This window comes from Lactuca virosa, chromosome 8 (genome assembly GCF_052849685.1).
Source record: "Lactuca virosa cultivar CGN04683 chromosome 8, Lactuca_virosa_CGN04683_v6, whole genome shotgun sequence".
Taxonomy (NCBI): domain Eukaryota; kingdom Viridiplantae; phylum Streptophyta; class Magnoliopsida; order Asterales; family Asteraceae; genus Lactuca; species Lactuca virosa.
The window spans coordinates 321,792,383-321,936,561 of NC_136433.1; positions in this window are offsets into that span (position 1 = coordinate 321,792,383).

The following is a 144,179-nucleotide window of genomic DNA, read 5'->3' on the forward strand; positions in this document are numbered from 1 at the left end:
TTTAATCATTGGAACACCTCTAAAATGTTAAATATTAACATTTCAATAATGGAAATTTTCCACTTAAATTGTTATATAACAATTGATTCTTTGAAACTTAATTTCCACAGAAAAATGTTTGTAACTTATCAATATTAAATTTTGACACATTATTGGCATAATTCTATTGTACTAGTAAGTATACTGGTGTTAGATTTCGATTAGAGACTCACTAGCGAATACCATTATTGTAGGAATCGGTAGTGGTACACGTGGAACGTAGTTCAAGGCATCATTTGCATCATCTCAATGCATAGTGAGTATTCACGACTCCCCTATTTTCGGTTTTTATGTTTTGGGGTGGAAAAGCATGTCCTAAACTATTTATGTTCGTTATATTTAGTTGACTTGTATAAACTTGATTACTATATTTTGCATATTGTGAGTATTCACCACTCCCCTATTTTCGGTTTTTAAATGTTTTGGGGTGGAAAAGCATGTCCTAAACTATTTATATTCGTTGTATTTATTTGACTCGTATAAACTTGGTTACTATATTTTATATATAGTGAGTATTCACGACTCCCCTATTTTCGGTTTTTATGTTTTGGGGTGGAAAAGCATGTTGTCACACCCCAAAACCGAGAACGGCGGAATACGTTCTGGGGTGGAGGACGTCACGTACAGTATCATAACAATGCATAATAGTAAAGACAAGCAACAACATCCATTGCATTAATATAATAATTGTAATACAAGCGTGTTCTGTACAGTTTGTTAGACACCAAAAGTATAATCAAAATACAGAGGAGTCTTGTATGTGCTCCATCTTCTCAAAAGTTGCATCTGTACCTGTCTACTGATGACCTGAGAATACAAGTTATTTTGAAAGCGAGTATCAGCATAAAGCTGGTGAGTTCATGAGTATTTAGTGTCATTGCTAGTATAAAAATAATTACAACCATGTAGTATAATAATTGATCTCAATGTTGGAAAATAGTATGCTCCCTAGGAAAACCCTATGTTTTCCAGTAAAAGTGGTCTTCTACCAAGACCCGGTTGTATGTATGTTTGATCCTTTGAAAATGTAAAAGTTTTCCCAAAGAAACTATTAGTAGGAGAATATAGTTTTAGACTTCATTCATGTAAAGTAATTGGGAAAATAGTGTTTTACCCCAGCAGAATCACTGCCAGCTAATGAAATGAAAATTTCAGACTCCAGGTAGTATTAAATGTACAATACACCTCGGGGAGTCTGTTTTGCCTTTAATTCTTAATTGGTTAATTAAAGGTTTGAATGTGAACTTGTATGTAACCATGCTGATTGACGATCGAATCCCTGAATGACCCTCCGAGTCATCTATAAAAATGTGACATTTTGTCACCCCTGGGCCTAGTCGGCTCGGACTGTAGCTAGCAGTCGGGATGTGGGAGTGTCTGTCCCGTATAGATCTATACACATAATGCCCGCTCTCCCTCCAGGAGACTCTGGTTACATGGTGATAGCACAGTGAAGTGTCGTATCGAGAGATAGTATGTCACATTCTTTTGTAGTATGTTCTCTTTGTATAATGTATAATGTACTTTCTGGTATAGTGTATAGAGTGTTCTCTTGTATAGTATATAGTATTCTCTTTTTATAGTGTTTAACATGTATTGACTCATAACTGTTCGGACTCTGGTAGGTACCATTGTAATAGTATACACGAGTAGTAATCCTTAACTATACCTATTATAGTTAAATAGTAAGGTTGGTTGCATGCCTTTGATACACAAAGGTATTGAACTGAAGTGAAGACTTTAATATTCAACACGAATATATATAATATATAACTAAGAATTCAACGACAGTCGGACAGATAACAATATACCCTAAGTCCACAATCAAACAAGAACAGGAAGTAAGGTGAGCTATCAGTCCTAAGTCCTTCAAGTCTTACTTATATAAATATATTGGTGTAGATATGGTTTGGGAACAGAAGGAGTTTAAAAGAGTTTAGAAATATTTTTATAACAATTTAACATGAAAATGAGTTTGATAAACACTTAAAGTAGTTTTGTTGGTAAAGCAGTTCAAAGTATAAAAATCCTTTTGGTTGCAAGTTATAAATCACATGTGATTGATACTATAACTTGATTGATTCAACTTGTATCCCCCCCCCATAAAAGCATTTAAAAACATTTAAAAGGTTGATTAAGGGGTATGAACTCACCTGCAATGAGTGAAGTGGATGGAAGTGTCGGGTAGGATTCTAGGTGTCAAGTGAGGTCTTGAACACACACACAGATCCTATGTAACATGTAGTGATACATGAATGTATCTAATTAGTTATTTAATCACTAATTAGGTAAGTAAAGACACTCTAATGCATGAAGACACTTTGTTTCAAGTGCAAGGAGTGCTAAAGGTTGCATCTAAGGAGTGTATGGCCTCACTATGGAGTTTACACTTCAATTGGTTACACTTAAGTGTGTTTACGGTTTCTGGACCATTGTCCCCATGAGTTTACGGCCATAAACTCATGGTAATGGTGCCATTGGGTGTTCAAAGGTCTTAAACTACTCAAGGAATTATGCTAGACTCGAATCCATGGCTTAGGAAGTGATTGGGGCTAGAAATGGACACTTCTTGGAGTTTACGGTCCTTGGACCACTCCCTTAGGAGTTTACGGCCGTAAACACATGAGTTTACGGTCGTAAACTCATGTTGGTTCATTTCTCTTGTGTTTTGGTGGTTCTAGGCTATGCATGCAAGGTTCTAGTCCCTTACATAAGCATAGGAAGGTTTTTAAGGCACTTAAACATTCTTAGAAGGTGTTTATGGTTTTGGGAGGCCTTCCCAAACCGTAAACTCATGTTTGTCTCATCCTTACAAGTTTTTGGGGTTCCTAGTTCATGCATGTAAGTCCTTAGTGCATTACTCAAGCATTGGGAGGAGTTTGGGGCTTCAAAACCCTTCTTTGGGGTGTTTACGGTTTTGGAATGTTCCAAAACCGTAAACCCATGTTCTTGGGGTTTTTGGGTGTTTAATCCTTGAATACTAAGCCAATAACTAGTTAGATGAAGTATACTTACTTATAGGAAGCTTGTAGAGGTGATTTAGGACCCAAAAACGCAAATGTGTTCTTGGTGTTCTTGAAGATTTGAAGATTCTTTGAAGATCTAAGTAAAAATCGGAATCCTTTGGATGAGAAGGTGTAGAAACACTAGATTAAGTGTTGTTTAAAAGGATCTAGGAAGAAAACTTACATTTTTGTGCGGATTTGGAAGAAGAAGATGATGATACTTGAGAGAAAAACTTGTGTTCTTGAGTGGAAGGTGGTAAAAAGTGAGGACAAGGGTAAACTCATGTTGTATGCATGAGTTCTTGGAGAGAAGGGTGTTTACGGCCCAAACACCCCATGTTTGGCCGTGAACACCTTGTTAAGGTGTCGGGTTGTCCGGTTTATTACACGCCACTAATTACGTCACTTCCAATTAATAAATTGTTTGATGAAAAATAAAATAAAACACCAACGGGTTTAAATCCGGCCAAAATGCATTTGAAATGTTTTTGAATATTATTATTTGACGTATTTAACTGTGGAAATTATACAAAGAAAATTTCGGGTTGTCACATCATCCCCCCGTTAGAGGAAATTTCATCCCGAAATTTAGGATTCAAGCATCTAAGTTATTACAGCACAACTAAGCAAAGAGATGAGGATATTTAAGTTTCATTTGATCCTCACGCTCCCAAGTGAACTCCGGTCCTCGCTTGGCGTTCCAGCAAACCTTCACAATTGGGATGCGGCTTTGTTTCGTTCGTTTGACTTCTCGGTCCATAATCTCTATAGGTTCTTCCACGAAGTTGAGGCTCTCGTTGATCTCGATCTCGTCGAGTGGGATTACAAGAGTCTCGTCGGCTAGACACTTTTTCAAGTTCGAGACGTGGAAGATAGGGTGTACATTACTAAGTTCGTGGGGTAGGTTGAGTTTGTAAGCTACGGGGCCGATTCTAGCGAGAATCTCAAAAGGCCCTATGTATCTTGGATTCAGCTTTCCATACTTTCCGAAGCGTATCAAGCCTTTCCAGGGTGAGACTTTCAAAAGGACCTAGTCTCCCACCTGGAATTCCAAAGGTTTCCTTCGTTTGTCTGCGTAGCTTTTCTGTCGGTCTCTGGAGGCTTTCAATCGTTCACGGATCTGAACGATCTTCTCCGTTGTTTCCCGAATGATCTCTGGACCTGTGAGAGTGCTTTCAGGAACTCGTCCTTTAGCTAATTGAGTGTCACCCACCTCAGCCCAGCACAGAGGGGACCTGCACTTTCGGCCGTAGAGGGCTTCGAATGGAGCAGCTTTGATGCTCGTGTGATAACTGTTGTTGTAGGAAAATTCGACGAGGGGTAAGTGGATATCCCAAGCCTTACCAAAGTCGATCACACAGGCTCGCAGCATATCTTCCAGAGTTTGGATGGTTCTCTCACTTTGTCCGTCAGTCTGAGGATGGTAGGCTGTACTCATGTCCAGCCTCGTTCCCAGGGAGCTTTGTAGGGACTGCCAGAACCTCGAAGTGGATCTGCTATCCCTATCGGAGATAATAGATATAGGAACACCATGCAGTCGTACGATCTCCCTGATGTATGTTCTTGTAAGTTTCTCCATCTTGTCAGTTTCTTTGATGGGTAGGAAGTGTACGGACTTGGTCAATCTATCGACGATGACCCATATGGTATCAAGCCCACCCGTTGTGTTGGGTAGCTTGGTTATGAAGTCCATAGTGATCCGCTCCCACTTCCATTCAGGTATCTCCGGTTGTTGGAGTAGACCTGATGGTTTCTGGTATTTGACCTTGACCTTGGCGCAAGTAAGGCATTTACTTACGAAGGTAGCGATCTCCGCTTTCATATTAGGCCACCAGTATAATTTCTTGAGATCCAGATACATCTTATCTGAACCCGGGTGGACGGAATATCGAGTGTTGTGCGCCTCCTTCATGACCAGGTTTCTGAAGCCACCGTGTCTCGGGGTCCAGATCTGGTCCATGAGATATAAGTTTCCGTTACCCTTGACCTGTAGGTTCTTATCCATTCCTCGCAGGGATTCTCCTGCTATATTTTCAGGTTTCAAGGCTTCGAACTGAGCCTCCTTTATTTGTGCAGAGAGACGCGAATGGATAGTCATTGTTAATGACTTGACTCTTCGACCAGAATAATCTTTCCGACTTAGAGCGTCTGCTACTACGTTGGCTTTACCCGGATGATAACAAATTTCACATTCGTAGTCATTGAGTAGCTCGACCCACCGTCGTTGTCTCATGTTGAGTTCTTTCTGGTTATAGATGTGTTGGAGGCTTTTGTGGTCGGTATAGATGATGCTCTTCGTACCATACAGATAGTGTCTCCAGATCTTTAGGGCGAACACAACCGCTCCTAGTTCGAGGTCGTGCGTGGTGTAGTTGACCTCGTGTGTCTTCAGCTGTCTTGAGGCGTAGGCGATGACTTTACCTCGTTGCATCAGAACACAGCCGAGCCCCTGATTGGATGCATCGTAGTACACCACGAAGTCTTCTATCCCTTCGGGGAGGGACAGTATCGGTGCGGTGCATAAGGCTCGCTTCAGGGTTTGGAATGCCCTTTCTTGTTTCTCCTCCCAGTCAAAGGCCACGCCTTTCTGGGTCAATATGGTCAGGGGTTTTGCGACTCGAGAAAAGTTTTGAATGAACCTGCGGTAGTAGCCAGCGAGGCCTAGAAATTGGCGAATTTCCGTAGGCGTCTTCGGTGCTGACCAGTTCTCAATCGCTTTAATCTTGGATGGGTCCACGTGGATTCCTTGTTCGCTAACCACGTGTCCTAAGAATTCGACTCTTCGGATCCAAAATTCGCACTTAGAGAACTTTGCGTAAAGCTTCTCCGATCGTAGGGTTTCCAGGACCTATCGCAGATGATTGCTATGCTCTTCCTTACTTCTAGAGTAGATAAGTATATCATCAATGAAGACGATGACGAACTGATCCAAGTAAGGACGGCATACTCTATTCATCAAGTCCATGAAGACTGCGGGCGCATTGGTTAGTCCGAACGGCATCACTACGAACTCGTAGTGTCCGTAGCTAGTTCGGAAGGCTGTTTTTGGAACATCCTGCCCGAGCACTCGTAACTGATGATACCCGGACCTTAGATCAATCTTGGAAAAGTAGCTCGCCCCTTGCAGTTGGTCAAATAAATCGTCTATGCGAGGAAGAGGGTAACGATTCTTGACCGTCAGTTTGTTGAGTTCCCTATAATCGATGCACATACGGAACGATCCGTATTTCTTCTTCACGAACAAGACCGGTGCTCCCCAGGGTGAGAAGCTTGGTCTTATAAAGCCCTTGCTGAGCAGTTCGTTAAGTTGACCGGACAGTTCTTGCATCTCAGCAGGCGCTAGGCGATAAGGCGATTTTGCCACGGGGGTAGCTTTGGGGAGTAAGTCGATTCGGAACTCGACCTGACGTTGCGGAGGTAAACCTGGTAGATCTTCTGGAAAGAGGTCGGGAAAATCGCATACTACGGGGAAGTCCTTTAGGTCTTTCGTTTTCTTGCTCGTGTCGACGACGTGTGCAAGGAATGCACGATATTCCTTACGCAGGTACTTCTGAGCTTGAATACTAGAGATGATACGAAGACTCGTACTGGGTTTGTCTCCGTAGATCATTAAGGTTTCGTTATTGGGTAGGTTTAGACGGATGGCTTTGTCGAAACACAGGATATCAGTACGGTGGAGACTCAGCCAGTCCATGCCTATGATGACATCAAAACTCTTGATCGCTACCGGTATGAGGTCGATAGGAAACAAATGATTATCTAACGTGAGTGTACAACCTATGTAGATTTCGTTAGAACTTTCCGTCTTGCCGTTAGCCATTTCTACGACGAATGTTTCTTTCAGTGATCGCGGTGTTTGTTTGAGTAAGTGTTTAAAGTTTTGATTTACGAAACTTCTTTCTGCCCCACTATCGAATAGAATACAAGCATGAGAGTTATCGAGAAGGAACGTACCCGTGACTACGGTGGGGTCTGCTACAGCCTCATTATGGCCAATAGCAAGTAGTCTACCCGCTCCTCCCGCGTTGCCAGCCTTTGGACAGTTTCTTTTGAAATGTCCGACTTCGCCACAACCATAGCAGGCCTGGCTTGCTCCCGAACTAGGAATTTGGGAAATGGGTTTAGGAGGTGCTCTGCAAAACCAGACGGTATGGCCCTTCCGGTTGCAATTGGTGCATTGCATCTCACGGCAGGGGCCGTTATGATGGAAAGAGCACTTATCGCACTTGGGTAGATTTCCCGCATATGTTTTGACGGGTACAGGGGCCGTAGGAGTCGTGACAGCAGGGACAGCCACTGTTTGTTGGTTATTGGAAGAGGATTTGGCTGATTTGCCCTTCCTTCGGTCCCCACGCTTCCTTTTGTTGTCGGATGTGTGGGTTGGTGCAGAAGTGGTGGTTGTAGTAGCTGATGGAGTGGAGGGAACTTCATGATCAATCAGCCTTTGGGCCAATTCCTTGGCACTTTCGAAGGTCGTAGGTTTTGATGATAGAACGTTCCCTCGATATGGGGGTACTAGACCCCATATGTATCGCTTGATCCTTTTGCTTTCGGTGGGCACCATGTTAGGGCATAGAGCCACCAAGTCGCAGTACCTAGCCGTATAGGCTACGATGTCGGAACCCTGCATTTTGAGGTTCCAGAGTTCCTCCTCAAGTTTCTGAATTTCGCCCCTCGGGCAGTACTCCCTCGTCATGAGGTCCTTCAGTGTGTCCCAGCCCATGGCGTTGGTTGTGACCAGGGAGAGTGATTTGACATGGCCATTCCACCACGTCAAGGCCCTTTGGGTGAAGGTGCAAGCAGCAAATTTTATCTTGCTTCCTTCGGGGCATGAGCACATTTCGAAGATTGCTTCGGTTCTCTCAATCCATTGGGACAGTGCAAGGATCCCTCCGGTTCCATTGAAGTAAGTAGGTTTGCAGCTGATGAAATCCTTATAGGTGCACTCTCGTGCACGTAGGTGGGTTTCACCATGGCTGGAGTTTATGCTAGTTCCCGTTCCACTAACACCACCAGAGTTGACTTGCGCCAGCGCGGCGGTCACAGCTGCAGTCACAGCTGCTTGGAACATCACCGGGTCGAACTACGGTGGGGGAGGTGGTGGTGGTGTTTGATCCACAGGCGTGCGTCTGGTCGGACGCTTGCGAGGAGGCATCTTTTACTGAAAAATTTAAAAAGATGATGACAACAGTGAGAATCAATTGTAAGTATGATGAGAGTGTCTCATGGAATAAATCGCCATAGACCAACAATTAGATAGATGCATATCAATAGAGTAAGAAAACACAAGGGCATGAACTTCCAAATAGATTAGACAACTGCCAATATTACTGGTATTACTGATGTAAAATGAGTTCAAGAAAAACGACCTAACAATTGGTCTTTCATCAAACCATAAGGAGAATGTTGACAGTTTAGAGGGCTAGTTATAGTACTTTCAAAGTCGGGAATGTTTTACAGACAGGTGAGACGGAGGTATTGAAGAGGAAGGCTATTCTTCTTAGGAAGAGAGAGGATGAGTAGATAATCTTCTGCTGGCGGCGGGCACCCCTCTCTGGGCTACCCTTGAATCATCCATTGTATCTATGCGAGAATGGAGAGAAGATAGTTAGTAGACGTACTAATCCTAAGATACTTATAAGATGATCATTATTAGTCGACCCAATACTTGCATAATGCATACCAATTACATGTAATCGAGACAAGATAGACCTTCGAATAAGTGACCCTAACTCTAAATCCACAACCAAACAAGGAACATGAAGTAAAGCAAAGATCACAGATTCTAAGTCTATAGCGTCTTAGTCACATGTAACTGTAGTGTATCCACTTAGCAACTATTGCCCTACTAGTAACGACCTTTTTAGTTCTCACATATGTAAATTACAGGAAATGCAGAATACTCCTATAGTATTCTTGTTCAAATGTTCTTGTAGTAGTGTTGGTAAGTTTTTAGACTTGTTGCAACACCACAACCACTCTTAGGCACAGGTTAGTCACTCCTAGGTAAATGTAGTTGATCAGGCTACATCCTCCCAGATTTGACTATATATCTCTAAGCCTAATTGTGCTGTTCAACAATCTTAATACTTTTGTTCTGTTCTAGTATGATACTGACCCTTAGTGTGAATGGATGTATATATATACTTAGTTAAATATTTCCTTATTTAATAGTATATATTCTTGCTCAGAGTGTACGGCGGAATACGTTCTGGGGTGGAGGACGTCATGTACAGTATCATAACAATGCATAATAGTAAAGACAAGCAACAACATCCATTGCATTAATATAATAATTGTAATACAAGCGTGTTCTGTACAGTTTGTTAGACACCAAAAGTATAATCAAAATACAGAGGAGTCTTGTATCTGCTCCATCTTCTCAAAAGCTGCATCTGTACCTGTCTACTGATGACCTGAGAATACAAGTTATTTTGAAAGCGAGTATCAGCATAAAGCTGGTGAGTTCATGAGTATTTAGTGTCATTGCTGGTATAAAAATAATTACAACCATGTAGTATAATAATTGATCTCAATGTTGGAAAATAGTATGCTCCCTAGGAAAACCCTATGTTTTCCAGTAAAAGTGGTCTTCTACCAAGACCCGGTTGTATGTATGTTTGATCCTTTGAAAATGTAAAAGTTTTCCCAAAGAAACTATTAGTAGGAGAATATAGTTTTAGACTTCATTCATGTAAAGTAATTGGGAAAATAGTGTTTTACCCCAGCAGTATCACTGCCAGCTAATGAAATGAAAATTGCAGACTCCAGGTAGTATTAAATGTACAATACACCTCGGGGAGTCTGTTTTGCCTTTAATTCTTAATTGGTTAATTAAAGGTTTGAATGTGAACTTATATGTAACCATGCTGATTGACGATCGAATCCTTGAATGACCCTCCGAGTCATCTATAGAAATGTGACATTTTGTCACCCCTGGGCCTAGTCGGCTCGGACTGTAGCTAGCAGTCGGGATGTGGGAGTGTCTGTCCCGTATAGATCTATACACATAATGCCCGCTCTCCCTCCAGGAGACTCTGGTTACACGGTGATAGCACAGTGAAGTGTCGTATCGAGAGATAGTATGTCACATTCTTTTGTAGTATGTTCTCTTTGTATAATGTATAATGTACTTTCTGGTATAGTGTATAGAGTGTTCTCTTGTATAGCATATAGTATTCTCTTTTTATAGTATTTAACATGTATTGACTCATAACTGTTCGGACTCTGGTAGGTACCATTGTAATAGTATACACGAGTAGTAATCCTTAACTATACCTATTATAGTTAAATAGTAAGGTTGGTTGCATGCCTTTGATACACAAAGGTATTGAACTGAAGTGAAGACTTTAATATTCAACACGAATATATATAATATATAACTAAGAATTCAACGACAGTCGGACAGATAACAATATACCCTAAGTCCACAATCAAACAAGAACAGGAAGTAAGGTGAGCTATCAGTCCTAAGTCCTTCAAGTCTTACTTATATAAATATATTGGTGTAGATATGGTTTGGGAACAGAAGGAGTTTAAAAGAGTTTAGAAATATTTTTTTAACAATTTAACATGAAAATGAGTTTGATAAACACTTAAAGTAGTTTTGTTGGTAAAGCAGTTCAAAGTATAAAAATCCTTTTGGTTGCAAGTTATAAATCACATGTGATTGATACTATAACTTGATTGATTCAACTTGTATCCCCCCATAAAAGCATTTAAAAACATTTAAAAGGTTGATTAAGGGGTATGAACTCACCTGCAATGAGTGAAGTGGATGGAAGTGTCGGGTAGGATGCTAGGTCTCAAGTGAGGTCTTGAACACACACACGGATCCTATGTAACATGTAGTGATACATGAATGTATCTAATTAGTTATTTAATCACTAATTAGGTAAGTAAAGACACTCTAATGCATGAAGACACTTTGTTTCAAGTGCAAAGAGTGCTAAAGGTTGCATCTAAGGAGTGTATGGCCTCACTATGGAGTTTACACTTCAATTGGTTACACTTAAGTGTGTTTACGGTTTCTGGACCATTGTCCCCATGATTTTACGGCCGTAAACTCGTGGTAATGGTGCCATTGGGTGTTCAAAGGTCTTAAACTACTCAAGGAATTATGCTAGACTCGAATCCATGGCTTAGGAAGTGATTGGGGCTAGAAATGGACACTTCTTGGAGTTTACGGTCCTTGGACCACTCCCTTGGGAGTTTAGGGCCGTAAACACATGAGTTTACGGTCGTAAACTCATGTTGGTTCATTTCTCTTGTGTTTTGGTGGTTCTAGGCTATGCATGCAAGGTTCTAGTCCCTTATATAAGCATATGAAGGTTTTTAAGGCACTTAAACATTCTTAGAAGGTGTTTACGGTTTTGGGAGGCCTTCCTAAACCGTAAACTCATGTTTGTCTCATCCTTACACGTTTTTGGGGTTCCTAATTCATGCATGTAAGTCCTTAGTGCATTACTCAAGCATTGGGAGGAGTTTGGGTCTTCAAAACCCTTCTTTGGGGTGTTTACGGTTTTGGAATGTTCCAAAACCGTAAACCCATGTTCTTGGGGTTTTTGGGTGTTTAATCCATGAATACTAAGCCAATAACTAGTTAGATGAAGTATACTTACTTATAGGAAGCTTGTAGAGTTGATTTAGGACCCAAAAACGCAAATGTGTTCTTGGTGTTCTTGAAGATTTGAATATTCTTTGAAGATCTAAGTAAAAATCGGAATCCTTTGGATGAGAAGGTGTAGAAACACTAGATTAAGTGTTGTTTAAAAGGATCTAGGAAGAAAACTTACATTTTTGGGCGGATTTGGAAGAAGAAGATGATGATACTTGAGAGAAAAACTTGTGTTCTTGAGTGGAAGGTGGTAAAAAGTGAGGACAAGGGTAAACTCATGTTGTATGCATGAGTTCTTGGAGAGAAGGGTGTTTACGGCCCAAACACCCCATGTTTGGCCGTAAACACCTAGTTAAGGTGTCGGGTTATCCGGTTTATTACACGCCACTAATTACGTCAGTTCCAATTAATAAATTGTTTGATGAAAAATAAAATAAAACACCAACGGGTTTAAATCCGGCCAAAATGCATTTGAAATGTTTTTGAATATTATTATTTGACGTATTTAACTGTGGAAATTATACAAAGAAAATTTCGGGTTGTCACACATGTCCTAAACTATTTATGTTCGTTGTATTTATTTGACTCGTATAAACTTGGTTACTATATTTTATATATAGTGAGTATTCACACACTCCCCTATTTTCAGTTTTTTTTATGTTTTGGGGTGGAAAAGCATGTCCCGAAAAACTATTATTTGAATGTTGTATTTAAATTGATTTGTATCAAACATGATTGCTATTTTATTGTTATGTCTCTGTATGTATGTCTATGCAACACGGAACATGAGAACTTATCGTATTAAGGCCCTTCCCTTATCTCTAACCATTAACTCTTTGAGCCAATGGTCATTGTGGATAGCGCTATTAGGAATTGACAACTCCTCACTCGCCCTATTGCTGGAGTGCATGATACCATATTCATCTATGGAACGATAAGCATAGATCTTGATAGGGCTTCAGTCATAGGTTTGGTTGAGACTCATTGTTTGCTCATACACATAAAAACTCGTTTCTCGTTATAGCAATAAACTTGTTATTAATTATAGCAATGAACTTTGTTTCTCATTACAACAACGAACTTTTATTACTGAAAACTTATATACATGTTTCAGCAATGAAATTGTTTGCTCCTTGTAGCAACAAAATTGATTGCTCATTTTAGCAATGAAACTTGTTTACTCGTTTGACTAACGAACTTTATCTTCCATAAGAATATGAATGTTGCATCTTATTCGGGCAACATAGTTTATGAATGTTTTTACAAACTTATTTCAATTCATGAACCAATATTATTTTGTTAAACTTGTGAGTACTCACCAACTATTTTTATAGTTGACGCTCGTTTTACATGCTTTTTCAGGAATCATCGAGTAAGTGGCACTTAGGGACACTTCACTTTTAGGAGCATTCGCATGTGTTGTATTTCAATTTACATTGTAATTTCTTTTAAAAGTTGTTCAAACCCATCGTAAATTTGTAATGATTTTTAATACTATGGTTGGTGTTGTCTTTTAACTTTTGCTATGAAACCCTTTATACTCCCATGCCTCGTGTTTCCGCTTTAGCGGGGTGTGACAAAAAGTCTCAAAATCCTTGTAGTTTTGTAATCATAACTTTTCTTATGATTATATAACATAGTTTATGTTTTGTTTTTGTTAGTTTTGCATTTCAAAACTAATATATCAAAATTAATTGTCTACAAACTAGTGATAACCGTATTTCCTGCAAATAATGTTTTATATTTAACATAGAGATGAAACATGCAAGTATTTGCGTGATAAGCCAAACTTTACTTGTATTCCCCCTTAAAACATGGAAAACTCGAAAATGTGGGGGTATGAACTCACCTTAAGTGTGGTTGAGGTTGGATAAAAAGATGATTGTGAAGATCTCTGAGCCTGGAACACTTGAAAGTGGTTGATGAACTCTTTGAAGATGATATTATCCTAAGAGTTTTAACACATGATAATGTGTGTAAATAAGATGAAACTAGTGTCAAAGTGTGTATAAACACTAGATTATGAAGAAAACACTTACCAAATTGTCAAGAATCATTTGGAAATGTTTATCTAAGAAGAGCTTGGACTTGTTCTTGAGAGGATATCGAGTAAACAATTATATGTTTCTTCCGTAATGATAGTAGTGTTTGTGACTCCCAAACTATACCATTTATAGTTTATTATGTTTGTTTGTTAAGACTATTTATATAATCATTTATATAAATACATAGTAATTAACTTGTCTAGGTGTCTATAAAAGATTATGTCATAAAATCTTACGTCCAACAGAAGTATGAGAAATTTGTATGCAAAAGTCCATTTCGAGCTTCTGCCGCGTTTTTAACGATGTTTTTGTCTACTTTCAAAATTTATGGTTAAAACATCATATTTTTGGATTGTTTACCACAAAATTGTGAAATAACCAGAATGTAACCCTTTTTGTTAGAAAAAAAACTATATGTTGGTAAAAGTCTCAAAATCCTTGTAGTTTTGTAATCATAACTTTTCTTATGATTATATAACATAGTTTATGTTTTGTTTTTGTTAGTTTTGCATTTCAAAACTAACATATCACAAATAATTGTCTACAAATTAGTGATAACCGTATTTCCTGCAAATAATGTTTTTTATTTAACGTAGAGATGAAACATGCAAGTATTTGCATGATAAACCAAACTTTACTTGTATTCCCCGCTAAAACATGGAAAACTAGAATATGTGGGGGTATGAACTCACCTTGAGTGTGGTTGTGGTTGGATAAAGAGATTATTGTGAAGATCTCCGAGCCTAGAACAATCGAAAGTGGTTGATGAAGTGTTTGAAGATGATATTATCCTAAGAGTTTTAACACATGATAATGTGTGTAAATAAGATGAAACTAGTGTCAAAGTGTGTATAAACACTAGATTATGAAGAAAACACTTACCAAATTGTCAAGAATCATTTGGAAATGTTTATCTAAGAAGAGCTTGGACTTGTTCTTGAGAGGATATGGAGTAAACAATTATATGTTTCTTCCGTAATGATAGTAGTGTTTGTGACTCCCAAACTATACCATTTATAGTTTATTATGTTTGTTTGTTAAGACTATTTATATAATCATTTATATAAATACATAGTAATTAACTTGTCTAGGTGTCTATAAAAGATTATGTCATAAAATCTTACATCCAACACAAGTATGAGAAATTTGTATGCAAAACTTCATTTCGAGCTTTTGCCCCGTTTTTAACGATGTTTTTGTATACTTTCAAAATGAATGGTTAAAACATCATATTTTTGGGTTGTTTACCACAAAATGGAGAAATAACCAGAATGTAACCCTTTTTTTTAGAAAAAAAAACTATATGTTGGTAAAAGTCTCAAAATCCTTGTAGTTTTGTAATCATAACTTTTCTTATGATTATATAACATAGTTTATGTTTTGTTTTTGTTAGTTTTGCATTTCAAAACTAATATATCACAATTAATTGTCGACAAACTAGTGATAACCGTATTTCCTGCAAATAATGTTTTATATTTAACATAGAGATGAAACATGCAAGTATTTGTGTGATAAACCAAACTTTACTTGTATTCCCCCCTAAAACATGGAAAAATCGAAAATGTGGGGGTATGAACTCACCTTGAGTGTGGTTGTGGTTGGATAAAGAGATGATTGCGAAGATCTCCGAGCCTGGAACACTTGAAAGCGGTTGATGAACTCTTTAAAGATGATATTATCCTAAGAGTTTTAACACATGATAATGTGTGTAAATAAGATGAAACTAGTGTCAAAGTGTGTATAAACACTAGATTATGAAGAAAACACTTACCAAATTGTCAAGAATCATTTGGAAATGTTTATCTAAGAAGAGCTTGGACTTGTTCTTGAGAGGATATGGAGTAAACAATTATATGTTTCTTCCGTAATGATAGTAGTGTTTGTGACTCCCAAACTATACCAATTATAGTTTATTATGTTTGTTTGTTAAGACTATTTATATAATCATTTATATATATATATATATATATATATATATATATATATATATATATATATATATGTATATATATATATATATATATATATATATATATATACATAGTAATTATCTTGTCTAGGTGTCTATAAAAGATTATGTCATCAAATCTTACATCCTACACAAGTATGAGAAATTTGTATACAAAGTCCATTTCGAGCTTTTGACCCGTCTTTAACGATGTTTTTGTCTACTTTCAAAATGTATGGTTAAAACATCATATTTTTGGGTTGTTTTCCACAAAATAGTGAAATAACCAGAATGTAACCCTTTTTGTTAGAAAAAAAAACTATATGTTGGTAAAAGTCTCAAAATTCTTGTAGTGTTGTAATCATAACTTTTCTTATGATTATATAACTTAGTTTATGTTTTGTTTTTGTTAGTTTTGCATTTCAAACTAATATATCACAAATATATGTCTACAAACTAGTGATAACCGTATTTCCTGCAAATAATGTTTTATATTTAACATAGAGATGAAACATGCAAGTATTTGCGTGATAAACCAAACTTTACTTGTATTCCCCGCTAAAACATGGAAAACTAAAAAATGTGGGGGTATGAACTCACCTTGAGTGTGGTTGTGGTTGGATAAAGAGATGATTGTGAAGATCTCCGAGCCTGGAACACTTGAAAGTGGTTGATGAAGTCTTTGAAGATGATATTATCCTAAGAGTTTTAACACATGATAATGTGTGTAAATAAGTTGAAACTAGTGTCAAAGTGTAGAAACACTAGATTATGAAGAAAACACTTACCAAATTGTCAAGAATCATTTTGAAATGTTTATCTAAGAAGAGCTTGGACCTGTTCTTGAGAGGATATGGAGTAAACAATTATATGTTTCTTCCGTAATGATAGTAGTGTTTGTGACTCTCAAACTATACCAATTATAGTTTATTATGTTTGTTTGTTAAGATTATTTATATAATCATTTATATAAATACATAGTAATTATCTTGTCTAGGTGTCTATAAAAGATTATGTCATAAAATCTTACATCCAACACAAGTATGAGAAATTTGTATGCAAAAGTCCATTTCGAGCTTTTGCCTCGTCTTTAACGATGTTTTTGTCTACTTTCAAAATGTATGGTTAAAACATCATATTTTTGGGTTGTTTTCCACAAAATAGTGAAATAACCAAAATGTAACCCTTTTTGTTAGAAAAAAAACTATATGTTTGTAAAAGTCTCAAAATCCTTGTAGTTTTGTAATCATAACTTTTCTTATGATTATATAACATAGTTTATGTTTTGTTTTTGTTAGTTTTGCATTTCAAAACTAATATATCACAATTAATTGTCTACAAACTAGTGATAACCGTATTTCCTGCAAATAATGTTTTATATTTAACATAGAGATGAAACATGCAAGTATTTGCGTGATAAACCAAACTTTACTTGTATTCCCCCTTAAAACATGGAAAACTCGAAAATGTGGGGGTATTAACTCACCTTAAGTGTGGTTGAGGTTGGATAAATAGATGATTGTGAAGATCTCTGAGCCTGGAACACTCTAAAGTGGTTGATGAACTCTTTGAAGATGATATTATCCTAAGAGTTTTAACACATGATAATGTGTGTAAATAAGATGAAACTAGTGTCAAAGTGTGTATAAACACTAGATTATGAAGAAAACACTTACGAAATTGTCAAGAATCATTTGGAAATGTTTATCTTAGAAGAGCTTGGACTTGTTCTTGAGAGGATATGGAGTAAACAATTATATGTTTCTTCCGTAATGATAGTAGTGTTTGTGACTCCCAAACTATACCATTTATAGTTTATTATGTTTGTTTGTTAAGACTATTTATATAATCATTTATATAAATACATAGTAATTAACTTGTCTAGGTGTCTATAAAAGATTATGTCATAAAATCTTACGTCCAACACAAGTATGAGAAATTTGTATGCAAAAGTCCATTTCGAGCTTTTGCCGCGTTTTTATCGATGTTTTTGTCTACTTTCAAAATTTATGGTTAAAACATCATATTTTTGGATTGTTTACCACAAAATGGTGAAATAACCATAATGTAACCCTTTTTGTTAGAAAAAAAAACTATATGTTGGTAAAAGTCTCAAAATCCTTGTAGTTTTGTAATCATAACTTTTCTTATGATTATATAACATAGTTTATGTTTTGTTTTTGTTAGTTTTGCATTTCAAAACTAATATATCACAAATAATTGTCTACAAACTAGTGATAACCGTATTTCCTGCAAATAATGTTTTTTATTTAACGTAGAGATGAAACATGCAAGTATTTGCATGATAAACCAAACTTTACTTGTATTCCCCGCTAAAACATGGAAAACTAGAAAATGTGGGGGTATGAACTCACCTTGAGTGTGGTTGTGGTTGGATAAAGAGATGATTGTGAAGATCTCCGAGCCTAGAACAATTGAAAGTGGTTGATGAAGTGTTTGAAGATGATATTATCCTAAGAGTTTTAACACATGATAGTATGTGTAAATAAGATGAAACTAGTGTCAAAGTGTGTATAAACACTAGATTATGAAGAAAACACTTACCAAATTGTCAAGAATCATTTGGAAATGTTTATCTAAGAAGAGCTTGGACTTGTTCTTGAGAGGATATGGAGTAAACAATTATATGTTTCTTCCGTAATGATAGTAGTGTTTGTGACTCCCAAACTATACCATTTATAGTTTATTATGTTTGTTTGTTAAGACTATTTATATAATCATTTATATAAATACATAGTAATTAACTTGTCTAGGTGTCTATAAAAGATTATGTCATAAAATCTTACATCCAACACAAGTATGAGAAATTTGTATGCAAAAGTTCATTTCGAGCTTTTGCCCCGTTTTTAACGATGTTTTTGTCTACTTTCCAAATGTATGGTTAAAACATCATATTTTTGGGTTGTTTACCACAAAATGGTGAAATAACCAGAGTGTATCCCTTTTTGTTAGAAAAAAAAAACTATATGTTGGTAAAAGTCTCAAAATCCTTGTAGTTTTGTAATCATAACTTTTCTTATGATTATATAACATAGTTTATGTTTTGTTTTTGTTAGTTTTGCATTTCAAAACTAATATATCACAATTAATTGTCTACAAACTAGTGATAACCGTATTTCCTGCAAATAATGTTTTATATTTAACATAGAGATGAAACATGCAAGTATTTGTGTGATAAACCAAACTTTACTTGTATTCCCCCCTAAAACATGGAAAACTCGAAAATGTGGGGGTATGAACTCACCTTGAGTGTGGTTGTGGTTGGATAAAGAGATGATTGTGAAGATCTCCGAGCCTGGAACAATTGAAAGTGGTTGATGAACTCTTTAAAGATGATATTATCCTAAGAGTTTTGACACATGATAATGTGTGTAAATAAGATGAAACTAGTGTCAAAGTGTGTATAAACACTAGATTATGAAGAAAACACTTACCAAATTGTCAAGAATCATTTCGAAATGTTTATCTAAGAAGAGCTTGGACTTGTTCTTGAGAGGATATGGAGTAAACAATTATATGTTTCTTCTGTTATGATAGTAATGTTTGTGACTCCCAAACTATACCAATTATAGTTTATTATGTTTGTTTGTTAAGACTATTTATATAATCATTTATATATATATATATATATATATATATATATATATATATATATATATATATATATATATATATATACATAGTAATTATCTTGTCTAGGTGTCTATAAAAGATTATGTCATCAAATCTTACATCCTACACAAGTATGAGAAATTTGTATACAAAAGTCCATTTCGAGCTTTTGACTCGTCTTTAACGATGTTTTTGTCTACTTTCAAAATGTATGGTTAAAACATCATATTTTTGGGTTGTTTTCCACAAAATAGTGAAATAACCAGAATGTAACCCTTTTTGTTAGAAGAAAAAACTATATGTTGGTAAAAGTCTCAAAATCCTTATAGTGTTGTAATCATAACTTTTCTTATGATTATATAACTTAGTTTATGTTTTGTTTTTGTTAGTTTTGCATTTCAAACTAATATATCACAAATATATGTCTACAAACTAGTGATAACCGTATTTCCTGCAAATAATGTTTTATATTTAACATAGAGATGAAACATGCAAGTATTTGCGTGATAAACCAAACTTTACTTGTATTCCACGCTAAAACATGGAAAACTCGAAAATGTGGGGGTATGAACTCACCTTGAGTGTGGTTGTGGTTGGATAAAGAGATGATTGTGAAGATCTCCGAGCCTGGAACACTTGAAAGTGGTTGATGAAGTCTTTGAAGATGATATTATCCTAAGAGTTTTAACACATGATAATGTGTGTAAATAAGATGAAACTAGTGTCAAAGTGTAGAAACACTAGATTATGAAGAAAACACTTACCAAATTGTCAAGAATCATTTTGAAATGTTTATCTAAGAAGAGCTTGGACCTGTTCTTGAGAGGATATGGAGTAAACAATTATATGTTTCTTCCGTAATGATAATAGTGTTTGTGACTCTCAAACTATACTAATTATAGTTTATTATGTTTGTTTGTTAAGATTATTTATAAAATCATTTATATAAATACATAGTAATTATCTTGTCTAGGTGTCTATAAAAGATTATGTCATAAAATCTTACATCCAACACAAGTATGAGAAATTTGTATGCAAAAGTTCATTTCGAGCATTTGCCCCGTTTTTAACGATGTTATTGTCTACTTTCAAAATGTATCGTTAAAACATCATATTTTTGGGTTGTTTTCCACAAAATGGTGAAATAACCAGAATGTAACCCTTTTTGTTAGAAAAAAAACTATATGTTGGTAAAAGTCTCAAAATCCTTGTAGTTTTGTAATCATAACTTTTCTTATGATTATATAACATAGTTTATGTTTTGTTTTTGTTAGTTTTGCATTTCAAAACTAATATATCACAAATAGTTGTCTACAAACTAGTGATAACCGTATTTCCTGCAAATAATGTTTTATATTTAACATAGAGATGAAACATGCAAGTATTTGCAAGATAAACCAAACTTTACTTGTATTCCCCCCTAAAACATGGAAAACTCGAAAATGTGGGGGTATGTACTCACCTTTAGTGTGGTTGTGGTTGGATAAAGATATGATTGTGAAGATCTCCAAGCCTGGAACACTTGAAAGTGGTGGATGAACTCTTTGAAGATGATATTATCATAAGAGTTTTAACACATGATAATGTGTGTAAATAAGATGACACTAGTGTCAAAGTGTGTAGAACCACTAGATTATGAAGAAAACACTTACCAAATTGTCAAGAATCATTTGGAAATGTTTATTTAAGAAGAGCTTGGACTTGTTCTTGAGAGGATATGGAGTAAACAATTATATGTTTCTTCCGTAATGATAGTAGTGTTTGTGACTCCCAAACTATACCATTTATAGTTTATTATGTTTGTTTGTTAAGACTATTTATACAATCATTTATATAAATACATAGTAATTAACTTGTCTAGGTGTCTATAAATGATTATGTCATAAAATCTTACATCCAACACAAGTATGAGAAATTTGTATGCAAAAGTTCATTTCGAGCTTTTGCCCCGTTTTTAACGATGTTTTTGTCTCCTTTCAGAATGAATGGTTAAAACATCATATATTTGGGTTGTTTTCCACAAAATGGGGAAATAACCAGAATGTAACCCTTTTTGTTAGAAAAAAAAAACTATATGTTGGTAAAAGTCTCAAAATCCTTGTAGTTTTGTAATCATAACTTTTCTTATGATTATATAACATAGTTTATGTTTTTTTTTTGTTAGTTTTGCATTTCAAAACTAATATATCACAAATAATTGTCTACAAACTAGTGATAACCGTATTTCCTGCAAATAATGTATTTTATTTAACGTAGAGATGAAACATGCAAGTATTTGCATGATAAACCAAACTTTACTTGTATTCCCCGCTAAAACATGGAAAACTAGAAAATGTGGGGGTATGAACTTACCTTGAGTGTGGTTGTGGTTGGATAAAGAGATGATTGTGAAGATCTCCGAGCCTAGAACAATTGAAAGTGGTTGATGAAGTGTTTGAAGATGATATTATCCTAAGAGTTATAACACATGATAGTGTGTGTAAATAAGATGAAACTAGTGTCAAAGTGTGTATAAACACTAGATTATGAAGAAAACACTTACCAAATTGTCAAGAATCATTTGGAAATGTTTATCTAAGAAGAGCTTCGACTTGTTCTTGAGAGGATATGGAGTAAACAATTATATGTTTCTTCCGTAATGATAGTAGTGTTTGTGACTCCCAAACTATACCATTTATAGTTTATTATGTTTGTTTGTTAAGACTATTTATATAATCATTTATATAAATACATAGTAATTAACTTGTCTAGGTGTCTATAAAAGATTATGTCATAAAATCTTACATCCAACACAAGTATGAGAAATTTGTATGCAAAAGTTCATTTCGAGCTTTTGCCCCGTTTTTAACGATGTTTTTGTCTACTTTCCAAATGTATGGTTAAAACATCATATGTTTGGGTTGTTTACCACAAAATGGTGAAATAACCAGAATGTAACCCTTTTTGTTAGAAAAAAAACTATATGTTGGTAAAAGTCTCAAAATCCTTGTAGTTTTGTAATCATAACTTTTCTTATGATTATATAACATAGTTTATGTTTTGTTTTTGTTAGTTTTGCATTTCAAAACTAATATATCACAATGAATTGTCTACAAACTAGTGATAACCGTATTTCCTGCAAATAATGTTTTATATTTAACATAGAGATGAAACATGCAAGTATTTGTGTGATAAACCAAACTTTACTTGTATTCCCCCCTAAAACATGGAAAACTCGAAAATGTGGGGGTATGAACTCACCTTGAGTGTGGTTGTGGTTGGATAAAGAGATGATTGTGAAGATCTCCGAGCCTGGAACAATTGAAAGTGGTTGATGAACTCTTTAAAGATGATATTATCCTAAGAGTTTTGACACATGATAATGTGTGTAAATAAGATGAAACTAGTGTCAAAGTGTGTATAAACACTAGATTATGAAGAAAACACTTACCAAATTGTCAAGAATCATTTCGAAATGTTTATCTAAGAAGAGCTTGGACTTGTTCTTGAGAGGATATGGAGTAAACAATTATATGTTTCTTCTGTAATGATAGTAGTGTTTGTGACTCCCAAACTATACCAATTATAGTTTATTATGTTTGTTTGTTAAGACTATTTATATAATCATTTATATATATATATATATATATATACATAGTAATTATCTTGTCTAGGTGTCTATAAAAGATTATGTCATCAAATCTTACATCCTACACAAGTATGAAAAATTTGTATACAAAAGTCCATTTCGAGCTTTTGACTCGTCTTTAACGATGTTTTTGTCTACTTTCAAAATGTATGGTTAAAACATCATATTTTTGGGTTGTTTTCCACAAAATAGTGAAATAACCAGAATGTAACCCTTTTTGTTAGAAGAAAAAACTATATGTTGGTAAAAGTCTCAAAATCCTTATAGTGTTGTAATCATAACTTTTCTTATGATTATATAACTTAGTTTATGTTTTGTTTTTGTTAGTTTTTCATTTCAAACTAATATATCACAAATATATGTCTACAAACTAGTGATAACCGTATTTCCTGCAAATAATGTTTTATATTTAACATAGAGATGAAACATGCAAGTATTTGCGTGATAAACGAAACTTTACTTGTATTCCCCGCTAAAACATGGAAAACTAGAAAATGTGGGGGTATGAACTCACCTTGAGTGTGGTTGTGGTTGGATAAAGAGATGATTGTGAAGATCTCCGAGCCTGGAACACTTGAAAGTGGTTGATGAAGTCTTTGAAGATGATATTATCCTAAGAGTTTTAACACATGATAATGTGTGTAAATAAGATGAAACTAGTGTCAAAGTGTAGAAACACTAGATTATGAAGAAAACACTTACCAAATTGTCAAGAATCATTTTGAAATGTTTATCTAAGAAGAGCTTGGACCTGTTCTTGAGAGGATATGGAGTAAACAATTATATGTTTCTTCCGTAATGATAATAGTGTTTGTGACTCTCAAACTATACTAATTATAGTTTATTATGTTAGTTTGTTAAGATTATTTATATAATCATTTATATAAATACATAGTAATTATCTTGTCTAGGTGTCTATAAAAGATTATGTCATAAAATCTTACATCCAACACAAGTATGAGAAATTTGTATGCAAAAGTTCATTTCGAGCATTTGCCCCGTTTTTAACGATGTTATTGTCTACTTTCAAAATGTATGGTTAAAACATCATATTTTTGGGTTGTTTTCCACAAAATGGTGAAATAACCAGAATGTAACCCTATTTGTTAGAAAAAAAACTATATGTTGGTAAATGTCTCAAAATCCTTGTAGTTTTGTAATCATTACTTTTCTTATGATTATATAACATAGTTTATGTTTTGTTTTTGTTAGTTTTGCATTTCAAAACTAATATATCACAAATAATTGTCTACGAACTAGTGATAACCGTATTTCCTGCAAATAATGTTTTATATTTAACATAGAGATGAAACATGCAAGTATTTGCATGATAAACCAAACTTTACTTGTATTCCCCCCTAAAACATGGAAAACTCGAAAATGTGGGGGTATGTACTCACCTTTAGTGTGGTTGTGGTTGGATAAAGATATGATTGTGAATATCTCCAAGCCTGGAACACTTGAAAGTGGTGGATGAACTCTTTGAAGATGATATTATCATAAGAGTTTTAACACATGATAATGTGTGTAAATAAGATGACACTAGTGTGAAAGTGTGTAGAACCACTAGATTATGAAGAAAACACTTACCAAATTGTCAAGAATCATTTGGAAATGTTTATCTAAGAAGAGCTTGGACTTGTTCTTGAGAGGATATGGAGTAAACAATTATATGTTTCTTCCGTAATGATAGTAGTGTTTGTGACTCCCAAACTATACCATTTATAGTTTATTATGTTTGTTTGTTAAGACTATTTATACAATCATTTATATAAATACATAGTAATTAACTTGTCTAGGTGTCTATAAATGATTATGTCATAAAATCTTACATCCAACACAAGTATGAGAAATTTGTATGCAAAAGTTCATTTCGAGCTTTTGCCCCGTTTTTAACGATGTTTTTGTCTCCTTTCAAAATGAATGGTTAAAACATCATATATTTGGGTTGTTTTCCATAAAATGGGGAAATAACCAGAATGTAACCCTTTTTGTTAGAAAAAAAAACTATATGTTGGTAAAAGTCTCAAAAACCTTGTAGTTTTGTAATCATAACTTTTCTTATGATTATATAACATAGTTTATGTTTTGTTTTTGTTAGTTTTGCATTTCAAAACTAATATATCACAAATAATTGTCTACAAACTAGTGATAACCGTATTTCCTACAAATAATTTTTTTATTTAACGTAGAGATGAAACATGCAAGTATTTGCATGATAAACCAAACTTTACTTGTATTCCCCGCTAAAACATGGAAAACTAGAAAATGTGGGGGTATGAACTCACCTTGAGTGTGGTTGTGGTTGGATAAAGAGATGATTGTGAAGATCTCCGAGCCTAGAACAATTGAAAGTGGTTGATGAAGTGTTTGAAGATGATATTATCCTAAGAGTTTTAACACATGATAGTGTGTGTAAATAAGATGAAACTAGTGTCAAAGTGTGTATAAACACTAGATTATGAAGAAAACACTTACCAAATTGTCAAGAATCATTTGGAAATGTTTATCTAAGAAGAGCTTTGACTTGTTCTTGAGAGGATATGGAGTAAACAATTATATGTTTCTTCCGTAATGATAGTAGTGTTTGTGACTCCCAAACTATACCATTTATAGTTTATTATGTTTGTTTGTTAAGACTATTTATATAATCATTTATATAAATACATAGTAATTAACTTGTCTAGGTGTCTATAAAAGATTATGTCATAAAATCTTACATCCAACACAAGTATGAGAAATTTGTATGCAAAAGTTCATTTCGAGCTTTTGCCCCGTTTTTAACGATGTTTTTGTCTACTTTCCAAATGTATGGTTAAAACATCATATTTTTGGGTTGTTTACCACAAAATGGTGAAATAACCAGAATGTAACCCTTTTTGTTAGAAAAAAAAACTATATGTTGGTAAAAGTCTCAAAATCCTTGTAGTTTTGTAATCATAACTTTTCTGATGATTATATAACATAGTTTATGTTTTGTTTTTGTTAGTTTTGCATTTCAAAACTAATATATCACAATTAATTGTCTACAAACTAGTGATAACCGTATTTCCTGCAAATAATGTTTTATATTTAACATAAAGATGAAACATGCAAGTATTTGTGTGATAAACCAAACTTTACTTGTATTCCCCCCTAAAACATGGAAAACTCGAAAATGTGGGGGTATGAACTCACCTTGAGTGTGGTTGTGGTTGGATAAAGAGATGATTGTGAAGATCTCCGAGCCTGGAACAATTGAAAGTGGTTGATGAACTCTTTAAAGATGATATTATCCTAAGAGTTTTGACACATGATAATGTGTGTAAATAAGATGAAACTAGTGTTAAAGTGTGCATAAACACTAGATTATGAAGAAAACACTTACCAAATTGTCAAGAATCATTTCGAAATGTTTATCTAAGAAGAGCTTGGACTTGTTCTTGAGAGGATATGGAGTAAACAATTATATGTTTCTTCTGTAATGATAGTAGTGTTTGTGACTCCCAAACTATACCAATTATAGTTTATTATGTTTGTTTGTTAAGACTATTTATATAATCATTTATATATATATATATATATATATATATATATATATATATATATATATATATATATATATATATATACATTGTAATTATCTTGTCTAGGTGTCTATAAAAGATTATGTCATCAAATCTTACATCCTACACAAGTATGAGAAATTTGTATACAAAAGTCCATTTCGAGCTTTTGACTCGTCTTTAACGATGTTTTTGTCTACTTTCAAAATGTATGGTTAAAACATCATATTTTTGGGTTGTTTTCCACAAAATAGTGAAATAACCAGAATGTAACCCTTTTTGTTAGAAGAAAAAACTATATGTTGGTAAAAGTCTCAAAATCCTTATAGTGTTGTAATCATAACTTTTCTTATGATTATATAACTTAGTTTATGTTTTGTTTTTGTTAGTTTTGCATTTCAAACTAATATATCACAAATATATGTCTACAAACTAGTGATAACCGTATTTCCTGCAAATAATGTTTTATATTTAACATAGAGATGAAACATGCAAGTATTTGCGTGATAAACCAAACTTTACTTGTATTCCCCGCTAAAACATGGAAAACACGAAAATGTGGGGGTATGAACTCACCTTGAGTGTGGTTGGGGTTGGATAAAGAGATGATTGTGAAGATCTCCGAGCCTGGAACACTTGAAAGTGGTTGATGAAGTCTTTGAAGATGATATTATCCTAAGAGTTTTAACACATGATAATGTGTGTAAATAAGATGAAACTAGTGTCAAAGTGTAGAAACACTAGATTATGAAGAAAACACTTACCAAATTGTCAAGAATCATTTTGAAATGTTTATCTAAGAAGAGCTTGGACCTGTTCTTGAGAGGATATGGAGTAAACAATTATATGTTTCTTCCGTAATGATAGTAGTGTTTGTGACTCTCAAACTATACTAATTATAGTTTATTATGTTTGTTTGTTAAGATTATTTATATAATCATTTATATAAATACATAGTAATTATCTTGTCTAGGTGTCTATAAAAGATTATGTCATAAAATCTTACATCCAACACAAGTATGAGAAATTTGTATGCAAAAGTTCATTTCGAGCATTTGCCCCGTTTTTAACGATGTTATTGTCTACTTTCAAAATGTATGGTTAAAACATCATATTTTTGGGTTGTTTTCCACAAAATGGTGAAATAACCAGAATGTAACCCTTTTTGTTAGAAAAAAAACTATATGTTGGTAAAAGTCTCAAAATCCTTGTAGTTTTGTAATCATAACTTTTCTTATGATTATATAACATAGTTTATGTTTTGTTTTTGTTAGTTTTGCATTTCAAAACTAATATATCACAATTAATTGTCTACAAACTAGTGATAACCGTATTTCCTGCAAATAATGTTTTATATTTAACATAGAGATGAAACATGCAAGTATTTGCGTGATAAACCAAACTTTACTTGTATTCCCCCCTAAAACATGGAAAACTCGAAAATATGGGGGTATGTACTCACCTTTAGTGTGGTTGTGGTTGGATAAAGATATGATTGTGAAGATCTCCTAGCCTGGAACACTTGAAAGTGGTGGATGAACTCTTTGAAGATGATATTATCATAAGAGTTTTAACACATGATAATGTGTGTAAATAAGATGACACTAGTGTCAAAGTGTGTAAAAACACTAGATTATGAAGAAAACACTTACCAAATTGTCAAGAATCATTTGGAAATGTTTATCTAAGAAGAGCTTGGACTTGTTCTTGAGAGGATATGGAGTAAACAATTATATGTTTCTTCCGTAATGATAGTAGTGTTTGTGACTCCCAAACTATACCATTTATAGTTTATTATGTTTGTTTGTTAAGACTATTTATACAATCATTTATATAAATACATAGTAATTAACTTGTCTAGGTGTCTATAAATGATTATGTCATAAAATCTTACATCCAACACAAGTATGAGAAATTTTTATGCAAAAGTTCATTTCGAGCTTTTGCCCCGTTTTTCACGATGTTTTTGTCTCCTTTCAAAATGAATGGTTAAAACATCATATTTTTGGGTTGTTTTCCACAAAATGGGGAAATAACCAGAATGTAACCCTTTTTGTTAGAAAAAAAAACTATATGTTGGTAAAAGTCTCAAAAACCTTGTAGTTTTTTAATCATAACTTTTCTTATGATTATATAACATAGTTTATGTTTTGTTTTTGTTAGTTTTGCATTTCAAAACTAATATATCACAAATAATTGTCTACAAACTAGTGATAACCGTATTTCCTGCAAATAATGTTTTTTATTTAACGTAGAGATGAAACATGCAAGTATTTGCATGATAAACCAAACTTTACTTGTATTCCCCGCTAAAACATGGAAAACTAGAAAATGTGGGGGTATGAACTCACCTTGAGTATGGTTGTGGTTGGATAAAGAGATGATTGTGAAGATCTCCGAGCCTGGAACAATTGAAAGTGGTTGATGAAGTGTTTGAAGATGATATTATCCTAAGAGTTTTAACACATGATAGTGTGTGTAAATAAGATGAAACTAGTGTCAAAGTGTGTATAAACACTAGATTATGAAGAAAACACTTACCGAATTGTCAAGAATCATTTGGAAATGTTTATCTAAGAAGAGCTTCGACTTGTTCTTGAGAGGATATGGAGTAAACAATTATATGTTTCTTCCGTAATGATAGTAGTGTTTGTGACTCCCAAACTATACCATTTATAGTTTATTATGTTTGTTTGTTAAGACTATTTATATAATCATTTATATAAATACATAGTAATTAACTTGTCTAGGTGTCTATAAAAGATTATGTCATAAAATCTTACATCCAACACAAGTATGAGAAATTTGTATGCAAAAGTTCATTTCGAGCGTTTGCCCCGTTTTTAACGATGTTTTTGTCTACTTTCCAAATGTATGGTTAAAACATCATATTTTTGGGTTGTTTACCACAAAATGGTGAAATAACCAGAATGTAACCCTTTTTGTTAGAAAAAAAAAACTATATGTTGGTAAAAGTCTCAAAATCCTTGTAGTTTTGTAATCATAACTTTTCTTATGATTATATAACATAGTTTATGTTTTGTTTTTGTTAGTTTTGCATTTCAAAACTAATATATCACAATTAATTGTCTACAAACTAGTGATAACCGTATTTCCTGCAAATAATGTTTTATATTTAACATAGAGATGAAACATGCAAGTATTTGTGTGATAAACCAAACTTTACTTGTATTCCCCCCTAAAACATGGAAAACTCGAAAATGTGGGGGTATGAACTCACCTTGAGTGTGGTTGTGGTTGGATAAAGAGATGATTGTGAAGATCTCCGAGCCTGGAACAATTGAAAGTGGTTGATGAACTCTTTAAAGATGATATTATCCTAAGAGTTTTGACACATGATAATGTGTGTAAATAAGATGAAACTAGTGTTAAAGTGTGTATAAACACTAGATTATGAAGAAAACACTTACCAAATTGTCAAGAATCATTTCGAAATGTTTATCTAAGAAGAGCTTGGACATGTTCTTGAGAGGATATGGAGTAAACAATTATATGTTTCTTCTGTAATGATAGTAGTGTTTGTGACTCCCAAACTATACCAATTATAGTTTATTATGTTTGTTTGTTAAGACTATTTATATAATCATTTATATATATATATATATATATATATATATATATATATATATATATATATATATATATATATATATATATACATAGTAATTATCTTGTCTAGGTGTCTATAAAAGATTATGTCATCAAATCTTACATCCTACACAAGTATGAGAAATTTGTATACAAAAGTCCATTTCGAGCTTTTGACTCGTCTTTAACGATGTTTTTGTCTACTTTCAAAATGTATGGTTAAAACATCATATTTTTGGGTTGTTTTCCACAAAATAGTGAAATAACCAGAATGTAACCCTTTTTGTTAGAAGAAAAAACTATATGTTGGTAAAAGTCTCAAAATCCTTATAGTGTTGTAATCATAACTTTTCTTATGATTATATAACTTAGTTTATGTTTTGTTTTTGTTAGTTTTGCATTTCAAACTAATATATCACAAATATATGTCTACAAACTAGTGATAACCGTATTTCCTGCAAATAATGTTTTATATTTAACATAGAGATGAAACATGCAAGTATTTGCGTGATAAACCAAACTTTACTTGTATTCCCCCCTAAAACATGGAAAACTCGAAAATGTGGAGGTATGAACTCACCTTGAGTGTGGTTGTGGTTGGATAAAGAGATGATTGTGAAGATCTCCGAGCCTGGAACACTTGAAAGTGGTTGATGAAGTCTTTGAAGATGATATTATCCTAAGAGTTTTAACACATGATAATGTGTGTAAATAAGATGAAACTAGTGTCAAAGTGTAGAAACACTAGATTATGAAGAAAACACTTACCAAATTGTCAAGAATCATTTTGAAATGTTTATCTAAGAAGAGCTTGGACCTGTACTTGAGAGGATATGGAGTAAACAATTATATGTTTCTTCCGTAATGATAGTAGTGTTTGTGACTCTCAAACTATACTAATTATAGTTTATTATGTTTGTTTGTTAAGATTATTTATATAATCATTTATATAAATACATAGTAATTATCTTGTCTAGGTGTCTATAAAAGATTATGTCATAAAATCTTACATCCAACACAAGTATGAGAAATTTGTATGCAAAAGTTCATTTCGAGCATTTGCCCCGTTTTTAACGATGTTATTGTCTACTTTCAAAATGTATGGTTAAAACATCATATTTTTGGGTTGTTTTCCACAAAATGGTGAAATAACCAGAATGTAACCCTTTTTGTTAGAAAAAAAAACTATATGTTGGTAAAAGTCTCAAAATCCTTGTAGTTTTGTAATCATAACTTTTCTGATGATTATATAACATAGTTTATGTTTTGTTTTTGTTAGTTTTGCATTTCAAAACTAATATATCACAATTAATTGTCTACAAACTAGTGATAACCGTATTTCCTGCAAATAATGTTTTATATTTAACATAAAGATGAAACATGCAAGTATTTGTGTGATAAACCAAACTTTACTTGTATTCCCCCCTAAAACATGGAAAACTCGAAAATGTGGGGGTATGAACTCACCTTGAGTGTGGTTGTGGTTGGATAAAGAGATGATTGTGAAGATCTCCGAGCCTGGAACAATTGAAAGTGGTTGATGAACTCTTTAAAGATGATATTATCCTAAGAGTTTTGACACATGATAATGTGTGTAAATAAGATGAAACTAGTGTTAAAGTGTGTATAAACACTAGATTATGAAGAAAACACTTACCAAATTGTCAAGAATCATTTCGAAATGTTTATCTAAGAAGAGCTTGGACTTGTTCTTGAGAGGATATGGAGTAAACAATTATATGTTTCTTCTGTAATGATAGTAGTGTTTGTGACTCCCAAACTATACCAATTATAGTTTATTATGTTTGTTTGTTAAGACTATTTATACAATCATTTATATATATATATATATATATATATATATATATATATATATACATAGTAATTATCTTGTCTAGGTGTCTATAAAAGATTATGTCATAAAATCTTACATCCAACACAAGTATGAGAAATTTGTATGCAAAAGTTCATTTCGAGCATTTGCCCCGTTTTTAACGATGTTATTGTCTACTTTCAAAATGTATGGTTAAAACATCATATTTTTGGGTTGTTTTCCACAAAATGGTGAAATAACCAGAATGTAACCCTATTTGTTAGAAAAAAAACTATATGTTGGTAAATGTCTCAAAATCCTTGTAGTTTTGTAATCATTACTTTTCTTATGATTATATAACATAGTTTATGTTTTGTTTTTGTTAGTTTTGCATTTCAAAACTAATATATCACAAATAATTGTCTACAAACTAGTGATAACCGTATTTCCTGCAAATAATGTTTTATATTTAACATAGAGATGAAACATGCAAGTATTTGCGTGATAAACCAAACTTTACTTGTATTCCCCCCTAAAACATGGAAAACTCGAAAATATGGGGGTATGTACTCACCTTTAGTGTGGTTGTGGTTGGATAAAGATATGATTGTGAAGATCTCCTAGCCTGGAACACTTGAAAGTGGTGGATGAACTCTTTGAAGATGATATTATCATAAGAGTTTTAACACATGATAATGTGTGTAAATAAGATGACACTAGTGTCAAAGTGTGTAAAAACACTAGATTATGAAGAAAACACTTACCAAATTGTCAAGAATCATTTGGAAATGTTTATCTAAGAAGAGCTTGGACTTGTTCTTGAGAGGATATGGAGTAAACAATTATATGTTTCTTCCGTAATGATAGTAGTGTTTGTGACTCCCAAACTATACCATTTATAGTTTATTATGTTTGTTTGTTAAGACTATTTATACAATCATTTATATAAATACATAGTAATTAACTTGTCTAGGTGTCTATAAATGATTATGTCATAAAATCTTACATCCAACACAAGTATGAGAAATTTTTATGCAAAAGTTCATTTCGAGCTTTTGCCCCGTTTTTCACGATGTTTTTGTCTCCTTTCAAAATGAATGGTTAAAACATCATATTTTTGGGTTGTTTTCCACAAAATGGGGAAATAACCAGAATGTAACCCTTTTTGTTAGAAAAAAAAACTATATGTTGGTAAAAGTCTCAAAAACCTTGTAGTTTTTTAATCATAACTTTTCTTATGATTATATAACATAGTTTATGTTTTGTTTTTGTTAGTTTTGCATTTCAAAACTAATATATCACAAATAATTGTCTACAAACTAGTGATAACCGTATTTCCTGCAAATAATGTTTTTTATTTAACGTAGAGATGAAACATGCAAGTATTTGCATGATAAACCAAACTTTACTTGTATTCCCCGCTAAAACATGGAAAACTAGAAAATGTGGGGGTATGAACTCACCTTGAGTATGGTTGTGGTTGGATAAAGAGATGATTGTGAAGATCTCCGAGCCTGGAACAATTGAAAGTGGTTGATGAAGTGTTTGAAGATGATATTATCCTAAGAGTTTTAACACATGATAGTGTGTGTAAATAAGATGAAACTAGTGTCAAAGTGTGTATAAACACTAGATTATGAAGAAAACACTTACCGAATTGTCAAGAATCATTTGGAAATGTTTATCTAAGAAGAGCTTCGACTTGTTCTTGAGAGGATATGGAGTAAACAATTATATGTTTCTTCCGTAATGATAGTAGTGTTTGTGACTCCCAAACTATACCATTTATAGTTTATTATGTTTGTTTGTTAAGACTATTTATATAATCATTTATATAAATACATAGTAATTAACTTGTCTAGGTGTCTATAAAAGATTATGTCATAAAATCTTACATCCAACACAAGTATGAGAAATTTGTATGCAAAAGTTCATTTCGAGCGTTTGCCCCGTTTTTAACGATGTTTTTGTCTACTTTCCAAATGTATGGTTAAAACATCATATTTTTGGGTTGTTTACCACAAAATGGTGAAATAACCAGAATGTAACCCTTTTTGTTAGAAAAAAAAAACTATATGTTGGTAAAAGTCTCAAAATCCTTGTAGTTTTGTAATCATAACTTTTCTTATGATTATATAACATAGTTTATGTTTTGTTTTTGTTAGTTTTGCATTTCAAAACTAATATATCACAATTAATTGTCTACAAACTAGTGATAACCGTATTTCCTGCAAATAATGTTTTATATTTAACATAGAGATGAAACATGCAAGTATTTGTGTGATAAACCAAACTTTACTTGTATTCCCCCCTAAAACATGGAAAACTCGAAAATGTGGGGGTATGAACTCACCTTGAGTGTGGTTGTGGTTGGATAAAGAGATGATTGTGAAGATCTCCGAGCCTGGAACAATTGAAAGTGGTTGATGAACTCTTTAAAGATGATATTATCCTAAGAGTTTTGACACATGATAATGTGTGTAAATAAGATGAAACTAGTGTTAAAGTGTGTATAAACACTAGATTATGAAGAAAACACTTACCAAATTGTCAAGAATCATTTCGAAATGTTTATCTAAGAAGAGCTTGGACATGTTCTTGAGAGGATATGGAGTAAACAATTATATGTTTCTTCTGTAATGATAGTAGTGTTTGTGACTCCCAAACTATACCAATTATAGTTTATTATGTTTGTTTGTTAAGACTATTTATATAATCATTTATATATATATATATATATATATATATATATATATATATATATATATATATATATATATACATAGTAATTATCTTGTCTAGGTGTCTATAAAAGATTATGTCATCAAATCTTACATCCTACACAAGTATGAGAAATTTGTATACAAAAGTCCATTTCGAGCTTTTGACTCGTCTTTGACGATGTTTTTGTCTACTTTCAAAATGTATGGTTAAAACATCATATTTTTGGGTTGTTTTCCACAAAATAGTGAAATAACCAGAATGTAACCCTTTTTGTTAGAAGAAAAAACTATATGTTGGTAAAAGTCTCAAAATCCTTATAGTGTTGTAATCATAACTTTTCTTATGATTATATAACTTAGTTTATGTTTTGTTTTTGTTAGTTTTGCATTTCAAACTAATATATCACAAATATATGTCTACAAACTAGTGATAACCGTATTTCCTGCAAATAATGTTTTATATTTAACATAGAGATGAAACATGCAAGTATTTGCGTGATAAACCAAACTTTACTTGTATTCCCCCCTAAAACATGGAAAACTCGAAAATGTGGAGGTATGAACTCACCTTGAGTGTGGTTGTGGTTGGATAAAGAGATGATTGTGAAGATCTCCGAGCCTGGAACACTTGAAAGTGGTTGATGAAGTCTTTGAAGATGATATTATCCTAAGAGTTTTAACACATGATAATGTGTGTAAATAAGATGAAACTAGTGTCAAAGTGTAGAAACACTAGATTATGAAGAAAACACTTACCAAATTGTCAAGAATCATTTTGAAATGTTTATCTAAGAAGAGCTTGGACCTGTACTTGAGAGGATATGGAGTAAACAATTATATGTTTCTTCCGTAATGATAGTAGTGTTTGTGACTCTCAAACTATACTAATTATAGTTTATTATGTTTGTTTGTTAAGATTATTTATATAATCATTTATATAAATACATAGTAATTATCTTGTCTAGGTGTCTATAAAAGATTATGTCATAAAATCTTACATCCAACACAAGTATGAGAAATTTGTATGCAAAAGTTCATTTCGAGCATTTGCCCCGTTTTTAACGATGTTATTGTCTACTTTCAAAATGTATGGTTAAAACATCATATTTTTGGGTTGTTTTCCACAAAATGGTGAAATAACCAGAATGTAACCCTTTTTGTTAGAAAAAAAAACTATATGTTGGTAAAAGTCTCAAAATCCTTGTAGTTTTGTAATCATAACTTTTCTGATGATTATATAACATAGTTTATGTTTTGTTTTTGTTAGTTTTGCATTTCAAAACTAATATATCACAATTAATTGTCTACAAACTAGTGATAACCGTATTTCCTGCAAATAATGTTTTATATTTAACATAAAGATGAAACATGCAAGTATTTGTGTGATAAACCAAACTTTACTTGTATTCCCCCCTAAAACATGGAAAACTCGAAAATGTGGGGGTATGAACTCACCTTGAGTGTGGTTGTGGTTGGATAAAGAGATGATTGTGAAGATCTCCGAGCCTGGAACAATTGAAAGTGGTTGATGAACTCTTTAAAGATGATATTATCCTAAGAGTTTTGACACATGATAATGTGTGTAAATAAGATGAAACTAGTGTTAAAGTGTGTATAAACACTAGATTATGAAGAAAACACTTACCAAATTGTCAAGAATCATTTCGAAATGTTTATCTAAGAAGAGCTTGGACTTGTTCTTGAGAGGATATGGAGTAAACAATTATATGTTTCTTCTGTAATGATAGTAGTGTTTGTGACTCCCAAACTATACCAATTATAGTTTATTATGTTTGTTTGTTAAGACTATTTATACAATCATTTATATATATATATATATATATATATATATATATATATATATATATACATAGTAATTATCTTGTCTAGGTGTCTATAAAAGATTATGTCATAAAATCTTACATCCAACACAAGTATGAGAAATTTGTATGCAAAAGTTCATTTCGAGCATTTGCCCCGTTTTTAACGATGTTATTGTCTACTTTCAAAATGTATGGTTAAAACATCATATTTTTGGGTTGTTTTCCACAAAATGGTGAAATAACCAGAATGTAACCCTATTTGTTAGAAAAAAAACTATATGTTGGTAAATGTCTCAAAATCCTTGTAGTTTTGTAATCATTACTTTTCTTATGATTATATAACATAGTTTATGTTTTGTTTTTGTTAGTTTTGCATTTCAAAACTAATATATCACAAATAATTGTCTACAAACTAGTGATAACCGTATTTCCTGCAAATAATGTTTTATATTTAACATAGAGATGAAACATGCAAGTATTTGCATGATAAACCAAACTTTACTTGTATTCCCCCCTAAATCATGGAAAACTCGAAAATGTGGGGGTATGTACTCACCTTTAGTGTGGTTGTGGTTGGATAAAGATATGATTGTGAAGATCTCCAAGCCTGGAACACTTGAAAGTGGTGGATGAACTCTTTGAAGATGATATTATCATAAGAGTTTTAACACATGATAATGTGTGTAAATAAGATGACACTAGTGTCAAAGTGTGTAGAACCACTAGATTATGAAGAAAACACTTACCAAATTGTCAAGAATCATTTGGAAATGTTTATCTAAGAAGAGCTTGGACTTGTTCTTGAGAGGATATGGAGTAAACAATTATATGTTTCTTCCGTAATGATAGTAGTGTTTGTGACTCCCAAACTATACCATTTATAGTTTATTATGTTTGTTTGTTAAGACTATTTATACAATCATTTATATAAATACATAGTAATTAACTTGTCTAGGTGTCTATAAATGATTATGTCATAAAATCTTACATCCAACACAAGTATGAGAAATTTTTATGCAAAAGTTCATTTCGAGCTTTTGCCCCGTTTTTAACGATGTTTTTGTCTCCTTTCAAAATGAATGGTTAAAACATCATATTTTTGGGTTGTTTTCCACAAAATGGGGAAATAACCAGAATGTAACCCTTTTTGTTAGAAAAAAAAACTATATGTTGGTAAAAGTCTCAAAAACCTTGTAGTTTTGTAATCATAACTTTTCTTATGATTATATAACATAGTTTATGTTTTGTTTTTGTTAGTTTTGCATTTCAAAACTAATATATCACAAATAATTGTCTACAAACTAGTGATAACCGTATTTCCTGCAAATAATGTTTTTTATTTAACGTAGAGATGAAACATGCAAGTATTTGCATGATAAACCAAACTTTACTTGTATTCCCCGCTAAAACATGGAAAACTAGAAAATGTGGGGGTATGAACTCACCTTGAGTGTGGTTGTGGTTGGATAAAGAGATGATTGTGAAGATCTCCGAGCCTAGAACAATTGAAAGTGGTTGATGAAGTGTTTGAAGATGATATTATCCTAAGAGTTTTAACACATGATAGTGTGTGTAAATAAGATGAAACTAGTGTCAAAGTGTGTATAAACACTAGATTATGAAGAAAACACTTACCAAATTGTCAAGAATCATTTGGAAATGTTTATCTAAGAAGAGCTTCGACTTGTTCTTGAGAGGATATGGAGTAAACAATTATATGTTTCTTACGTAATGATAGTAGTGTTTGTGACTCCCAAACTATACCATTTATAGTTTATTATGTTTGTTTGTTAAGACTATTTATATAATCATTTATATAAATACATAGTAATTAACTTGTCTAGGTGTCTATAAAAGATTATGTCATAAAATCTTACATCCAACACAAGTATGAGAAATTTGTATGCAAAAGTTCATTTCGAGCGTTTGCCCCGTTTTTAACGATGTTTTTGTCTACTTTCCAAATGTATGGTTAAAACATCATATTTTTGGGTTGTTTACCACAAAATGGTGAAATAACCAGAATGTAACCCTTTTTGTTAGAAAAAAAAAACTATATGTTGGTAAAAGTCTCAAAATCCTTGTAGTTTTGTAATCATAACTTTTCTTATGATTATATAACATAGTTTATGTTTTGTTTTTGTTAGTTTTGCATTTCAAAACTAATATATCACAATTAATTGTCTACAAACTAGTGATAACCGTAATTCCTGCAAATAATGTTTTATATTTAACATAGAGATGAAACATGCAAGTATTTGTGTGATAAACCAAACTTTACTTGTATTCCCCCCTAAAACATGGAAAACTCGAAAATGTGGGGGTATGAACTCACCTTGAGTGTGGTTGTGGTTGGATAAAGAGATGATTGTGAAGATCTCCGAGCCTGGAACAATTGAAAGTGGTTGATGAACTCTTTAAAGATGATATTATCCTAAGAGTTTTGACACATGATAATGTGTGTAAATAAGATGAAACTAGTGTTAAAGTGTGTATAAACACTAGATTATGAAGAAAACACTTACCAAATTGTCAAGAATCATTTCGAAATGTTTATCTAAGAAGAGCTTGGACTTGTTCTTGAGAGGATATGGAGTAAACAATTATATGTTTCTTCTGTAATGATAGTAGTGTTTGTGACTCCCAAACTATACCAATTATAGTTTATTATGTTTGTTTGTTAAGACTATTTATATAATCATTATATATATATATATATATATATATATATATATATATATATATATATATATATATATATATATATACATAGTAATTATCTTGTCTAGGTGTCTATAAAAGATTATGTCATCAAATCTTACATCCTACACAAGTATGAGAAATTTGTATACAAAAGTCCATTTCGAGCTTTTGACTCGTCTTTAACGATGTTTTTGTCTACTTTCAAAATGTATGGTTAAAACATCATATTTTTGGGTTGTTTTCCACAAAATAGTGAAATAACCAGAATGTAACCCTTTTTGTTAGAAGAAAAAACTATATGTTGGTAAAAGTCTCAAAATCCTTATAGTGTTGTAATCATAACTTTTCTTATGATTATATAACTTAGTTTATGTTTTGTTTTTGTTAGTTTTGCATTTCAAACTAATATATCACAAATATATGTCTACAAACTAGTGATAACCGTATTTCCTGCAAATAATGTTTTATATTTAACATAGAGATGAAACGTGCAAGTATTTGCGTGATAAACCAAACTTTACTTGTATTCCCCGCTAAAACATGGAAAACTCGAAAATGTGGGGGTATGAACTCACCTTGAGTGTGGTTGTGGTTGGATAAAGAGATGATTGTGAAGATCTCCGAGCCTGGAACACTTGAAAGTGGTTGATGAAGTCTTTGAAGATGATATTATCCTAAGAGTTTTAACACATGATAATGTGTGTAAATAAGATGAAACTAGTGTCAAAGTGGAGAAACACTAGATTATGAAGAAAACACTTACCAAATTGTCAAGAATCATTTTGAAATGTTTATCTAAGAAGAGCTTGGACATGTACTTGAGAGGATATGGAGTAAACAATTATATGTTTCTTCCGTAATGATAGTAGTGTTTGTGACTCTCAAACTATACTAATTATAGTTTATTATGTTTGTTTGTTAAGATTATTTATATAATCATTTATATAAATACATAGTAATTATCTTGTCTAGGTGTCTATAAAAGATTATGTCATAAAATCTTACATCCAACACAAGTATGAGAAATTTGTATGCAAAAGTTCATTTCGAGCATTTGCCCCGTTTTTAACGATGTTATTGTCTACTTTCAAAATGTATGGTTAAAACATCATATTTTTGGGTTGTTTTCCACAAAATGGTGAAATAACCAGAATGTAACCCTTTTTGTTAGAAAAAAAACTATATGTTGGTAAAAGTCTCAAAATCCTTGTAGTTTTGTAATCATAACTTTTCTTATGATTATATAACATAGTTTATGTTTTGTTTTTGTTAGTTTTGCATTTCAAAACTAATATATCACAATTAATTGTCTACAAACTAGTGATAACCGTATTTCCTGCAAATAATGTTTTATATTTAACATAGAGATGAAACATGCAAGTATTTGCGTGATAAACCAAACTTTACTTGTATTCCCCCCTAAAACATGGAAAACTCGAAAATGTGGGGGTATGTACTCACCTTTAGTGTGGTTGTGGTTGGATAAAGATATGATTGTGAAGATCTCCAAGCCTGGAACACTTGAAAGTGGTGGATGAACTCTTTGAAGATAATATTATCATAAGAGTTTTAACACATGATAATGTGTGTAAATAAGATGACACTAGTGTCAAAGTGTGTAGAAACACTAGATTATGAAGAAAACACTTACCAAATTGTCAAGAATCATTTGGAAATGTTTATCTAAGAAGAGCTTGGACTTGTTCTTGAGAGGATATGGAGTAAACAATTATATGTTTCTTCCGTAATGATAGTACTGTTTGTGACTCCCAAACTATACCATTTATAGTTTATTATGTTTGTTTGTTAAGACTATTTATACAATCATTTATATAAATACATAGTAATTAACTTGTCTAGGTGTCTATAAATGATTATGTCATAAAATCTTACATCCAACACAAGTATGAGAAATTTGTATGCAAAAGTTCATTTCGAGCTTTTGCCCCGTTTTTAACGATGTTTTGGTCTCCTTTGAAAATGAATGGTTAAAACATCATATTTTTGGGTTGTTTTCCACAAAATGGGGAAATAACCAGAATGTAACCCTTTTTGTTAGAAAAAAAAACTATATGTTGGTAAAAGTCTCAAAATCCTTGTAGTTTTGTAATCATAACTTTTCTTATGATTATATAACATAGTTTATGTTTTGTTTTTGTTAGTTTTGCATTTCAAAACTAATATATCACAATTAATTGTCTACAAACTAGTGATAACCGTATTTCCTGCAAATAATGTTTTATATTTAACATAGAGACGAAACATGCAAGTATTTGTGTGATAAACCAAACTTTACTTGTATTCCCCCCTAAAACATGGAAAACTCGAAAATGTGGGGGTATGAACTCACCTTGAGTGTGGTTGTGGTTGGATAAAGAGATGATTGTGAAGATCTTCGAGCCAAGAACACTTAAAAGTGGTTGATGAACTCTTTAAAGATGATATTATCCTAAGAGTTTTAACACATGATAATGTGTGTAAATAAGATGAAACTAGTGTCGAAGTGTGTATAAACACTAGATTATGAAGAAACACTTACCAAATTGTCAAGAATCATTTGGAAATGTTTATCTAAGAAGAGCTTGGACTTGTTCTTGAGAGGATATGGAGTAAACAATAATATGTTTCTTCCATAATGATAGTAGTGTTTGTGACTCCCAAACTATACCAATTATAGTTTATTATGTTTGTTTCTTAAGACTATTTATATAACCATATATATATATATATATATATATATATATATATATATATATATACACATAGTAATTATCTCGTCTAGGTGTCTATAAAAGATTATGTCATCAAATCTTACATCCTACACAAGTATGAGAAATTTGTATACAAAAGTCCATTTCGAGCTTTTGACCCGTCTTTAACGATGTTTTTGTCTACTTTCAAAATGTATGGTTAAAACATCATATTTTTGGGTTGTTTTCCACAAAATAGTGAAATAACCAGAATGTAACCCTTTTTGTTAAAAGAAAAAACTATATGTTGGTAAAAGTCTCAAAATCCTTGTAGTGTTGTAATCATAACTTTTCTTATGATTATATAACTTAGTTTATGTTTTGTTTTTGTTAGTTTTGCATTTCAAACTAATATATCACAAATATATGTCTACAAACTAGTGATAACCGTATTTCCTGCAAATAATGTTTTATATTTAACATAGAGATGAAACATGCAAGTATTTGCGTGATAAACCAAACTTTACTTGTATTCCCCGCTAAAACATGGAAAACTCGAAAATGTGGGGGTATGAACTCACCTTGAGTGTGGTTGTGGGTGGATAAAGAGATGATTGTGAAGATCTCCGAGCCAGGAACACTTGAAAGTGGTTGATGAAGTCTTTGAAGATGGTATTATCCTAAGAGTTTTAACACATGATAATGTGTGTAAATAAGATGAAACTAGTGTCAAAGTGTAGAAACACTAGATTATGAAGAAAATACTTACCAAATTGACAAGAATCATTTTGAAATGTTTATCTAAGAAGAGCTTGGACCTGTTCTTGAGAGTATATGGAGTAAACAATTATATGTTTCTTCCGTAAAGATAGTAGTGTTTGTGACTCTCAAACTATACCAATTATAGTTTATTATGTTTGTTTGTTAAGATTATTTATATAATCATTTATATAAATACATAGTAATTATCTTGTCTAGGTGTTTATAAAAGATTATGTCATAAAATCTTACATCCAACACAAGTATGAGAAATTTGTATGCAAAAGTTCATTTCGAGCTTTTGCCCCGTTTTTAACGATGTTTTTGTCTACTTTCAAAATGTATGGTTAAAAAATCATATTTTTGGGTTGTTTTCCACAAAATGGTGAAATAACCAGAATGTAACCCTTTTTGTTAGAAAAAAAAACTATATGTTGGTAAGAGTCTCAAAATCCTTGTAGTTTGTAATCATAACTTTTCTTATGATTATATAACATAGTTTATGTTTTGTTTTTGTTAGTTTTGCATTTCAAAACTAATATATCACAAATAATTGTCTACAAACTAGTGATAACCGTATTTCATGCAAATAATTTTTTATATTTTGACATAGAGATGAAACATGCAAGTATTTGCATGATAAACCAAACTTTACTTGTATTCACCCCTAAAACAAGGAAAACTCGAAAATGTGGGGGTATAAGCTCACCTTGAGTGTGGTTGTGGTTGGATAAAGAGATGATTGTGAAGATCTCCAAGCCTGGAACACTTGAAAGTGGTTGATGAACTCGTTGAAGTGTGTAGAAACACTAGATTATAAAGAGAACACTTACCAAATAGTCAAAAATCATTTGGAAATATTTATCTAAGAAGATCATGGACTTGGTCTTGAGAGGATATGGAGTAAACAATTATATGTTTCTTCTGTAATGATAGTAGTGTTTGTGACTCCCAAACAATACCAATTATAGTTTACTATGTTTGTTTGTTAAGACTATTTATATAATCATTTATATAAAGACATAGTAATTATCTTGTCTAGGTTTCTATAAAATATTATGTCATAAAATTTTACATCCAACACAAGTATGATAAATTTGTATGCAAAAGTCCATTTCGAGCTTTTGCCCTGTTTTAAACGATGTTTTTGTCTACTTTCAAAATGTATGGTTAAAACATCGTATTTTGGGTTGTTTTCCACAAAATGGTGAAATAACCAGAATGTAACCCTTTTTGGTAAAAGTCTCAAAATCCTTATAGTTTTGTAATCATAACTTTTCTTATGATTATATAACATAGTTTATGTTTTGTTTTTGTTAGTTTTGCATTTTAAAACTAATATATCACAAATAATTGTCTACAAACTAGTGGTAACCGTATTTCCTTCAAATAATGTTTTATATTTAACATAGAGATGAAACATGCAAGTATTTGCGTGATAAACCAAACTTTACTTGTATTCACCCCTAAAACATGGAAAACTCGAAAATGTGGGGGTATGAGCTCACCTTGAGTGTGGTTGTGGTTGGATAAAGAGATGATTGTGAAGATCGCCGAGCCTGGAACACTTGAAAGTGGTTGATGAACTCGTTGAAGATGATATTATCCTAAGAGTTTTAACACATGATAATGTGTGAATAAGATGAAACTAGTGTCAAAGTGTGTAGAAACACTAGATTATGAAGAAAACACTTACCAAATTGTCAAGAATCATTTGGAAATATTTATCTAAGAAGATCTTGGACTTGATCTTGAGAGGATATGGAGTAAACAATTATATTTTTCTTCCATAATGATAGTAGTGTTTGTGACTCCCAAACTATACCAATTATAGTTTATTATGTTTGTTTCTTAAGACTATTTATATAATCATTTATATAAATACATAGTAATTATATTGTCTAGGTTTCTATAAAAGATTATGTCATAAAATCTTACATCCAACACAAGTATGAGAAATTTGTATGCAAAAGTCCATTTCGAGCTTTTGCCCTGTTTTTAATGATGTTTTTGTCTACTTTCAAAATGTATGGTTAAAACCTCATATTTTTGGGTTGTTTTCCACAAAATGGTGAAATAACCAGAATGTAACCCTTTTTGTTAGAAAAAAAACTATATGTTGGTAAAAGTCTCAAAATCCTTGTAGTTTTGTAATCATAACTTTTCTTATGATTATATAACATAGTTTAAGTTTTGTTTTTGTTAGTTTTGCATTTCAAAACTAATATATAACAAATAATTGTCTACAAACTAGTGATAACCGTATTTCCTGCAAGTAATGTTTTATATTTAACATAGAGATGAAACATGCAAGTATTTGCCTGATAAACCAAACTTTACTTATATTCACCCCTAAAACATGGAAAACTCGAAAATGTGAGGGTATGAACTCACCTTGAGTGTGGTTGTGGTTGGATAAAGAGATGATTGTGAAGATCTCCGAGCCTGGAACACTTGAAAGTGGTTGATGAAGTCTTTGAAGATGATATTATCCTAAGAGTTTTAACACATGATAATGTGTGTAAATAAGATGAAACTAGTGTCAAAGTGAATAAACACTAGATTATGAAGAAAACACTTACCAAATTGTCAAGAATCATTTGGAAATGTTTATCTAAGAAGAGCTTGGACCTGTTCTGGAGAGGATATGGAGTAAACAATTATATGTTTTTTCCGTAATGATAGTAGTGTTTGTGACTCTCAAACTATACCAATTATAGTTTATTATGTTTGTTTGTTCAGATTATTTATATAATCATTTATATAAATACATAGTAATTATCTTGTCTAGGTGTCTATAAAAGATTATGTCATAAAATCTTACATCCAACACAAGTATGAGAAATTTGTATGCAAAAGTCCATTTCGAGCTTTTGCCCCGTTTTTAACGATGTTTTTGTCTACTTTCAAAATGTATGGTTAAAAAATCATATTTTTGGGTTGTTTTCCTCAAAATGGTGAAATAACCAGAATGTAACCCTTTTTGTTAGAAAAAAAAACTATATGTTGGTAAAAGTCTCAAAATCCTTGTAGTTTTGTAATCATAACTTTTCTTATGATTATATAACATAGTTTACGTTTTGTTTTTGTTAGTTTTGCATTTCAAAACTAATATATCACAAATAATTGTCTACAAACAAGTGATAACCGTATTTCCTGCAAATAATGTTTTATATTTAACATAGAGATGAAACATGCAAGTATTTGCGTGATAAACCAAACTTTACTTGTATTCCCCCCTAAAACATGGAAAACTCGAAAATGTGGGGGTATGTACTCACCTTTAGTGTGGTTGTGGTTGGATAAAGATATGATTGTGAAGATCTCCGAGCCTGGAACACTTGAAAGTGGTGGATGAACTCTTTGAAGATGATATTATCCTAAGAGTTTTAACACATGATAATGTGTGTAAATAAGATGAAACTAGTGTCAAAGTGTGTAGAAACACTAGATTATGAAGAAAACACTTACCAAATTGTCAAGAATCATTTGCAAATGTTTATCTAAGAACAGCTTGGACCTGTTCTTGAGAGGATATGGAGTAAACAATTATATGTTTCTTCCGTAATGATAGTAGTGTTTGTGACTCCCAAACTATACCAATTATAGTTTATTATGTTTGTTTATTAAGACTATTTATATAATCATTTATATAAATACATAGTAATTATCTTGTCCACGTGTCTATAAAAGATTATGTCATAAAATCTTACATCCAACACAAGTATGAGAAATTTGTATGCAAAAGTCCAGTTCGAGCTTTTCCCCGTATTTAACGATGTTTCTGTCTACTTTCAAAATGTATGGTTAAAACATCATATTTTTGGGTTGTTTTCCACAAAATGGTGAAATAACCAGAATGTAACCCTTTTTGTTAGAAAAAAAAACTATATGTTGGTAAAAGTCTCAAAATCCTTGTAGTTTTGTAATCATAATTTTTCTTATGATTATATAACATAGTTTATGTTTTGTTTTTGTTAGTTTTGCATTTCAAAGCTAATATATCAAAAATAATTGTCTACAAACTAGTGGTAACCGTATTTCCTGCAAATAATTTTTTATATTTAACATAGAGATGAAACATGCAACTATTTGCGTGATAAACCAAACTTTACTTGTATTCACCCCTAAAACATGGAAAACTCGAAAATGTGGGGGTATGAGCTCACCTTGAGTGTGGTTGTGGTTGGATAAAGAGATGATTGTGAAGATCTCCGAGCCTGGAACACTTGAAAGTGGTTGATGAACTCGTTGAAGATGATATTATCCTAAGAGTTTTAACACATGATAATGTGTGAATAAGATGAAACTAGTGTCAAAGTGTGTAGAAACACTAGATTATGAAGAGAACACTTACCAAATTGTCAAAAATCATTTGGAAATATTTATCTAAGAAGATCATGGACTTGTTCTTGAGAGGATATGGAGTAAACAATTATATGATTCTTCCGTAATGATAGTAGTGTTTGTGACTCCCAAACTATACCAATTATAGTTAATTATGTTTGTTTGTTAAGACTATTTATATAATCATTTATATAAATACATAGTAATTATCTTGTCTAGGTTTCTATAAAAGATTATGTTATAAAATCTTACATCCAACACAAGTATGATAAATTTGTATGCAAAAGTCCATTTCGAGCTTTTGCCCTGTTTTGAACGATGTTTTTGTCTACTTTCAAAATGTATGGTTAAAACATTATATTTTTGGGTTGTTTTCCACAAAATGGTGAAATAACCAGAATGTAACCCTTTTTGTTAGAAAAAAAAAACTATATGTTGGTAAAAGTCTCAAAATCCTTGTAGTTTTGTAATCATAACTTTTCTTATGATTATATAACATAGTTTAAGTTTTGTTTTTGTTAGTTTTGTTTTTGTTAGTTTTGCATTTCAAAACTAATATATAACAAATAATTGTCTACAAACTACTGATAACCGTATTTCCTGCAAATAATGTTTTATATTTAACATAGAGATGAAACATGCAAGTATTTGCCTGATAAACCAAACTTTACTTGTATTCACCCCTAAAACATGGAAACTCGAAAATGTGAGGGTATGAACTCACCTTGAGTGTGGTTGTGGTTCGATAAAGAGATGATTATGAAGATCTCCGAGCCTGGAACACTTGAAAGTGGTGGATGAACTCTTTGAAGATGATATTATCCTAAGAGTTTTAACACATGATAATGTGTGTAAATAAGATGAAACTAGTGTCAAAGTGTGTAGAAACACTAGATTATGAAGAAAACACTTACCAAATTGTCAAGAATCATTTGGAAATGTTTATCTAAGAAGTGCTTGGACATGTTCTTGAGAGGATATGGAGTAAACAATTATATGTTTCTTTCGTAATGATAGTAGTTTTTGTGACTCCCAAACTATACCAATTATAGTTTATTATGTATGTTTATTAAGACTATTTATATAATCATTTATATAAATACATAGTAATTATCGTGTCTAGGTGTCTATAAAAGATTATGTCATAAAATCTTACATCCAACACAAGTATGAGAAATTTGTATGCAAAAGTCCATTTCGAGCTTTTGCACCGTTTTTAACGATGTTTTTGTCTACTTTCAAAATGTATGGTTAAAACATCATATTTTTGGGTTGTTTTCCACAAAATGTTGAAATAACCAGAATGTAACCCTTTTTGTTAGAAAAAAAAACTATATGTTGGTAAAAGTCTCAAAATCCTTGTAGTTTTGTAATCATAACTTTTCTTATGATTATATAACATAGTTTATGTTTTCTTTTTATTAGTTTTGCATTTCAAAACTAATATATCCCAAATAATTGTCTACAAACTAGTGGTAACCGTATTTCCTGCAAATAATGTTTTCTATTTAACATAGAGATGAAACATGCAAGTATTTGCGTGATAAACCAAACTTTACTTGTATTCACCCCTAAAACATGGAAAACTCGAAAATGTGGGGGTATGAACTCACCTTGAGTATGGTTGTGGTTGAATAAAGAGATGATTGTGAAGATCTCCGAGCTTGGAACACTTGAAAGTGGTTGATGAACTCGTTGAAGATGATATTACCCTAAGAGTTTTAACACATGATAATGTGTGTAAATAAGATGAAACTAGTGTCAAAGTGTAGAAACACTAGATTATGAAGAAAACACTTACCAAATTGTCAAGAATCATTTTGAAATGTTTATCTAAGAAGAGCTTGGACTTGTACTTGAGAGGATATGGAGTAAACAATTATATGTTTCTTCCGTAATGATAGTAGTGTTTGTGACTCTCAAACTATACTAATTATAGTTTATTATGTTTGTTTGTTAAGATTATTTATATAATCATTTATATAAATACGTAGTAATTATCTTGTCTAGGTGTCTATAAAAGATTATGTCATAAAATCTTACATCCAACACAAGTATGAGAAATTTGTATGCAAAAGTTCATTTCGAGCATTTGCCCCGTTTTTAACGATGTTATTGTCTACTTTCAAAATGTATGGTTAAAACATCATATTTTTGGGTTGTTTTCCACAAAATGGTGAAATAACCAGAATGTAACCCTTTTTGTTAGAAAAAAAACTATATGTTGGTAAAAGTCTCAAAATCCTTGTAGTTTTGTAATCATAACTTTTCTTATGATTATATAACATAGTTTATGTTTTGTTTTTGTTAGTTTTGCATTTCAAAACTAATATATCACAATTAATTGTCTACAAACTAGTGATAACCGTATTTCCTGCAAATAATGTTTTATATTTAACATAGAGACGAAACATGCAAGTATTTGTGTGATAAACCAAACTTTACTTGTATTCCCCCCTAAAACATGGAAAACTCAAAAATGTGGGGGTGTGAACTCACCTTGAGTGTGGTTGTGGTTGGATAAAGAGATGATTGTGAAGATCTTCGAGCCTAGAACACTTAAAATTGGTTGATGAACTCTTTAAAGATGATATTATCCTAAGAGTTTTAACACATGATAATGTGTGTAAATAAGATGAAACTAGTGCCAAAGTGTGTATAAACACTAGATTATGAAGAAACACTTACCAAATTGTCAAGAATCATTTGGAAATGTTTATCTAAGAAGAGCTTGGACTTGTTCTTGAGAGGATATGGAGTAAACAATAATATGTTTCTTCCATAATGATAGTAGTGTTTGTGACTCCCAAACTATACCAATTATAGTTTATTATGTTTGTTTCTTAAGACTATTTATATAACCATTTATATATATATATATATATATATATATATATATATATATATATACACATAGTAATTATCTTGTCTAGGTGTCTATAAAAGATTATGTCATCAAATCTTACATCCTACACAAGTATGAGAAATTTGTATACAAAAGTCCATTTCGAGCTTTTGACCCGTCTTTAACGATGTTTTTGTCTACTTTCAAAATGTATGGTTAAAACATCATATTTTTGGGTTGTTTTCCACAAAATAGTGAAATAACCAGAATGTAACCCTTTTTGTTAAAAGAAAAAACTATATGTTGGTAAAAGTCTCAAAATCCTTGTAGTGTTGTAATCATAAGTTTTCTTATGATTATATAACTTAGTTTCTGTTTTGTTTTTGTTAGTTTTGCATTTCAAACTAATATATCACAAATATATGTCTACAAACTAGTGATAACCGTATTTCCTGCAAATAATGTTTTATATTTAACATAGAGATGAAACATGCAAGTATTTGCGTGATAAACCAAACTTTACTTGTATTCCCCGCTAAAACATGGAAAACTCAAAAATGTGGGGGTATGAACTCACCTTGAGTGTGGTTGTGGGTGGATAAAGAGATGATTGTGAAGATCTCCGAGCCAGGAACACTTGAAAGTGGTTGATGAAGTCTTTGAAGATGGTATTATCCTAAGAGTTTTAACACATGATAATGTGTGTAAATAAGATGAAACTAGTGTCAAAGTGTAGAAACACTAGATTATGAAGAAAACACTTACCAAATTGACAAGAATCATTTTGAAATGTTTATCTAAGAAGAGCTTGGACTTGTTCTTGAGAGTATATGGAGTAAACAATTATATGTTTCTTCCGTAAAGATAGTAGTGTTTGTGACTCTCAAACTATACCAATTATAGTTTATTATGTTTGTTTGTTAAGATTATTTATATAATCATTTATATAAATACATAGTAATTATCTTGTCTAGGTGTCTATAAAAGATTATGTCATAAAATCTTACATCCAACACAAGTATGAGAAATTTGTATGCAAAAGTTCATTTCGAGCTTTTGCCCCGTTTTTAACGATGTTTTTGTCTACTTTCAAAATGTATGGTTAAAAAATCATATTTTTGGGTTGTTTTCCACAAAATGGTGAAATAACCAGAATGTAACCCTGTTTGTTAGAAAAAAAAACTATATGTTGGTAAGAGTCGCAAAATCCTTGTAGTTTGTAATCATAACTTTTCTTATGATTATATAACATAGTTTATGTTTTGTTTTTGTTAGTTTTGCATTTCAAAACTAATATATCACAAATAATTGTCTACAAACTAGTGATAACCGTATTTCATGCAAATAATTTTTTATATTTTGACATAGAGATGAAACATGGAAGTATTTGCGTGATAAACCAAACTTTACTTGTATTCACCCCCTAAAACATGGAAAACTCGAAAATGTGGGGGTATAAGCTCACCTTGAGTGTGGTTGTGGTTGGATAAAGAGATGATTGTGAAGATCTCCGAGCCTGGAACACTTGAAAGTGGTTGATGAACTCGTTGAAGTGTGTAGAAACACTAGATTATGAAGAGAACACTTACCAAATAGTCAAAAATCATTTGGAAATATTTATCTAAGAAGATCATGGACTTGGTCTTGAGAGGATATGGAGTAAACAATTATATATTTCTTCTGTAATGATAGTAGTGTTTGTGACTCCCAAACAATACCAATTATAGTTTACTATGTTTGTTTGTTAAAACTATTTATATAATCATTTATATAAAGACATAGTAATTATCTTGTCTAGGTTTCTATAAAATATTATGTCATAAAATCTTACATCCAACACAAGTATGATAAATTTGTATGCAAAAGTCCATTTCGAGCTTTTGCCCTGTTTTAAACGATGTTTTTGTCTACTTTCAAAATGTATGGTTAAAACATCGTATTTTGGGTTGTTTTCCACAAAATGGTGAAATAACCAGAATGTAACCCTTTTTGTTAGAAAAAAAACTAGATGTTGGTAAAAGTCTCAAAATCCTTGTAGTTTTGTAATCATAACTTTTCTTATGATTATATAACATAGTTTATGTTTTGTTTTTGTTAGTTTTGCATTTTAAAACTAATATATCACAAATAATTGTCTACAAACTAGTGGTAACCGTATTTCCTTCAAATAATGTTTTATATTTAACATAGAGATGAAACATGCAAGTATTTGCGTGATAAACCAAACTTTACTTGTATTCACCCCTAAAACATGGAAAACTCGAAAATGTGGGGGTATGAGCTCACCTTGAGTGTGGTTGTGGTTGGATAAAGAGATGATTGTGAAGATCGCCGAGCCTGGAACACTTGAAAGTGGTTGATGAACTCGTTGAAGATGATATTATCCTAAGAGTTTTAACACATGATAATGTGTGAATAAGATGAAACTAGTGTCAAAGTGTGTAGAAACACTAGATTATGGAGAAAACACTTACCAAATTGTCAAGAATCATTTGGAAATATTTATCTAAGAAGATCTTGGACTTGATCTTGAGAGGATATGGAGTAAACAATTATATTTTTCTTCCATAATGATAGTAGTGTTTGTGACTCCCAAACTATACCAATTATAGTTTATTATGTTTGTTTCTTAAGACTATTTATATAATCATTTATATAAATACATAGTAATTATATTGTCTAGGTTTCTATAAAAGATTATGTCATAAAATCTTACATCCAACACAAGTATGAGAAATTTGTATGCAAAAGTCCATTTCGAGCTTTTGCCCTATTTTTAACGATGTTTTTGTCTACTTTCAAAATGTATGGTTAAAACCTCATATTTTTGGGTTGTTTTCCACAAAATGGTGAAATAACCAGAATGTAACCCTTTTTGTTAGAAAAAAAAAACTATATGTTGGTAAAAGTCTCAAAATCCTTGTAGTTTTGTAATCATAACTTTTCTTATGATTATATAACATAGTTTAAGTTTTGTTTTTGTTAGTTTTGCATTTCAAAACTAATATATAACAAATAATTGTCTACAAACTAGTGATAACCGTATTTCCTGCAAGTAATGTTTTATATTTAACATAGAGATGAAACATGCAAGTATTTGCCTGATAAACCAAACTTTACTTATATTCACCCCTAAAACATGGAAAACTCGAAAATGTGAGGGTATGAACTCACCTTGAGTGTGGTTGTGGTTGGATAAAGAGATGATTGTGAAGATCTCCGAGCCTGGAACACTTGAAAGTGGTTGATGAAGTCTTTGAAGATGATATTATCCTAAGAGTTTTAACACATGATAATGTGTGTAAATAAGATGAAACTAGTGTCAAAGTGTATAAACACTAGATTATGAAGAAAACACTTACCAAATTGTCAAGAATCATTTGGAAATGTTTATCTAAGAAGAGCTTGGACCTGTTCTGGAGAGAATATGGAGTAAACAATTATATGTTTCTTCCGTAATGATAGTAGTGTTTGTGACTCTCAAACTATACCAATTATAGTTTATTATGTTTGTTTGTTAAGATTATTTATATAATCATTTATATAAATACATAGTAATTATCTTGTCTAGGTGTCTATAAAAGATTATGTCATAAAATCTTACATCCAACACAAGTATGAGAAATTTGTATGCAAAAGTCCATTTCGAGCTTTTGCACCGTTTTTAACGATGTTTTTGTCTACTTTCAAAATGTATGGTTAAAAAATCATATTTTTGGGTTGTTTTCCTCAAAATGGTGAAATAACCAGAATGTAACCCTTTTTGTTAGAAAAAAAAAACTATATGTTGGTAAAAGTCTCAAAATCCTTGTAGTTTTGTAATCATAACTTTTCTTATGATTATATAACATAGTTTACGTTTTGTTTTTGTTAGTTTTGCATTTCAAAACTAATATATCACAAATAATTGTCTACAAACAAGTGATAACCGTATTTCCTGCAAATAATGTTTTATATTTAACATAGAGATGAAACATGCAAGTATTTGCGTGATAAACCAAACTTTACTTGTATTCCCCCCAAAAACATGGAAAACTCGAAAATGTGGGGGTATGTACTCACCTTTAGTGTGGTTGTGGTTGGATAAAGATATGATTGTGAAGATCTCCGAGCCTGGAACACTTGAAAGTGGTGGATGAACTCTTTGAAGATGATATTATCCTAAGAGTTTTAACACATGATAATGTGTGTAAATAAGATGAAACTAGTGTCAAAGTGTGTAGAAACACTAGATTATGAAGAAAACACTTACCAAATTGTCAAGAATCATTTGGAAATGTTTATCTAAGAACAGCTTGGACCTGTTCTTGAGAGGATATGGAGTAAACAATTATATGTTTCTTCCGTAATGATAGTAGTGTTTGTGACTCCCAAACTATACCAATTATAGTTTATTATGTTTGTTTATTAAGACTATTTATATAATCATTTATATAAATACATAGTAATTATCTTGTCCACGTGTCTATAAAAGATTATGTCATAAAATCTTATATCCAACACAAGTATGAGAAATTTGTATGCAAAAGTCCAGTTCGAGCTTTTCCCCGTATTTAACGATGTTTATGTCTACTTTCAAAATGTATGGTTAAAACATCATATTTTTGGGTTGTTTTCCACAAAATGGTGAAATAACCAGAATGTAACCCTTTTTGTTAGAAAAAAAAACTATATGTTGGTAAAAGTCTCAAAATCCTTGTAGTTTTGTAATCATAATTTTTCTTATGATTATATAACATAGTTTATGTTTTGTTTTTGTTAGTTTTGCATTTCAAAACTAATATATCAAAAATAATTGTCTACAAACTAGTGGTAACCGTATTTCCTGCAAATAATTTTTTATATTTAACATAGAGATGAAACATGCAACTATTTGCGTGATAAACCAAACTTTACTTGTATTCACCCCTAAAACATGGAAAACTCGAAAATGTGGGGGTATGAGCTCACCTTGAGTGTGGTTGTGGTTGGATAAAGAGATGATTGTGAAGATCTCCGAGCCTGGAACACTTGAAAGTGGTTGATGAACTCGTTGAAGATGATATTATCCTAAGAGTTTTAACACATGATAATGTGTGAATAAGATGAAACTAGTGTCAAAGTGTGTAGAAACACTAGATTATGAAGAGAACACTTACCAAATTGTCAAAAATCATTTGGAAATATTTATCTAAGAAGATCATGGACTTGTTCTTGAGAGGATATGGAGTAAACAATTATATGATTCTTCCGTAATGATAGTAGTGTTTGTGACTCCCAAACTATACCAATTATAGTTAATTATGTTTGTTTGTTAAGACTATTTATATAATCATTTATATAAATACATAGTAATTATCTTGTCTAGGTTTCTATAAAAGATTATGTTATAAAATCTTACATCCAACACAAGTATGATAAATTTGTATGCAAAAGTCCATTTCGAGCTTTTGCCCTGTTTTGAACGATGTTTTTGTCTACTTTCAAAATGTATGGTTAAAACATTATATTTTTGGGTTGTTTTCCACAAAATGGTGAAATAACCAGAATGTAACCCTTTTTGTTAGAAAAAAAAACTATATGTTGGTAAAAGTCTCAAAATCCTTGTAGTTTTGTAATCATAACTTTTCTTATGATTATATAACATAGTTTAAGTTTTGTTTTTGTTAGTTTTGTTTTTGTTAGTTTTGCATTTCAAAACTAATATATAACAAATAATTGTCTACAAACTAGTAATAACCGTATTTCCTGCAAATAATGTTTTATATTTAACATAGAGATGAAACATGCAAGTATTTGCCAGATAAACCAAACTTTACTTGTATTCACCCCTAAAACATGGAAAACTCGAAAATGTGAGGGTATGAACTCACATTGAGTGTGGTTGTGGTTCGATAAAGAGATGATTATGAAGATCTCCGAGCCTGGAACACTTGAAAGTGGTGGATGAACTCTTTGAAGATGATATTATCCTAAGAGTTTTAACACATGATAATGTGTGTAAATAAGATGAAACTAGTGTCAAAGTGTGTAGAAACACTAGATTATGAAGAAAACACTTACCAAATTGTCAAGAATCGTTTGGAAATGTTTATCTAAGAAGTGCTTGGACATGTTCTTGAGAGGATATGGAGTAAACAATTATATGTTTCTTTCGTAATGATAGTAGTTTTTGTGACTCCCAAACTATACCAATTATAGTTTATTATGTATGTTTATTAAGACTATTTATATAATCATTTATATAAATACATAGTAATTATCGTGTCTAGGTGTCTATAAAAGATTATGTCATAAAATCTTACATCCAACACAAGTATGAGAAATTTGTATGCAAAAGTCCATTTCGAGCTTTTACCCCTTTTTTAACGATGTTTTTGTCTACTTTCAAAATGTATTGTTAAAACATCATATTTTTGGGTTGTTTTCCACAAAATGGTGAAATAACCAGAATGTAACCCTTTTTGTTAGAAAAAAAAACTATATGTTGGTAAAAGTCTCAAAATCCTTGTAGTTTTGTAATCATAACTTTTCTTATGATTATATAACATAGTTTATGTTTTCTTTTTATTAGTTTTGCATTTCAAAACTAATATATCCCAACTAATTGTCTACAAACTAGTGGTAACCGTATTTCCTGCAAATAATGTTTTCTATTTAACATAGAGATGAAACATGCAAGTATTTGCGTGATAAACCAAACTTTACTTGTATTCACCCCTAAAACATGGAAAACTCGAAAATGTGGGGGTATGAACTCACCTTGAGTATGGTTGTGGTTGGATAAAGAGATGATTGTGAAGATCTCCGAGCTTGGAACACTTGAAAGTGGTTGATGAACTCGTTGAAGATGATATTACCCTAAGAGTTTTAACACATGATAATGTGTAAATAAGATGAAACTAGTGTCAAAGTGTGTAGAAACACTAGATTATGAAGAAAACACTTGTTCTTGAGAGGATATGGGGTAAACAATTATATGTTTCTTCCGTAATGATAGTAGTGTTTGTGACTCCCAAACTATACCAATTATAGTTTATTATGTTTTTTTTATTAAGACTATTTATATAATCATTTATATAAATAGATAGTAATTATCTTGTCTAGGTGTCTATAAAAGATTATGTCATAAAATCTTACATCCAACACAAGTATGAGAAATTTGTATGCAAAAGTCCATTTCGAGCTTTTACCCCTTTTTTAACGATGTTTTTGTCTACTTTCAAAATGTATTGTTAAAACATCATATTTTTGGGTTGTTTTCCACAAAATGGTGAAATAACCAGAATGTAACCCTTTTTGTTAGAAAAAAAACTATATGTTGGTAAAAGTCTCAAAATCCTTGTAGTCTTGTAATCATAACTTTTCTTATGATTATATAACATAGTTTATGTTTTGCTTTTGTTAGTTTTGCATTTCAAAATTAATATATCACAAATAATTGTCTACAAACTAGTGATAACCGTTTTTCCCGCAAATAATGTTTTATATTTAACATAGAGATGAAACATGCAAGTATTTGCGAGATAAACCAAACTTTACTTGTATTCCCCGCTAAAACATGGAAAACTCGAAAATGTAGGGTATGAACTCACCTTGAGTGTCGTTGTGGTTGGATAAAGAGATGTTTGTGAAGATCTCCGAGCCTGGAGCACTTGAAAGTGGTTGATGAACTCTATGAAGATGATATTACCCTAAGAGTTTTAACACATAATAATGTGTGTAAATAAGATGAAACTAGTGTCAAAGTGTGTAGAAACACTAGAACATGAAGAAAACACTTACCAAATTGTCAAGAATCATTTTGAAATGTTTATCTAAGAAGAGATTGGACCTGTTCTTGAGAGGACATGGAGTAAACAATTATATGTTTCTTCCGTAATGATAGTAGTGTTTGTGACTCCCAAACTATACCAATTATAGTTTATTATGTTTGTTTGTTAACAATATTTATATAATCATTTATATAAATACATAGTAACTATCTTGTCTAGGTGTCTATAAAAGATATTGTCATAAAATCTTACATCCAACACAAGTATGAGAAATTTGTATGCAAAAGTCCATTTCGACCTTTTGCCCCGTTTTTAACGATGTTTTTGTCTACTTTCGAAATGTATGGTTAAAACATCATATTTTTGGGTTGTTTTCCTCAAAATGGTGAAATAACCAGAATGTAATCCTTTTTGTTAGATAAAAAAACTATATGTTGGTAAAAGTCTCAAAATCCTTGTAGTTTTCTAATCATAACTTTTCTTATGATTATATAACATAGTTTATATTTTGTTTTTGTTAGTTTTGCATTTCAAAACTAATATATCACAAATAATTGTCTACAAACTAGTGATAACCGTATTTCCTACAAATAATGTTTTATATTTAACATAGAGATGAAACATGCAAGTATTTGCGTGATAAACCAAACTTTACTTGTATTCCCCCCTAAAACATGGAAAACTCGAAAATGTGGGGGTATGTACTCACCTTTAGTGTGGTTGTGGTTGGATAAAGATATTATTGTGAAGATCTCCGAGCCTGGAACACTTGAAAGTGGTGGATGAACTCTTTGAAGATGATATTATCCTAAGAGTTTTAACACATGATAATGTGTGTAAATAAGATGAAACTAGTGTCAAAGTGTGTAGAAACACTAGATCATGAAGAAAACACTTACCAAATTGTCAAGAATCATTTGGAAATGTTTATCTAAGAACAGCTTGGACCTGTTCTTGAGAGGATATGGAGTAAACAATTATATGTTTCTTCCGTAATGATAGTAGTGTTTGTGACTCCCAAACTATACCAATTATAGTTTATTATGTTTGGTTATTAAGACTATTTATATAATCATTTATATAAATACATAGTAATTATCTTGTCTAGGTGTCTATAAAAGATTATGTCATAAAATCTTACATCCAACACAAGTATGAGAAATTTGTATGCAAAAGTCCATTTCGAGCTTTTGCCCTGTTTTTAACGATGTTTTTGTCTACTTTCAAAATGTATGGTTCAAACATCATATTTTTGGGTTGTTTTCCACAAAATGGTGAAATAACCAGAATGTAACCCTTTTTGTTAGAAAAAAAACTATATGTTGGTAAAAGTCTCAAAATCCTTGTAGTTTTGTAATCATAACTTTTCTTATGATTATATACCATAGTTTATGTTTTGTTTTTGTTAGTTTCGCATTTCAAAACTAATATATAACAAATAATTGTCTACAAACTAGTGATAACCGTATTTCCTGCAAATAATGTTTTATATTTAACATAGAGATGAAACATGCAAGTATTTGCGTGATAAACCAAACTTTACTTGTATTCCCCCCTAAAACATGGAAAACTCGAAAATGTGGGGGTATGTACTCACCTTTAGTGTGGTTGTGGTTGGATAAAGATATGATTGTGAAGATCTCCGAGCCTAGAACACTTGAAAGTGGTGTATGAACTCATTGAAGATGATATTATCCTAAGAGTTTTAACACCTGATAATGTGTGTAAATAAGATGAAACTAGTGTCAAAGTGTGTAGAAACACTAGATTATGAAGAGAACACTTACCAAATTGTCAAGAATCATTTGGAAATGTTTATCTAAAAAGAGCTTGGACATGTTCTTGAGAGGATATGGAGTAAACAATTATATGTTTGTTCCGTAATGATAGTAGTGTTTGTGACTCCCAAACTATACCAATTATAGTTTATTATGTTTGGTTATTAAGACTATTTATATAATCATTTATATAAATACATAGTAATTATCTTGTCTAGGTGTCTATAAAAGATTATGTCATAAAATCTTACATCCAACACAAGTATGAGAAATTTGTATGCAAAAGTCCATTTCGAGCTTTTGCCCTGTTTTTAACGATGTTTTTGTCTACTTTCAAAATGTATGGTTCAAACATCATATTTTTGGGTTGTTTTCCACAAAATGGTGAAATAACCAGAATGTAACCCTTTTTGTTAGAAAAAAAACTATATGTTGGTAAAAGTCTCAAAATCCTTGTAGTTTTGTAATCATAACTTTTCTTATGATTATATACCATAGTTTATGTTTTGTTTTTGTTAGTTTTGCATTTCAAAACTAATATATAACAAATAATTGTCTACAAACTAGTGATAACCGTATTTCCTGCAAATAATGTTTTATATTTAACATAGAGATGAAACATGCAAGTATTTGCGTGATAAACCAAACTTTACTTGTATTCCCCCCTAAAACATGGAAAACTCGAAAATGTGGGGGTATGTACTCACCTTTAGTGTGGTTGTGGTTGGATAAAGATATGATTGTGAAGATCTCCGAGCCTAGAACACTTGAAAGTGGTGTATGAACTCATTGAAGATGATATTATCCTAAGAGTTTTAACACATGATAATGTGTGTAAATAAGATGAAACTAGTGTCAAAGTGTGTAGAAACACTAGATTATGAAGAGAACACTTACCAAATTGTCAAGAATCATTTGGAAATGTTTATCTAAAAAGAGCTTGGACATGTTCTTGAGAGGATATGGAGTAAACAATTATATGTTTGTTCCGTAATGATAGTAGTGTTTGTGACTCCCAAACTATACCAATTATAGTTTATTATGTTTGGTTATTAAGACTATTTATATAATCATTTATATAAATACATAGTAATTATCTTGTCTAGGTGTCTATAAAAGATTATGTCATAAAATCTTACATCCAACACAAGTATGAGAAATTTGTATGCAAAAGTCCATTTCGAGCTTTTGCCCTGTTTTTAACGATGTTTTTGTCTACTTTCAAAATGTATGGTTCAAACATCATATTTTTGGGTTGTTTTCCACAAAATGGTGAAATAACCAGAATGTAACCCTTTTTGTTAGAAAAAAAACTATATGTTGGTAAAAGTCTCAAAATCCTTGTAGTTTTGTAATCATAACTTTTCTTATGATTATATACCATAGTTTATGTTTTGTTTTTGTTAGTTTCGCATTTCAAAACTAATATATAACAAATAATTGTCTACAAACTAGTGATAACCGTATTTCCTGCAAATAATGTTTTATATTTAACATAGAGATGAAACATGCAAGTATTTGCGTGATAAACCAAACTTTACTTGTATTCCCCCCTAAAACATGGAAAACTCGAAAATGTGGGGGTATGTACTCACCTTTAGTGTGGTTGTGGTTGGATAAAGATATGATTGTGAAGATCTCCGAGCCTGGAACACTTGAAAGTGGTTGATGAAGTCTTTAAAGATGATATTATCCTAAGAGTTTTAACACATGATAATGTGTGTAAATAAGATGAAACTAGTGTCAAAGTGTGTAGAAACACTAGATTATGAAGAGAACACTCACCAAATTGTCAAGAATCATTTGGAAATGTTTATCTAAAAAGAGCTTGGACTTGATCTTGAGAGGATATGGAGTAAACAATTATATGTTTCTTCCGTAATGATAGTAGTGTTTGTGACTCCCAAACTATACCAATTATAGTTTATTATGTTTGGTTATTAAGACTATTTATATAATCATTTATATAAATACATAGTAATTATCTTGTCTAGGTGTCTATAAAAGATTATGTCATAAAATCTTACATCCAACACAAGTATGAGAAAGTTGTATGCAAAAGTCCATTTCGAGCTTTTGCCCTGTTTTTAACGATGTTTTTGTCTACTTTCAAAATGTATGGTTAAAACATCATATTTTTGGGTTGTTTTCCACAAAATGGTGAAATAACCAGAATGTAACCCTTTTCGTTAGAAAAAAAACTATATGTTGGTAAAAGTCTCAAAATCCTTGTAGTTTTGTAATCATAACTTTTCTTATGATTATATAACATAGTTTATGTTTTGTTTTTGTTAGTTTTTCATTTCAAAACTAATATATAACAAATAACTGTCTACATACTAGTGATAACCGTATTTCCTGCAAATAATGTTTTATATTTAACATAGAGATGAAACATGCAAGTATTTCGAGCTTTTCCCCGTATTTACGATGCTTTTGTCTACTTTCAAAATCAATGGTTAAAACATCATATTTTTGGGTTGTTTTCCACAAAATAGTGAAATAACCAGAATGTAACCCTTTTTGTTAGAAAAAAAACTATATGTTGGTAAAGGTCTCAAAATCCTTGTAGTTTTGTAATCATAAGTTTTCTTATGATTATATAACATAGTTTATGTTTTGTTTTTGTTAGATTTGCATTTCAAAACTAATATATCACAAATAATTGTCTACAAACTAGTGGTAACCGTATTTCCTGCAAATAATGTTTTATATTTAACATAGAGATGAAACATGCAAGTATTTGAGTGATAAACGAAAATTTACTTGTATTCACCCCTAAAACATGGAAAACTCGAAAATGTGGGGGTATGAGCTCACCTTGAGTGTGGTTGTGGTTGGATAAAGAGATGATTGTGAAGATCTCCGAGCCTGGAACACTTGAAAGTGGTTGATGAACTTGCTGAAGATGATATTATCCTAAGAGTTTTAACACATGATAATGTGTGAATAAGATGAAACTAGTGTCAAAGTGTGTAGAAACACTAGATTATGAAGAAAACACTTACCAAATTGTCAAGAATCATTTGGAAATGTTTATCTAAGAAGAGCTTGGACTTGTTCTTGAGAGGATATGGGGTAAACAATTATATGTTTCTTCCGTAATGATAGTAGTGTTTGTGACTCCCAAACTATACCATTTATAGTTTATTATGTTTGTTTGTTAACACTATTTATATAATCATTTATATAAATACATAGTAATTATCTTGTCTAGGTGTCTATAAAAGATTATGTCATAAAATCTTACATCCAACACAAGTATGAGAAATTTGTATGCAAAAGTCCATTTCGACCTTTTGCCCCGTTTTTAACGATGTTTTTGTCTACTTTCGAAATGTATGGTTAAAACATCATATTTTTGGGTTGTTTTCCACAAAATGGTGAAATAACCACAATATAACCCTTTTTGTTAGAAAAAAAAACTATATGTTGGTAAAAGTCTCAAAATCCTTGTAGTTTTGTAATCATAACTTTTCTTATGATTATATAACATAGTTTATGTTTTGTTTTTGTTAGTTTTTCATTTCAAAACTAATATATAACAAATAACTGTTTACATACTAGTGATAACCGTATTTCCTGCAAATAATGTTTTATATTTAACATAGAGATGAAACATGCAAGTATTTCGAGCTTTTCCCCGTATTTACGATGCTTTTGTCTACTTTCAAAATCAATGGTTAAAACATCATATTTTTGGGTTGTTTTCCACAAAATGGTGAAATAACCAGAATGTAACCCTTTTCGTTAGAAAAAAAACTATATGTTGGTAAAAGTCTCAAAATCCTTGTAGTTTTGTAATCATAACTTTTCTTATGATTATATAACATAGTTTATGTTTTGTTTTTGTTAGTTTTTCATTTCAAAACTAATATATAACAAACTTTACTTGTATTCCCCCCTAAAACATGGAAAACTCGAAAATGTGTGGGTATGTACTCACCTTTAGTGTGGTTGTGGTTGGATAAAGATATGATTGTGAAGATCTCCGAGCCTAGAACACTTGAAGGTGGTGGATGAACTCTTTGAAAATGATATTATCCTAAGAGTTTTAACACATGATAATGTGTGTAAATAAGATGAAACTAGTGTCAAAGTGTGTAGAAACACTAGATTATGAAGAGAACACTTACCAAATTGTCAAGAATCATTTGGAAATGTTTATCTAAAAAGAGCTTGGACCTGTTCTTGAGAGGATATGGAGTAAACAATTATATGTTTCTTCCGTAATGATAGTAGTGTTTGTGACTCCCAAACTATACCAATTATAGTTTATTATGTTTGTTTATTAAGACTATTTATATAATCATTTATATAAATAAATAGTAATTATCTTGTCTAGGTGTCTATAAAAGATTATGTCATAAAATCTTACATCCAACACAAGTATGAGAAATTTGTATGCAAAAGTCCATTTCGAGCTTTTACCCCTTTTTTAACGATGTTTTTGTCTACTTTCAAAATGTATGGTTAAAACATCATATTTTTGGGTTGTTTTCCACAAAATGGTGAAATAACCAGAATGTAACCCTTTTTGTTAGAAAAAAAACTATATGTTGGTAAAAGTCTCAAAATCCTTGTAGTCTTGTAATCATAACTTTTCTTATGATTATATAACATAGTTTATGTTTTGCTTTTGTTAGTTTTGCATTTCAAAACTAATATATCACAAATAATTGTCTACAAACTAGTGATAACCGTTTTTCCTGCAAATAATGTTTTATATTTAACATAGAGATGAAACATGCAAGTATTTCGAGCTTTTCCCCGTATTTACGATGTTTTTGTCTACTTTCAAAATTAATGGTTAAAACATCATATTTTTGGGTTGTTTTCCATAAAATGGTGAAATAACCAGAATGTAACCCTTTTTGTTAGAAAAAAAACTATATGTTGGTAAAGGTCTCAAAATCCTTGTAGTTTTGTAATCATAAGTTTTCTTATGATTATATAACATAGTTTATGTTTTGTTTTTGTTAGATTTGCATTTCAAAACTAATATATCACAAATAATTGTCTACAAACTAGTGGTAACCGTATTTCCTGCAAATAATGTTTTATATTTAACATAGAGATGAAACATGCAAGTATTTGCGTGATAAACGAAAATTTACTTGTATTCACCCCTAAAACATGGAAAACTCGAAAATGTGGGGGTATGAGCTCACCTTGAGTGTGGTTGTGGTTGGATAAAGAGATGATTGTGAAGATCTCCGAGCCTGGAACACTTGAAAGTGGTTGATGAACTCGTTGAAGATGATATTATCCTAAGAGTTTTAACACATGATAATGTGTGAATAAGATGAAACTAGTGTCAAAGTGTGTAGAAACACTAGATTATGAAGATAACACTTACCAAATTGTCAAGAATCATTTGGAAATATTTATCTAAGAAGATCTTGGACTTGATCTTGAGAGGATATGGAGTAAACAATTATATGTTTCTTCCGTAATGATAGTAGTGTTTGTGACTCCCAAACTATACCAATTATAGTTTATTATGTTTGTTTCTTAAGACTATTTATATAATCATTTATATAAATACATAGTAATTATATTGTCTAGGTTTCTATAAAAGATTATGTCATAAAATCTTACATCCAACACAAGTATGAGAAATTTGTATGCAAAAGTCCATTTCGAGCTTTTGCCCTGTTTTTAACGATGTTTTTGTCTACTTTCAAAATATATGGTTAAAACATCATATTTTTGGGTTGTTTTCCACAAAATGGTGAAATAACCAGAATGTAACCATTTTTGTTAGAAAAAAAAACTATATGTTGGTAAAAGTCTCAAAATCCTTGTAGTTTTGTAATCATAACTTTTCTTATGATTATATAACATAGTTTATTAATTGTTTTTTTTAGTGTTGCATTTCAAAACTAATATATCACAAATAATTGTCTACAAACTAGTGATAACCGTATTTCCTGCAAATAATGTTTTATATTTAACATAGAGATGAAACATGTAAGTATTTGCCTGATAAACCAAACTTTACTTGTATTCACCCCTAAAACATGGAAAACTCGAAAATGTGAGGGTATGAACTCACCTTGAGTGTGGTTGTGGTTGGATAAAGAGATGATTGTGAAGATCTCCGAGCCTGGAACACTTGAAAGTGGTTGATGAACTCTTTGAAGATGATATTATCCTACGAGTTTTAACACGTGATAATGTGTGTAAATAAGATGAAACTAGTGTCAAAGTGTGTAGAAACACTAGATTATGAAGAAAACACTTACCAAATTGTCAAGAATCATTTGGAAATGTTTATCTAAGAAGAGCTTGGACTTGTTCTTGAGAGGATATGGGGTAAACAATTATATGTTTCTTCCGTAATGATAGTAGTGTTTGTGACTCCCAAACTATACCAATTATAGTTTATTATGTTTGTTTGTTAACACTATTTATATAATCATTTATATAAATACATAGTAATTATCTTGTCTAGGTGTCTATAAAAGATTATGTCATAAAATCTTACATCCAACACAAGTATGAGAAATTTGTATGCAAAAGTCCATTTCGACCTTTTGCCCCGTTTTTAACGATGTTTTTGTCTACTTTCGAAATGTATGGTTAAAACATCATATTTTTGGGTTGTTTTCCTCAAAATGGTGAAATAACCACAATATAACCCTTTTTGTTAGAAAAAAAAACTATATGTTGGTAAAAGTCTCAAAATCCTTGTAGTTTTGTAATCATAACTTTTCTTATGATTATATAACATAGTTTATGTTTTGTTTTTGTTAGTTTTGCATTTCAAAACTAATATATCACAAATAATTGTCTACAAACTAGTGATAACCGTATTTCCTACAAATAATGTTTTATATTTAACATAGAGATGAAACATGCAAGTATTTGCGTGATAAACCAAACTTTAGTTCTATTCCCCCCTAAAACATGGAAAACTCGAAAATGTGGGGGTATTTACTCACCTTTAGTGTGGTTGTGGTTGGATAAAGATATGATTGTGAAGATCTCCGAGCATGGAACACTTGAAAGTGGTGGATGAACTCTTTGAAGATGATATTATCCTAAGAGTTTTAACACATGATAATGTGTGTAAATAAGATGAAACTAGTGTCAAAGTGTGTAGAAACACTAGATTATGAAGAGAACACATACCAAATTGTCAAGAATCATTTGGAAATGTTTATCTAAAAAGAACTTGGACCTGTTCTTGAGAGGATATGGAGTAAACAATTATATGTTTCTTCCGTAATGATAGTAGTGTTTGTGACTCCCAAACTATACTAATTATAGTTTATTATGTTTGGTTATTAAGACTATTTATATAATCATGTATATAAATACATAGTAATTATCTTGTCTAGGTGTCTATAAAAGATTATGTCATAAAATCTTACATCCAACACAAGTATGAGAAATTTGTATGCAAAAGTCCATTTCGAGCTTTTGCCCTGTTTTTAACGATGTTTTTGTCTACTTTCAAAATGTATGGTTCAAACATCATATTTTTGGGTTGTTTTCCACAAAATGGTGAAATAACCAGAATGTAACCCTTTTTGTTAGAAAAAAAACTATATGTTGGTAAAAGTCTCAAAATCCTTGTAGTTTTGTAATCATAACTTTTCTTATGATTATATACCATAGTTTATGTTTTGTTTTTGTTAGTTTTGCATTTCAAAACTAATATATAACAAATAATTGTCTACAAACTAGTGATAACCGTATTTCCTGCAAATAATGTTTTATATTTAACATAGAGATGAAACATGCAAGTATTTGCGTGATAAACCAAACTTTACTTGTATTCCCCCCTAAAACATGGAATACTCGAAAATGTGGGGGTATGTACTCACCTTTAGTGTGGTTGTGGTTGGATAAAGATATGATTGTGAAGATCTCCGAGCCTAGAACACTTGAAAGTGGTGTATGAACTCATTGAAGATGATATTATCCTAAGAGTTTTAACACATGATAATGTGTGTAAATAAGATGAAACTAGTGTCAAAGTGTGTAGAAACACTAGATTATGAAGAGAACACTTACCAAATTGTCAAGAATCATTTGGAAATGTTTATCTAAAAAGAGCTTGGACATGTTCTTGAGAGGATATGGAGTAAACAATTATATGTTTGTTCCGTAATGATAGTAGTGTTTGTGACTCCCAAACTATACCAATTATAGTTTATTATGTTTGGTTATTAAGACTATTTATATAATCATTTATATAAATACATAGTAATTATCTTGTCTAGGTGTCTATAAAAGATTATGTCATAAAATCTTACATCCAACACAAGTATGAGAAATTTGTATGCAAAAGTCCATTTCGAGCTTTTGCCCTGTTTTTAACGATGTTTTTGTCTACTTTCAAAATGTATGGTTCAAACATCATATTTTTGGGTTGTTTTCCACAAAATGGTGAAATAACCATAATGTAACCCTTTTTGTTAGAAAAAAAAACTATATGTTGGTAAAAGTCTCAAAATCCTTGTAGTTTTGTAATCATAACTTTTCTTATGATTATATAACATAGTTTATGTTTTGTTTTTGTTAGTTTTGCATTTCAAAACTAATATATGACAAATAATTGTCTACAAACTAGTGATAACCGTATTTCCTGCAAATAATGTTTTATATTTAACATAGAGATGAAACATGTAAGTATTTGCGTGATAAACCAAACTTTACTTGTATTCCCCCCTAAAACATGGAAAACTCGAAAATGTGGGGGTATGTACTCACCTTTAGTGTGGTTGTGGTTGGATAAAGATATGATTGTGAAGATCTCCGAGCCTAGGACACTTGAAAGTGGTGTATGAACTCATTGAAGATGATATTATCCTAAGAGTTTTAACACATGATAATGTGTGTAAATAAGATGAAACTAGTGTCAAAGTGTGTAGAAACACTAGATTATGAAGAGAACACTTACCAAATTGTCAAGAATCATTTGGAAATGTTTATCTAAAAAGAGCTTGGACCTGTTCTTGAGAGGATATGGAGTAAACAATTATATGTTTCTTCCGTAATGATAGTAGTGTTCGTGACTCCCAAACTATACCAATTACAGTTTATTATGTTTGGTTATTAAGACTATTTATATAATCATTTATATAAATACATTGTAATTATCTTGTCTAGGTGTCTATAAAAGATTATGTCATAAAATCTTACATCCAACACAAGTATGAGAAATTTGTATGCAAAAGTCCATTTCGAGCTTTTGCCCTGTTTTTAACGATGTTTTTGTCTACTTTCAAAATGTATGGTTCAAACATCATATTTTTGGGTTGTTTTCCACAAAATGGTGAAATAACCAGAATGTAAACCTTTTTGTTAGAAAAAAAAACTATATGTTGGTAAAAGTCTCAAAATCCTTGTAGTTTTGTAATCATAACTTTTCTTATGATTATATACCATAGTTTATGTTTTGTTTTTGTTAGTTTTGCATTTCAAAACTAATATATAACAAATAATTGTCTACAAACTAGTGATAACCGTATTTCCTGCAAATAATGTTTTATATTTAACATAGAGATGAAACATGCAAGTATTTGCGTGATAAACCAAACTTTACTTGTATTCCCCCCTAAAACATGGAAAACTCGAAAATGTGGGGGTATGTACTCACCTTTAGTGTGCTTGTGGTTGGATAAAGATATGATTGTGAAGATCTCCGAGCCTAGAACACTTGAAAGTGGTGTATGAACTCATTGAAGATGATATTATCCTAAGAGTTTTAACACATGATAATGTGTGTAAATAAGATGAAACTAGTGTCAAAGTGTGTAGAAACACTAGATTATGAAGAGAACACTTACCAAATTGTCAAGAATCATTTGGAAATGTTTATCTAAAAAGAGCTTGGACATGTTCTTGAGAGGATATGGAGTAAACAATTATATGTTTCTTCCGTAATGATAGTAGTGTTTGTGACTCCCAAACTATACCAATTATAGTTTATTATGTTTGGTTATTAAGACTATTTATATAATCATTTATATAAATACATAGTAATTATCTTGTCTAGGTGTCTATAAAAGATTATGTCATAAAATCTTACATCCAACACAAGTATGAGAAATTTGTATGCAAAAGTCCATTTCGAGCTTTTGCCCTGTTTTTAACGATGTTTTTGTCTACTTTCAAAATGTATGGTTCAAACATCATATTTTTGGGTTGTTTTCCACAAAATGGTGAAATAACCAGAATGTAACCCTTTTTGTTAGAAAAAAAACTATATGTTGGTAAAAGTCTCAAAATCCTTGTAGTTTTGTAATCATAACTTTTCTTATGATTATATACCATAGTTTATGTTTTGTTTTTGTTAGTTTTGCATTTCAAAACTAATATATAACAAATAATTGTCTACAAACTAGTGATAACCGTATTTCCTGCAAATAATGTTTTATATTTAACATAGAGATGAAACATGCAAGTATTTGCGTGATAAACCAAACTTTACTTGTATTCCCCCCTAAAACATGGAAAACTCGAAAATGTGGGGGTATGTACTCACCTTTAGTGTGGTTGTGGTTGGATAAAGATATGATTGTGAAGATCTCCGAGCCTAGAACACTTGAAAGTGGTGTACGAACTCATTGAAGATGATATTATCCTAAGAGTTTTAACACATGATAATGTGTGTAAATAAGATGAAACTAGTGTCAAAGTGTGTAGAAACACTAGATTATGAAGAGAACACTTACCGAATTGTCAAGAATCATTTTGAAATGTTTATCTAAAAAGAGCTTGGACATGTTCTTGAGAGGATATGGAGTAAACAATTATATGTTTGTTCCGTAATGATAGTAGTGTTTGTGACTCCCAAACTATACCAATTATAGTTTATTATGTTTGGTTATTAAGACTATTTATATAATCATTTATATAAATACATAGTAATTATCTTGTCTAGGTGTCTATAAAAGATTATGTCATAAAATCTTACATCCAACACAAGTATGAGAAATTTGTATGCAAAAGTCCATTTCGAGCTTTTGCCTGTTTTTAACGATGTTTTTGTCTACTTTCAAAATGTATGGTTCAAACATCATATTTTTGGGTTGTTTTCCACAAAATGGTGAAATAACCATAATGTAACCCTTTTTGTTAGAAAAAAAAACTATATGTTGGTAAAAGTCTCAAAATCCTTGTAGTTTTGTAATCATAACTTTTCTTATGATTATATAACATAGTTTATGTTTTGTTTTTGTTAGTTTTGCATTTCAAAACTAATATATGACAAATAATTGTCTACAAACTAGTGATAACCGTATTTCCTGCAAATAATGTTTTATATTTAACATAGAGATGAAACATGTAAGTATTTGCGTGATAAACCAAACTTTACTTGTATTCCCCCCTAAAACATGGAAAACTCGAAAATGTGGGGGTATGTACTCACCTTTAGTGTGGTTGTGGTTGGATAAAGATATGATTGTGAAGATCTCCGAGCCTAGGACACTTGAAAGTGGTGTATGAACTCATTGAAGATGATATTATCCTAAGAGTTTTAACACATGATAATGTGTGTAAATAAGATGAAACTAGTGTCAAAGTGTGTAGAAACACTAGATTATGAAGAGAACACTTACCAAATTGTCAAGAATCATTTGGAAATGTTTATCTAAAAAGAGCTTGGACCTGTTCTTGAGAGGATATGGAGTAAACAATTATATGTTTTTTCCGTAATGATAGTAGTGTTTGTGACTCCCAAACTATACCAATTATAGTTTATTATGTTTGGTTATTAAGACTATTTATATAATCATTTATATAAATACATAGTAATTATCTTGTCTAGGTGTCTATAAAAGATTATGTCATAAAATCTTACATCCAACACAAGTATGAGAAATTTGTATGCAAAAGTCCATTTCGAGCTTTTGCCCTGTTTTTAACGATGTTTTTGTCTACTTTCAGAATGTATGGTTCAAACATCATATTTTTGGGTTGTTTTCCACAAAATGGTGAAATAACCAGAATGTAACCCTTTTTGTTAGAAAAAAAAACTATATGTTGGTAAAAGTCTCAAAATCCTTGTAGTTTTGTAATCATAACTTTTCTTATGATTATATACCATAGTTTATGTTTTGTTTTTGTTAGTTTTGCATTTCAAAACTAATATATAACAAATAATTGTCTACAAACTAGTGATAACCGTATTTCCTGCAAATAATGTTTTATATTTAACATAGAGATGAAACATGCAAGTATTTGCGTGATAAACCAAACTTTACTTGTATTCCCCCTAAAACATGGAAAACTCGAAAATGTGGGGGTATGTACTCACCTTTAGTGTGGTTGTGGTTGGATAAAGATATGATTGTGAAGATCTCCGAGCCTAGAACACTTGAAAGTGGTGTATGAACTCATTGAAGATGATATTATCCTAAGAGTTTTAACACATGATAATGTGTGTAAATAAGATGAAACTAGTGTCAAAGTGTGTAGAAACACTATATTATGAAGAGAACACTTACCAAATTGTCAAGAATCGTTTGGAAATGTTTATCTAAAAAGAGCTTGGACCTGTTCTTGAGAGGATATGGAGTAAACAATTATATGTTTCTTCCGTAATGATAGTAGTGTTTGTGACTCCCAAACTATACCAATTATAGTTTATTATGTTTGGTTATTAAGACTATTTATATAATCATTTATATAAATACATAGTAATTATCTTGTCTAGGTGTCTATAAAAGATTATGTCATAAAATCTTACATCCAACACAAGTATGAGAAATTTGTATGCATAAGTCCATTTCGAGCTTTTGCCCTGTTTTTAACGATGTTTTTGTCTACTTTCAAAATGTATGGTTCAAACATCATAATTTTGGGTTGTTTTCCACAAAATGGTGAAATAACCAGAATGTAACCCTTTTTGTTAGAAAAAAAACTATATGTTGGTAAAAGTCTCAAAATCCTTGTAGTTTTGTAATCATAACTTTTCTTATGATTATATAACATAGTTTATGTTTTGTTTTTGTTAGTTTTGCATTTCAAAACTAATATATCACAAATAATTGTCTACAAACTAGTGATAACCGTATTTCCTACAAATAATGTTTTATATTTAACATAGAGATGAAACATGCAAGTATTTGCGTGATAAACCAAACTTTACTTGTATTCCCCCCTAAAACATGGAAAACTCGAAAATGTGGGGGTATGTACTCACCTTTAGTGTGGTTGTGGTTGGATAAAGATATGATTGTGAAGATCTCCGAGCCTAGAACACTTGAAAGTGGTGGATGAACTTTTTGAAGATGATATTATCCTAAGAGTTTTAACACATGATAATGTGTGTAAATAAGATGAAACTAGTGTCAAAGTGTGTAGAAACACTAGATTATGAAGAGAATACTCACCAAATTGTCAAGAATCATTTGGAAATGTTTATCTAAAAAGAGCTTGGACCTGTTCTTGAGAGGATATGGAGTAAACAATTATATGTTTCTTCCGTAATGATAGTAGTGTTTGTGACTCCCAAACTATACCAATTATAGTTTATTATGTTTGTTTATTAAGACTATTTATATAATCATTTATATAAATACATAGTAATTATCTTGTCTAGGTGTCTATAAAAGATTATGTCATAAAATCTTACATCCAACACAAGTATGAGAAATTTGTATGCAAAAGTCCATTTCGAGCTTTTGCCCTGTTTTTAACGATGTTTTTGTCTACTTTCAAAATTAATGGTTAAAACATCATATTTTTGGGTTGTTTTCCACAAAATGGTGAAATAACCAGAATGTAACCCTTTTTGTTAGAAAAAAAACTATATGTTGGTAAAAGTCTCAAAATCCTTGTAGTTTTGTAATCATAACTTTTCTTATGATTATATAACATAGTTTATGTTTTGTTTTTGTTAGTTTTGCATTTCAAAACTAATATATAACAAATAACTGTCTACAAACTAGTGGTAACCGTATTTCCTGCAAATAATGTTTTATATTTAACATAGAGATGAAACATGCAAGTATTTGCGTGATAAACCAAACTTTACTTGTATTCCCCCCTAAAACATGGAAAACTCGAAAATGTGGGGGTATGAGCTCACCTTGAGTGTTGTTGTGGTTGGCTAAAGATATGATTGTGAAGATCTCCGAGCATGGAACACTTGAAAGTGGTGGATGAACTCTTTGAAGATGATATTATCCTAAGAGTTTTAACACATGATAATGTGTGTAAATAAGATGAAACTAGTGTCAAAGTGTGTAGAAACACTAGATTATGAAGAGAACACTTACCAAATTGTCAAGAATCATTTGGAAATGTTTAACTAAAAAGAGCTTGGACCTGTTCTTGAGAGGATATGGAGTAAACAATTATATGTTTCTTCCGTAATGATAGTAGTGTTTGTGACTCCCAAACTATACCAATTATAGTTTATTATGTTTGTTTCTTAAGACTATTTATATAATCATTTATATAAATACATAGTAATTATATTGTCTAGGTTTCTATAAAAGATTATGTCATAAAATCTTACATCTAACACAAGTATGAGAAATTTGTATGCAAAAGTCCATTTCGAGCTTTTGCCCCGTTTTTAACGATGTTTTTTTCTACTTTCAAAATGTATGGTTAAAACATCATATTTTTGGGTTGTTTTCCACAAAATGGTGAAATAACCAGAATGTAACCCTTTTTGTTAGAAAAAAAACTATATGTTGGTAAAAGTCTCAAAATCCTTATAGTTTGGTAATCATAACTTTTCTTATGATTATATAACATAGTTTATGTTTTGTTTTTGTTAGTTTTGCATTTCAAAACTAATATATCACAAATAATTGTCGACAAACTAGTGGTAACTGTATTTCCTGCAAATAATGTTTTATATTTGACATAGAGATGAAACATGCAAGTATTTGCGTGATAAACCAAACTTTACTTTTATTCACCCCTAAAACATGAAAAACTCGAAAATGTGGGGGTATGAGCTCACCTTGAGTGTGTTTGTGGTTGGATAAAGAGATGATTGTGAAGATCTCCGAGCCTGGAACACTTGAAAGTGGTTGATGAACTCGTTGAAGATGATATTATCCTAAGAGTTTTAACACATGATAATGTGTGAATAAGATGAAACTAGTGTCAAAGTGGGTAGAAACACTAGATTATGAAGAGAACACTTACCAAATTGTCAAGAATCATTTGCAAATATTTATCTAAGAGGATCTTGGACTTGATCTTGAGAGGATATGGAGTAAACAATTATATGTTTCTTCCGTAATGATAGTAGTGTTTGTGACTCCCAAACTATACCAATTATAGTTTATTATGTTTGTTTCTTAAGACTATTTATATAATCATTTATATAAATACATAGTAAGTATATTGTCTAGGTTTCTATAAAAGATTATGTGATAAAATCTTACATCCAACACAAGTATGAGAAATTTGTATGCAAAAGTCCATTTCGAGCTTTTGCCCTGTTTTTAACGATGTTTTTGTCTAGTTTCAAAATGTATGGTTAAAACATCATATTTTTGGGTTGTTTTCCACAAAATGGTGAAATAACCAGAATGTAACCATTTTTGTTAGAAAAAAAAACTATATGTTGGTAAAAGTCTCAAAATCCTTGTAGTTTTGTAATCATAACTTTTCTTATGATTATATAACATAGTTTTTTAATTGTTTTTGTTAGTTTTGCATTTCAAAACTAATATATCACAAATAATTGTCTACAAACTAGTGCTAACCGTATTTCCTGCAAATAATGTTTTATATTTAACATAGAGATGAAACATGCAAGTATTCGCCTGATAAACCAAACTTTACTTGTATTCACCCCTAAAACATGGAAAACTCAAAAATGTGAGGGTATGAACTCACCTTGAGTGTGGTTGTGGTTGGATAAAGAGATGATTGTGAAGATCTCCGAGCCTGGAACACTTGAAAGTGGTTGATGAACTCTTTGAAGATGATATTATCCTACGAGTTTTAACATGTGATAATGTGTGTAAATAAGATGAAACTAGTGTCAAAGTGTGTAGAAACACTAGATTATGAAGAAAACACTTACCAAATTGTCAAGAATCATTTGGAAATGTTTATCTAAGAAGAGCTTGGACTTGTTCTTGAGAGGATATGGGGTAAACAATTATATGTTTCTTCCGTAATGATAGTAGTGTTTGTGACTCCCAAACTATACCAATTATAGTTTATTATGTTTTTTTGTTAAGACTATTTATAAAATCATTTATATAGATACATAGTAGTTATCTTGTCTAGGTGTCTATAAAAGATTATGTCATAAAATCTTACATCCAACACAAGTATGAGAAATTTGTATGCAAAAGTCCATTTCGACCTTTTGCCCCGTTGTTAACGATGTTTTTGTCTACTTTCGAAATGTATGGTTAAAACATCATATTTTTGGGTTGTTTTCCAAAAAATGGTGAAATAACCAGAATGTAACCCTTTTTGTTAGAAAAAAAAACTATATGTTGGTAAAAGTCTCAAAATCCTTATAGTTTTGTAATCATAACTTTTCTTATGATTATATAACATAGTTTATGTTTTGTTTTTGTTAGTTTTGCATTTCAAAACTAATATATCAAAAATAATTGTCTACAAACTAGTGGTAACTGTATTTCCTGCAAATAATGTTTTATATTTAACATAGAGATGAAACATGCAAGTATTTGCGTGATAAACCAAACTTTACTTTTATTCAGCCCTAAAACATGAAAAACTCGAAAATGTGGGGGTATGAGCTCAACAGAGTGTGTTTGTGGTTGGATAAAGAGATGATTGTGAAGATCTCCGAGCCTGGAACACTTGAAAGTGGTTGATGAACTTGTTGAAGATGATATTATCCTAAGAGTTTTAACACATGATAATGTGTGAATAAGATGAAACTAGTGTCAAAGTGTGTAGAAACACTAGATTATGAAGATAACACTTACCAAATTGTCAAGAATCATTTGCAAATATTTATCTCAGAAGATCTTGGACTTGATCTTGAGAGGATATAGAGTAAACAATTATATGTTTCTTCCGTAATGATAGTAGTGTTTGTGACTCCCAAACTATACCAATTATAGTTTATTATGTTTGTTTCTTAAGACTATTTATATAATCATTTATATAAATACATAGTAATTATATTATCTAGGTTTCTATAAAAGATTATGTGATAAAATCTTACATCCAACACAACTATGAGAATTTGTATGCAAAAGTCCATTTCGAGCTTTTACCCCTTTTTTAACGACGTTTTTGTCTACTTTCAAAATGTATGGTTAAAACATCATATTTTTGGGTTGTTTTCCACAAAATGGTGAAATAACCAAAATGTAACCCTTTTTGTTAGAAAAAAACTATATGTTGGTAAAAGTCTCAAAATCCTTGTAGTTTTGTAATCATAACTTTTCTTATGATTATATAACATAGTTTATGTTTTGTTTTTGTTAGTTTTGCATTTCAAAACTAATATATCGCAAATAATTGTCTACAAACTAGTGATAACCGTATTTCCTGCAAATAATGTTTTATATTTAACATAGAGATGAAACAGGCGAGTATTTGCGAGATAAACCAAACTTTACTTGTATTCCCCCCTAAAACATGGAAAACTCGAAAATGTGGGGGTATGAACTCACCTTGAGTGTGGTTGTGGTTGGATAAAGAGATGATTGTGAAGATCTCCGAGCCTGGAGCACCTGAAAGTGGTTGATGAACTCTATGAAGATGATATTATCCTAAGAGTTTTAACACATAATAATGTGTGTAAATAAGATGAAACTAGTGTCAAACTGTGTATAAACACTAGATTATGAAGAAAACACATACCAAATTGTCAAGAATCATTTGGAAATGTTTATCTAAGAAGAGCTTGGACTTGTTCTTGAGAGGATATGGAGTAAACAATTATATGTTTCTTCCGAAATGATAGTAGTGTTTGTGACTCCCAAACTATACCAATTATACTTTATTATGTTTGTTTGTTAAGACTATTCATATAATCATTTATATAAATACGTAGTAATTATCTTGTCTAGGTGTCTATAAAAGATTATGTCATAAAATCTTACATCCAACACAAGTATGAGAAATTTGTATGCAAAAGTCCATTTCGAGCTTTTACCCCTTTTTTGACGATGTTTTTGTCTACTTTCAAAATGTATGGTTAAAACATCATATTTTTGGGTTGTTTTCCACAAAATGGTGAAATAACCAGAATGTAACCCTTTTTGTTAGAAAAAAAACTATATGTTGGTAAAAGTCTCAAAATCCTTGTAGTTTTGTAATCATAACTTTTCTTATGATTATATAACATAGTTTATGTTTTGTTTTTGTTAGTTTTGCATTTCAAAACTAATATATCGCAAATAATTGTCTACAAACTAGTGATAACCGTATTTCCCGCAAATAATGTTTTATATTTAACATAGAGATGAAACAGGCGAGTATTTGCGAGATAAACCAAACTTTACTTGTATTCCCCTCCTAAAACATGGAAAACTCGAAAATGTGGGGGTATGAACTCACCTTGAGTGTGGTTGTGGTTGGATAAAGAGATGATTGTGAAGATCTCCGAGCCTGGAGCACTTGAAAGTGGTTGATGAACTCTATGAAGATGATATTATCCTAAGAGTTTTAACACATAATAATGTGTGTAAATAAGATGAAACTAGTGTCAAACTGTGTATAAACACTAGATTATGAAGAAAACACTTACCAAATTGTCAAGAATCATTTGGAAATGTTTATCTAAGAAGAGCTTGGACTTGTTCTTGAGAGGATATGGAGTAAACAATTATATGTTTCTTCCGAAATGATAGTAGTGTTTGTGACTCCCAAACTATACCAATTATACTTTATTATGTTTGTTTGTTAAGACTATTCATATAATCATTTATATAAATACGTAGTAATTATCTTGTCTAGGTGTCTATAAAAGATTATGTCATAAAATCTTACATCCAACACAAGTATGAGAAATTTGTATGCAAAAGTCCATTTCGAGCTTTTACCCCTTTTTTGACGATGTTTTTGTCTACTTTCAAAATGTATGGTTAAAACATCATATTTTTGGGTTGTTTTCCACAAAATGGTGAAATAACCAGAATGTAACCCTTTTTGTTAGAAAAAAAACTATATGTTGGTAAAAGTCTCAAAATCCTTGTAGTTTTGTAATCATAACTTTTCTTATGATTATATAACATAGTTTATGTTTGTTTTTGTGAGTTTTGCATTTCAAAACTAATATATCACAAATAGTTGTCTACAAACTAGTGATAATCGTATTTCCTGCAAATAATGTTTTATATTTAACATAGAGATGAAACATGCAAGTATTTGAGAGATAAACCAAACTTTACTTGTATTCCCCCCTAAAACATGGAAAACTCGAAAATGTGGGGGTATGAACTCACTTTGAGTGTGGTTGTGGTTGGATAAAGAGATGATTGTGAAGATCTCCGAGCCTGGAGCACTTGCAAGTGGTTATTGAACTCTATGAAGATGATATTATCCTAAGAGTTTTAACATATAATAATGTGTGTAAATAAGATGAAACTAGTGTCAAACTGTGTAGAAACACTAGATTATGAAGAAAACACTTACCAAATTGTCAAGAATCATTTGGAAATGTTTATCTAAGAAGAGCTTGGACTTGTTCTTGAGAGGATATGGAGTAAACAATTATAAGTTTCTTCCGGAATGAAAGTAGTGTTTGTGACTCCCAAACTATACCAATTATAGTTTATTATGTTTGTTTGTTAAGACTATTTATATAATCATTTATATATATACATAGTAATTATCTTGTCTAGGTGTCTATAAAAGATTATGTCATAAAATCTTACATCCAACACAAGTATGAGAAATTTGTATACAAAAGTCCATTTCGAGCTTTTGCACCGTCTTTAACGATGTTTTTAGAAGAAAAAACTATATGTTGGTAAAAGTCTCAAAATCCTTGTAGTGTTGTAATCATAAATTTTCTTATGATTATATAACATAGTTTATGTTTTGTCTTTGTTATTTTTGCATTTCCAAACTAATATATCACAATTAATTGTCTACAAACTAGTGATAACCGTATTTCCTGCAAATAATGGTTTATATTTAACATAGAGATGAACATGCAAGTATTTGCGTGATAAACCAAACTTTACTTGTATTCCCCCCTAAAACTTGGAAAACTCGAAAATGTAGGGGTATGAACTCACCTTGAGTGTGGTTGTGGTTGGATAAAGAGATGATTGTGAAGATCTCCGAGCATGGAACACTTGAAAGTGGTTGATGAACTTTTTGAAGATGATATTATCCTATGAGTTTTAAGACATGATAATGTGTGTAAATAAGATGAAACTAGTGTCAAAGTGTGTAGAAACACTAGATTATCAAGAAAACACTTACCAAATTGTCAAGAATCATTTGGAAATGTTTATCTAAGAAGAACTTGGACTTGTTTTTGAGAGGATATGGAGTAACCAATTATATGTTTCTTCCGTAATGATAGTAGTGTTTGTGACTCCCAAACTATACCAATTATAGATTATTATGTTTGTTTGTTAAGACTATTTATATAATCATTTATATAAATACATAGTAATTATCTTGTCTAGGTGTCTATAAAAGATTATGTCATAAAATCTTACATCTAACACAAGAATGAGAAATTTGTATGCAAAAGTCCATTTCGACCTTTTACCCTGTTTTTAACGATGTTTTTGTCTACTTTCAAAATGTATGGTTAAAACATCATATTTTTGGGTTGTTTTCAATAAAATGGTGAAATAAACAGAATGTAACCCTTTTTGTTAGAAAAAAAACTATATGTTGGTAAAAGTCTCAAAATCCTTGTAGTTTTGTAATCATAACTTTTCTTATGATTATATAACATAGTTTATGTTTTGTTTTTGTTAGTTTTGCATTTCAAAACTAATATATCGCAAATAATTGTCTACAAACTAGTGATAACCGTATTTCCTGCAAATAATGATTTATATTTAACATAGAGATGAAACAGGCGAGTATTTGCGAGATAAACCAAACTTTACTTGTATTCCCCCCTAAAACATGGAAAACTCGAAAATGTGGGGGTATGAACTCACCTTGAGTGTGGTTGTGGTTGGATAAAGAGATGATTGTGAAGATCTCCGAGCCTGGAGCACTTGAAAGTGGTTGATGAACTCTATGAAGATGATATTATCCTAAGAGTTTTAACACATAATAATGTGTGTAAATAAGATGAAACTAGTGTCAAACTCTGTATAAACACTAGATTATGAAGAAAACACTTACCAAATTGTCAAGAATCATTTGGAAATGTTTATCTAAGAAGAGCTTGGACTTGTTCTTGAGAGGATATGGAGTAAACAATTATATGTTTCTTCCGAAATGATAGTAGTGTTTGTGACTCCCAAACTATACCAATTATACTTTATTATGTTTGTTTGTTAAGACTATTCATATAATCATTTATATAAATACGTAGTAATTATCTTGTCTAGGTGTCTATAAAAGATTATGTCATAAAATCCTACATCCAACACAAGTATGAGAAATTTGTATGCAAAAGTCCATTTCGAGCTTTTACCCCTTTTTTGACGATGTTTTTGTCTACTTTCAAAATGTATGGTTAAAACATCATATTTTTGGGTTGTTTTCCACAAAATGGTGAAATAACCAGAATGTAACCCTTTTTGTTAGAAAAAAAACTATATGTTGGTAAAAGTCTCAAAATCCTTGTAGTTTTGTAATCATAACTTTTCTTATGATTATATAACATAGTTTATGTTTTGTTTTTGTGAGTTTTGCATTTCAAAACTAATATATCACAAATAGTTGTCTACAAACTAGTGATAACCGTATTTCCTGCAAATAATGTTTTATATTTAACATAGAGATGAAACATGCAAGTATTTGAGAGATAAACCAAACTTTACTTGTATTCCCCCGTAAAACATGGAAAACTCGAAAATGTGGGGGTATGAACTCACCTTGAGTGTGGTTGTGGTTGGATAAAGAGATGATTGTGAAGATCTCCGAGCCTGGAGCACTTGAAAGTGGTTATTGAACTCTATGAAGATGATATTATCCTAAGAGTTTTAACATATAATAATGTGTGTAAATAAGATGAAACTAGTGTCAAACCGTGTAGAAACACTAGATTATGAAGAAAACACTTACCAAATTGTCAAGAATCATTTGGAAATGTTTATCTAAGAAGAGCTTGGACTTGTTCTTGAGAGGATATGGAGTAAACAATTATATGTTTCTTCCGGAATGAAAGTAGTGTTTGTGACTCCCAAACTATACCAATTATAGTTTATTATGTTTGTTTGTTAAGACTATTTATATAATCATTTATATATATACATAGTAATTATCTTGTCTAGGTGTCTATAAAAGATTATGTCATAAAATCTTACATCCAACACAAGTATGAGAAATTTGTATACAAAAGTCCATTTCGAGCTTTTGCACCGTCTTTAACGATGTTTTTAGAAGAAAAAACTATATCTTGGTAAAAGTCTCAAAATCCTTGTAGTGTTGTAATCATAAATTTTCTTATGATTATATAACATAGTTTATGTTTTGTGTTTGTTATTTTTGCATTTCCAAACTAATATATCACAATTAATTGTCTACAAACTAGTGATAACCGTATTTCCTGCAAATAATGTTTTATATTTAACATAGAGATGAACATGCAAGTATTTGCGTGATAAACCAAACTTTACTTGTATTCCCCCCTAAAACTTGGAAAACTCGAAAATGTAGGGGTATGAACTCACCTTGAGTGTGGTTGTGGTTGCATAAAGAGATGATTGTGAAGATCTCCGAGCATGGAACACTTGAAAGTGGTTGATGAACTTTTTGAAGATGATATTATCCTATGAGTTTTAAGACATGATAATGTGTGTAAATAAGATGAAACTAGTGTCAAAGTGTGTAGAAACACTAGATTATCAAGAAAACACTTACCAAATTGTCAAGAATCATTTGGAAATGTTTATCTAAGAAGAACTTGGACTTGTTTTTGAGAGGATATGGAGTAACCAATTATATGTTTCTTCCGTAATGATAGTAGTGTTTATGACTCCGAAACTATACCAATTATAGATTATTATGTTTGTTTGTTAAGACTATTTATATAATCATTTATATAAATACATAGTAATTATCTTGTCTAGGTGTCTATAAAAGATTATGTCATAAAATCTTACATCCAACACAAGAATGAGAAATTTGTATGCAAAAGTCCATTTCGACCTTTTACCCTGTTTTTAACGATGTTTTTGTCTACTTTCAAAATGTATGGTTAAAACATCATATTTTTGGGTTGTTTTCAATAAAATGGTGAAATAAACAGAATGTAACCCTTTTTGTTAGAAAAAAACTATATGTTGGTAAAAGCCTCAAAATCCTTGTAGTTTTGTGATCATTACTTTTCTTATGATTATATAACATAGTTTATGTTTTGTTTTTGTTAGTTTTGCATTTCAAAACTAATATATCACAAATAATTGTGTACAAACCAGTGATAACAGTATTTCCTGCAAATAATGTTTTATATTTAACATAGAGATGAAACATGCAAGTATTTGCGTGATAAACCAAACTTTACTTGTATTCCCCCCTAAAACTTGGAAAACTCGAAAATGTAGGGGTATGAACTCACCTTGAGTGTGGTTGTGGTTGGATAAAGAGATGATTGTGAAGATCTCCGAGCATGGAACACTTGAAAGTGGTTGATGAACTCTTTGAAGATGATATTATCCTATGAGTTTTAAGACATGATAATGTGTGTAAATAAGATGAAACTAGTGTCAAAGTGTGTAGAAACACTAGATTATCAAGAAAACACTTACCAAATTGTCAAGAATCATTTGGAAATGTTTATCTAAGAAGAACTTGGACTTGTTTTTGAGAGGATATGGAGTAACCAATTATATGTTTCTTCCGTAATGATAGTAGTTTTTGTGACTCCCAAACTATACCAGTTATAGATTATTATGTTTATTTGTTAAGACTATTTATATAATCATTTATATAAATACATAGTAATTATCTTGTCTAGGTGTCTATAAAAGATTATGTCATAAAATCTTACATCCAACACAAGAATGAGAAATTTGTATGCAAAAGTCCATTTCGACCTTTTACCCCGTTTTTAACGATGTTTTTGTCTACTTTCAAAATGTATGGTTAAAGCATCATATTTTTGGGTTGTTTTCAATAAAATGGTGAAATAAACAGAATGTAACCCTTTTTGTTAGAAAAAAACTATATGTTGGTAAAAGTCTCAAAATCCTTGTAGTTTTGTGATCATTACTTTTCTTATGATTATATAACATAGTTTATGTTTTGTTTTTGTTAGTTTTGCATTTCAAAACTAATATATCACAAATAATTGTGTACAAACCAGTGATAACAGTATTTCCTGCAAATAATGTTTTATATTTAACATAGAGATGAAACATGCAAGTATTTGCGTGATAAACCAAACTTTACTTGTATTCCCCCCTAAAACTTGGAAAACTCGAAAATGTAGGGGTATGAACTCACCTTGAGTGTGGTTGTGGTTGGATAAAGAGATGATTGTGAAGATCTCCGAGCATGGAACACTTGAAAGTGGTTGATGAACTCTTTGAAGATGATATTATCCTATGAGTTTTAAGACATGATAATGTGTGTAAATAAGATGAAACTAGTGTCAAAGTGTGTAGAAACACTAGATTATGAAGAAAACACTTACCAAATTGTGAAGAATCATTTGGAAATGTTTATCTAAGAAGAGCTTGGACCTGTTCTTGAGAGGATATGGAGTAAACAATTATATGTTTCTTCCGTAATGATAGTAGTGTTTGTGACTCCCAAACTGTACCAATTATAGTTTATTATGTTTGTTCATTAAGACAATTTATATAATCGTTTTTATAAATACATAGTAATTATCTTGTCTAGGTGTCTATAAAAGATTATGTCATAAAAGCTTACATCCAACACAAGTATGAGAAATTTGTATGCAAAAGTCCATTTCGAGCTTTTACCCCTTTTTTAACGATGTTTTTGTCTACTTTCAAAATGTATGGTTAAAACATCATATTTTTGGGTTGTTTTCCACAAAATGGTGAAATAACCAGAATGTAACCTTTTTTGTTAGAAAAAAAACTATATGTTGGTAAAAGTCTCAAAATCCTTGTAGTTTTGTAATCATAACTTTTCTTATGATTATATAACATAGTTTATGTTTTGTTTTTGTCAGTTTTGCATTTCAAAACTAATATATCACCAATAATTGTCTACAAACTAGTGATAACCGTATTTCCTGCAAATAATGTTTTATATTTAACATAGAGATGAAACATGCAAGTATTTGCGAGATAAACCAAACTTTACTTGTATTCCCTCCTAAAACATGGAAAACTCGAAAATGTGGGGGTATGTGTTGGTGCATGGAAATGCTCCACAAATAATGAGTGTTTATTAGGTTGTATTTTCCCTTTATGTATTTATGGTGTAAATACTCTCCCTCCTATATATAGGGAGAGTTGGTCATATCTTATGAGTTAGCTAGCTCATTTACTTTTCTTAGAGTTACACTTTTCTCACAATGTAATCTCTAGAGAGAGAAAGTTGGTGGGTTCTCCCACCCAGGGAGAGTTTCTCTCCCACCATGTTCTTCATTAATATATTTTATTCTCTCTTGTTCTTAGTCTTCTTCAACGAACTCATAATATGTTCTTCGTGTTCATACTTACAAAAACACAATTAATCTCGAGATATCTTACTTCCGCATTCACCGTTCGTTATAAAAATGGGTCTCTACAATTGGTATCAGAGCCGTACCTTGAAGATCTCATGATTATTTCAAGGGAACGACTCTCGTTCGTTGATTATCTTGTGATTTTTCCTTGTTTCTGCAAGAAAAAAATTTCGGGTTTCTTACCGGAATTTTTTTTATGAGTTCGTTCTTAGCTCTATTTTCTGGGTGATTCTATCTTAGTAAAATAAATTGTTGCTGCTGCTGCTCGTTCTATTTATTGCTGGAAGAAGATGTTCTTAAAAGTTTATTATTTATGCTGTTGAAAAAATGAAGAAATGGGAGAAGAAATTAATTTTGTGGTCTCCAAATTGTTGAAGAATTTGCTCCAGAAGTTCTTTTATTCTTGGATGAGAAGACACAATTAATGGACTTATTTTCTTTGAAGTGGTGCTCTTTTTTTTTACCCAGCAGCTTGGAAATCTTCTGGAGGTATGAAGCTTTTATTCCTCTTTATTCTTGCTGTGAATCTTAATTTGAAGAAATATGGACGTAATATGTGTTTGTATAAAGTACCTTGTCCTTGTTACTCTTTTGGGTAAAGAGTATTCCACTATTTGCTCCCTCAAAAAGACAAAAACCATGTGACATTGTCCAATCCCATCACCTTTTGTCCCTAAAAACCTCCCTGCACACTCTTCTTTTTGCCTTCCCAAGACCCACCTTTGACTTAGAATGATTTATAAAAAGATTCCCTTATTAAAATATGAATAAATGGTCTTTGCGGTACCATTTTTCATGAAAAAATAACATTTTTCGTCACCTGTTCAGCCCTTCTCAGCCCCCCGGACCGCAGCCAAAAACTGTCTACCGGAGTCCCCTTAGAAGCCTACCCGCAGCCACTTCTTAGCCTTGAGTCGAGGTCCTCTCAGGTCCCTATCCGCAGCCGAGAGACTGCAGTCATTTGCTTATTCCGGACCGAAGCCATCAGCAGCCTCGGACCGCAGCGCCCATCAGCAGCTCGGACCGCAGGCATTCCCTACCGCAGTCTCGGACCGCAGTGGCTTCCCGGCTCGCACCGCAATGGCTTTGCTCCCTTGCACCGCATCGCCTACCGCTGCCAGCTATCTGCATCCGTAGCTTGACTCTAGCCGCAGCCTTGACCCACCTGATCCGCAATGCTCCTTCACCACCCAAGACCCCCATCGTGTCCATCTGGTCCGCAACCACCTACCTGACCTGCTGTCCTCTTAGACCCGCAACACCATCAGACCGCACCCTCCCACCGCAACCACCTCCCACGCAAGCCACCCTCTCTCATCCGCAACCAACCTGGACCCGCGACCAGCTCCCCATCCGCACCCAACCCTTTACAACCCGCAACCAGACCACTCCACCCGCAACCCTCCTTTCTTCAGCCCCTCCTCCTTCCTCCCTCCTTCTTCCTTCTCCTTCCTTATTCCTCCCCCCTCCTCCCCTCCTTTTTTTTCCTCCCCTCTCATCAGCCCCCCCCTTTTTTCTTTTTAGCCTTCTTATTTTTTTTAAGCCTCCTTTTTTTTATTTTATTCAGTTTTTTTTTTTTTTTATTATTATTTTTTTTTCAGTTTTTTTTAACTATTATTATTTTTTTTAACACCATTTTTTTATTTAGCCAATTTTTTTTATTAAAACCAATTTATTTTTATTAAAACCAATTATTATTTTTTACACCAATTTTTTTTAACACCAATTTTTGCCACAACCGAACCTTGGATTGTCACATTGGTTCATTTCATGCCGGTTATTATTATTGGAAGAATACTCCTACCGCAGTCGGACTTCATATTATTTTTTGTGATGCTTGCACCGCAACGGCGATTGATCAACAAAGTTGTTTCGCATTCTTCACTTTATGAGATTTTATGACTTGTCGCTCTTGATTTTTGGTTGACGAATCATGTATCTTGAGCATGTGGACTTTATTCTCTATTAAAGACCACTTCAAGTGTTCCGGCACCGCAGTTTGGACATTTGGATATATTTTTGGCACAACAGATTATTCTCAGCACAGCTTCAGCAACTATGTCACCCGCCTCCTCATGACCGCAAGAGTATCTCTTTTACTCTGTCTCGTTTCTTATCGAGACCCTTCATACATCTAGGGAGAGCTTCTCTGTTAGCTCTTGGTATCCGACACTCTCCATCCGATGATTTGTTGATTTTTGATATCCGGTCATTGGTTATCAAAAATAGGGAGAGAATATCATCCGGATTTGGTTATTATGATTGTTTGAGTTTGGGTTTTGAAGACTTCTGAAGACGATTATTTATCTAGTGATGCGATGTGGCACTTATTTTTGGTCTTTACGGATCAAATTTTTGGCATTACTCGATGTTTTCCGATTCAAATTATTTATTATTCTGACTCTACCACAAGATGATTTTGTGTTCGCATCCGGTTCAGATCTTATGGTTTCACGAGTTTGGATTTGTGATATGTTGAAGACGAAGATTATTTTGGCAATGTGACGTGGCACTTATTTTTGATCCTTGGACCAAATTTTCGGCATTGCTGGACCATGTTTTTGGACTCACATTATTTTTATCCGGACTTCATTTTATGGATGTTTCACATTTTTAGCAGGTTATTCTTTGAAGAATTTAGGTGTATTATGATTCGAGAACTCGATATGTTTTTTAGACTTTTGAAGCCGAAGTGTTTCTTTTATTGGATCTTCTACTTGCTCATGGTGACCTCCTTCTTCGGGTGATTATGACTGGTTTGAAGATTTGGATCTTATTTTTTCTGCTTCATTGGTTGTGCTTTGAAGCCGAAGACCTTCATTGTTAGAGATTCATGGCCAGTTTCAGACTTCACAGACACTTCAGAGTTTCAGAGACATTTCAACACTTGATTTCATTTTATTACCACACTTGCTAGTCGGATTACTGTATTATAGCCTTGTATCACTTATTGGATCTCTCATCATTTGTAAGAATTTAGGGAGAGAATGTTGGTGCATGGAAATGCTCCACAAATCATGAGTGTTTATTAGGTTGTATTTTCCCTTTATGTATTTATGGTGTAAATACTCTCCCTCCTATATAAAGGGAGAGTTGGTCATATCTTATGAGTTAGCTAGCTCATTTACTTTTCTTAGAGTTACACTTTTCTCACAATGTAATCTCTAGAGAGAGAAAGTTGGTGGGTTCTCCCACCCAGGGAGAGTTTCTCTCCCACCATGTTCTTCATTAATATATTTTATTCTCTCTTGTTCTTAGTCTTCTTCAACGAACTCATAATATGTTCTTCGTGTTCATACTTACAAAAACACAATTAATCTCGAGATATCTTACTTCCGCATTCACCGTTCGTTATAAAAATGGGTCTCTACAGTATGAACTCACCTTGAGTGTGGTTGTGGTTGGATAAAGAGATGATTGTGTAGATCTCCGAGCCTGGAGCACTTGAAAGTAGTTGATGAACTCTATGAAGATGATATTATCCTAAGAGTTTTAACACATAATAATGTGTGTAAATAAGATGAAACTAGTGTCAAAGTGTGTATAAACACTAGATTATGAAGAAAACACTTACCGAATTGTCAAGAATCATTTGGAAATGTTTATCTAAGAAGAGCTTGGACTTGTTCTTGAGAGGATATGGAGTAAACAATTATATGTTTCTTCCGTAATGATAGTAGTGTTTGTGACTCCCAAACTATACCAATTATAGTTTATTATGTTTGTTTGTTAAGACTATTCATATAATCACTTATATAAATACATAGTAATTATCTTGTTTAGGTGTCTATAAAAGATTATGTCATAAAATCTTACATCCAACACAAGTATGAGAAATTTGTACGCAAAAGTCCATTTCCAGCTTTTACCCCTTTTTTGACGATGTTTTTGTCTACTTTCAAAATGTATGGTTAAAACATCATATTTTTGGGTTGTTTTCCACAAAATGGTGAAATAACCAGAATGTAACCCTTTTTGTTAGAAAAAAAACTATATGTTGGTAAAAGTCTCAAAATCGTTGTAGTTTTGTAATCATAACTTTTCTTATGATTATATAACATAGTTTATGTTTTGTTTTTGTGAGTTTTGCATTTCAAAACTAATTGTGACAAACCGAAATTTCTATTCTGTACAACCATTCAATTCAATAGAAGTCAGAACAGTTTCTGCTAACTTTCAAGCTTTTTGGACTAAGTTTGAGTGTTTTTAAGTTAGTACTTCAGGAGATATCAGGAGAGAGGATGCCCTAGGGCTTATTGTGCAACAATAATGTCCCAAAACTCCAAGAGTTTGGAGTTTACGGCCTAAACAAAGGTGTTTACGGCCGTAAACCCTAAAAGGGGGGTATAAATATGACACTTAGTCATTATTTACCACTTTTTTCACATTTTCAAGATCCAAACTCAAATCCTCTCAAGTATCATCCAACTTTTCTTCTAGATCTTCAACTATGTAAGTGTTTCTTACCCGAAAAAGTTGATATCTTACTTAATCTAGTGATCTTACATGATTCCATCCGTGAAATCATTCCAAATGTGTAGATCTTCAAGTTGCACCAAGAACACCAAGAACACACACTAGTGTTCTTGGACTTTTAGCACCTTTTCAAGCTTCTACCTAGTAAGTACTTCTATCCTAGTGTATTATAAGACTTGTTACACTTCAAATCATCAAGAAAACACCCAAGAATCAAAGGATCAAAGGTGTTTACGGTCCAAGAAAACCTTGGACCGTAAACCCTAACAAAGGGGCCAAAGTGGCCCTAGCCCTTACCAAGCCTTGGAAACTAGTGTAAAACATAACCTTGATGTTCTTAGGACTTAAAACATCAAAACGACCATAAACCATTTGGGTTTACGGCCGTAAACCCAAGGGGAAGTGGTCCAAGGACCGTAAACTCCATAAAGGAGTGAAATGGTGCCCTAAACACTTCCTAAGGCTTAAACATGAAGTAGGAATGCTTCTTATGATCTTTAACGCTTCAAAACTCAAAATGGTCAAAGTACCATGAGTTTACGGCCGTAACCTCATGGATTTACGACCGCAAACTCATTGAGTGATGGTCAAAAAACAGTAAACTCCAAGAAAGTTTACGCTTGAACCCTAAACTCAATAGCAATGTCCTACAACACTTAGAAGCAATCCTTAGCACTTATAACACTTAAATAAGGTGTTTTACATGTCCTAGGATGTCTTAACTTTGTTAATTAGTTGTTTAAATACTAATTGGATACATATATGTGTTATTATATGTTAACTAGGATCATTGTGTGTGTACAAGTCTTCACTTGACACCTAGCATCCTATACATTCCGTTCATCCAAACCACTCACTACAGGTGAGTTCATACCCCTTAATTAACCTTTTAAATGTTTTTTTAAATGCTTTTATGGGGGGGTGGTACAAGTTGAACTATTATAGTTATTATATCAATCACATGTGATTAATAACTACCAACCAAGTGGATTTCTTACTTTTCAAACTGTGTTACCAAACTGTTTTACTTCAAACTATTTTATAAACTATTTTTCATATGAAATACTTTTACTAAACTCTTTTAACTTATATTCTGTGTATCTATATAGATATAGTTATATAAGTAGGATTGAAAGGACTTAGGACTGATAGCTCACCTTACTTCCTGTTCCTTGTTTGGTTGTGGACTTAGGGTATTCAGGTTATTTGTCTGAAGGTCGTTTGAATCCTAGTTATATATTATGTATATGTATATAGATATAAAAGTTCCTTCTTTCATTCAGTTCAATACCTTTGGGTAGCAAAGGTATACGCAAACATGTTCATACATTCAGACAACATTACTAGTAAACTATAATAGGTATAGTTTAGCGAGATACTAATACTATTACTAGAACAGTGAATCATACAATGAGTCAGTTCCTACATGAGTCAATAACAAACAAACAATAGATACTATGATGAGAAACAAACAATAAAGACTATGATGAGAAACAAACAATAGAATACTATGATGAGAAACAAACAATCGAATACTATGATGAGAAACAAACAATACACGCTAAACAGGGAGAGAACACACAATACAGCTAGCACATACATATACTAGAACATTATTACATTTATGTGAGCCACGTAACGGGGCATGGCACTACCTGTCATGACCGTTTTGTATCCAGAATCTCCTTAAGTGGGGAGCGTATGAGTTTGTGTATAGATCTATACTGGATTGACTATCCTACACCTTGCTGCTCGCTACAGTGGGACTTGCAAGTCTACGGGTGCCAAATGTCATTTCTTACGACGGCTTACATCGTCGTTTTTCTATGAGTCGGTAGCAGGATACAGGCCGATCACGTGTTACTTTATATAACAATTGGTTTAAGGTAGTTAGTACAGCAGTAGTTACTTAATACAACACTACAGTACTATTTCATTTTCCCATTACATTTACTTTGTGATCTTCACACAATAAACAATAATGTAAAAACTATATCTTTGGTTAATGATAGTCGGATTTGGGAAAATACACACTCTTACAAGAGACACACACACAGATACTAGATGCCTTGGTAGAAGGCTACTTTTAGTAGGAAACATAGGGTTTTCTAGGGGAGTTCAAACAATTACAAACTTTTACAAACTTATACAATTACAGACTTACAAACACTTTCATGCAAATACAGACATTAATATACTTATGATCTCACCAGCTTTAAAGCTGATAAACTCTTTCAAAATAACTTGTATTCTCAGGTCACCAGTAGACAGGTACCGGTGCCAGGTTTTGAGAAGATGGAGCTCATTCAAGACTCATCTTTTATTTTGATGTATATTTTTGGTGTCTTTATAACTTGACAGAACACACTTGTATGAAATTATATTATTAATGCAATGGATGATGTTGTTGCTTGTTTACTACTTTGCATTGTTGTGATACTGGACATGACGTCCTCCACCCCCGAACGTTTCCGCCGTTCCGGTTTTGGGGTGTGGCAGATTGGTATCAGAGCATTGTTTATAGTGAATCGAGTGTATCAACCTATAAAAGATATACAAACTATAAACACAGCGGGATTAAAATACTCTGATAAAGAGTTTATACTTTTAAATAATAAAATATTTAACCAAGTATACATACCTGTATTCATACTAAAATCAGTGTCACTAGGAAAGAACAAAAGTATTACGATTGTTGGGCAGCACAAGTAGACTTAGAGACATATAGTCAAAGCTGGGAAGATATAGCCTGATTAACTATATTATCTGAGGGTTGACTAGCATGTGCCTAAGTGTGGTTGTGAGGTTGAAACAAGTCTAAAAACTTACCAACACTACTACAACGAGAACAGTAGAACAGAACATAATCTTAAAATACTATAGGAGTATTTTGTGTTACTATAATTACTTATCTAAGAATTAAAGGTCTTTATTAGTATATCAATAGTTGCTAAGTGGATACGCTAAGGTTATATGTATGTAGGATATCATAGACTTAGAATCTGTGATCTTTGCTTTACTTCCTGTTCCTTGTTTGGTTGTGGGCTTAGAGTTAGGGTCACTTATTCGAAGGTCTATCATGTCTTGGTTACATATGACTGGTATGCACTACGCAAATGTTGAAGTAACTAATAAATATCATTTTATAATTATCTAATTAGTTCGTCTATTTAGTTATTTCTTTATCCCTTTTTTCGCGTAGATAACATGGCTGGATTCCATCTTCCCGGAGACCCGTACTACCCCAACAACGGCAATGCAGGATGGCTTGGAGAAGAACCAGATGATGATTACCCAATCCCATTGGATGATCACGAAGCAGAAGGCTTTTCTGATGGTTCTGACTCGGAACCAAAAGTCAACAACCAACCCCCAGCTGCTCAAGACCCAAACCTGAATCCTCGTCCAGCATTTCAAGGACCCACACCTCTGTGGGGCACAAACTTGAATAGATGGAGTCAGGAACAAGGTCAACCCATTCCCTATAATAGGGACAGAAGCTTCTACAACCTCACCGAGGGAGGTTCAGCTGACAGGGTCCTCCCCATCATGATTCGAAGGATTTCTCGGAACACCGAGCAAGGTCGAGCAGCTATCGACCGAGTCGTGGAGATTGACGCCAACTCTGGCGTTAACACAGTCCGCATTTTCCAGCTAGAGTCTGCTCATGAAAGGACTCAGGTCCGCAATGCAGTTCTGCAAAAGGAACTTGCTGAAACCCAAGCTGAAGTCAGGGAACTTCGAGCTCAGCAAGTAAGATCTGATAGGCGCGTGAAGGACATAGAACGTCTTCTATCGGATTCAAGAACTCACTCTAGTAGTTCTCGTCGCCGATAGAGTCTCATCGACTTCTCTTTTGGATATAACCTAGTTTGTGTGAAAACTCTAGTCTAATTTCCTATCTTTGTAAATCTTAGACCTCTTAGGTCTTAATTAGGTCGTAGTTCTGTCAAAATTTTCCATCTTGGTTGATGTAAGGCCTACTTCTAGGTCATTTTTCCCGAACTCATTACATCTGTAGTTCCAGTATTGTTGACAGATATCTAATCTCATGGAAATTATTATCCAATTGCTATCACCTGCTAGTACAAGATTCTTCATTCAATCATGTTATCCAATTGTGCTGTTGGGCTATGGAGAGTTAGTCCATGAGTCATTCTCATCAATTTTACTATTAAATCCTTATCAATATCTTCATCTTTGTAAACTTATAGTTAAAAGATGCCTCCACGTAAATCAACAAGACGCGATCCTCCCGCACCGACACCACCTGCTCCTCAATTTGATACGGCAGCTCTAAATGTTGTTGTAGCTGCGACTGTGGCTACAGCCAGGCACAATATCATTCTTCGGGTTCCACTGGGGAAGGAACTCCTGTCCTATCTACTCATGGTGAAATTCCCGTGCGCTTGAGAGAGTGATCTTACAAGGACTTCACCAACTGCAAGCCCAAGTCCTTTAGAGGGACTGGCGGAGTCATTTCCCTTTCGCAATGGTTCGAGAAGACCGAATCGGTTTTCGAAATCTGCTCCTGTCCAGAGGGGAGCAAGGTCAAGTTCGCTGCTTGCACCTTTAAAGACAAATCCCTAACATGGTGGAATAGCCATGTCAAGTCACTATCTCTTGTAGTGGCTAATGCTATGGGCTGGGAAACTATGAAAGACCTCATGATTGAGGAGTACTGCCCAAGGGGCGAAATCCAAAAGCTAGAAGAGGAACTGTGGAGCCTAACCATGAAGGGCTCCGACATAGTCTCCTACACCGCCAGGTTCTGTGAGCTGGTGGCCCTCTGTCCCAACATGGTTCACACAAAGGGATAGAAGATCGAAAGGTACATATGGGGGCTGGTGCCTCCATTCCAGGGCAATGTTTTGGCTTCAAACCCCACCACATTATATGTTTCTTCCGTAATGATAGTAGTGTTTGTGACTCCCAAACTATACAAATTACAGTATATTATGTTTGTTTGTTAAGACTATTTATATAATCATATATATAAATGCATAGTAATTATCTTGTCTACGTGTCTATAAAAGATTATGTCATAAAATCTTACATCCAACACAAGTATGAGAAATTTGTATACAAAAGTCCATTTCGAGCTTTTGCCCCGTCTTTAACGATGTTTTTGTCTACTTTCAAAATGTACGGTTAAAACATCATATTTTTGGGTAGTTTTCCACAAAATAGTGAAATAACCAGAATGTAACCCTTTTTATTAGAAGAAAAAACTATATGTTGGTAAAAGTCTCAAAATCCTTGTAGTGTTGTAATCATAAATTTTCTTATGATTATATAACATAGTTTATGTTTTGTTTTTGTTAGTTTTGCATTTCAAAACTAATATATCACAATTAATTGTCTACAAACTAGTAATAACCGTATTTCCTGCAAATAATGTTTTATATTTAACATAGAGATGAAACATGCAAGTATTTGCGTGATAAACCAAACTTTACTTGTATTCCCCCGTAAAACATGGAAAACTCGAAAATGTGGGGGTATGAACTCACCTTGAGTGTGGTTGTGGTTAGATAAAGAGATGATTGTGAAGATCTCCGAGAATGGAACACTTGAAAGTGGTTGATGAACTCTTTGAAGATGATAATATCCTAAGAGTTTTAAGACATGATAATGTGTGTAAATAAGATGAAACTAGTGTCAAAGTGTGTAGAAACACTAGATTATGAAGAAAACACTTACCAAATTGTCAAGAATCATTTGAAAATGTTTATCGAAGAAGAACTTGGACTTGTTTTTGAGAGGATATGGAGTAACCAATTATATGTTTCTTTCGTAATGATAGTAGTGTTTGTGACTCCCAAACTATACCAGTTATAGTTTATTATGTTTGTTTGTTAAGACTATTTATATAATCATTTATATAAATACATAGTAATTATCTTGTCTAGGTGTCTATAAAAGATTATGTCATAAAATCTTACATCCAACACAAGTATGAGAAATTTGTATGCAAAAGTCCATGTCGACCTTTTGCCCCGTTTTTAACGATGGTTTTTGTCTACTTTCAAAATGTATGGTTAAAACATCCTATTTTTGGGTTGTTTTCAATAAAATGGTGAAATAATTGTCTACAAAGTAGTGATAACCGTATTTCCTGCAAATAATGTTTTATATTTAACATAGAGATGAAACATGCAAGTCTTTGCGTGATAATCCAAACTTTACTTGTATTGCCCCTAAAACATGGAAAACTCGAAAATGTGGGGGTATGAACTCACCTTGAGTGTGGTTTTGGTTGGATAAAGAGATGATTGTGAAGATCTCCGAGCCTGGAACACTTGAAAGTGGTCGATGAACTCTTTGAAGATGATATTATCCTAAGAGTTTTAACACATGATAATGTGTGTAAATAAGATGAAACTAGTGTCAAAGTTTGTAGAAACACTAGATTATGAAGAAAAAACTTACCACATAGTCAAGAATCATTTCGAAATGTTTATCTAAGAAGAGCTTGGACTTGTTCTTGAGAGGATATGGAGTAACCAATTATATGTTTCTTCCGTAATGATAGTAGTGTTTGTGACTCCCAAGCTATACAAATTATATTTTATTATGTTTGTTTCTTAAGACTATTTATATAGTCATTTATAAAAATACATAGTACTTATCTTGTCTAGGTGTCTATAAAAGATTATGTCATAAAATCTTACATCCAACACAAGTATGAGAAATTTGTATGCAAAAGTCCATTTCGAGCTTTTGCCCCGTTTGTAACGATGTTTTTGTCTACTTTCAAAATGTATGGTTAAAACATCATATTTTTGGGTTGTTTTCCACAAAATGGTGAAATAACCAGAATGTAAACCTTTTTGTTAGAAAAAAGAAAACTATATGCTGGTAAAAGTCTCAAAATCCTTGTAGTTTTGTAATCATAACTTTTCTTATGATTATATAACATAGTTTATGTTTTGTTTTTGTTAGTTTTGCATTTCAAAACTAATATATTACAGATAATTATCTACAAACTAGTGATAACCGTATTTCCTGCAAATAATGTTTTATACTTAAAATAGAGATGAAACATACAAGTATTTGCGTGATAAACCAAACTTTACTTGTACTCCCCCGTAAAACATGGAAAACTCGAAAATGTGGGGGTATGAACTCACCTTAAGTGTGGTTGTCGTTGGATAAAGAGATGATTGTGAAGATCACCGAGCTTGGAACACTTGAAAGTGGTTGATGAACTCTTTGAAGATGATATTATCCTAAGAGTTTTAACACATGATAATGTGTGTAAATATGATGAAACTAGTATCAAAGTGAGTAGAAACACTAGATTATGAAGAAAACACTTACCAAATTGTCAAGAATTATTTGGAAATGTTTATCTAAGAAGAACTTGGACTTGTTCTTGACAGGATATGGAGTAAACAATTATATGTTTCTTCCGGAATGATAGTAGTGTTTGTGACTCCCAAACTATACCAATTATAGTTTATTATGTTTGTTTGTTAAGACTGTTTATATAATCATTTATATATATACATAGTAATTATCTTGTCAAAGTGTCTATAAAAGATTATGTCATAAAATCTTACATCCAACACAAGTATGAGAAATTTGTATGCAAAAGTCCATTTCGACCTTTTGCCCCTTTTTTAACGATGTTTTTGTCTACTTTCAAAATGTATAGTTAAAACATCATATTTTTGGGTTGTTTTCCACAAAATAGTGAAATAACCAGAATGTAACCCTTTTTGTTAGAAGAAAAAACTATATGTTGGTAAAAGTCTCAAAATCCTTGTAGTGTTGTAATCATAAATTTTCTTATGATTATATAACATAGTTTATGTTTTGTTTTTGTTAGTTTTGCATTTCAAAACTAATATATCACAATTAATTGTCTACAAACTAGTGATAACCGTATTTCCTGCAAATAATGTTTTATATTTAACATAGTGATGAAACATGCAAATATTTGCGTGATAAACCAAACTTTACTTGTATTCCCCCCTAAAACATGGAAAACTCGAAAATGTGGGGGTATGAACTATCCTTGAGTGTGGTTGTGGTTGGATAAAGAGATGATTGTGAAGATCTCCGAGCATGGAACACTTGAAAGTGGTTGATGAACTCTTTGAAGATGATATTATCCTAAGAGTTTTAAGACATGATAATGTGTGTAAATGAGATGAAACTAGTGTCAAAGTGTGTAGAAACACTAGATTATGAAGAAAACACTTACCAAATTGTCAAGAATCATTTGGAAATGTTTATCTAAGAAGAACTTGGACTTGTTTTTGAGAGGATATGGAGTAACCAGTTATATGTTTCTTCCGTAATGATAGTAGTGTTTGTGACTCCCAAACTATACCAGTTATAGTTTATTATGTTTGTTTGTTAAGACTATTTATATAATCATTTATATAAATACATAGTAATTATCTTGTCTAGGTGTCTATAAAAGATTATGTCATAAAATCTTACATCCAACACAAGTATGAGAAATTTGTATGCAAAAGTCCATTTCGACCTTTTGCCCCGTTTTTAACGATGTTTTTGTCTACTTTCAAAATGTATGGTTAAAACATCATATTTTTGGGTTGTTTTCAATAAAATGGTGAAATAACCAGAATGTAACCCTTTTTGTTAGAAAAAAAACTATATGTTGGTAAAAGTCTCAAAATCCTTGTAGTTTTGGAATCATAACTTTTCGTATGATTATATAACATAGTTTATGTTTTGTTTTTGTTAGTTATGCATTTCAAAACTAATATATCACAAATAAATGTCTACAAACTAGTGATAACCGTATTTTCTGCAAATAATGTTTTATATTTAACATAGAGATGAAACATGCAAGTATTTGCGTGATAAACCAAACTTTACTTGTATTCGCCCCTAAAACATGGAAAACTCGAAAATGTGGGGTTTGAACTCACCTTGAGTGTGGTTGTGGTTGGATAAACAGATGATTGTGAAGATCTCCGAGCCTGGAACACTTGAAAGTGGTTGATGAACTCTTTGAAGCTGATATTATCCTAAGAGTTTTAACACATGATAATGTGTGTAAATAAGATGAAACTATTGTCAAAGTGTGTAGAAACACTAAATTATGAAGAAAACACTTACGAAAATTGTCAACAATCATTTGGAAATGTTTATCTAAGAAGAGCTTGGACTTGTTCTTGAGAGGATATGGAGTAAACAATTATATGTTTCTTCCGTAATCATAGTAGTGTTTCTGACTCCCAAACTATACCAATTATAGTTTATTATGTTTGTTTGTTAAGACTATTTATATAATCATTAATATAAATACATAGTAATTATCTTGTCTAGGTATCTATAAAAGATTATGTCATAAAATCTTACATCCAACACAAGTATGAGAAATTTGTATGCAAAAGTCCATTTCGAGCTTTTGCCCCATTTTTAACGATGTTTTTTGTCTACTTTCAAAATATATGGTTAAAACATCATAATTTTGGGTTGTTTTCCACAAAATGGTGAAATAACCAGAATGTAACCCTTTTTGTTAGAAAAAAAACTATATGTTGGTAAAAGTCTCAAAATCCTTGTAGTTTTGTGTTCATTACTTTTCTTATGATTATATAACATAGTTTATGTTTTGTTTTGTTAGTTTTGCATTTCAAAACTAATATATCACAAATAATTGTCTACAAACCAGTGATAACCTTATTTCCTGTAAATAATGTTTTATATTTAACATAGAGATGAAACATGCAAGTATTTGCGTGATAAACCAAACTTTACTTGTATTCCCCCCTAAAACATGGAAAACTAGAAAATGTGGGGGTATGAACTCACTTTGAGTGTGGTTGTGGTTGGATAAAGAGATAATTGTGAAGATCTCTGTCCCTAGACCACTTGAAAGTGGTTGATGAACTCTTTGAAGATGATATTATCCTAAGAGTTTTAACACATGATAATGTGTGTAAATAAGATGAAACTAGTGTCAAAGTGTGTAGAAACACTAGATTATGAAGAAAACACTTACCAAATAGTCAAGAATCATTTCGAAATGTTTATCTAACAAGAGCTTGGACTTGTTCTTGAGAGGATATGGACTAACCAATTATATGTTTCTTCTGTAATGATAGTAGTGTTTGTGACTCCCAAACTATACAAATTATATTTTATTATGTTTGTTTGTTAAGACTATTTAAATAATCAGTTATATAAATACATAGTAATTATCTTGTCTAGGTGTCTATAAAAGATTATGTCATAAAATCTTACATCCAACACAAGTATGAGAAATTTGTATGCAAATATCCATTTCGAGATTTTTGCCCCGTTTGTAACGATGTTTTTGTCTACTTTCAAAATGTATGGTTAAAACATCATATTTTTGGGTTGTTTTCCACAAAATGGTGAAATAGATAGAATGTAAACCTTTTTGTTAGAAAAAAAACTATATGTTGGTAAAAGTCTCAAAATCCTTGTAGTTTTGTAATCATAACTTTTCTTATGATTATATAACATAGTTTTTGTTTTGTTTTTGTTATTTTTGCATTCCAAAACTAATATATCACATATAATTGTCTACAAACTAGTGATAACCGTATTTCCTGCAATTAATGTTTTATATTTAACATAGGGATGAAACATGCAAGTATTTGCGTGATAAACCAAACTTTACTTGTACTCTCCCCTAAAACATGGAAAACTCAAAAATGTGGGGGTATGAACTCACCTTGAGTGTGGTTGTCGTTGGATAAAGAGATGATTGTGAAGATCACCGAGCTTGGAACACTTGAAAGTGGTTGATGAACTCTTTGAAGATGATATTATCCTAAGAGTTTTAACACATGATAATGTGTGTAAATAAGATGAAACTAGTGTCAAAGTGTGTAGAAACACTAGATTATGAAGAAAACACTTACCAAATTGTTAAGAATCATTTGGAAATGTTTATCTAAGATGAGCTTGGACTTGTTCTTGAGAGGATATGGAGTAAACAATTATATGTTTCTTCCGTAATGATAGTAGTGTTTGTGACTCCCAAACTATACCAATTATAGTTTACTATGTTTGTTTGTTAAGACTATTTATATAATCATTTATATAAATACATAGTAATTATCTTGTCTAGGTTTCTATAAAAGATTATGTCATAAAATCTTACATTCAACACAAGTATGAGAAATTTGTATGCAAAAGTCCATTTCGAGCTTTTACCCCGTTTTTAACGATGTTTTTGTCAACTTTCAAAATGTATGGTTAAAACATCATATTTTTGGGTTGTTTTCCACTAAATGGTGAGATAACCAGAATGTAACCCTTTTTGTTAGAAAAAAAAACTATATGTTGGTAAAAGTCTCAAAATCCTTGTAGTTTTGTAATCATAACTTTTCTTATGATTATATAACATAGTTTATGTTTTATTTTTGTTAGTTTTGCATTTCAAAACTAATATATCACAAATAGTTGTCTACAAACTAGTGATAACCGTATTTCCTGCAAATAATGTTTTATATTTAACATAGAGACGGAACATGCAAGTATTTGCGTGATAGACCAAACTTTACTTGTATTCCCCCCTAAAACATGGAAAACTCGAAAATGTGGGGATATGAACTTACCTTAAGTGTGGTTGTGGTTGGATAAAGAGATGATTACGAAGATCTCCAGGCCTCGAACACTTGCAAGCGGTTGATGAAATCTTTGAAGATGATATGATCCTAAGAGTTTTAACACATGATAATATGTGTAAATAAGATGAAACTAGTGTCAAAGTGTGTAGAAACACTAGATTATGAAGAAAACACTTTCCAAATTGTCAAGAATCATTTGGAAATGTTTATCTAAGAAGATCTTGGACTTGTTCTTGAGAGGATATGGAGTAAACAATTATATGTTTCTTCCGTAATGATAGTGGTGTTTGTGACTCCCAAACTATACCAATTGTAGTTTATTATGTTGGTTTGTTAAGACTATTTATATAATCATATATATAAACACATAGTAATTATCTTGTCTAGGTGTCTATAAAAGATTATGTCATAAAATCTTACATCCAACACAAGTATGAGATATTTGTATGCAAAAGTCCATTTCGAGCTTTTGCCCTGTTTTTAACGATGTTTTTGTCTACTTTAAAAATGTATGGTTAAAACATCATATTTTTGGGTTGATTTCCACAAAATGGTGAAATAACCAGAATGTAACCCTTTTTGTAAGAAAAAAAAACTATATGTTGGTAAAAGTCTCAAAATCCTTGTAGTTTTGTAATCATTAGTTTTCTTATGATTATATAACATAGTTTATGTTTTCTTTTTGTTAGTTTTGCATTTCAAAACTAATATATCACAAATAATTGTCTACAAACTAGTGATAACCGTATTTCCTGCAAATAATGTTTTATATTTAACATAGAGATGAAACATGCAAGTATTTGCGTGATAAACCAAACTTTACTTGTATTCCCCCCTAAAACATGGAAAACTCGAAAATGTATGGGTATGAACTCACCTTGAGTGTGGTTGTGGTTGGATAAAGAGATGATTGTGAAGATCTCCAGGCCTGGAACACTTATAAGCGGTTGATGAACTCTTCGAAGATGATATTATCCTAAGAGTTTTAACACATGATAATGTGTGTAAATAAGATGAAACTAGTGTCAAAGTGTGTAGAAGCACTAGATTATGAAGAAAACACTTACCAAATTGTCAAGAATCATTTGGAAATGTTTATCTAAGAAGAGCTTGGACTTGTTCTTGATAGGATATGGAGTAACCAATTATATGTTTCTTCCGGAATGATAGTAGTGTTTGTGACTCGCAAACTATACCAGTTATAGTTTATTATTTTTGTTTGTTAAGACTATTTATATAATCATTTATATAAATACATAGTAATTATCTTGTCTAGGTTTCTATAAAAGATTATGTCATAAAATCTTACATCCAACACAAGTATGAGAAATTTGTATGCAAAAGTCCATTTCGAGCTTTTACCCCGTTTTTAACGATGTTTTTGTCTACTTTCAAAATGTATGGTTAAAACATCATATTTTTGGGTTGTTTTCCACAAAATGGTGAAATAACCAGAATGTAACCCTTTTTGTTAGAAAAAAAAACTATATGTTGGTAAAAGTCTCAAAATCCTTGTAGTTTTGTAATCATAACTTTTCTTATGATTATATAACATAGTATATGTTTTGTTTTTGTTAGTTTTGCATTTCAAAACTAATATATCACAAATAGTTGTCTACAAACTACTGATAACCGTATTTCCTGCAAATAATGTTTTATATTTAACATAGAGATGGAACATGCAAGTATTTGTGTGATAAACCAAACTTTACTTGCATTCACCCCTAAAACAAGGAAAACTCAAAAATGTGAGGGTATGAACTCACCTTGAGTGTGGTTGTGGTTAGATAAAGAGATGATTGTGAAGATCTACAGGCCTGGAACACTTGAAAGCGGTTGATGAACCCTTTGAAGATGATATTATCCTAAGAGTTTTAACACGTGATAATGTGTGTAAATAAGATGAAACTAGTGTCAAAGTGTGTAGAAACACTAGATTATGAAGAAAACACTTACCAAATTGTTAAGAATCATGTGGAAATGTTTATCCAAGAAGATATTGGACTTGTTCTTGAGAGGATATGGAGTAAACAATTATATGTTTCTTCCGTAATGATAGTAGTGTTTGTGACTCCCAAACTATACCAATTATAGTTTATTATGTTTGTTTGTTAAGACTATTTATATAATCATTTATTTAAATACATAGTAATTATCTTGTCTAGGTGTCTATAAAAGATTATGTCATAAAATCTTACATCCAACACAACTATGAGAAATTTGTATGCAAAAGTCCATTTCGAGATTTTGCCCTGTTTTTAACGATGTTTTTGTCTACTTTAAAAATGTATGGTTAAAACATCATATTTTTGGCTTGTTTTCCACAAAATGGTGAAATAACCAGAATGTAACCCTTTTTGTTAGAAAAAAAACTATATGTTGGTAAAAGTCTCAAAATCCTTGTAGTTTTGTAATCATTACTTTTCTTATGATTATATAACATAGTTTATGTTTTGTTTTTGTTAGTTTTGCATTTCAAAACTAATGTATCACAAATAATTGTCTACAAACTAGTGATAACCGTATTTCCTGCAAATAATATTTTATATTTAACATAGAGATGAAACATGCAAGTATTTCCGTGATAAACCAAACTTTACTTGTATTCCCCCCTAAAACATAGAAAACTCGAAAATATGGGGGTATAAACTCACCTTGAGTGTGGTTGTGGTTGGATAAAGAGATGATTATGAAGATCTCCGAGCCTGGAACACTTGAAAGCGGTTGATGAACTCTTTGAAGATGATATTATCCTAAGAGTTTTAACACATGATAATGTGTGTAAATAAGATGAAACTAGTGTCAAAGTGTGTAGAAACACTAGATTATGAAGAAAACACTTACCAAATTGTCAAGAATCATTTGGAAATGTTTCTAAGAAGATCTTGGACTTGTTCTTGACAGGATATGGAGTAAACAATTATATGTTTCTTCCGTAATGATAGTAGTGTTTGTGACTCCCAAACTATAACAATTATAGTTTATTATGTTTTTTTGTTAAGACTATTTATATAATCATTTATATAAATACATAGTAATTATCTTGTCTAGGTGTGTATAAAAGATTATGTCATAAAATCTTACATCCAACACAAGTATGAGAAATTTGTATGCAAAAGTCCATTTCGAGCTTTCACCCCTTTTTTAACGATGTTTTTGTCTACTTTCAAAATGTATGGTTAAAACATCATATTTTTGGGTTGTTTTCCACAAAATGGTGAAATAACTAGAATGTAATCCTTTTTCTTAGAAAAAAAACTATATGTTGGTAAAAGTCTCAAAATCCTTGTAGTTTTGTAATCATAACTTTTCTTACGATTATATAACATAGTTTATGTCTTGTTTTTGTTAGTTTTGCATTTCAAAACTAATATATCACAAATAATTGTCTACAAACTAGTGATAACCGTATTTCCTGCAAATAAAGTTTTATATTTAACATAGAGATGAAACATGCAAGTATTTACGAGATAAACCAAACTTTACTTGTATTCCCCCCTAAAACATGGAAAACTCGAAAATGTGGGGGTATGAACTCACCTTGAGTGTGGTTGTGGTTGGATAAAGAGATGAATGTGGAGATCTCCGAGCCTGGAGCACTTGAAAGTGGTTGATGAACACTATGAAGATGATATTATCCTAAGAGTTTTAACACATAATAATGTGTGTAAATAAGATGAAACTATTGTCAAAGTGTGTATAAACACTAGATTATGAAGAAAACACTTACCAAATTGTCAAGAATCATTTGGAAATGTTTATCTAAGAAGAGCTTGGACTTGTTCTTGAGAGGATATGGAGTAAACAATTATATGTTTCTTCCGTAATGATAGTAGTGTTTGTGACTCCCAAACTATACCAATTATAGTTTATTATGTTTGTTTGTTAAGACTATTCATATAATCATTTATATAAATACATAGGAATTATCTTGTCTAGGTGTCTATAAAAGATTATGTCATAAAATCTTACATTCAACACAAGTATGAGAAATTTGTATGGAAAAGTCCATTTCGAGCTTTTACCCCGTTTTTAACGACGTTTTTTTCTACTTTCAAAATGTATGGTTAAAACATCATATTTTTTGGTTGTTTTCCACAAAATGGTGAAATAACCAGAATGTAACCCTTTTTGTTAGAAAAAAAACTATATGTTGGTAAAAGTCTCAAAATCCTTGTAGTTTGTAATCATAACTTTTCTTATGATTATATAACATAGTTTATGTTTTGTTTTTGTTACTTTTGCATTTCAAAACTAATATATCACAAATAATTGTCTACAAACTAGTGATAACCGTATTTCCTGCAAATAATGTTTTATATTTAACATAGAGATGGAACATGCAAGTATTTGCGTGATAAACCAAACTTTACTTGTATTCCCCCCTAAAACATGGAAAACTCGAAAATGTGGGGGTATGAACTCACCTTGAGTGTGGTTGTGGTTGGATAAAGAGATGATTGTGAAGATCTCTAGGCCTGGAACACTTGAAAGCGGTTGATGAACTCTTTGAAGATGATATTATCCTAAGAGTTTTAACACATGATAATGTGTGTAAATAAGATGAAACTAGTGTCAAAGTGTGTAGAAACACTAGATTATGAAGAAAACACTTACCAAATTGTCAAGAATCATTTGGAAATGTTTCTAAGAAGATCTTGGACTTGTTCTTGAGAGGATATGGAGTAAATAATTATATGTTTCTTCCGTAATGATAGTAGTGTTTGTGACTCCCAAACTATAACAATTATAGTTTATTATGTTTTTTTGTTAAGACTATTTATATAATCATTTATATAAATACATAGTAATTATCTTGTCTAGGTGTGTATAAAAGATTATGTCATAAAATCTTACATCCAACACAAGTATGAGAAATTTGTATGCAAAAGTCCATTTCGAGCTTTCACCCCTTTTTTAACGATGTTTTTGTCTACTTTCAAAATGTATGGTTAAAACATCATATTTTTGGGTTGTTTTCCACAAAATGGTGAAATAACTAGAATGTAATCCTTTTTCTTAGAAAAAAAACTATATGTTGGTAAAAGTCTCAAAATCCTTGTAGTTTTGTAATCATAACTTTTCTTACGATTATATAAAATAGTTTATGTTTAGTTTTTGTTAGTTTTGCATTTCAAAACTAATATATCACAAATAATTGTCTACAAACTAGTGATAACCGTATTTCCTGCAAATAATGTTTTATATTTAACATAGAGATGAAACATGCAAGTATTTACGAGATAAACCAAACTTTACTTGTATTCCCCCCTAAAACATGGAAAACTCGAAAATGTGGGGGTATGAACTCACCTTGAGTGTGGTTGTGGTTGGATAAAGAGATGAATGTGAAGATCTCTGAGCCTGGAGCACTTGAAAGTGGTTGATGAACACTATGAAGATGATATTATCCTAAGAGTTTTAACACATAATAATGTGTGTAAATAAGATGAAACTATTGTCAACGTGTGTATAAACACTAGATTATGAAGAAAACACTTACCAAATTGTCAAGAATCATTTGGAAATGTTTATCTAAGAAGAGCTTGGACTTGTTCTTGAGAGGATATGGAGTAAACAATTATATGTTTCTTCCGTAATGATGGTAGTGTTTGTGACTCCCAAACTATACCATTTATAGTTTATTATGTTTGTTTGTTAAGACTATTCATATAATCATTTATATAAATACATAGTAATTATCTTGTCTAGGTGTCTATAAAAGATTATGTCATAAAATCTTACATTCAACACAAGTATGAGAAATTTGTATGGAAAAGTCCATTTCGAGCTTTTACCCCGTTTTTAACGATGTTTTTTTCTACTTTCAAAATGTATGGTTAAAACATCATATTTTTGGGTTGTTTTCCTAAAAATGGTGAGATAACCAGAATGCACCCCATTTTGTTAGAAAAAAAAAACTATATGTTGGTAAAAGGCTCAAAATCCTTGTAGTTTTGTAATCATAACTTTTCTTATGATTATATAACATAGTTTATGTTTTGTTTTTGTTAGTTTTGCATTTCAAAACTAATATATCACAAATAGTTGTCTACAAACTAGTGATAACCGTATTTCCTGCACATAATGTTTTATATTTAACATAGAGATGGAACATGCAAGCATTTGCGTGATAAACCAAACTTTACTTGTATTCGCCCCTAAAACATAAAAAACTCGAAAATTTGGGGGTATGAACTCACTTTGAGTGTGGTTGTGGTTGGATAAAGAGATGATTGTGAATATCTCAAAGCCCGGAACACTTGAAAGTGGTTGATGAACTCTTTTAAGCTGATATTATCCTAAAAGTTTTAACACATGATAATGTGTGTAAATAAGATGAAACTAGTGTCAAAGTGTGTAGAAACACTAGATTATGAAGAAAACACTTACCAAATTGTCAAGAATCATTTGGAAATGTTTATCTAAGAAGAGCTTGGACTTGTTCTTGAGAGGATATGGAGTAAACAATTATTTGTTTCTTCTGTAATGATAGTAGTGTTTGTGACTCCCAAACTATACCAATTATAGTTTATTATGTTTGTTTGTTAAGACTATTTATATAATCATTTATATAAATACATAGTAAATATCTTGTCTAGGTTTCTATAAAAGATAATGTCATAAAATCTTACATCCAACACAAGAATGAGAAATTCGTATGCAAAAGTCCATTTCGAGCTTTTACCCCGTTTTTAACGATGTTTTTGTCTACTTTCAAAATGTATGGTTAAAACATCATATTTTTGGGTTGTTTTCCACAAAATGGTGAAATAACCAGAATGTAACCCTTTTTGTTATAAAAAAAACTATATGTCGGTAAAAGTTTCAAAATCCTTGTAGTTTTGTAATCATTACTTTTCTTATGATTATATAACATAGTTTATGTTTTGTTTTTGTTAGTTTTGCATTTCAAAACTAATAAATCACAAATAGTTGTCTACAAACTAGTGATAACCGTATTTCCTGCAAATAATGTTTTATATTTAACATAGAGATGGAACATGCAAGTATTTGCGTGATAAACCAAACTTTACTTGTATTCCCCCCTAAAACATGGAAAACTCGAAAATGTGGGGGTATGAACTCACCTTGAGTGTGGTTGTGGTTGGATAAAGAGATGATTGTGAATATCTCCAGGCCTCGAACACTTGAAAGCGGTTAATGAACTCTTTGAAGATGATATTATCCTAAGAGTTTTAACACATGATAATGTGTGTAAATAAGATGAAACTAGTGTCAAAGTGTGTAGAAACACTAGATTATGAAGAAAACACTTACCAAATTGTCAAGAATCATTTGGAAATGTTTATCTAAGAAGAGCTTGGACTTGTTCTTGAGAGGATATGGAGTAAACAATTATATGTTTCATCTGTAATGATAGTAGTGTTTGTGACTCCCAAACTATACCAATTATAGTTTATTTTGTTTGTTTTGTTAAGACTATTTATATAATCATTTATATAAATACATAGTAAATATCTTGTCTAGGTGTCTATAAAAGATTATGTCATAAAATCTTACATCCAACACAAGTATGAGAAATTTGTATGGAAAAGTCCATTTCGAGCTTTTGCCCTGTGTTTAACGATGTTTTTGTCTACTTTAAAAATGTATGGTTAAAACATCATATTTTTGGGTTGTTTTCCACAAAATGGTGAAATAACCAGAATGTAACCCTTTTTGTTAGAAAAAAAACTATATGTTGGTAAAAGTCCCAAAATTCTTGTAGTTTTGTAATCATTACTTTTCTTATGATTATATAACATAATTTATGTTTTGTTTTTGCTAGTTTTGCATTTCAAAACTAATGTATCACAAATAAAATTCTATAAACTAGTGATAACCGTATTTCCTGCAAGTAATGTTTTATATTTAACATAGAGATGAAACATGCAAGTATTTGCGTGATAAACCAAACTTTACTTGTATTCCCCCCGAAAACATGGAAAACTCAAAAATGTGGGGGTATAAACTCACCTTGAGTATGGTTGTGGTTGGATAAAGAGATGATTGAGAAGATCTCCGAGCCTAGAACACTTGAAAGCGGTTGATGAACTCTTTGAAGATGATATTATCCTAAGAGTTTTAACACATAATAATGTGTGTAAATAAGATGAAAATAGTGTCAAAGTGTGTAGAAACACTAGATTATGAAGAAAAGACTTACCAAATTGTCAAGAATCATTTGGAAATGTTTATCTAAGAAGATATTGGACTTGTTCTTGAGAGGATATGGAGTAAACAATTATATGTTTCTTCCGTAATGATAGTAGTGTTTGTGACTCCCAAACTATACCAATTATAGTTTATTATGTTTTTTTGTTAAGACCATTTATATAATCATTTATATAAATACATAGTAATTATATTGTCTAGGTGTCTATAAAAGATTATGTCATAAAATCTTACATCCAACACAAGTATGAGAAATTTGTATGCAAAAGTCCATTTCGAGCTTTTACCACTTTTTTAACGATGTTTTTGTCTACTTTCAAAATGTATGGTTAAAACATAATATTTTTGGGTTGTTTTCCACAAAATGGTGAAATAGCCAGAATGTAACCCTTTTTGTTATGAAAAAAACTATATGTTGGTAAAAGTCTCAAAATCCTTGTAGTTTTGTAATCATAACTTTTCTTATGATTATATAACATAGTTTATGTTTTGTTTTTGTTAGTTTTGCATTTCAAAAATAATATATCACACATAATTTTGTACAAAGTAGCGATAACCGTATTTCGTGAAAATAATGTTTTATATTTAACATAGAGATGAAACATGCAAGTCTTTGCGTGATAAACCAAACTTTACTTGTATTGCCCCCTAAAATATGGAAAACTCGAAAATATGCGGGTATGAACTCACCTTGAGTGTGGTTGTGTTTGGATAAAGAGATGATTGTGAAGATCTCCAAGCTTCAAGCACTTGAAAGTGGTTGATGAACTCTATGAAGATGATATTATCCTAAGAGTTTTAACACATAATAATGTGTGTAAATAAGATGAAACTAGTGTCAAAGTGTGTATAAACACTAGATTATGAAGAAAACAGTTACCAAATTGTCAAGAATCATTTGGAAATGTTTATCTAAGAAGAGCTTGGACTTGTTCTTGATAGGATATGGAGTAAACGATTATATGTTTCTTCCGTAATGATAGTAGTGTTTGTGACTCCCAAACTATACCAATTATAGTTTATTATGTTTGTTTGTTAAGACTATTCATATAATCATTTATATAAATACATAGTAATTATCTTGTCTAGGTGTCTATAAAAGATTATGTCATAAAATCTTACATCCAACACAAGTATGAGAAATTTGTATGCAAAAGTCCATTTCGAGCTTTTACCCCTTTTTTGACGATGTTTTTGTCTACTTTCAAAATGTATGGTTAAAACATCATATTTTTGGGTTGTTTTCCACAAAATGGTGGAATAACCAGAATGTAACCCTTTTTGTTAGAAAAAAAACTATATGTTGGTAAAAGTCTCAAAATCCTTGTAGTTTTGTAATCATAACTTTTCTTATGATTATATAACATAGTTTATGCTTTGTTTTTGTTAGTTTGGCATTTCAAAACTAATATATCACCAATAATTGTCTACAAAGTAGTGATAACCGTATTTCCTGCAAATAATGTTTTATATTTAACATAGAGATGAAACATGCAAGTCTTTGTGTGATAATCTAAACTTTACTTGTATTGCCCCCTAAAACATGGAAAACTCGAAAATGTGGGGGTATGAACTCACCTTGAGTGTGGTTTTGGTTGGATAAAGAGATGATTGTGAAGATCTCCGAGCCTGGAACACTTGAAAGTGGTTGATGAACTCTTTGAAGATGATATTATCCTAAAAGATTTAACACATGATAATGTGTGTAAATAAGATGAAACTAGTGTCGAAGTGTGTAGAAAAACTAGATTATGAAGAAAACACTTACCAAATTGTCAATAATCATTTGGAAATGTTTATCTAAGAAGAGCTTGGACTTGTTCTTGAGAGGATATGGAGTAACCAATTATATGTTTCTTCCGTAATGATAGTAGTGTTTGTGACTCCCAAACTATACCAATTATAGTTTATTATGTTTGTTTGTTAAGACTATTTATATAATCATTTATATAAATACATAATAATTATCTTGTCTAGGTTTCTATAAAAGATTATGTCATAAAATCTTACATCCAACACAAGTATGAAAAATTTGTATGCAAAAGTCCATTTCGAGCTTTTGCCCCGTTTTTAACGATGCTTTTTTGTCTACTTTCAAAATGTATGGTTAAAACATCATATTTTTGGGTTGTTTTCCACAAAATTGTGAAATAACCAGAATGTAACCCTTTTTATTAGAAAAAAAACTATATGTTGGTAAAAGTCTCAAAATCCTTGTAGTTTTGTAATCAAAACTTTTCTTATGATTATATAACATAGTTTGTGTTTTGTTTTTGTTAGTTTTGCATTTCAAAACTAATATATCACAAATAATTGTCTACAAAGTAGTGATAACCGTATTTCCTGCAAATAATGTTTTATATTTAACATAGAGATGAAACATGCAAGTCTTTGCGTGATAAACCAAAATTTACTTGTATTGCCCTCTAAAACATGGAAAACTCGAAAATGTGGGGGTATGAACTCACCTTGAGTGTGGTCGTGGTTGGATAAATAGATGATTGTGAAGATCTTCGAGCCTGGAACACTTGAAAGCAGTTGATGAACTCTTTGAAGATGATATTATCCTAAGAGTTTTAGCACATGATAATGTGTGTAAATAAGATGAAACTAGTGTCAAAGTGTGTAGAAACACTAGATTATGAAGAAAACACTTACCAAATTGTCAAGAATCATTTGGAAATGTTTATCTAAGAAGAGCTTGGACTTGTTCTTGAGAGGATATGGAGTAAACAATTATATGTTTCTTCCGTAATGATAGTAGTGTTTGTGACTCCCAAACTATACCAATTATAGTTTATTATGTTTGTTTGTTAAGACTATTTATATAATTATTTATATAAATACATAGTAATTATCTTGTCTAGGATTCTATAAAAGATTATGTCATAAAATCTTACATCCAACACAAGTATGAGAAATTTGTATGCAAAAGTCCATTTCGAGCTTTTGCCCCGTTTTTAACGATGTTTTTGTCTACTTTCCAAATGTATGGTTAAAACATCATATTTTTGGGTTGATTTCCACAAAATGGAGAAATAACCAGAATGTAACCATTTTTGTTAGAAAAAAAACTATATGTTGGTAAAAGTCTCAAAATCCTTGTAGTTTTGTAATCATTACTTTTCTTATGACTATATAACATAGTTTATGTTTTGTTTTTGTTAGTTTTGCATTTCAAAACGAATATATCACAAATAATTGTCCACAAACATGTGATAACCGTATTTCCCGCAAATAATGTTTTATATTTAACATAGAGATGAAACATGCAAGTATTTGCGTGATAAACCAAACTTTACTTGTATTCCCCCCTAAAACATGGAAAACTCGAAAATATGGGGGTATTAACTCTCCTTGAGTGTGGTTGTGGTTGGATAAAGAGATGATTGTGAAGATCTCCAGGCCTGGAACACTTGTAAGCGGTTGATGAACTCTTCGATGATGATATTATCCTAAGAGTTTTAACACATGATAATGTGTGTAAATAAGATGAAACTAGTGTCAAAGTGTATAGAAACACTAGATTATGAAGAAAACACTTACCAAATTGTCAATAATCATTTGGAAATGTTTATCTCAGAAGAGCTTGGACTTGTTCTTGAGAGGATATGGAGTAAACAATTATATGTTTCTTCCGTAATGGTAGTAGTGTTTGTGACTCCCAAACTATACCAATTATAGTTTATTATGTTTGTTTATTAAGACTATTTATATAATCAATTATATAAATACATAGTAATTATCTTGTCTAGGTTTCTATAAAAGATTATGTCATAAAATCTTACATCCAACACAAGTATGAGAAATTTGTATGCAAAAGTCCATTTCGAGCTTTTACCCCGTTTTTAACGATGTTTTTGTCTATTTTCAAAATGTATGGTTAAAACATCATATTTTTGGGTTGTTTTCCACAAAATGGTGAAATAACCAGAATGTAACCTTTTTGTTAGAAAAAAAAACTATATGTTGGTAAAAGTCTCAAAATCCTTGTAGTTTTGTAATCATAACTTTTCTTATGATTATATAACATAGTTTATGTTTTGTTTTTGCTAGTTTTGCATTTCAAAACTAACATATCACAAATAATTGTCTACAAACTAGTGATAATCGTATTTCCTACAAATAATGTTTTATATTTAACATAGAGATGGAACATGCAAGTCTTTGCGTGATAAACCAAACTTTACTTGTATTCCCCCCTAAAACATGGAAAACTCGAAAATGCGGGGGTATGAACTCACCTTGAGTGTGGTTGTGGTTGGATAAAGAGATGATTGTGAAGATCTCCGGGCCTGGAACACTTGAAAGTGGTTGATGAACTCTTTGAAGATGATATTATCCTAAGAGTTTTAACACATGATAATGTGTGTAAATAAGATGACACTAGTGTCAAAGTGTGTAGAAACACTAGATTATGAAGAAAACACTTACCAAATTGTCATGAATCATTTGGAAATGTTTATCTAAGAAGAGCTTGGACTTGTTCTTGAGAGGATATGGAGTAACCAATTATATGTTTCTTCCGTAATGGTAGTAGTGTTTGTGACTCCCAAACTATACCAATTATAGTTTATTATGTTTGTTTGTTAAGTCTATTTATATAATCATTTTTATAAATACATAACAACTATCTTGTCTAGGTTTCTATAAAAGATTATGTCATAAAATCTTACATCCAAGACAAGTATGAAAAATTTGTACGCAAAAGTCCATTTCGAGGTTTTGCCCCGTTTTTAACGATGTTTTTGTCTACTTTCAAAATGTATGGTTAAAACATCATATTTTTGGGTTGTTTTCCACAAAATGGTGAAATAACCAGAATGTAACCCTTTTTGTTAGTTTTGCATTTCAAAACTAATATATCACAAATAATTGTCTACAAAGTAGTGATAACCGTATTTCTTGCAAATAATGTTTTATATTTAACATAGAGATGAAACATGCAAGTCTTTGCGTGATAATCCAAACTTTACTTGTATTGCCCCCTAAAACATGGAAAACTCGAAAATGTGGGGGTATGAACTCACCTTGAGTGTGGTTTTGGTTGGATAAAGAGATGATTGTGAAGATCTCCGAGCTTGGAACACTTGAAAGCGGTTGATGAACTTTTTGAAGATGATATTATCCTACGAGTTTTAACACATGATAATGTGTGTATATAAGATGAAACTAGAAACACTAGATTATGAAGAAAACACTTACCAAATTGTCAAGAATCATTTGGAAATGTTTATCTAAGAAGAGCTTGGACTTGTTCCTGAGAGGATATGGAGTAACCAATTATATGTTTCTTCCGTAATGGTAGTAGTGTTTGTGACTCCCAAACTATACCAATTATACTTTATTATGTTTGTTTGTCAAGACTATTTATATAATCATTTATATAAATACATAATAATTATCTTGTCTAGGTTTCTATAAAAGATTATGTCATAAAATCTTACATCCAACACAAGTATGAAAAATTTGTATGCAAAAGTCCATTTCGAGCTTTTGCCCCGTTTTTAACGATGTTTTTGTCTACTTTCAAAATGTATGGTTAAAACATTATATTTTTGGGTTGTTTTCCACAAAATGGTGAAATAACCAGAATGTAACCCTTTTTGTTAAAAAAAAAACTATATGTTGGTAAAAGTCTCAAAATCCTTGTAGTTTTGTAATCATAACTTTTCTTATGATTATATAACATAGTTTATGTTTTCTTTTTGTTAGTTTTGCATTTCAAAACTAATATATTACAAATAATTGTCTACAAAGTAGTGATAACCGTATTTCCTGCAAATAATGTTTTATATTTAACATAGAGATGAAACAAGCAAATCTTTGCGTGATAATCCAAACTTTACTTGTATTGCCCCCTAAAACATGGAAAACTCGAAAATGTGGGGGTATGAACTCACCTTGAGTGTGGTTTTGGTTGGATAAAGAGATGATTGTGAAGATCTCCGAGCCTGGAACACTTGAAAGCAGTTGATGAACTCTTTGAAGATGATATTATCCTAAGAGTTTTAGCACATGATAATGTGTGTAAATAAGATGAAACTAGTGTCAAAGTGTGTAGAAACACTAGATTATGAAGAAAACACTTACCAAATTGTCAAGAATCATTTGGAAATGTTTATCTAAGAAGAGCTTGGACTTGTTCTTGAGAGGATATGGATTAAACAATTATATGTTTCTTCCGTAAAGATAGTAGTGTTTGTAACTCCCAAACTATACCAATTATAGTTTATTATGTTTGTTTGTTAAGACTATTTATATAATCATTTATATAAATACATAGTAATTATCTTGTCTAGGTGTCTATAAAAGATTATGTCATAAAATCTTACATCCAACACAAGTATGAGAAATTTGTATGTAAAAGTCCATTTTGAGGTTTTGCCCCATTTTTAACGATGTTTTTGTCTACATTCAAAATGTATGGTTAAAACATCATATTTTTGGGTTGTTTTCCACAAAATTGTGAAATAACCAGAATGTAACCCTTTTTATTAGAAAAAAAACTATATGTTGGTAAAAGTCTCAAAATCCTTGTAGTTTTGTAATCATAACTTTTCTTATGATTATATAACATAGTTTATGTTTTGTTTTTGTTAGTTTTGCATTTCAAAACTAATATATCACAAATAATTGTCTACAAAGTAGCGATAACCGTATTTCCTGCAAATAATGTTTTATATTTAACATAGAGATGAAACGTGCAAGTCTTTGCGTGATAATCCAAACTTTACTTGTATTGCCCCCTAAAACATGGAAAACTCGAAAATGTGAGGGTATGAACTCACCTTGAGTGTGGTTTTGGTTGGATAAAGAGATGATTGTGAAGATCTCCGAGCCTGGAACACTTGAAAGCAGTTGATGAACTCTTTGAAGATGATATTATCCTAAGAGTTTTAGCACATGATAATGTGTGTAAATAAGATGAAACTAGTGTCAAAGTGTGTAGAAACACTAGATTATGAAGAAAACACTTACCAAATTGTCAAGAATCATTTGGAAATGTTTATCTAAGAAGAGCTTGGACTTGGTCTTGAGAGGATATGGATTAAACAATTATATGTTTCTTCCGTAAAGATAGTAGTGTTTGTAACTCCCAAACTATACCAATTATAGTTTATTATGTTTGTTTGTTAAGACTATTTATATAATCATTTATATAAATACATAGTAATTATCTTGTCTAGGTGTCTATAAAAGATTATGTCATAAAATCTTACATCCAACACAAGTATGAGAAATTTGTATGTAAAAGTCCATTTTGAGGTTTTGCCCCATTTTTAACGATGTTTTTGTCTACATTCAAAATGTATGGTTAAAACATCATATTTTTGGGTTGTTTTCCACAAAATTGTGAAATAACCAGAATGTAACCCTTTTTATTAGAAAAAAAAACTATATGTTGGTAAAAGTCTCAAAATCCTTGTAATTTTGTAATCATAACTTTTCTTATGATTATATAACATAGTTTATGTTATGTATTTGTTAGTTTTGCATTTCAAAACTAATATATCACAAATAATTGTCTACAAAGTAGCGATAACCGTATTTCCTGCAAATAATGTTTTATATTTAACATAGAGATGAAACGTGCAAGTCTTTGCGTGATAATCCAAACTTTACTTGTATTGCCCCCTAAAACATGGAAAACTCGAAAATGTGGGGGTATGAACTCACCTTGAGTGTGGTTTTGGTTGGATAAAGAGATGATTGTGAAGATCTCCGAGCCTGGAACACTTGAAAGCGGTTGATGAACTCTTTGAAGATGATATTATCCTAAGAGTTTTAACACATGATAATGTGTGTAAATAAGATGAAACTAGTGTCAAAGTGTGTAGAAACACTAGATTATGAAGAAAACACTTACCAAATTGTCAAGAATCATTTGGAAATGTTTATCTAAGAAGAGCTTGGACTTGTTCTTGAGAGGATATGGAGTAAACAATTATATGTTTCTTCCGTAAAGATACTAGTGTTTGTGACTCCCAAACTATACCAATTATAGTTTATTATGTTTGTTTGCTAAGACTATTTATATAATCATTTATATAAATACATAGTAATTATCTTGTCTATGTGTCTATAAAAGATTATGTCATAAAATCTTACATCCAACACAAGTATGAGAAATTTTTATGTAAAAGTCCATTTTGAGGTTTTGCCCCATTTTTAACTATGTTTTTGTCTACTTTCAAAATGTATGGTTAAAACATCATATTTTTGGGTTGTTTTCCACAAAATTGTGAAATAACCAGAATGTAACCCTTTTTATTAGAAAAAAAACTATATGTTGGTAAAAGTCTCAAAATCCTTGTAGTATTGTAATCATAACTTTTCTTATGATTATATAACATAGTTTATGTTTTGTTTTTGTTAGTTTTGCATTTCAAAACTAATATATCACAAATAATTGTCTACAAAGTAGTGATAACCGTATTTCCTGCAAATAATGTTTTATATTTAACATAGAGATGAAACATGCAAGTCTTTGCGTGATAAACCAAACTTTACTTGTATTGCCCCCTAAAACATGGAAAACTCAAAAATGTGGGGGTATGACCTCACATTGAGTGTGGTCGTGGTTGGATAAATAGATGATTGTGAAGGTCTCTGAGCCTGGAACACTTGAAATTGGTTGATGAACTCTTTGAAGATGATATTATCCTAAGAGTTTTAACACATGATAATGTGTGTAAATAAGATGAAACTAGTGTCAAAGTTTGTAGAAACACTAGATTATGAAGAAAACACTTACCAAATTGTGAAGAATCATTTGGAAATGTTTATCTAAGAAGAGCTTGGACTTGTTGTTGAGAGTATATGGAGTAAACAATTATATGTTTCTTCCGTAATGATAGTAGTGTTTGTGACTCCCAAACTATACCAATTATAGTTTATTATGTTTGTTTGTTAAGAATATTTATATAATTATTTATATAAATACATAGTAATTATCTTGTCTAGGATTCTATAAAAGATTATGTCATAAAATCTTACATCCAACACAAGTACGAGAAATTTGTATGCAAAAGTCCATTTCGAGCTTTTGCCCCGTTTTTAACGATGTTTTTGTCTACTTTCCAAATGTATGGTTAAAACATCATATTTTTGGGTTGATTTCCACAAAATGGAGAAATAACCAGAATGTAACCATTTTTGTTAGAAAAAAAAAAAACTATATGTTGGTAAAAGTCTCAAAATCCTTGTAGTTTTGTAATCATTACTTTTCTTATGATTATATAACATAGTTTATGTTTTGTTTTTGTTAGTTTTGCATTTCAAAACTAATATATCACAAATAATTGTCTACAAACATGTGATAACCGTATTTCCTGCAAATAATGTTTTATATTTAACATAGAGATGAAACATGCAAGTATTTGCGTGATAAACCAAACTTTACTTGTATTCCGCCTTAAAACATGGAAAACTCGAAAATGTGGGGGTATGAACTCACCTTGAGTGTGGTTGTGGTTGGATAAAGAGATGATTGTGAAGATCTCCAGGCCTGGAACACTTGTAAGTGGTTGATGAACACTTCGAAGATGATATTATCCTAAGAGTTTTAACACATGATAATGTGTGTAAATAAGATGAAACTAGTGTCAAAGTGTGTAGAAACACTAGATTATGAAGAAAACACTTACCAAATTGTCAATAATCATTTGGAAATGTTTATCTCAGAAGAGGTTGGACTTGTTCTTGAGAGGATATGGAGTAAACTATTATATGTTTCTTCCGTAATGGTAGTAGTGTTTGTGACTCCCAAACTATACCAATTATAGTTTATTATGTTTGTTTATTAAGACTATTTATATAATCATTTATATAAATACATAGTAATTATCTTGTGTAGGTTTCTATCAAAGATTATGTCATAAAATATTACATCCAACACAAGTATGAGAAATTTGTATGCAAAAGTCCATTTCGAGCTTTTACCCCGTTTTTAACGATGTTTTTGTCTAATTTCAAAATGTATGGTTAAAACATCATATTTTTGGGTTGTTTTCCACAAAATGGTGAAATAACCAGAATGTAACCTTTTTGTTAGAAAAAAAAAACTATATGTTGGTAAAAGTCTCAAAATCCTTGTAGTTTTGTAATCATAACTTTTCTTATGATTATATAACATAGTTTATGTTTTGTTTTTGTTAGTTTTGCATTTCAAAACTAATATATCACAAATAATTGTCTACAAACTAGTGATAACCGTATTTCCTGCAAATAATGTTTTATATTTAACATAGAGATGGAACATGCAAGTCTTTGCGTGATAAACCAAACTTTACTTGTATTCCCCCCTAAAACATGGAAAACTCGAAAATGTGGGGGTATGAACTCACCTTAAGTGTGGTTGTGGTTGGATAAAGAGATGATCGTGAAGATCTCCGGGCCTGGAACACTTGAAAGTGGTTGATGAACTCTTTGAAGATGATATTATCCTAAGAGTTTTAACACATGATAATGTGTGTAAATAAGATGAAACTAGTGTCAAAGTGTGTAGAAACACTAGATTATGAAAAAAAACCCTTACCAAATTGTCAAGAATCATTTAGAAATGCTTATCTAAGAAGTGCTTCGACTTGTTCTTGACAGGATATGGAGTAAACAATTATATGTTTCTTCCGTAATGGTACTAGTGTTTGTGACTCCCAAACTATACCAATTATAGTTTATTATGTTTGTTTATTAAGACTATTTACATAATCATTTATATAAATACATAGTAATTATCTTGTCTAGGTGTCTATAAAAGATTATGTCATAAAATCTTACATCCAACACAAGTATGAGAAATTTGTATGCAAAAGTCCATTTCGAGCTTTTGCCCCGTTTTTAACGATGTTTTTGTCTACTTTCCAAATGTATGGTTAAAACATCATATTTTTGGGTTGATTTCCACAAAATGGAGTAATAACCAGAATGTAACCATTTTTGTTAGAAAAAAAAACTATATGTTGGTAAAAGTCTCAAAATCCTTGTAGTTTTGTAATCATAACTTTTCTTATGACTATATAACATAGTTTATGTTTTGTTTTTGTTAGTTTTGCATTTCAAAACTAATATATCACAAATAATTATCTACAAACTAGTGATAACCGTATTTCCTGCAAATAATGTTTTATATTTAACATAGAGACGGAACATGCAAGTCTTTGCGTGATAAACTAAACTTTACTTGTATTCCCCCCCTAAAACATGGAAAACTCGAAAATGTGCGGGTATGAACTCACCTTGAGTGTGGTTGTGGTTGGATAAAGAGATGATTGTGAAGATCCCCGAGCCTGGAACACTTGAAAGTGGTTGATGAACTTTTTGAAGATGATATTATCCTATGAGTTTTAACACATGATAATGTGTGTAAATAAGATGAAACTAGTGTCAAAGTGTGTAGAAACACTAGATTATGAAGAAAACACTTACCAAATTGTCAAGAATCATTTAGAAATGTTTATCTAAGAAGTGCTTGCACTTGTTCTTGAGAGGATATAGAGTAACCAATTATATGTTTCTTCCGTAAGGATAGTAGTGTTTGTGACTCCCACACTATATCAATTATAGTTTATTATGTTTGTTTGTTAAGACTATTTATATAATCATTTATATAAATACATAATAATTATCTTGTCTAGGTTTCTATAAAAGATTATGTCATAAAATCTTACATCCAACACAAGTATGAAAAATTTGTATGCAAAAGTCCATTTCGAGCTTTTGCCTCGTTTTTAACGATGTTTTTGTCTACTTTCAAAATGTATGGTTAAAACATCATATTTTTGGGTTGTTTTCCAGAAAATGGTGAAATAACCAGAATGTAACCCTTTTTGTTAGAAAAAAAACTATATGTTGGTAAAAGTCTCAAAATCCTTGTAGTTTTGTAATCATAACTTTTCTTATGATTATATAACATAGTTTATGTTTTGTTTTTGTTAGTTTTGCATTTCAAAACTAATATATCACAAATAATTGTCTACAAAGTAGTGATAACCATATTTCCTGCAAAATAATGTTTTATATTTAACATAGAGATGAAACATGCAAGTCTTTGCGTGATAATCCAAACTTTACTTGTATTGCCCCCTAAAACATGGAAAACTCGAAAATGTGAGGGTATGAACTCACCTTGAGTGTGGTTTTGGTTGGATAAAGAGATGATTGTGAAGATCTCCGAGCCTGGAGCACTTGAAAGTGGTTGATGAACTCTATGAAGATGATATTATCCTAAGAGTTTTAACACATAATAATGTGTGTAAATAAGATGAAACTAGTGTCAAAGTGTGTATAAACACTAGATTATAAAGAAAACACTTACCAAATTGTCAAGAATCATTTGGAAATGTTTATCTAAGAAGTGCTTGGACTTGTTCTTGAGAGGATATGGAGTAAACAATTATATGTTTCTTCCGTAATGATAGTAGTGTTTGTGACTCCCAAACTATACCAATTATAGTTTATTATGTTTGTTTGTTAAGACTATTCATATAATCATCTATATAATTACATAGTAATTATCTTGTCTAGGTGTCTATAAAAGATTATGTCATAAAATCTTACATCCAACACAAGTATGAGAAATTTGTATGTAAAAGTCCATTTCGAGCTTTTACCCCTTTATTGACGATGTTTTTGTCTACTTTCAAAATGTATGGTTAAAACATCACATTTTTGGGTTGTTTTCCACAAAATGGTGAAATAACCAGAATGTAACCCTTTTTGTTAGAAAAAAAAACTAGATGTTGGTAAAAGTCTCAAAATCCTTGTAGCTTTGTAATCATAACTTTTCTTATGATTATATAACATAGTTTATGTTTTGTTTTTGTTAGTTTTGCATTTCAAAATTAATATATCACAAATAATTGTCTACAAAGTAGTGATAACCGTATTTCCGGCAAATAATGTTTTATATTTAACATAGAGATGAAACATGCAAGTCTTTGCGTGATAATCCAAACTTTACTTGTATTGCCCCTAAAACATGGAAAACTCGAAAATGTGGGGGTATGAACTCACCTTGAGTGTGGTTTTGGTTGGATAAAGAGATGATTGTGAAGATCTCCGAGCCTGGAACACTTGAAAGCGGTTGATGAACTCTTTGAAGATGATATTATCCTAAGAGTTTTAACACATGATAATGGGTGTAAATATGATGAAACTAGTGTCAAAGTGTGTAGAAACACTAGATTATGAAGAAAACACTTACCAAATTGTCAAGAATCATTTGGAAATGTTTATCTAAGAAGAGCTTGGACTTGTTCTTGAGAGGATATGGAGTAAACAATTATATGTTTCTTACGTAAAGATAGTAGTGTTTGTGACTCCCAAACTATACCAATTATAGTTTATTATGTTTGTTTGTTAAGACTATTTATATAATCATTTATATAAATACATAGTAATTATCTTGTCTAGGTGTCTATAAAAGATTATGTCATAAAATCTTACATCCAACACAAGTATGAGAAATTTGTATGTAAAAGTCCATTTTGAGGTTTTGCCCCATTTTTAACGATGTTTTTGTCTACATTCAAAATGTATGGTTAAAACATCATATTTTTGGGTTGTTTTCCACAAAATTGTGAAATAACCAGAATGTAACCCTTTTTATTAGAAAAAAAACTATATGTTGGTAAAAGTCTCAAAATCCTTGTAGTTTTGTAATCATAACTTTTCTTATGATTATATAACATAGTTTATGTTTTGTTTTTGTTAGTTTTGCATTTCAAAACTAATATATCACAAATAATTGTCTACAAAGTAGCGATAACCGTATTTCCTGCAAATAATGTTTTATATTTAACATAGAGATGAAACGTGCAAGTCTTTGCGTGATAATCCAAACTTTACTTGTATTACCCCCTAAAACATGGAAAACTCGAAAATGTGGGGGTATGAACTCACCTTGAGTGTGGTTTTGGTTGGATAAAGAGATGATTGTGAAGATCTCCGAGCCTGGAACACTTGAAAGCAGTTGATGAACTCTTTGAAGATGATATTATCCTAAGAGTTTTAGCACATGATAATGTGTGTAAATAAGATGAAACTAGTGTCAAAGTGTGTAGAAACACTAGATTATGAAGAAAACACTTACCAAATTGTCAAGAATCATTTGGAAATGTTTATCTAAGAAGAGCTTGGACTTGTTCTTGAGAGGATATGGATTAAACAATTATATGTTTCTTCCGTAAAGATAGTAGTGTTTGTAACTCCCAAACTATACCAATTATAGTTTATTATGTTTGTTTGTTAAGACTATTTATATAATCATTTATATAAATACATAGTAATTATCTTGTCTAGGTGTCTATAAAAGATTATGTCATAAAATCTTACATCCAACACAAGTATGAGAAATTTGTATGTAAAAGTCCATTTTGAGGTTTTGCCCCATTTTTAACGATGTTTTTGTCTACATTCAAAATGTATGGTTAAAACATCATATTTTTGGGTTGTTTTCCACAAAATTGTGAAATAACCAGAATGTAACCCTTTTTATTAGAAAAAAAAACTATATGTTGGTAAAAGTCTCAAAATCCTTGTAATTTTGTAATCATAACTTTTCTTATGATTATATAACATAGTTTATGTTTTGTATTTGTTAGTTTTGCATTTCAAAACTAATATATCACAAATAATTGTCTACAAAGTAGCGATAACCGTATTTCCTGCAAATAATGTTTTATATTTAACATAGAGATGAAACGTGCAAGTCTTTGCGTGATAATCCAAACTTTACTTGTATTGCCCCCTAAAACATGGAAAACTCGAAAATATGGGGGTATGAACTCACCTTGAGTGTGGTTTTGGTTGGATAAAGAGATGATTGTCAAGATCTCCGAGCCTGGAACACTTGAAAGCGGTTGATGAACTCTTTGAAGATGATATTATCCTAAGAGTTTTAACACATGATAATGTGTGTAAATAAGATGAAACTAGTGTCAAAGTGTGTAGAAACACTAGATTATGAAGAAAACACTTACCAAATTGTCAAGAATCATTTGGAAATGTTTATCTAAGAAGAGCTTGGACTTGTTCTTGAAAGGATATGGAGTAAACAATTATATGTTTCTTCCGTAAAGATACTAGTGTTTGTGACTCCCAAACTATACCAATTATAGTTTATTATGTTTGTTTGCTAAGACTATTTATATAATCATTTATATAAATACATAGTAATTATCTTGTCTATGTGTCTATAAAAGATTATGCATAAAATCTTACATCCAACACAAGTATGAGAAATTTTTATGTAAAAGTCCATTTTGAGGTTTTGCCCCATTTTTAACTATGTTTTTGTCTACTTTCAAAATGTATGGTTAAAACATCATATTTTTGGGTTGTTTTCCACAAAATTGTGAAATAACCAGAATGTAACCCTTTTTATTAGAAAAAAAACTATATGTTGGTAAAAGTCTCAAAATCCTTGTAGTATTGTAATCATAACTTTTCTTATGATTATATAACATAGTTTATGTTTTGTTTTTGTTAGTTTTGCATTTCAAAACTAATATATCACAAATAATTGTCTACAAAGTAGTGATAACCGTATTTCCTGCAAATAATGTTTTATATTTAACATAGAGATGAAACATGCAAGTCTTTGCGTGATAAACCAAACTTTACTTGTATTGCCCCCTAAAACATGGAAAACTCAAAAATGTGGGGGTATGACCTCACATTGAGTGTGGTCGTGGTTGGATAAATAGATGATTGTGAAGGTCTCTGAGCCTGGAACACTTGAAATTGGTTGATGAACTCTTTGAAGATGATATTATCCTAAGAGTTTTAACACATGATAATGTGTGTAAATAAGATGAAACTAGTGTCAAAGTTTGTAGAAACACTAGATTATGAAGAAAACACTTACCAAATTGTGAAGAATCATTTGGAAATGTTTATCTAAGAAGAGCTTGGACTTGTTGTTGAGAGTATATGGAGTAAACAATTATATGTTTCTTCCGTAATGATAGTAGTGTTTGTGACTCCCAAACTATACCAATTATAGTTTATTATCTTTGTTTGTTAAGACTATTTATATAATTATTTATATAAATACATAGTAATTATCTTGTCTAGGATTCTATAAAAGATTATGTCATAAAATCTTACATCCAACACAAGTACGAGAAATTTGTATGCAAAAGTCCATTTCGAGATTTTGCCCCGTTTTTAACGATGTTTTTGTCTACTTTCCAAATGTATGGTTAAAACATCATATTTTTGGGTTGATTTCCACAAAATGGAGAAATAACCAGAATGTAACCATTTTTGTTAGAAAAAAAAAACTATATGTTGGTAAAAGTCTCAAAATCCTTGTAGTTTTGTAATCATAACTTTTCTTATGATTATATAACATAGTTTATGTTTTGTTTTTGTTAGTTTTGCATTTCAAAACTAATATATCACAAATAATTGTCTACAAAGTAGTGATAACCATATTTCCTGCAAAATAATGTTTTATATTTAACATAGAGATGAAACATGCAAGTCTTTGCGTGATAATCCAAACTTTACTTGTATTGCCCCCTAAAACATGGAAAACTCGAAAATGTGAGGGTATGAACTCACCTTGAGTGTGGTTTTGGTTGGATAAAGAGATGATTGTGAAGATCTCCGAGCCTGGAGCACTTGAAAGTGGTTGATGAACTCTATGAAGATGATATTATCCTAAGAGTTTTAACACATAATAATGTGTGTAAATAAGATGAAACTAGTGTCAAAGTGTGTATAAACACTAGATTATAAAGAAAACACTTACCAAATTGTCAAGAATCATTTGGAAATGTTTATCTAAGAAGTGCTTGGACTTGTTCTTGAGAGGATATGGAGTAAACAATTATATGTTTCTTCCGTAATGATAGTAGTGTTTGTGACTCCCAAACTATACCAATTATAGTTTATTATGTTTGTTTGTTAAGACTATTCATATAATCATCTATATAATTACATAGTAATTATCTTGTCTAGGTGTCTATAAAAGATTATGTCATAAAATCTTACATCCAACACAAGTATGAGAAATTTGTATGTAAAAGTCCATTTCGAGCTTTTACCCCTTTATTGACGATGTTTTTGTCTACTTTCAAAATGTATGGTTAAAACATCACATTTTTGGGTTGTTTTCCACAAAATGGTGAAATAACCAGAATGTAACCCTTTTTGTTAGAAAAAAAAACTAGATGTTGGTAAAAGTCTCAAAATCCTTGTAGCTTTGTAATCATAACTTTTCTTATGATTATATAACATAGTTTATGTTTTGTTTTTGTTAGTTTTGCATTTCAAAATTAATATATCACAAATAATTGTCTACAAAGTAGTGATAACCGTATTTCCGGCAAATAATGTTTTATATTTAACATAGAGATGAAACATGCAAGTCTTTGCGTGATAATCCAAACTTTACTTGTATTGCCCCTAAAACATGGAAAACTCGAAAATGTGGGGGTATGAACTCACCTTGAGTGTGGTTTTGGTTGGATAAAGAGATGATTGTGAAGATCTCCGAGCCTGGAACACTTGAAAGCGGTTGATGAACTCTTTGAAGATGATATTATCCTAAGAGTTTTAACACATGATAATGGGTGTAAATATGATGAAACTAGTGTCAAAGTGTGTAGAAACACTAGATTATGAAGAAAACACTTACCAAATTGTCAAGAATCATTTGGAAATGTTTATCTAAGAAGAGCTTGGACTTGTTCTTGAGAGGATATGGAGTAAACAATTATATGTTTCTTACGTAAAGATAGTAGTGTTTGTGACTCCCAAACTATACCAATTATAGTTTATTATGTTTGTTTGTTAAGACTATTTATATAATCATTTATATAAATACATAGTAATTATCTTGTCTAGGTGTCTATAAAAGATTATGTCATAAAATCTTACATCCAACACAAGTATGAGAAATTTCTATGCAAAAGTCCATTTCGAGCTTTTGCCCCGTTTTTAACGATGTTTTTGTCTACTTTCCAAATGTATGGTTAAAACATCATATTTTTGGGTTGTTTTCCACAAAATTGTGAAATAACCAGAATGTAACCCTTTTTATTAGAAAAAAAACTATATGTTGGTAAAATTCTCAAAATCCTTGTAGTGTTGTAATCATAACTTTTCTTATGATTATATAACATAGTTTATGTTTTGTTTTTGTTAGTTTTGCATTTCAAAACTAATATATCAAAAATAATTGTCTACAAAGTAGTGATAACCGTATTTCCTGCAAATAATGTTTTATATTTAACATAGAGATGAAACATGCAAGTCTTTGCGTGATAAACCAAACTTTACTTGTATTGCCCCCTAAAACATGGAAAACTCGAAAATGTGGGGGTATGAACTCACATTGAGTGTGGTCGTGGTTGGATAAATAGATGATTGTGAAGATCTCCGAGGCTGGAACACTTGAAAGTGGTTGATGAACTCTTTGAAGATGATATTATCCTAAGAGTTTTAACACATGATAATGTGTGTAAATAAGATGAAACTAGTGTCAAAGTTTGTAGAAACACTAGATTATGAAGCAAACACTTACCAAATTGTCAAGAATCATTTGGAAATGTTTATCTAAGAAGAGCTTGGACTTGTTCTTGAGAGGATATGGAGTAAACAATTATATGTTTCTTCCGTAATGATAGTAGTGTTTGTGACTCCCAAACTATACCAATTATACTTTATTATGTTTGTTTGTTAAGATTATTTATATAATTATTTATATAAATACATAGTAATTATCTTGTCTATGATTGTATAAAAGATTATGTCATAAAATCTTACATCCAACACAAGTATGACAAATTGGTATGCAAAAGTCCATTTCGAGCTTTTGCCCCGTTTTTAACGATGTTTTTGTCTACTTTCCAAATGTATGGTTAAAACATCATATTTTTGGGTTGATTTCCACAAAATGGAGAAATAACCAGAATGTAACCCTTTTTGTTAGAAAAAAAAACTATATGTTGGAAAAAGTCTCAAAATCCTTGTAGTTTTGTAATCATTACTTTTCTTATGATTATATAACATAGTTTATGTTTTGTTTTTGTTAGTTTTGCATTTCAAAACTAATATATCACAAATAATTGTCTACAAACTAGTGATAACTGTATTTCCTGCAAATAATGTTTTATATTTAAAATAGAGATGAAACATGCAAGTATTTGCGTGATAAACCAAACTTTACTTGTATTCCCCCCTAAAACATGGAAAACTCGAAAATGTGGGGGTATGAACTCACCTTGAGTGTGGTTGTGGTTGGATAAACAGATGATTGTGAAGAGCTCCAGGCCTGGAACACTTGTAAGCGGTTGATGAACTCTTCGAAGATGATATTATCCTAAGAGTTTTAACACATGATAATGTGTGTAAATAAGATGAAACTAGTGTCAAAGTGTGTAGAAACACCAGATTATGAAGAAAACACTTACCAAATTGTCAATAATCATTTTGAAATGTTTATCTCAGAAGAGCTTGGACTTGTTCTTGAGAGGATATGGAGTAAACAATTATTGGTTTCTTCCGTAATGGTAGTAGTGTTTGTGACTCCCAAACTATACCAATTATAGTTTATTATGTTTGTTTATTAAGACTATTTATATAATCATTTATATAAATACATAGTAATTATCTTGTCTAGGTTTCTATAAAAGATTATGTCATAAAATCTTACATCCAACACAAGTATGAGAAATTTGTATGCAAAAGTCCATTTCGAGCTTTTACCCCGTTTTTAACGATGTTTTTGTCTACTTTCAAAATATATGGTTAAAACATCATATTTTTGGGTTGTTTTCCACAAAATGGTGAAATAACCAGAATGTAACCTTTTTGTTAGAAAAAAAAACTATATGTTGGTAAAAGTCTCAAAATCCTTGTAGTTTTGTAATCAAAACTTTTCTTATGATTATATAACATAGTTTATGTTTTGTTTTTGTTAGTTTTGCATTTCAAAACTAATATATCACAAATAATTGTCTACAAACTAGTGATAACCATATTTCCTGCAAATAATGTTTTATATTTAACATAGAGATGGAACATGCAAGTCTTTGCGTGATAAACCAAACTTTACTTGTATTCCCCCCTAAAACATGGAAAACTCGAAAATGTGGGGGTATGAACTCACCTTGAGTGTGGTTGTGGTTGGATAAAGAGATGAATGTGAAGATCTCTGAGCCTGGAGCACTTGAAAGTGGTTGATGAACACTATGAAGATGATATTATCCTAAGAGTTTTAACACATAATAATGTGTGTAAATAAGATGAAACTATTGTCAACGTGTGTATAAACACTAGATTATGAAGAAAACACTTACCAAATTGTCAAGAATCATTTGGAAATGTTTATCTAAGAAGAGCTTGGACTTGTACTTGAGAGGATATGGAGTAACCAATTATATGTTTCTTCCGTAATGATAGTAGTGTTTGTGACTCCCAAACTATACCAATTATAGTTTATTATGTTTGTTTGTTAAGACTATTTATATAATCATTTATATAAATACATAATAATTATCTTGTCTAGGTTTCTATAAAAGATTATGTCATAAAATCTTACATCCAACACAAGTATGAAAAATTTGTATGCAAAAGTCCATTTCGAACTTCTGCCCCGTTTTTAACGGTGTTTTTGTCTACTTTCAAAATGTATGGTTAAAACATCATATTTTTGGGTTGTTTTCCACAAAATGGTGAAATTACCAGAATGTAACCCTTTTTGTTAGAAAAAAAACTATATGTTGGTAAAAGTCTCAAAATCCTTGTAGTTTTGTAATCATAACTTTTCTTATGATTATATAACATAGTTTATGTTTTGTTTTTGTTAGTTTTGCATTTCAAAACTAATATATCACAAATAATTGTCTACAAAGTAGTGATAACCGTATTTCCTACAAATAATGTTTTATATTTAACATAGAGATGAAACATGCAAGTCTTTGCGTGATAATCCAAACTTTACTTGTATTGCCCCCTAAAACATGGAAAACTCGAAAATGTGGGGGTATGAACTCACCTTGAGTGTGGTTTTGGTTGGATAAAGAGATGATTGTGAAGATCTCCGAGCCTGGAACACTTGAAAGCGGTTGATGAACTCTTTGAAGATGATATTATCCTAAGAGTTTTAACACATGATAATGTGTGTAAATAAGATGAAACTAGTGTCAAAGTGTGTAGAAACACTAGATTATGAAGAAAACACTTACCAAATTGTCAAGAATCATTTGGAAATGTTTATCTAAGAAGAGCTTGGACTTGTTCTTGAGAGGATATGGAGTAAACAATTATATGTTTCTTCCGTAAAGATAGTAGTGTTTGTGACTCCCAAACTATACCAATTATAGTTTATTATGTTTGTTTGTTAAGACTATTTGTATAATCATTTATATAAATACATAGTAATTATCTTGTCTAGGTGTCTATAAAAGATTATGTCATAAAATCTTACATCCAACACAACTATGAGGAATTTGTATGGAAAAGTCCATTTTGAGGTTTTGCCCCATTTTTAACGATGTTTTTGTCTACTTTCAAAATGTATGGTTAAAACATCATATTTTTGGGTTGTTTTCCACAAAATTGTGAAATAACCAGAATGTAACCCTTTTTATTTGAAAAAAAACTATATGTTGGTAAAAGTCTCAAAATCCTTGTAGTTTTGTAATCAAAACTTTTCTTATGATTATATAACATAGTTTATGTTTTGTTTTTGTTAGTTTTGCATTTCAAAACTAATATATCACAAATAATTGTCTACAAAGTAGTGATAACCGTATTTCCTGCAAATAATGTTTTATATTTAACATAGAGATGAAACATGCAAGTCTTTGCGTGATAAACCAAACTTTACTTGTATTGCCCCTAAAACATGGAAAACTCGAAAATGTGGGGGTATGAACTCACATTGAGTGTGATCGTGGTTGGATAAATAGACGATTGTAAAGATCTCCGAGCTTGGAACACCTGAAAGTGGTTGATGAACTCTTTGAAGATGATATTATCCTAAGAGTTTTAACACATGATAATGTGTGTAAATAAGATGAAACTAGTGTCAAAGTTTGTAGAAACACTAGATTATGAAGAAAACACTTACCAAATTGTCAAGAATCATTTGGAAATGTTTATCTAAGAAGAGCTTGGACTTGTTCTTGAGAGGATATGGAGTAAACAATTATATGTTTCTTCTGTAATGATAGTAGTGTTTGTGACTCCCAAACTATACCAATTATAGTTTATTATGTTTGTTTGTTAAGACTATTTATATAATTATTTATATAAATACATAGTAATTATCTTGTCTAGGATTCTATAAAAGATTATGTCATAAAATCTTACATCCAACACAAGTATGAGAAATTTGTATGCAAAAGTCCATTTCGCGTTTTTGCCCCGTTTTTAACGATGTTTTTGTCTACTTTCCAAATGTATGGTTAAAACATCATATTTTTGGGTTGATTTCCACAAAATGGAGAAATAACCAGAATGTAACCCTTTTTGTTAGAAAAAAAAACTATATGTTGGTAAAAGTCTCAAAATCCTTGTAGTTTTGTAATCATTACTTTTCTTATGATTATATAACAAAGTTTATGTTTTGTTTTTGTTAGTTTTGCATTTCAAAACTAATATATCACAAATAGTTGTCTACAAACTAGTGATAACCGTATTTCCTGCAATAATGTTTTATATTTAACATAGAGATGAAACATGCAAGTATTTGCGTGATAAACCAAACTTTACTTGTATTCCCCCCTAAAACATGGAAAACTCGAAAATGTGGGGGTATGAACTCACCTTGAGTGTGGTTGTGGTTAGATAAAGAGATGATTGTGAAGATCTCCAGGCCTAGAACACTTGTAAGCGGTTGATGAACTCTTCGAAGATGATATTATCCTAAGACTTTTAACACATGATAATGTGTGTAAATAAGATGAAACTAGTGTCAAAGTGTGTAGAAACACTAGATTATGAAGAAAACACTTACCAAATTGTCAATAATCATTTGGAAATGTTTATCTCATAAGAGCTTGGACTTGTTCTTGAGAGAATATGGAGTAAACAATTATATGTTTCTTCCGTAATGGTAGTGGTGTTTGTGACTCCCAAACTATACCAATTATAGTTTATTATGTTTGTTTATTAAGACTATTTATATAATCATTTATATAAATACATAGTAATTATCTTGTCTAGGTTTCTATAAAAGATTATGTCATAAAATCTTACATCCAACACAAGTATGAGAAATTTGTATGCAAAAGTCCATTTCGAGCTTTTGCCCCGTTTTTAACGATGTTTTTGTCTACTTTCAAAATGTATGGTTAAAACATCATATTTTTGGGTTGTTTTCCACAAAATGGTGAAATAACCAGAATGTAACCTTTTTGTTAGAAAAAAAACTATATGTTGGTAAAAGTCTCAAAATCCTTGTAGTTTTGTAATCATAACTTTTCTTATGATTATATAACATAGTTTATGTTTTGTTTTTGTTAGTTTTGCATTTCAAAACTAATATATCACAAATAATTGTCTACAAACTAGTGATAACCGTATTTCCTGCAAATAATGTTTTATATTTAACATAGAGATGGAACATGCAAGTCTTTGCTTGATAAACCAAACTTTACTTGTATTCCCCCCTAAAACATGGAAAACTCAAAAATGTGGGGGTATGAACTCACCTTGAGTGTGGTTGTGGTTGGATAAAGAGATGATTGTGAAGATCTCCTGGCCTGGAACACTTGAAAGTGGTTGATGAACTCTTTGAAGATGATATTATCCTAAGAGTTTTAACACATGATAATGTGTGTAAATAAGATGAAACTAGTGTCAAAGTGTGTAGAAACACTAGATTATGAAGAAAACACTTACCAAATTGTCAAGAATCATTTGGAAATGTTTATCTAAGAAGAGCTTGGATTTGTTCTTGAGAGGATATGGAGTAACCAATTATATGTTTCTTCTGTAATGATAGTAGTGTTTGTGACTCCCAAACTATACCAATTATAGTTTATTATGTTTGTCTGTTAAGACTATTTATATAATCATTTATATAAATACATAATAATTATCTTGTCTAGGTTTCTATAAAAGATTATGTCATAAAATCTTACATCCAACACAAGTATGAAAAATTTGTATGCAAAAGTCCATTTCGAGCTTTTGCCCCGTTTTTAACGATTTTTTTGTCTACTTTCAAAATGTATGGTGAAAACATCATATTTTTGGGTTGTTTTCCACAAAATGGTGAAATAACCAGAATGTAACCCTTTTTGTTAGAAAAAAAGCTATATGTTGGTAAAAGTCTCAAAATCCTTGTAGTTTTATAATCATAAATTTTCTTATGATTATATAACATAGTTTATGTTTTGTTTTTGTTAGTTTTGCATTTCAAAAATAATATATCACAAATAATTGTCTACAAAGTTGTGATAACCGTATTTCCTGCAAATAATGTTTTATATTTAACATAGAAATGAAACATGCAAGTCTTTGCGTGATAATCCAAACTTTACTTGTATTGCCCCCTAAAATATGGAAAACTCGAAAATGTGGGGGTATGAACTCACCTTGAGTGTGGTTTTGGTTGGATAAAGAGATGATTGTGAAGATCTCCGAGCCTGGAACACTTGAAAGCGGTTGTGACAACCCGAAATTTTCTTTGTATAATTTCCACGGTTAAATACGTCAAATAATAATATTCAAAAACATTTCAAATGCATTTTGGCCGGATTGAAACCCGTTTGGTGTTTTATTTTATTTTTCATCAAACAATTTATTAATTGGAAGTGACGTAATTAGTGGCGTGGAATAAACCGGACAACCCGACACCTTAACTAGGTGTTCACGGCCAAACATGGGGTGTTTGGGCCGTAAACACCCTTCTCTCCAAGAACTCATGCATACAACATGAGTTTACCCCTTGTCCTCACTTCTTACCACCTTCCACTCAAGAACACAAGTTTTTCTCTCAAGTATCATCATCTTCTTCTTCCAAATCCGCCCAAAAATGTAAGTTTTCTTCCTAGATCCTTTTAAACAACACTTAATCTAGTGTTTCTACACCTTCTCATCCAAAGGATTCCGATTTTTACTTAGATCTTCAAAGAATCTTCAAATCTTCAAGAACACCAAGAACACATTTGCGTTTTTGGGTCCTAAATCACCTCCACAAGCTTCCTATAAGTAAGTATACTTCATCTAACTAGTTATTGGCTTAGTATTCATGGATTAAACACCCAAAAACCCCAAGAACATGGGTTTACGGTTTTGGAACATTCCAAAACCGTAAACACCCCAAAGAAGGGTTTTGAAGCCCCAAACTCCTTCCAATGCTTGAGTAATGCACTAAGGACTTACATGCATGAACTAGGAACCCCAAAAACGTGTAAGGATGAGACAAACATGAGTTTACGGTTTGGGAAGGCCTCCTAAAACCGTAAACACCTTCTAAGAATGTTTAAGTGCCTTAAAAACCTTCCTATGCTTGTGTAAGTGACTAGAACCTTGCATGCATAGCCTAGAATCACCAAAACACAAGAGAAATGAACCAACATGAGTTTACGACCGTAAACTCATGTGTTTACGGCCGTAAACTCCCAAGGGAGTGGTCCAAGGACCGTAAACTCCAAGAAGTGTCCATTTCTAGCCCCAATCACTTCCTAAGCCATGGATTCGAGTCTAGCATAATTCCTTGAGTAGTTTAAGACCTTTGAACACCCAATGGCACCATTACCATGAGTTTACGGCCGTAAACTCATGGGGACAATGGTCCAGAAACCGTAAACACACTTAAGTGTAACCAATTGAAGTGTAAACTCCATAGTGAGGCCATACACTCCTTAGATGCAACCTTTAGCACTCCTTGCACTTGAAACAAAGTGTCTTCATGCATTAGAATGTCTTTACTTACCTAATTAGTGATTAAATAACTAATTAGATACATTTATGTATCACTACATGTTACATAGGATCCGTGTGTGTGTTCAAGTCCTCACTTGACACCTAGCATCCTACCCGACACTTCCATCCACTTCACTCATTGCAGGTGAGTTCATACCCCTTAATCAACCTTTTAAATGTTTTTAAATGCTTTTATGGGGGGGGGGGGAATACAAGTTGAATCAATCAAGTTATAGTATCAATCACATGTGATTTATAACTTGCAACCAAAAGGATTTTCATACTTTTAACTGCTTTACCAACAAAACTGCTTTAAGTGTTTATCAAACTCATTTTCATGTTAAATTGTTATAAAAATATTTCTAAACTCTTTTAAACTCCTTCTATTCCCAAACCAGAGTCCGAATAGTTATGAGTCAATACATGTTATGAGTCAATACATGTTAAACACTATAAAAAGAGAATACTATATACTATACAAGAGAACACTCTATACACTATACCAGAAAGTACATTATACATATACAAAGAGAACATACTACAACAGAATGTGACATACTATCTCTCGATACGACACTTCACTGTGCTATCACCGTGTAACCAGAGTCTCCTGGAGGGAGAGCGGGCATTATGTGTATAGATCTATACGGGACAGATACTCCCACATCCCGACTGCTAGCTACAGTCCGAGCCGACTAGGCCCAAGGGTGACAAAATGTCACATTTCAACAGATGACTCGGAGGGTCATCAGGGATTCGATCGTCAATCAGCATGGTTACATACAAGTTCACATTTCGACCTTTAATTAATACATTAAGAATTAAAGGCTAAACAGACTCCCCGAGGTGTATTGTACATTTAATACTACCTGGAGTCTGCATTTTCATTTCATTAGCTGGCAGTGATACTGCTGGGGTAAAACACTATTTTCCCAATTACTTTACATGAATGAAGTCTAAAACTGTATTTTCCTACTAATAGTTTCTCTGGGAAAACTTTTACATTTTCAAAGGATCAAACATACATACAACCGGGTCTTGGTAGAAGACCACTTTTACTGGAAAACATAGGGTTTCCCTAGGGAGCATACTATTTTCCAACATTGAGATCAAATATTATACTACATGGTTGTAATCATTTTTATACAAGCAATGACACTAAATACTCATGAACTCAGCAGCTTTATGCTGATACTCGCTTTCAAAATAACTTGTATTCTCAGGTCATCAGTAGACAGGTGCAGATGCAGCTTTTGAGAAGATGGAGCACATACAAGACTCCTCTTTATTTTGATTATACTTTTGGTGTCTAACAAACTGTACAGAACACGCATGTATTACAATTATTATATTAATGCAATGGATGTTGTTGCTTGTCTTTACTATTATGCATTGTTATGATACTGTACATGACGTCCTCCACCCCAGAACGTATTCCGCCGTTCTCGGTTTTGGGGTGTGACAGCGGTTGATGAAATCTTTGAAGATGATATTATCCTAAGAGTTTTAACACATGATAATGTGTGTAAATAAGATGAAACTAGTGTCAAAGTGTGTAGAAACACTAGATTATGAAGAAAACACTTACCAAATTGTCAAGAATCATTTGGAAATGTTTATCTAAGAAGAGCTTGGACTTGTTCTTGAGAGGATATGGAGTAAACAATTATATGTTTCTTCCGTAAAGATAGTAGTGTTTGTGACTCCCAAACTATACCAATTATAGTTTATTATGTTTGTTTGTTAAGACTATTTATATAATCATTTATATAAATACATAGTAATTATCTTGTCTAGGTGTCTATAAAAGATTATGTCATAAAATCTTACATCCAACACAAGTATGAGAAATTTGTATGTAAAAGTCCATTTTGAGGTTTTGCCCCATTTTTAACGATGTTTTTGTCTACTTTCAAAATGTATGGTTAAAACATCATATTTTTGGGTTGTTTTCCACAAAATGGTGAAATAACCAGAATGTAACCCTTTTTATTAGAAAAAAAAACTATATGTTGGTAAAAGTCTCAAAATCCTTGTAGTTTTGTAATCATAACTTTTCTTATGATTATATAACATAGTTTATGTTTTGTTTTTGTTAGTTTTGCATTTCAAAACTAATATATCACAAATAATTGTCTACAAAGTAGTGATAACCGTATTTCCTGCAAACAAGGAAAACATGGAAAACTCGAAAATGTGGTCGTGGTTGGATAAATAGATGATTGCCCCCTAAAACATAGAGATGAAACATGCAAGTTTTTGCGTGATAAACCAAACTTTACTTGTATTGCCCCCTAAAACATGGAAAACTCGAAAATGTGGGGGTATGAACTCACATTGAGTGTGGTCGTGGTTGGATAAATAGATGATTGTGAAGATCTCCGAGCCTGGAACACTTGAAAGTGGTTGATGAACTCTTTGAAGATGATAATATCCTAAGAGTTTTAACACATGATAATGTGTGTAAATAAGATGAAACTAGTGTCAAAGTTTGTAGAAACACTAGATTATGAAGAAAACACTTACCAAATTGTCAAGAATTATTTGGAAATGTTTATCTAAGAAGAGCTTCGACTTGTTCTTGAGAGGATATGGAGTAAACAAAAAGAAATATGGAAATGGTGGGGGTTTTGGGGATGATCTCGGCCAAAGATACGGAGGGAAGGGTGATGGGATATTTGTTTTGATATTTGTTGGACAATTGTGTTGATACACGCTGGATAAAAGTTTATGTTGGAAAGGATGAAACATCAAGTCACGAAGTCAACCCTCTTTTCTCTTCTTTCCCACCGAAATCCATCTTAAAACCACCAAAATCACATGTGATTTCGGCCTAGCACCACCGAGATCACCTAGTGATTTCGGTCCATGCTCCAACCGAGATCACCTAGTGATTTCGGTCCATGCACCAACCGAGATCATATGGTGATTTTGGTATAGGTACTAACTAATATCACAAGGGTTTGGGTTCTAGGACGTTGACTTGTTAGCTTTACTCGACTTTTGGTGGCTCGTTTAACTTCTGTTGGATCCAAAATTGGCAATTGTCACAATATATATATATATATATATATATATATATATATATATATATATATATATATATATATATATATATATATATATATATATATATATATATATATATATAACGTCTGGTTCTGGTGAGTACTCTTTTTAAAATGAGGGCTCGTGAGGACATCTTAAAATTTTGAAAAAAATACAAATCGTAAAATCGAGCATAGTACTATATCCGGTAGAAAAAAAATTGAATTTTTTTTTTCATCATTAAAATTGAATCATGGATCATAAAAATTGAATCATGAATCATAAAAAATGATTCATGCTTCAATTTTAATGATGCAATTTTTTTTCTCCCGGATATAATACTATGCTCGATTTTATGATTTGTATTTTTTTTAGATTTTTTTTTCAATATTTTAAGGTGTCCTTACGAGTCTTCATTTTAAAAAGAGTCATCTATATATATATATATATATATATATATATATATATATATATATATATATATATATATATATATAATGTTTCGAATGGAAAACAATGAATATTGAAGTAAACGAATAAAAAATGATGTTTGATTAATATATATATATATATATATATATATATATATATATATATATCAAAATTAAAAAAAGGGCGAATCTAATATCAAATTTGAAAATAATGAAACGTCAACGTCGTATAACCGAATAGTGGCATATCAGAATATCATGTCATTAAAAGTTGACATGTCAACAAATAACTGGGTATATTGATTAAATGTTTAAAATTGAAAAACTTAGTTACTAAAAATAAAAAATAAATTCAAATTCAATTTTTATAAAAATATAACAACTTATGTAAAATTTACCTAAGTTTATATAATGTATCATGTAATTTTCTAGAAAAACAATATTATTTATTTGATTTTGTTGACGTGGTTTTGAAATAATAGGGGATTCTATTGTATTTATATAACAAATGATAGAGGTTTGAGAAATAGGATGAGACTAGAATCCCACGTACTTTCTGTAATTGACACGCGGGTTGTTGTTTTCATGATATAAAATCGTATCCACGAGATTGCAAAACTCTATTTGTCTCAACGTGGGACCAAATCCCCACTTGCCCCCCATCAAATCTCCTCTTTCCCCATCATATTCCCATCGTTATCCCATATTACTTAAATGAAACATTTTATTTAAAGAGAAAAATACAATAATAACCAACCAAAATAAAAAATTTCTTTTAAAGTATTTTTGGCATCCAAAAGCTAAATTGTTTTTGAATTTATTTCAATTATTGGACTACAAAAATATCTTAGTGAACTAATAAACTAGATTAAAAGTTATTTATTTTGTTAAGTTAATTGATATATTTTATTGAAAATGTTTATATATATCATTTTAAATTTAGGTTTTCAGCTAGCACATCAAAACCATTCTTTATTAGTCTCATATTAGTGTGCCGGTTAACCATACACGTTCCACTAACGAGTTATAAAGTGTAATATGCAATTCAATGGATTAGAATACAAATTCATATTTTCCTATAGTAACTAAGAGTGAGATTTTAGAAAATAGTTTAATTACTCTCTATTATTATACTTTTAATGAGATTATATCATATCAAATTCGTTCGGCTAACGACTCTCCACCACACAGGAGAGCGGTGAATGAGAGTGGACACTCATTCAACGATCATTTTATAGGCTGCTTCCTTATACCCTCTTTATAGCATGGTTTCGTAAATGAGGCGTACTCGCGATTTGACTGACTTTTCTTATACATATACTATATATTAAACTTTTAATTATATGCATAGTATAAGGTGTATTCTAAAACATTTTTTAAAATTCCAAGGGTTTAATCTTTTAATAAATCAAACTTTTAATTTAATTCAATTTAAACAATTTTATGGATTTATTAATCAACTTTTAATTAACTACTTAATTAAATTAATAATAAGATCCATAAGGATGTATTTTAAACTTTTCAAAATACTAGGTTTATAATAATTTATAAAATAAACCAAATAATATTTGACATTAATTATTAAGTTTAATTAATATCTAGATTTATTATTTATACACTTAAAAGATCAATCATATTAATCAACAAAACAATTAATCAAGTCAAATACTTATCTTCTAACTTTTAGGCTTTTATTTTATCATCATACATACACCAAAATCGGATTTGGAGGATAAATTTAGCAAGTAATTATCAAATAAAAGCTGATTAGGCAGATTAGCACAAAAACTCGAATCTGACCGAGCTCACGTCGTGAGCAACGACAAAACAAAAAAAAACATGTTTCTTTTTTCGATTCACCACTGTGCAAATACATGAAAGAAAGCCCTAGCCTCTGATACCACTGAGGGGTTATTAGGGTTACAACTACAATCCTCTAAGCGGAAAAACATTTAAACAATTAAATGATTAGGGCACATACAACCTAATAAGGATCTATATCTTTCACATATAGGCAACATACTATGAATTGTCATCCTACAAAACTTTCCTATGAAAAACGAATTCATAAGAACAAGAAACTTACCTTGAAGATTGTTACAACAAACAATCTTGAATTCCTTCTTCTAAACGTTTTGCAGCAAGCGCCGCAAGTGTTGTGTCTCTAATCGTTCACACCTGAACCTTAGCAACCAAGGAACTTGAAGAGAGAGAGAGAGTGGAGAAGAGTAGGATTATCGTCCAGATCTTCTTAGGGAAAGGAATGCCGAAAATATGAAGGGTATGGTCCTTTATATAGCTGAATTAGCTTAGTGGCCAAAGCTAGGGTTTAAGGAGGAAACCCTAATCCCTTAGCTTGGGGACCAAGCATCCCATTCCCTCCTCATTCAAGGGCTTGGTAGAAAATGTCACAACTAGTAGATTACGGTTAAGATTTCTATCTTTGTACAAGATAACTTCTTTGTGTAACCTTGTAACTCTACGTTTAGTATAAATCAAACTTCAATAGTATTTAAGTTTATACATCCAAAAATTGTGATTCAAGCCGAAACCACCTTGTATAAGCCCAAAACCTAATCCGATAAGCTAGGTTACTCAACCTTGGACCTTAGCCCAAGCTTTCTCGGCCCAAATCCCTATTTGGACCAAGACTCTCTTATTGGGCCCTAATGGGTCGATAACCTCTGAAGTTGTTCCTTTTGGGCCGAAAACTCTCTTTTGGGCTCTAATGGGCCTAAAACCTCAATTAGACTTTATTATGGGTCGAAAGTCATCCTTTGGGTCCTATTGGGCATAAAACCTTTATTTTAGCATCAATGGGCCACAATTCACTATTGGACTTCCTATTGGGCCGAAAGCTCTTCCACTTAATTTCATTGGGCCGAAAACCCATATATGGGCCCTAATGGGTCAAAAATCTCTATTGGGCTCTCTCTTTAAAATGATAACCTTTATTGGACCAATTTCACACCTTTTGGGCCTATTATTGGACTGAAACCATTCTCGGGCCCGAGCCAAGACCAAAAACTCGTACAAACCAAAAACACTAGTGGGCCTAAGGTGTTCTCGGTTACCCTTCAAAACCGAAAACCTTTTTGTTTCTCCCTTCTCCATAATCCGATCGGATATACAAAAAAAGAGAAAAAGAGGAATTATCTAAGCATGCCACCTCAATATTGCATGCCAAATAACAATGCTTTTAACCTACATACATCTAGGAAGAGTGACTATTGCCCAACAAGTATCAATGCATGACTTCCTCCCTCCTCTCTCTAAAATCGGCCGATCTTCCCTCTCACTCCCCACAATTCATTTCAAAGTTCACTCTCACTTCTCATTTCCTCTCAAACCTTTAAACCTTATCTCATCTTCTTCGTCTAAGATTCGTGGGTGTGTGTGTGGTTTTAAAGAAGGCTTCTTCAAGCTTACAAACTTGGTAAGGTTTTGGTAAACTCTATAGTTTTGTTCCAAGTTTACACTAAAAATCCTTCCTCATACAACTCCATTTTCGTGTATATGCTCTTAGAACACCATAACTTCAAGAATCTCCTCAAGAAAGCAAGCTAGAACCGAAAAATCCTTCTCCATCTTCCTCTACAACCCGAAAAAGCCCCAAGGTGAGCTTCATACCCCTTATTTTCGAGTTTTTCTTCTTTTAGGGGAGGATACAAGTGTAGTCTTGTGTAGAATCCTTGTATATTTGCTTGCATGTGTATGTTTTATATGTTTATGTGTGTGAAATGTTGTGATCCCATGCTAAAAACCCATGACCTCGAGATTTGTACAAGTCTCAAGTTGTTGGAAACTAAGTTATCTTGTGTAGCTCACATGTTTTGTTGTTATGTTAAAAATGTTTTCTTTAATGTGTGATAAAATCACCATGATGTCAAGAAAAATGTTAGAACAAATTTGTTGGTCATGAAAGCTTGAAAAATGGAAACATATGGAAATTTACACTTAAAATGGTAAATTTTTGAATATATAAATTATTACCACAACATTTGTAAAAATGGGTTATTTGTTATAATTTTGGCAGAAATGTGTCATTTATGACAATTTTGGTAAAAAGGGGTCATTTATGACAATTTTGGTAAAAAGGGGTCATTTATAAAAATTTTGGTAAAAAGGGTCATTTATGATAATTTTGGTAAAAATGGGTCATTTATGACAATTTTGGTAAAAATGGGTTACTTTTGACAATTGTGGTAAAAATGGGTTATTTTTTACAATTGTAGTAAAAATGGGCAAATTCATCTTTTTCCACAAAAGTTGTCTAAATTCATAAAATAAAATAAAAATTTAAGTTTTATATGTATTGTGGAAAAGTCGATATGTAAAAATTATTATTATTATGGTTTAAAACCGAAGGTAATACGTTATTTTTTTTACACCTATGAAGGTTATCAAGATATTAGAAATCATTTATAACTATCTTTATAAATAATTTAATATAACCGGTAAGAAAAGCAGAGTTTATACGACAGGAACATGCGCTTGTCATAACCTGACTATCAAAAAGCTTTTAAAAATACAAGTGTTAAATTGTATGTCATAAAGCTGTAAAACGCGAGTCATAAAACCGCAGTTATGAACTTACCTTAAGAACATTGTATACACTATTCTATAAATTCGCGTAAATTTTGTTGAGGCTCTTGTGAGACACTCCTTCACCGTACCTACCTAGCGTACATCGTAAGTCTTGTAGTTATAACCAGAGTCTCTCCTGGAGGGAGAGCGGGGTAATTGTGTATAGCTCTATACGGGGTTGGCACCCCCACACCTGAGCTGTTCGCTACAGCTAGACGGGCCAGTCTAGGATGACAAGTATCTTTTGAAATAAACGCCTGAAGAACGTCAAGACAGGCGCGTTAGTCATATTAGTATAGTTATAACGACTCACATAGAGAATAACAACATTATTTGAATTTACAAAGAATATGCACTCCACTGGTTTTATAACATACACAACTATGTTTCGTCTATTTTGTAAACTAATTTCACCACTCTGGTCTTAGGGTTTTCAAGGACCACAACTTTCGTATAACAAAAAATATAGGATTTTCTGGGGACACCCTCTATACAATTTCAAACAAGGAAACAAAAGAACATGCATGCAATTATACATGATTTGAAACGAGACTCACAACTCTTTTATACACTGAAAATATTGGATTTTCTGGAAGTTTACAAACTATTACAAAGTTTTCTTACAACTATGCTTATGAACTCACCAACATTCTATGTTGACGCTTTTCAAAACGACTTGTATTCTCAGGGACCCAGTAAGTGTGATAACCCGAAATTTTCAATTGTATAATCTCTACAGTTAAACACTTCATATAATATTCAAAAACATTTCAGTACATTTTTGGCCGGATTTAAGTCCGTTTGGGTGTTTTATTTTATTTTTCGTCAAACGATTAAATAAAGGGAAGTGTCGTTATTAGAGTTGTGTAGCAAAACAAAACACTCAACACCTTAGCTAGGTGTTTACGGCCAAACAAGAGGTGTTTGGGCCGTAAACACCATTTTCCC